At 35.7% G+C, this 105,931-nt stretch overlaps 2 protein-coding genes across 20 annotated transcripts; both read right to left on the bottom strand.

Moving 5' to 3' along the window:
• Window positions 1-2,174: 2,174 nt before the first annotated feature.
• LOC105075715 (KRAB domain-containing protein 5) lies at window positions 2,175-104,966 on the bottom strand. Of its 19 annotated transcripts, XM_045523580.2 has the most exons (7): window positions 57,396-57,596; window positions 56,793-56,847; window positions 52,692-52,761; window positions 49,042-49,168; window positions 48,667-48,765; window positions 43,493-45,173; window positions 2,175-5,111 (listed from the first exon to the last, which is right to left on the bottom strand). In XM_045523580.2, the coding sequence occupies exons 3-7, from the start codon at window positions 52,698-52,700 to the stop codon at window positions 3,437-3,439; spliced, it is 3,591 nt and encodes a 1,196-aa protein (XP_045379536.2). In that variant the 5' UTR covers window positions 52,701-52,761; window positions 56,793-56,847; window positions 57,396-57,596; the 3' UTR covers window positions 2,175-3,436. The 19 variants fall into 19 exon arrangements, with proteins under 19 accessions (XP_045379536.2, XP_010961929.1, XP_074227217.1 ...); XM_045523588.2 differs by lacking the exon at window positions 2,175-5,111 and having other exon boundaries at window positions 35,887-45,173; window positions 57,530-57,819; XM_045523594.2 differs by lacking the exons at window positions 2,175-5,111; window positions 57,396-57,596 and adding an exon at window positions 57,603-57,819 and having other exon boundaries at window positions 35,887-45,173.
• On the bottom strand, window positions 88,855-104,898 carry LOC105075705 (uncharacterized). Its single transcript, XM_074371163.1, has 3 exons — window positions 104,835-104,898; window positions 104,045-104,119; window positions 88,855-91,377 (listed from the first exon to the last, which is right to left on the bottom strand). Exon 3 carries the CDS (start codon window positions 91,297-91,299, stop codon window positions 89,836-89,838), a length of 1,464 nt encoding a protein of 487 aa, XP_074227264.1. The 5' UTR covers window positions 91,300-91,377; window positions 104,045-104,119; window positions 104,835-104,898; the 3' UTR covers window positions 88,855-89,835.
• Window positions 104,967-105,931: the final 965 nt, after the last annotated feature.

Genomic DNA, 105,931 nt, shown 5'->3' with positions numbered 1-105,931 from the left:
CACTCCCATCTACACAAAGTCATTGCCCTAGTAATTCTCACTTTTCTGTCCTGAATCATACACCCCCCCATTATTCCAATAAACATAGGGAATTGCTATTCCTTCTCCCATCGTGAAAACAAACACTCCCATTCCTACACTACACTAATTATTAACTTATTTGCTTCCTTTTGCAGCAAAAACATCTGAAAGCAGCAGTTTCTATACTCATTGTCTCCAGTTTCTATTCTCTTATTAAGCTATTACTTCAATTATTCCAAAACAAACTAAAATATCCCTGCTCTTTTCAAGGTCAACAGTAACACCAATATTGCTAAATCCGGTAGCCAATTTTCAAGCCTTGTTTAATGCAACCTGCTAACGGTATCTGATATCATCAATCAGCCTCCCTTTGACTCACTTTCATTTGGCTTCTCTAATGCCACACTGTCTTGGTTTCCTTCCATCTCTCTCGTCCTCTGTAGCACCTTTTGCTGACCTGTCCTTTTATCCATGAACTCTTAATGTTAGAACACAATGTGAATCAATCATTGCCATTCTTCTTTCCCTATTTACAGAGGCCTTTAATGGTCTTATCCTGCCTCCTTATTTTAAATAAGTATAGGCAATGACTACCAAGTTAATATAATCTCTACAACAGTACAAGCTGCAACATCCAAGCGCCTACTCAATGTTGTCATTTTGTGTCTAAAAGACATTTCAAACTCAACATGTTCAAATTTGAGCTCCTCCCAGTCTTCTCCCACAAACCTGATGGAACTGCAGATTTCCCCATCTCGGCTAATGGGAACACATCTTTCCAACTGCTTGAGACCAAAACCTTTGAGTTAATGTCACCCTGGACCTTTCCTTTCACAACTGACATCCAGCCCCTAAACAAATCTTGCCTGCTCTATCACATTTACCGTCTCTCTAAAATCCAACCACTTCTCCCCATTGTTACCACCCTGGTCTGAGCCACCCTCATCTCTCATCTGAATTAATGCCATAGCCTCCTACCCACTTCGTTTTTCTTTTAAAAAACAAAACCAACAACACAATAGAAGAATGTCAGATCATGTCCTCTGCTCAGAACTCTCCAATGGCTGCCAATTTCCCTCAGAATGAAATCCAAAATGCTTACAATAAAAGGTCTTACAAGATATGGCCCTGTTATCTCTGTGAGCTCTTCCATCGATCATCCCCTGGCACAGACCTCTACAATAGCTTCCCTGCTGTCCCTCACATACACTAGCACAGTCCCATTGTTGGGCTCTAGCTTTCTCCTGTCTGGTATGCTCTTCCCTTAGATAACCACTGACTTGCCCCCTCACACCTTCAAATCTTGACTCAACTCTTCCCTTCATGGTCTACCCTGATCATTCTATTTCATGTAGCGACATAAATTGTGATATTCCTCTCAACTCCTTTTGAATAACCTTTTCCCCCATACCATTTACATTCTAACATACTCTACAGTTTATTATTCCATCTCCTCCTGCTACAGTTGTTCATTGATACATCCCAAACACCTGCAATAGTGGCTGGAATAGTAAGTACTTAATAAATATGACTAATTTTAGAACAAGAGGTTTGGGTGGCGGAAGCATTTTAAGTTATCTTTGCTAGGAGACTCACTGCCTTTGCATGGATGGGGCAATTGTCTGTTTTTGCTCAGAAGGCTACTCTCAATCACTGTAAGTGGCTTCACTTAAGGGTAGAATCAGTTTCGTATTTAGAATGCCACAAGTTTCAAGACTATGAATTTAACATCAACCTGGATTGAGTGCCTGCAGGCAGAGATACCATTTCTTAACAAAGCAATATCACTTTCAATCTCTGCTAGCAGCCTCTGTAGGTTAACGCTACAGCAAATTCATCTTTCACAGAACATTACTGAAAGCAGCAAGAAACATCCAATACACACATTCTGAATCACTCCTATCACTTCTCAGCATTACAGCCTTAATTCGTACAAGATTTGCCTTGTAAAACGGTAGGGAGTTTGACCAAATGTCCTGTCTATAAAAACAAGAATCTTCAGTTTTATAGCCTGAAGTGAACAAATCCTCATTCTCCATCACTCTAAGTCAATGCCAGATTTGAAATTTCTTTTACCCATAGCACTCTACTTTCAGGTACAGAGTTTTATATCCTTAATAATATTTAGCATCAATAACAAAATGACAACAGCATCAACAAATAAGTTTAATTTTATATAAAGAAATACAGGAGGTGGGCAGACCAGAGTTGGTATGGCTGTTCCATAAAATCAGCGTTAAGTATAGACTTACTCTGTATTTCCACTCCATCACCCTTAATACTCAGATATCATTCTCAAAGTCCCCATAAAATTGCCAGAGTTGCAGATTAAATGTCCACAATGTAGGCAGGGAAACAAAAAAGTGCAGAGAGGAAAAAAAGGATTTCTTAAACGATCAGTGCATAAAAATACCAGCCACTTTCATCTTGCTGACCTGTAAGGGATGCTCAGAGAGTTCTTCAGCCAAGAATTCTGTTACTGAAGAAGGGAAAATGGATATTGGGTAGGAAAATAGCAGTCTCCGACACAGCTTCTCATCATTTTTCATTGCAAAATAGTCTATGTCAGTTTTTATTTTTTAGTTTAATTCAAAAGTTTAATTCATTCAAGTTTAAAAAAATTTCCTACTAGAAAGACTTATTTTGGCTATTCTTTTTTTCATTTCTAAGTAATATTCTTGAATTGCAGAGATGGTAGAAAATATGAGTTTTTGTTCTTTGTTACAGTTCACTTCATACCTCATCAGTAATCCATTGCTTAACTCTACAGCATTTTTTTTTAACACTATGAACTTCTTCTTACAGTATATGGGATGAGATGTGAATGAGTTTTCTCATACTCATGACAGCATACGGTGCACCCCACTCAAATAATTAGGGTTAAGTGTTAATGAAAGATTCAGTATTCATTATACTAATAAATGTCCTTCTCTCATGCAAATTCTCTAAAATAACATGAATAATCATGATAGCTATATTTATGATATGCTATGTTGAAGGCACTGTTCTAAGAATTTTACATGTAACAACTTACATAATACTTCCAAGAATCTTATAAGGAAGGTATTATGCTTAGGTCTACCCGACAATTAATTCACCTGAAGTAGAGGTTAACTATCACGATAAATGTCACAATTGAAAGGAACTAGAAGAGTCGAGATAATGTTGAAAAAGACAAGTGCTATGACTAAACGTATTTCTACATTTACATTAACACAATTAGTCGGTATTATAATTTGCTATAGTTTAATAGGTCTTTCTACTTGGATTTCATTATCATTATCTTCCCCCATACAAATTCACTGATGCTGAACTTTATGAAGTAAATGTGTTTCCATATTACACATTTTAAGAATTCTGATGAAAATGGATTAATGACCAAAGAAGGCTGTATTATTCAAAATAATTAGATCATTCATATATAAACTTGTGATCCATGACTGAAATCTATCCCACATTGCTTATATTCAAACGATTTCTCACTGATATGAATTCTTTGATGTTGAGTTAGTTGTGAACCACGAGTAAAGGCCTTCCCACATTCCTTACACTGATATGGTTTCTCACCAGTATGGACTCTCTGATGTCGAGATAGATGTGAGCTCTGAGTAAAGGCTTTTCTACACTCTTTGCATTCATAGGGTTTCTCACCAGTATGGATTCTCTGATGTAAAGTAAGTTGAGAACCGTGACTAAAGGCCTTCCCACATTCCTTGCATTCATAGGGTTTTTCTCCAGTGTGAATTCGCTGATGTTGAGTAAGCTGTGAACCACGAATAAAGGCCTTCCCGCATTCCTTACACTGATATGGTTTCTCACCTGTGTGAATTCTCTGATGCTGTATAAGTAGTAAGCCACGAGCAAAGGCCTTCCCACATTCATTACATATATAGGGTTTCTCACCAGTATGAAGTCTCTGATGTTGAGAAAGATGTGAACTCTGAGTAAAGGCCATTCTACATTCTTTACATTCATAGGGTTTCTCACCAGTATGAATTCTCTGGTGTTGAGTAAGCTGTGAGCCACGAATAAAAGACTTCCCACATTCCTTACATTCATAGGGTTTCTCACCAGTGTGAATTCTTTCATGTTGAGTAAGTTCTGAGCCACGACTAAAAGTTTTTCCACATTCTTTACATTCATAGGGTTTTTCGCCAGTATGAATCCTTTGATGTCGAGTAAGGAGGGACCCACGATTAAAGGCCTTTCCACATTCCTTACACTGATAGGGTTTCTCACCAGTATGAATTCTTTGATGTTGAGTAAGTTGTGAGCCATGACTAAAAGTCTTTCCACATTCCTTACATTCATAGGGCTTCTCATTGGTATGAATTCTCTGGTGTTGAGTAAGCTGTGAGCCACGGATAAAGGCCTTCCCACATTCTTCACATTTATAGGGTTTCTCACCAGTGTGAATCCTCTGATGTTGCATAAGTAATGAGCCACGAATAAAGGCCTTTCCACATTCCTTACATTCATATGGCTTCTCCCCATTATGAATTTTCTGATGCTGAGAAAGCTGTGAGCCACAAATAAAAGCTTTGCCACATTCCTTACATTCATAGGGTTTTTCACCGGTATGAATTCTCTTATGAAGAATAAGTTGTGACAGCTGTGTAAAGACCTTTCTACATTCTTTACATTCATAGAGTTTCTCACCAGTATGAAGCCTCTGGTGGAGAGTAAGTTGTGAGTTCTGAGTAAAGGCCTTCCCACATTCTTTGCATTCAAAAGGTTTCTCCCCAGTATGGACTTTTTGATGTCGAGTGAGTTGTGAGCTACGAATAAATGCTTTCCCACATTCTTCACATTTATACGGTTTTTCACCAGTATGAATCCTATGATGTAAAATAAGTTGTGAGCTCTGAGTAAAGGCCTTCCCACATTCCTTGCATGCATAGGGTTTCTCACCAGTATGAAGTCTCTGATGAAGACTGAGTTGTGAATCACGACTAAAAGCCTTCCCACACTGCTTACATTCATAGGGTTTTTCACCAGTATGAATACTCTGATGCTGAGTTAGGTGAGAGGCTCGTCTAAAGGCCTTCCCACATTCCTTACATTTATAAGGTTTCTCAGTAGAATGACACCTGGGATGTTGAGATAAATAAGTATGCTGGTTGAAAATAGACATTTGTTCATATATGATCATCCCTTGTCTGAAATATTCCTCCGGATTTTCTTGTTGCTTTTCCAACGTGCTGTTGACGTCCAAATAGTCTCTGGAACTGGGCTCCTCAAGATCACAGTTTTCAAGCCTGGCACTCATTTCCCATCGGGACAATTCTGTTTCATAAGTGTCTTCTTTTGGAGACAAGTCCTTGTTTGCACTCCTTGAAGGCAAGTCTGAAAGATAAGAGAACATTAAAAATTGCTACTGTCATTTCAAAAGAACTTCTACAGTAGAAAAAACTATATATGAAAAAATATATATGGAAATAATACCCACAGGAAATAACTGCCTTACATCAGTGTTTTTGGAACATTGTGTGCTATGATGTGGAGAAATACCTACGTACCCTTCACATCACAAACACAGTTTCATAAAATAATACCTATTCTGTTTTCCAGTCTGTTCTACACTATTCTAGTTGTCTTTCTTTCTCCCCCTTCTCTCACACACACAGAGTCAAACCCACTAAACTCTTTTCATACTGCAGTAATGTATTGCTATCCAGAGTTTGAAAAAATATTAGCTTAGAGTGATTTCATGTATTTATATGTAAAAAGAGCACATGAAAGATCAGAGAATAATGAAAGCTCTACTGAGAAAACAAGGGAAGAGATGAGGAAAACTTTTTAAGTCACTGGTTCTCAAACTTTGGTGGGGATCAAAACTACCTGGGGACCCAGATAAAGTTGAAGATGCCCGATACTACACTAGACTAACTGAATCTGAATCTAGTGATTCAGAAATCTCTAGTTTTAATACTTTCCACCAACTGATTCTGATTCAGATTTAGATCATGATTTGCTATCTCTGTCCAAAACTTTTAAACAGCTTCCAAATTAAACTTCTAGAATAAAATCCAAATGCTTTCCATGACTTTGAGAAAGCCCTCCATGGTCCCTACTTACGTATCTGATCTCCCCATGAGCCTCCTCAGCTTTGCTCACTAGTTGCCAAACACATGAGATTCCTTTTAGCTCTAAAAATCACATAGCCAATTTCCGTTTGAAACTATCTAGATTCTGTTTCATGTCTCTGAACTGTTCTGAATGAGACACTCCATATAAACCAACGCTCATCCTAAGGTCTCAATTTAAATACCAGTTCCTGAATTTTAAACATCCACTTCTGGTAACAGAAGACTAGGTAACTTAAATCAACCTTTCTGATGACGAAAGCAATTACACAAACTGGACAAAATATAAAAGGCACCTAACTGAAGGCAGTGGAGAATTCATATTGGAATAAAGAATTGGTGAGCTAAAAGTTGAAAAATACGAAAACTCAGAGAAGTAAGTCGAAATATTTCAGGTTACTTTTCCATTTGGGGAGGTCTTACAATCCTAGAAAAGGCAACTAACATGTGGAGAAACTAAAAAGTGTTTTGGACCATTTCATAGGGCTTAGGTGGCAATAACTGGAGAACAGGATGCACCATAAATTCTCCATTCTTTGGGTTGGGAGCCCTGAGGGCTGCAATGAGAAATAAGGGAGAAACAGTACACTAGTCTGGCAGGACCTGAACCCTGAATCCCCTTAAACCCAGAAATCTGGACTAAGGCAACTCAACATTGCCTGCCATAAGTAAACCTAGATCTTCACTGAAGATTTGTAACATCACTCAAGGCTTCAAATTACTTTTCTAATTTTTCTTTACAGTGTCTAGCACTCAATAAAAAATTAACCAGGTGAATGAAGATTCAAGAGAACAACCTGAAAAACAGGAGAAAAAAGACAAAAGAAACAGAACGACAAGGGGTCTAGTCAGGTATCCACCACCACAGTAATGATAAAAAACAGTTCTATCATTCCTAAAAACTCTTGTGCTGGCCCTTTGCAGTAGACCTCTCTTCACCCTAGGTGTAGATGCTTGGAATCCATTGATCTGTGGCTTCCCCACCACCTCCTTACAGATGGAAATAAAAAATAAAAGTGAAAAAGTGATCATATATACCTCTCCAATTGCCAGGCCTCTTGCACACCGCTTCGTAGGTACTAACCGTGGCCATCTTCTTTAGTTCTCCCTATCCTTTCCAACTACGGTATCAAGTTGCTTTTGTTTACTTGTTTTTACTTCACAGTTTCTGTTTTGTTTCTTTATGCCCTCTCATGTCTTTTCTTATTTACTCTTCTATCCAAGGCCAATTCTATTGGTTCATCCCAGAAGAATATCTTTATCATTTCTCAGGAACTGATACAGGTCAAAGACATAATGAAAGGCTTCTGTAATCTTACATAATGTTGGGGACATTGGAGAGAAAAAAAAGCAATTATTCAATATAAGGGAAAGAGTCTGGAGTGATAAAATTCTGGGTATTCTATTTTAAAAAAATAGGTTTTATGGAACTAAAGATCAAGAGAAAAAACACAAAGAATTCTCATACACTACATAATGGAATGGAAACAGCACAACAATGATGAAAAAGAGTTTGGTTGTTTCTTATAAAGGTAAACATACACTTAGCATATGATCCAGCAGTCATAATTGTAGCTATTTACACTTATATGCAGACAAATACCTGTACACCAAAAATTATAGCAGCTTTATTCATAATTGCCAAACAAATTAGAAACCCACAAAAGGTGGGTCCCTCAAAAGATGAATGAATCAACAAATTTTGGTATTCCCTTACAATGGAACAATACTCACAAATAAATAGAAACAAACTACTGATTTATGCAATGATATATATAAATCTGCCATATATTTTACTAAGTATAAAAAGCCAGACCCCAAAGGCTACAAATGTTGATTCCATTTGTATAATATTATGGAAAAGGCAAAACTGTAAGAACTGAAAACTGGTTTTCATAGGCTGGAGAGGTGGAAGGAGTTGACAATAAAGGGTCAGCATGAGGGAATTTGAGGGTGTAACAGAACTTGTACATTATGACTGTAACAGTGGATATACTTGATATATAATGGTATATCAGATTTCCTGAAGAACACCAAAATGTTGGATAAAACATGACAATCCATCTTCTAAAAGTATGCCAAGCTTAAAAGAAAGTAAAGAAGATCCACAGGGACCACAATGAAGTAAGAAGCAGAAACTAGATAGGTAAACATGCTTTGAAGCCACAGCTACCCTCAGGACATTTGCTATCCTTAACTGCCTGAAATTGCATCTTAATGCGCCAAAAAAAAAAAAAAAAAAAAGTCCAAAAGACAAGGCCTTGGACCAACAGTAGGTCAGGAATTAGAAATAAATCTCTTCATAAAATTAGGGCCATCTAAAGCCTACAGTTCAGAGTGAGGAAAAGAATCCTCTGAATTCAAAGGAAAATGACAAGGTAATCTTAGTCTTAGCAATTTTAAGAAATCTGACCTTTACTCTGAGATGAGGAGCCATTGGAAGGTTGTGAGAAGCATATAACACAATCTGACTTTGTTAAAAATGATCATTCTAGTTGTTTTGCTTAAATTTAAAAAATAACAACAGATAGTGGGAAAATACAGAAGCTAGCTGAACAGAAGGTAGGAGGTTACAGCAATAACTCACATGGCTCTGACCAGATGAGTGTGGAGGAAGGGGTGGAGAAAGTGAGATGTCACTGGATTCAGGATATATTTTGAAGGTAAAATGAAAAGGATCTGATGATGGACTGGACATGAAATATGAATGGGAGCTGCCCAAGAAAACTCTTTAAGTGTTTTGCCTGAACATCCAGAACAATAAAAGTGCCATTTACTGATAACTTCTCATTGTAATAGGAGCAAGTATGGGAGAGAGTATCAGGAGTCTGGTTTTCAACTATTTGGTTCTGAACTTTATATGGTAAAGAAGATGTTGAGTGGGTAGGCATATATGGGATTCTGGGGAGATATACGGTTAGATTTATAAATTTGGGAGTTATCAACACATAGATGACATTTAAAGCTATGGGGTTTGATGAAATCATCCAGGGAGTCTTTGGATACAGAAGAGATGGGAAAGAGAAGGGAAGAAAAGATAAGGGAAGTTTGAGGATTGAGCCCTGAAGCACTTCAACACTTAGAGGTCGGGTAGATGAGAAGGAACCAGCAAAAGAGACTAAGAAGGAGTAGCCAATGAGGAAGGAGAAAAACTAGGAGCGCGTGGAATCCCAGAAGCCAAGTGAAGAAAGTGTTTTAAGGATGAATAATCAATTGTATCTCATGCTGAAAGAGAGGGAAATGGTGACTTCTCATTCAAGAAAGGCTTCAGCGATATGGAGGATACTAGTTATCTTCACAAGACAGTTCTGGTGGAATAACAGGGCTACATTCTGATTGAAGCACATTTAAGACAGCATGGGAGAAGAGCTGGAGGTAGGGAGTACTGAAAATTCCTTCAAAAAGCTTTGTTGTAAAAAGTAGTAGAAAAATGGGACTGTAGCAAGAGAAAAACAGGCATCTAGAAATTTGTTTCTGTTTTGTTTTTCCTTTTAAGATGGGAGAAATCACATGTTTGTGTGCTGATGGAGATTATAACAGATATGGACCAGCTGATGTTGTAGGAGACTAGGAGAGCAATCGCTCCAACAATTTCCCTAAATAGACGAGAAGGAATAGCATTTAGTACTCAAGTGGAGGTACTGGCCTTAGAAAAAGGCACAGAAAGTTCATCAATGATAACAGGAAAAAAGGCAGAATCAGTACAGATGCAGGGAGTTTGCCTAATGAGGCTGAAGCTTGCAGAAGTTAAATGAGTTTCCTCAGTGAAGTCAGCTCAAGGCAATCATCTTAGAGTCAGGCAAGAGGAATCAGAACAGTCATGACCATTAATTATATAACTAACAACTTAGCTCTGAAGTAAACAAACAGCAATTGATAACCATGCAAAGAGACTGATAAATCCACAGTCATAGAAGAGGACTGTAATATTGTGATATAATAAGAAATAGATATTTGGTCTTTGTCCTTGATTTCTGGCACAGAGCTCCTAAAACTCTTGGAATTTCCTGAGTGATAAGGGTAAAAGAAAAGGATAAGTCTTTAGTTATTCATAACATGTCTCTTTTAACCACACAGGAGTTTCTGTAAATGAAGTGACTTTTGGAAAGCCATCAAGGATGGGAACCAACCACCTGACTAGAACATTGGAAATTTCAGCACCACCCCCTACCACCTCTGAAAAAAGGGAGAGAGGCTGGAGGCTGAATTACTAATGGCCAATGAGTTAATCAATCATGCCTATGTAATGAAGCCTCCGTGAAAAACCGTCACAGAAGGGGTTCAGAGAGCTTCTGGGTAGGTCAGTATATTTAAGTGCTGAAAGGGTGGTGCACCTGGAGAAGGCATGGAAGTTCTGCAACTCCTCTCCATACCTTCCTATAGTGTAAGCCTTACAGTTGGCTTTGTATTTCCTATTTTGTAATGCAAGTGTGTGACGTAAGCTTTGATTGCCAAGGCACTGACTTAAAGGTGCATTCACTGCAACAATGGCTAGATCCAAAAAACACATTGCCAGCCACATGACTAGATAAAAAGCCAGGCTGAGCCAGGCTGCCGCCCTACACTTAGGCTACTTTGTTTTAGAGATCTTGATTGATTTCAAAAACTGACCATTTGGGGTCATACTGCCCAAGGCAATCTATAGATTTAATGCAATCCCTATGAAATTACCCAGGACATAGTTCACAGAACTAAAACAAATCACAATAAAATTTATATGGAATCACAAAAGACCTAGAATTGCCAAAGCATTACTGAAGAAAAAAGAAAGAGGCTGGAGGAATAACTCGCCCAGACTTCACACAATACTATAGAGCTACAGTACTCAAAACAGCATGGGATTGGTACAAAAACAGACATATGGACCAATGGAACAGAATAGAGAGCCCAGAAATGAACCCACAAACTTCTGGTCAACTGATCTTCGACATAGGAGGCAAGAATACACAATGGAATAAAGACAGTCTCTTCAGCAAATGGTGTTGGGAAAACTGGACAGCAGCATGTAAATCAATGAAGCTAGAACACTCCCTTACACCATACACTAAAATAAACTCAAAATGGATCAAAGACTTGAACATAAGACAAGATACAATAAACCTCCTAGAAGAAAAGACAGGCAAACCATTATCTGACATACATCTCAAAACTGTTCTCCTAGGGCAGTCTACCCAAACAATAGAAATAAAAGCAAGAATAAACCAATGGGACCTAATGAAACTTACAAGCTTCTGCACAGCAAAGGAAACCATAAGTAAAACAAAACGACAACCTACGGAGTGGGAGAAAATTTTTGCAAATGAAACTGACAAAGGCTTGATCTCCAGAATATATAAGCAGCTCCTATGACTTAATAAGAAAAAAACAAACAACCCCATCCAAAAATGGGCAGAAGACCTAAACAAGCAATTCTCCAAGGAAGAAATACAAATGATCAATAGGCACAGGAAAAAAATGCTCATTATCACCAATTATCAGAGAAATGCAAATCAAAACTACAATGAGGTATCACCTCACACCAGTCAGAATGGCCATCATTCAAAAGTCCACAAATGACAAATGCTGGAGAGGCTGTGGAGAAAAGGGAACCCTCCTTCACTGCTGGTGGGAATACAGTCTGGTGCAGCCACAGTGGAAAACAGTATGGAGATTCCTTAAAAGACTAGGAATAGACTTACCATATGACCCAGTCATCCCGCTCCTACTTCAAAAAGACACCTGCACCCCAATGTTCACAGCAGCACTATTTACAATAGCCAAGACATGGAAGCAGCCTAAATGTCCAGCAACAGATGACTGGATAAAGAAGAGGTGGTATATTTATACATTTTGGAATACTATTCAGCCATAACAGCTGACAGCATAACACCATTTGCAGCAACATGGATGTCCCTCGAGAATGTCATTCTAAGTGAAGTAAGCCAGAAAGAGAAAGAAAAATACCATATGAGATCGCTCATATGTGGAATCTGAAAAAACAAACAAACAAAAAAAACAAAGAACATAAATACAAAACAGAATAGACCCACAGAAATAGAATACAAACTTGTGGTTGCCAAGGGATGGGTGGTGGGAAGGGATAGACTAGGAGTTCAAAATTTTTAGATACTGACAGGCATACACAGAATAGATAAACAAGATTATACGGTATAGCACAGGGAAATATATACAAGATCTTGTCGTAACTCACAGCGAAAAAAAAGTGACAATGAATATATGTATGTTCATGTATAACTGAAAAATTGTGCTCTACACTGGAATTTGACACAACATTGTAAAATGACTGTAACTCAATAAAAAAATGTTAAAAAAAATTTGGACAACTTGTTTTTTACTCCCAAAATATTTAAACTCTCCAGTAATCACAGATATATATTATTCCATTTTAAAAAATGGTACAAATAGAAAAGGAAGCAATCATACATGATATGATACATGGAGAGCAAAATTATCTACCTAGAAATCCAACATTAACCATTGAAAACAGATATTTCTATAGGTTTTCAACATTTTGCTATACCTATATATGTGTATATTATGAGTTTTGTCATAGAACAAAATAGTCCTATTTAAAATCAACAAAATTTATAACGTATTGAGAAAATTCCTTAACAAGAAATAGGCAAGACTTTTAAAAAATGAAACTTTACAAAAGGACATAAAAAGAAAAGTGTCTATAGCACTTTCAAAGATAGAAGGATTTGATATTGCAAATACGTGAATGGTATATCAGATTTCCCCAAAACACCATGAAATGCTAGATAATATGTGACAAACAAGTATGCCATGTTTAAAAGAAAGTAAACGAGATCCAAAGGAGGCAAAATGAAGTGATAACTAGAAACTAGAGGCCAACGTGCTCTGAAGTCATAGCTACCCTCAGGACATTTGTTGACTTCAATTGACTAAAAGTTTGTATCTTAATGGTATGAAAAGACCCATAAGACAGAAAGCATTGGGTCTACTAAAGGTCAAGGACGAGTACTGAACCTCTTCACAAAATCAGAACTGTCTAAGGCCTACAGTGCAGAAAAAGGAAAAAAAAAAATCCATCTGACCTCAAAGGAACATGACAAGGGCAATTTCTGTCTTGCCCAAGACTCTCAATGAAAAGGAGAAAAAGTGCTGTGGATAAATCATCATTTTATAAGAGCTTCCATGCTTGCAAGAAACTGCAGAATTAGACTGGTTCCTCAGGAACTGGAATTGTTGAATGATACATGAAATACAAATGCTTGAAATACATGAAAAAATAAAATATAAAGTCAAAACCATGAGGAAGAGAATACATAGAAGAAAAGTAAGATCTAGGGAAGAGGAAAAATACCAAAGTTCTAGAAATAAAACAATATAATCAATTATATTAAAATCTTAAGAAAAAAATCTTAAAACAGCCAGAAAGAAAGTACAGATTACTTACAAAAGGAACAACAATGAGACAGATGGCAGACTTCTCAAGAGCAACAATAGAAGCCAGAAGCCAGTGGAATAATATCTTCAGAGTGCTGAGAAAAAAATAATTGTCAGTATAGAATTCTACACCCAGTTAAATCATCAGGCAAGAATTAATGTGAAACAAGGTTATTTTGCAACAATAACAACAACAAACCAGAGAGCATTTAGTAACAAAAGGCCATGCCTAATGAATTTTATGATAAATAAAATGATCCCCATAGGAAGGTATGATGGAAGAGGAATAGTGTGCAAATAAAAGGATAATTATGTGAATAAATCCATAAGAAAACATTGTCACTATAAAACAAAAATAATGTCCATCTGGGGGGTTAAAAGAAAACAGAACTAAAATACCAGCCAACAATAACAGACAGGGAAGATTAATCAAACATAAAGCATTCTAAGATCCCGGGTCAGGGGAGATATTAACTATAGCCTTTCTTAAGTATGTATTTGATAAGTGACAAAAACAACAATGATAATGATTAAATGACCAAAACAGGCAGAAATACTCCCAAAATATTTAAACTCACCAGGTATATGTTATTCCATTTTTAAATCTACAAATTAACAGATATTTTTAAGTGATGATATCTAGTGTTGGTAAAGTGTAGAAAAAGTCATACACTGCTGGTACACTCCTGATAAGAATTTTGTGAAAATAAAATATGTATTTGACATAGAGATGTCAATATCAATATCAGTGTATCAATATCACATCTCCCTACAGAATCTCAACTCACTACCACAACAGCCACCAATTTGTTTCAAGGTAGACACAATCCTTTATATCTGTATTTTTCCAAGTTGTTGGCCTTGAAACCCTAGGGTTGAGAGTGGGACATAAAGTTTATTGCAAACCTCTGCAAAGCAGTATGCAAACCAAATATTGTATGTGGATTGAGTAACTATGTTTTATTATTAATTAAAACATTTAATATCTAGTAAAATATTTAATTTCCATTAAAAACGTGTATTTTTCAAACATCATTACAATGAACAAAAACTACAAAACTGCATTTGCATTAAAAGGAGTGAAGTGCATGTGCTAAAAAATTGAAGAAAACCATTAAAAGCTATAAATAGTGTATGTCTTCTGAAACAAACAAGGGAGAGAATGGAGTTAAAAAAACAAAACACACAAAACCATATCCATCTTCATCAAGGAAAGAGATTTAAAAAGGAAGCACAGAAGAAGATCAAAAAGCATACAATAGGGGAGAAATAAATCCAAGCATATCAGTAATAACAATTAAATTTAAAAAATAAATTTTCAGATAATTATCATATTGCAGTGGTTACCAAACATGTCTGAACATTTGAACAACCTAAGGAACTTCACAAAATAATGTTATTTGTGCCCCGTGCCCAGAGATTGTGATTTAATTGGTCTGGGGTGTGACTTGGGATCTGAAATTTTTAAAAGGACCCCTGCTATTTTCCAAAGTGCATACAAGTTTGGAAATAATTTCTATGTATCTCTCCAAAGTGGTTATGCCAATTGATACTGACATCAGTAAGGTACAGAACACTTAAAAAACAGATCTAATCACATATAATCATACTTACAGTCATTCATTTAAAAAGTATGTACAATTTGATAGACTTACCATATGACCCAGTAATCCGCTCCTGGGCATATATCCAGAAGGAACCCTACTTCAAAAAGACACCTGCACCCCAATGTTCACAGCAGCACTATTTACAATAGCCAAGACATGGAAGCAGCCTAAATGTCCAGCAACAGATGACTGGATAAAGAAGAGGTGGTATATTTATACAATGGAATACTACCAGCCATAAAAAATGACAACATAATGCCATTTGCAGCAACATGGATGTCCCTGGAGAATGTCATTCTAAGTGAAGTAAGCCAGAAAGAGAAAGAAAACTACCATATGAGATCGCTCATATGTGGAATCTTTAAAAAAAAAAAAAAACACCAAAGAACATAAATACAAAACAGAAACACTCATAGACATAGAATACAAACTTGTGGTTGCCAAGGGGAAGGGTGGTGGGAAGGGATAGACTGGGAGTTCAAAATTTGTAGATACTGACAGGTATATGTAGAATAGATAAGATTATACTGTATAGCACAGGGAAATATATACAAGATCTTGTGGTAGTTCACAGTGAAAAAAAAAAGTGACAATGAATATATGTATGTTCATGTATAACTGAAAAATTGTGCTCTACACTGGAATTCGACACAACGTTGTAAAATGACTATAACTCCATAAAAAAAAGTTTAAGAAAAAAGTACGTACAATTCAACAGTATTTAGTATATTCACAGAATTGTCACCACAATCAGTCACCAGAATCTAATTTTATAATACTTTTATCATCTCAAAAAGAAACCCCATACCTATCAGCAGTCATTTGCAATTTCCCCATTTTCACTTTCCAATCCACCCCTACCCCAGTGCTGGGTAACCACTAATCTATTTCCTGTATCTACAGATTTATCTATTTGTGGACCTTTCATAAAAAGGGAATCATATACTATGTAATCTTTGTGTCCAGCTTCTTTCATTTAGCATGTTTTCCAGATTCATCCATATTGCAGGATGTTATCAGAACTTCATTCTTTTTTATTGCTGACTAATATTCCAGTGTAAGGCTATATCAATTTTATTCAATTATTCATCAGTTGATAGACACGTGAGTTATTTCCACTTTTTTGCTATTGTGAGTAATGAAGTATACAGCACTTCTGCCTCCAAAAGTTGTGAACACTTGGTACTGTCAAACTTCTTAATTTTTGCCAGTCTAGGGTGTGTGAAATAATTATTTCACTGTGGTTTTAATTTGCGTTTCCTGATTGCTAATGAGGTTGAACTTTTTTTGTTTATTGGCTATCTGAATTTCCTCTTCCTTAAACTGCCTATAAATGTCTTTTACTTAATTTTTCAGAAAGTTTATCTTTTTTCTTATCCATCCATAGAAGCTTTTTATATTCTAGATTAATTTAATTATTGTCATTATGAATTGCAAATATCTTCACCAATTCATGGCTTGTCTTTTACTTTCTGTATAATGTCTTTTTATAAAAAGAATAATTTTCATGCAAATTTATCAATCTTTGAATGATTATTTTTAAAAAGAGCTAAACAGAACCTTTAGAAATGTTCAATTAAGTTCTCTTTCAAATCTATTCCTTTATGAAAATATTTTATTGCTTGTCATTTTTGTGATTTGGTTTACTTCTTTAAATATTTCACCAATAGTTTATATTTACATCTAAAAATTCCAATATGTGAAATCTTTTGCCATATAATCTGTTGTTTTCCTAGATTGTCTTTCACTCACCTGTGACCTGTTTTCTTGTGGGTATGAAGATCTTTGTGAATTCACCTTCTGTTGATCTTAATTTGTGAGAATTCTAAAGCCCTCTTACTTTCCTCCAGAGAGAATTTTCATTTGCTTCGGCCAGGAGTCAGAGGGCACCACCTTAGAGAATAAAATTTCAACTCCTTTTCTTCTATTCTTTAACTATCTTTATTTCTTAATACTCTATCATTCACTTTTCTTCAGATACAATGTTTTTTGGTCCTCCTACAAAGTTAATGCCCATCCCTTTACACTTACAACTCTGTCTGCCTGGAATATTGTTCCTCCAGATATTGCCCTGACTCGTACTCTTACTTCACTCAAGTCTTTGTTCAAATATTACTTTCTTAGAGAGGTTTTTTTCCCCCCAAATCTACCTATCTAAAATAACCCACCCTTGCTCCCCATTTAGTATTTCATTTGCCTAGTCTACTTTACCTTTATTCATACTGTTTATTGCTACCTGCAATTGTTATATTTATTAAATAAACATATAGTACGTATATATGCACACACATACACACATATTTTTGTTTCCTTATTTATTTTGTATTTTCTCCCACAAGAATGTAAGTTTCAGCAGAACAGGAAACTTACCTAGATCATTACATCTCCAATGCCTACCACAATCCTTAGCACAGAATTGGGCCCTCAGTAAATAAATATATTTTGAATGAATGAATACACTTTAAAGAAGGGAGACAATGATGTAAATCTAAATACAAAAAAAAAAAAATCTGGAAAGGGACTGACAAGTTTACATAAAGGGGTTGTTATGGGGGAAAATGAAGCACTCCATCCTCCTTTGAAAGTGGGAAGGATTATCATAAAAGACCAAAAGGGAGACAAGGTAGAGACTAGGTAGGATTCCTTCAGGAGACTGCTGAAAACCCCTGCTTTGCTTCTCAAGTCAGAGTCCTTTCTCCCACACGACTTGGGCTCTGAAAGTGAGTGTACCAACTAGTAATCTCATACGGCCTTCAGAGAAAAGAGTAGTGAAGGGCCAAGAGACAACTATATTCCAGTGACTTGAAGAGTCCAAAGAATACAGAGATCGTTAGGTGGGAAAATTATTTATTAAGTTTTTAATTGATATAGGCTCTGTCCCTTATTTTGCTACAGGAAAAAACAATAAAATTTCTTCGACAATCACAGGTTCTTCCTGAGCTTTCTTCCAACAAAAGGTGTTTCTAGTATATTCATTCAGTGTAAAATATGAAGTTCTTAAAACATAATATTCAGTTACAAAACACAAATAAGAGAATGTGTTTTTTGTAATGAATTATGTTCACTTGAACTTTTAGTGAAGTGCACTGCTCCACCCTATCACTATATAAATGATATAAGCTTTTCTGTTGTCAGAAGAACCATTCATTTCTGCATCTATTAAAAAATATTTAGAGCTACTTTGGCAGATTAAATTGTAACAATACAGCATAGCCTGTTTTTTCTGGCAATATAGCCAAGTGTCCCAGAATTCAATTCTTTCCCCTTGATCATCAAGGAAGATGGAAAGGAAGACAGAAGGAAGATAGGTAAATTATATCTGAAGGATGGAGAAGATAAATGTGCCCTATGAAACTATCTATGTCCACTTCCAGTAATTTAAAACTATTATTTTGAGAATAAGAAGAAGAAATTTAATTACTTAAAAACAATCTTGAAGTAACATTTCACACAGCCATTCCAAAGGTACATCCTGAAATACTAGGGGTAGATATCCTTACCTAGTGACACCAGGTTACTGTAGTTCTCCAACATTACATCTCTGTACAAGTCCCTCTGAGCAGAGTCCAGGCATTCCCACTCTTCCTGAGAGAAGTCAATGGCAACATCCCTGAACATCACTGACCTCTGAAACACAAACACAGGACAAGTTGTGGAAATAAAGTATTTTTTCAGTGAAGAGGAGATGATGGAGAGCTCTCTACAAAGAAGGCAACAGAGTAAATAGGCTCAGAAGCCTCTCACATGATGAGACACAAAAGAAACTGGTGCTTCTGAAGTTTCTTTTTATGCCTGTTACTGTAGATATTTCCTGCATATAGAATATCTCATTATACACATAAGGCTAGGAATTAATGAAGTAAATATAATGTCCCAATTAAAAGAAAGAGGATACACAAGTACCCTGTATAATATGTATCTTATTTATCATACATACCCAATAAAGGCAAGTTTCTTTCTTATTCTTTATTTAAGAAGGGGAAAAGTTGGGTAAATTTTCCTGTAAAATCTCTATAAAATTTGTATAAAATTAAAGAATTTATTGAAACCTCATGTTGGTCACTATATCAGAATATACATCATCAGCATTTTCCTTGTTACCAATAATTTAGTAAATATTTTTAATACACTGTAGAATAGCTCCACATAATGAATATATTTGACTTAACAAGTTTGCATAATTGAACATTTTAGAATAGGATAATTTCATAAGCATTTCTTTGGGGATTTTATAATTCTCAACAGCTTTTCTACATGAATGATGATCTTTCTTGTTACTATTCACCACTTAAAAATGTACCTTTTCCTTATTCTAAGCAATAGAAAGGTGAAAAGATAATCCAAACTTACATATTCAGGATTAGCACAAAATGTTGAATCTCAACATGATCCATGTTATTGGTATTTGTCAATCATGGATTCCCAGGAAAGATCCCTGACTGATCTCTCTGTATTCAATCCTTAATCATGTTCCTAATCTTGAAAGCTTACAAAGCATGAGCTCTTGCCATTTGCGGACACTAAGCCCACTCAAGACCAACTCCTTCTTGTCTAACCAGAAAACTTAGGTCTAAAGAGAAGTTCAAGGTTTTCTCACATGTGGTGTCATGTAACACTCTATAAAATCAAGGAATCTGCTCTCATTGTATCAATGCTCCCAGTCAAAGATGCTCATTGAATTTTTGCATAAGTATATGAATATAGGCTAGATTAGAAAGACATACTTAGGGAAGACATCACTTATAAGAATGGAACAAACCAGGAAGCACATTTCTGAGTGGGGTCAGTTAGGAAGTTTCAGGAATAAGGGATGCAAACATGCACATAGCCTGTAAAAAAGTGACTATTTAAAGACAGCAGGAGGAAACACTGATTTACCTGAGCCATGGTTTTTAGAGCTGCAAGAAATGATCGATCATCTTCTGGATTTCCATCCTAGAGAAGCACAGTGTATGGAAAAGGCAGTGCTGGGGAGGAGAAAACAGAACCATGAGACTATGCTCTTTGCAAAGCTCCAAATGAGTAAGTTAGAATTATCTTTGTTGTTCTCTTCCTGTCTCTTGCTCCCATTCCCAAAATACACACTAAGCAGGGGAGATACAGGAGGTGGTTTTACTCTGGTCAAACGCAATGCTCTTTCTTGGGGAAGAGTATAGCTCAAGCAGTAGAGTGCATGCTTAGCACACACAAGGTCCCTCCTCTAAAAATAAATAAATAAGTAAACCTAATTTACCCACCCGTCCCAAAAAAACCAGCAAAAATATCCCTCAATGCTCCTTCTGTGTACAAAAAGAAAATACAACTTCTCTACTATTTCTGAAATAAAACTTAGACAATAAGACACACTTATATCCATTATGCCAAAAATAGAGATAATGGCCAACTGTTATATTTCAATATGTTAAGGACCATACACAACAACATAAAAGGTACAGATAATTACTTATGTTTATAACTACTTAAAATGAACAAATTGAGATTTATAAGATTACAATATTCAATTAAATATTGTTGACATCTTTTATTTATAGTTGACATTTTGAAATAAAGGTTGTGTGTGTGTGTGTGTATATATATGTATGTGTGTGTGTGTAATCAATGAAATGCATTATCTACAAATGGAGACTTCTACAAGCATGTGATACTGGCAAGTCAAACATCACAAGCAGTATTGCCATCAGTGCTGGAATTTTTCAAAATGGTTTTTAAAAACTCAGTAAGCTTCTGAATAAAACAAAATTCACTATTTTCTCAATCAAACAGTAGCATTCCTCGAATATTTAGCTAATAATAAAACTATGCTATAATAGTAAAATAGATATATTCAGCAATTTGAAAAAATCATACAAGAATGCTTTATGTGAAAGGTTCTAGACCCAGATAATTATAAACACATTTCTTCCTAGCTCTGGTCCTCATTTTGCAGGTCACAAAACAATTTTTTATTGCGCACTTCAGGACTTTTAGATTACAAGCTGGCAAACTACTGCCCACCAACTATTTTTGAAAATAAAGTTTTACTGGAACACATCTACAATCATTCATTTATATACTCTCTTTGGCTACTTTCACACTATAGTGGCAGAGTTGAATAGTTGCAAGAGAGACCATATGGCCTATACAACCTAAAATATTTACTATCTAGGCCTCTACAGAAAAGCTGCCTAACCTATGATCTAGATCCATGGCTTGCTTCAGTCCTTCAAGAGCCAGAAGCCTTTGCCCTCAACCCAGTTTTTTAACATTCAAAAGCACCCAGCTCTACTTCCAAAACATCCCTAGGATAGACACTGCCCCTACAGAGAATCCTTGATATAGGTGCTCAATAAATATTTAATTAGAAATTCCACTTCTTCCAGCTGCAAGAGATAACTGTGACCATCATAACAACAACAAAAAAATAATTCAAATAAGATGAAAAATCATAATTAAAAAAAATTCATCACAGAGCTGAAGATATAAACAAATTTAAATGAACTAAACTCCAAAAAGTGCCAAGCTCTTCTTAAAAGACATATATGGAAGCTCCCAACCCTGGGAGGGCTTAAACTAAGTTTTAATTATCCTAAAGGTAAACAGTCCAATCATTCCAATAAAAAGATGTCAAGATGAGATAAGAAAACAAATTCCAACTACATGCTCTTTACAATAAATGTACTTTAAAGACACAGATGGGTTAAAAGTTAAATGGAGGAATATATACCATAGAAATACTAAGCATAAGAAAGCTTGTGTACCTGTATTAATATAAGACAAAATAGACTTGAAGACAAAGAGTAAACTGGAGATAAACAATAAATTCATCAAGAAAACACAGCAATCCTAAATGTGTAGAGATTTAACAAGAAAGCATCAAAATATATTAAGCAAAACTCGACAGAACTAATGGGAGAAACAGACAAACCCACAAGCAGATCTGGAAATTTTAACATCTTTCTCTCAGTAACTGATAGAAAAAGTAGATTAAAAAGTCAGTAACAATATAGAAGATTTATACAATACTACCAAGTACCTTGTTATAATTGATAACATACCCAACTGTCAAGAATACCACACCCAACTGTCAGGAGCTGAGCAGTGCTAGAGAGCTGAGTGGCCAGTTGTTGGAAAAACTGATGAAGACAACAAGACAACAGCCAAAATGGAAGTACCAGTCAGGCCCTTAATCACTTACTAATCAGTTAGTACAAGCCAAGAGTCTAACCCAGAGAGTGTTGACTCCCACACTGTTCCATTTTCCCCTATGGTACAGCACCTAGAGAAGATTATAGATGGATAAACACAAGTGTGGGGAATCATCTCACTGATAAGTGAGTACCAAACAAAAGGTTCCTCCCATTTCATGGACCAGAGCATGGAGAGGAAGATGGGGGGAGGGCTAGGAGTAGAAAAAGTTTGAGTACTGAGTCACAGTGGAGAAAAAATATCTTCAAGGCTTGCCTCCCTATCCATGATAAGAAGTCTTGATAGAGGTGACTGATAAAGAGGTATCATAACGGAGGTGCTTGGGCTAGGAAGGCAGATATGCAGAGGTGCCTGAGTCCTTGGACTGCAACTCCCTTAGGATCTTGGACTGCAAGTCCCTCAACACGCTGGCTATGCACTAAGTCACGTGTGGGGAAGAAATAAGCATCAAAAATAGTTTACATTTTAATCAGAGTATATTGTCTGGTATTTGTCCACACATTATTAAATAAGAAAGATTAAGAGAGAGAGGAAGGAAGGAAGGAAGGAAGGAAGGAAGGAAGAAAGGAAGTCTAATAGAATCTCCAAATATTTGCAGATTAAACAAACTTCTAAATAACCTATGAGAAGAAATCACAAAAGACATTAAAAATTATGTTGACCTGAATGACTAAGAAAATACAACTTACTAAATTTTGTGGGCTGCGCAAAAGCAGTAAAGGAAAATTTATAGCTTTAAATACTATCTTAGAAAAAAAGGAAAGTGTACCATTAATGATTTAGGATCCCATCTTAAGGAGATGGAAAAAGAACAAATGAAGCCCAAAGTAAGAGGAAAAGAAGTAATAGAAATAAACGCAAAATCCATAATATAAAATGGATTTTAATAAAGAATATCAACAAAGTAAAAAACTTGTTCTTTCAAAAGATAAATACAATTGGTAAGTTCCTAGAAAGTCTATGAAGAAAAAAATTTACCAATATGGAGATAGACTACACATCTTATAGACATTAAAAGGATAACACAACCCTATGCCAATAATTTTGATAGTATGAATGATATGGACAAAGTCCTTATAGCACAAATTATCAAAAGTTACACAAGAAGAAATAGAAAACATAAATTACTCCACACATATTACAGAAACTGAATTTTTAATACAACAAAACACCTTGCTCACAGAGAAGATACAAATGGCTTCACCAATATATTCTACCCACATTTAAGGCAGATATAATACTATTATTTCATAAACTTTTTCAGAAAACAGGAAAAGGAGTAAACACTTTTCTACATTTTGAGGCAAAAAACCATGATGCCAAAACTTGACAAAAATATTACAAGAAAAAATTAATGCTCAATATCTCTCATGAATACAGATACTAAAAAATTATAAAGTAATATCAAATCGAACCCATTTGACTTTGGTACTGTTAGTGTGTTTTATATAACTAAGACAAAATTAAGTCCCTAAGAACCAAAAGCAAAATGAAACTTATCTGTTGATAATACTAGCAGGGTAAATGCAGAAAGGAAGTGGTTATTTCCGGGAACTTTAAAATACAGTCATTTGACATTAGATCTCTAGGGCAATATGATCTATAGACCAAATAACTATTAACTGACAGTAATTATACTGTTATTAATACTACTGGCATGGTTATTCTAAAACATATATATATTCTGAATGGATTAAACACATATATCAATATATATCAATGAGAATAAACCAAGTATGTAATTATCTTAATGTTATTAAGAATAAAGATTTTCAGAGTACAAAAAGAAATACAAACATAAAAACCAAGATAAACTCCATAATCTTTAAATTCAATTGGAAATAGCAGTATAAATTCAGGGTTTATTTTTCTCCTTCTAAAAAACACATGTTTAACCTGTTCTGTAAATGCCTACAAGCAGTAACAGCCAGAAGCAATGAGAAATCCTATTATCCTAATTGTGGCTTATTAAAACCATTTCCCAGTAAAAGGAACCAGGGCTCCATAGAGAAATGGCTGATTTCATGCTTAAGACAGGAAAAATGTACATGATGGCCCTAGAACATCTTGTGACACCAGAAAGTTTGTATTCTACCAAAGACTCCAAAAGAAAGCAAAAGGAATTCAAAAGGAGACAAGACGGAGTAAAAAGGATCCCACTGCTAATAGACGGACAATTTGAGTGTTAAGAATAACTGCTATGCACTGAAAAATATCAAATATATTTAAATCCACAAGTTCATAATGATAATTTAAAAGGAAAACACAGGATAAACTTTGGAAAATGCTAAAAAAAAAAAACCTGTAAAATCAAGCTTTTACCTGAATTTTTTTGCATAAGCTATACTTCAGAGTAATCAAGACATTGATGAGAGTATGGCTTTCTTTACAGAAGCATCACAGCTAATAAATGCAGGAGAAATGACAGAATTAAATACTATTTTGTAACTTCTGATAAAATAATGGATTCCAAATACAGATGATCAATGGCTGATAACATCACATAAAGGAAAACAACCAAATATTATTCACCACTTCATAGACATACATACCATTATGTGTGAAGGATTAGTGTGAAACAAGCAAAAACACAAAAAACATGAACTTGATCAAGCCTCTAAAAATGCCAGTTTACAAGAAACAGAGGGCTAAAGGAACATGTTAAATGATGCCACATATATACAATCAACAAAATCCAGAATATAGGTAGCTCTATAAGAAACTCTGTTTCTGGAACAAATAAACTGCAAGAAAAGAGAAAAGAGAATGAAATATTTAACAAATATATCTTACTATTACACTAAATGAACATTGTTTGGATCTTGATTCTAACAAACCATAAAAAATATTAATGGACAATGTGGGAAATCTCAACACCAACTGGATATTTTATGACATTAAGAGAGTACTGAGTTCTTTTCTTTTTAGCAGCGATAATATTGTGGTTCCGTTTTCAAAATTAAAAGTTCTTATCTTTTAGAAACATATACTAAAGTATTTATGGATGAAATTTTATATCTGGAATTTACTTCAAGATTATACATGTTTTGAGGGGAGTGGGGAGGGAGTAGTAGAACCATAGATGAAACATATTTAGCCTTAAATTGTTACTTGTTGAAGCTGAGTGATGGGTAGGGTACATGAGGATGCATTACACTACACTTTTAGTTTTGTATGTTTGATTTTTTTCCATAAGTTAAAAAAAAAAGTCTTGATAGATCCCAAATATGAACTAGGGTTCATTCTAAAGGAGGTTTTTTGAGTAATTCTCATTTTCTTCCTTGTTTGTAACCTTTTGTATTTTCTAAATCATGCCAGCAAATAACTACTACTTTGATGTCATGAAACAAGTAAATAACAGCTTCCTGAAATTTAAAACAAGAGTATGCAATGTGTAAAAAAGAAATTCTCAATAAATTCATAAAAAAAGAATATTTAACAGTATACAGATAAACTCAATAGGATATAACCATATAAAATCGTTATCTAACCATATGTATATATATATATATGGATCCATAATCCAATGAACTCCAAGAAGTCTTGCTTGTTTTCCTGTATTCATAAGGTTAGTAAAGATATTCATATTGTTATTTTGAAATTCTTTCTTTTTCTCAATCCAAAAGGAAGCAAAAAATATGGAAAAAGTAATAAAGTACAAATATAATACAAATGGTAAGATGATGGATTTGATTCAAATCATACCAATAACCACACTAACTATAAATGATAAAATATTCCAATTAAAAGACAGATGTTAAACTGGATAAAAACACAAGATCCAACTAAATGCTGCCTATAAGAAATGCATTTTATCAGAACACAAATAAGTTAAAAGGACAGAAAAAGATACACCATGCTAACACTGATGAAAAAAAGCTAGAGTGACTATATTAAATATCAGGTAAAATAAATGTTCAAAGCAAAAAATATTACAAGGAATAGAGAAGACCATTTCATAATAAAGGGGTCATTTCACCATTAGGACATATACCTAATAACAGAGCTTCAAAATACATGAAACAGAAACTGATAGACACTACAAAGAGAAAGAGGTAAATCCAACAAATAGAGACAAAGTCAGTAAGGGTACAGAAGATTTAAACACTACCAACCCACTCGACCTAGCTGATAGCTACAGAACATTTTACTCTACAATGGCAGAATACAGTCTTTTCAAGTACACACCAAACATTGACTAGGATAGACCATATATTCTGGGTCATAAAACAAATCTTAATAAATTTAAAAGGATTTAAATCATACAAAGTATATTCTCTGAACACAATGGAATAAAATCAGAAATCAGTAGCAGAAAGACCCCTAGAAGAACCCTTAAGACATTTGAAAACTAAATAACATATTTCTATATAACCCATAAATCAAAGAAGAAATCAAAAGGCAAATTAGGGGGGATTCTGAAGTGAAGAGAGAATAACTAAAATAAGATTGGCAACTTTTGAACTGGGCATATGATGGTTCATTATATATTTGTGTACATCTGAAAATTAACAAACAAAAAAAGTTTAAAGACAGAATTCTGCTGTGTCAGAAATAACACAACAGAACTCTTCCTTTTTAAATTTATGGATCTTGAATCCATTCTTTGTCAGTGTAACCACTATTGGGAAGCATTTATCACAATTAACTTCACATATTCCTTGCTCCCAATGTACAGAAAATCGCCTTGCCCCTCCATCATTTGCGAAGGCTTAGACAGGAAATTTCAAAAAGTAAGCAAAGATTTCTATGTTCTGAAAAAAACAAAGGCATTTCAGGAAACAAAGAGGAAACATCTACTCACACTGGAGCTTGTTTTTGATTGTATGACAGCCATTCTTCCTCTGGGCTCTACTTTCAGGGAAAGAAAAAGGAATCATGAGATACTGAGCCTTTCTTAGAGTATGCTCTAAATTAGAACCACCCCACCCCATCTCACTGATCTACCCCTTATTTAACATTTAAGAGGAAAGTCAGAAGGAGACTAGAACAATTCTCTACTTTCTGTATTAGAAAGAAGGGTCAAGATCATAGCTATCTTGGGCTAGCATTTGTTTCTGGGTTCAAGGGTGTTCACCGGACATAGAGCCCTGCAGTGGAGTGCTCCAGGTTCTGAAGTGTTTGGCTCATTCCTCTAGTACACTCTCTGGAAATATTCCCACTCCTGGAAAACCACTACATTTTCAAGTGGCCTGTCTTGAAGGTGCTATCAGCTCTAAAATTCTCATCTCAAGACTAGGTCTGTCCCTTAGAAATAACTTAAGATTCTTCATTCAGGGACTCACATTTCAAACTTACTTCCTTGCTGTCACTTCTCTGCATCCAAAACTCTTAAGGCTCTTAAGGTGAGAGGGCACCAGCAAGCAGTAGGGGAGCTACAACTACAATCCCAGGGCAAACTAAGGATGGATATGAAAATGAAGCACTACAGGGCATGTGTAAAATGAGGGATAGGGTGGTCAAAATAGAAAGAAGTCAAATCCTCAGAGGACAAAGCCACATGGGATTCTTGATCCATAGGCAGATTCAGCCCCAGAATGAATCCCAGAAATAACACTCTGTACTCCACTAAACTCCCATAAGCTCACAGACTATAAAATATACAAATGACCACACAAAGACACACACAGTAATACTTCCACAGTCACACAGCCAGAGTCACAGAAATCACCAAGTTGATACAACATTGCCAGACCACCTAGTCTTAAAATCCAATCATACAGAGCATGCACACAATTACTCAAGCATATCCAAGCACCCTGTCGGGGACACATACTGCCCAAAACACCCTTTCACAACAGCACTTTTACTCCATTCACACAGCAATGGAAACAGCACACACCCAGTCATCCAATCAAATAGCCAGAAAAACACACCAAGTACCAGGTCAAGGAAACAAGCAGTCACAAACACTGTGTCACAGAAACACTGTCATAACACTCAAAGTCACAGGTAAACTCCAGTAACAAACATACAGAACCTCAAAGTAATACAAGCACTTCCAAACAACAGCACTATCGCACACCTCACAGTCATAAGCACGCAATTACACCGTCACAAAAGCACATTTCCAGTCAGGTAAGCTTGCGTTTACACACACAATCACAGCAGGACTATCACACTCTCAGAATCACAACTACACTCACACAAACGCTTACACACAAAACCACAGTAGCACACGCCCATGTGCCCATACAGCCACCAATATCAGGCTGGCTGGCGCGCGCGCGCACACACACACACACACACACACACACACACACACACACACACACCAGCGGGAGGCACGGCCACACACGCAATTCCAGTGACGCTTCCTCCCAGCGTTTCCGCCGTAGCATTCCAGACATCCTCACCTCGACAGAGGGTGCAGTTCAGGGTCCAGGATCTCGTCCCCGGGGTTTCCGCCCGGTTTCGGGTTCGCCCGCCCCGCGGAAGCCAGGCCAAGCTCCTCCACAGACGCAGCCCTCTCCCCACGCAAGGCCCCCGAATCGCGCGAGCAAACGGAAATGAAGCCGAGTTCGGAACGCGGTGGCTCTGGGAAATGTAGTCCAGCTCCAGGTAGGCTGAGGCTGGCCGGCCGCGACGCTAGGAGACCTAGTCCGCTAACTCTTGGCGGGGTTCGCGGACCCAGGGGCTAGAACCAGCTCACCCCAACGGCCGTGCCCCAGAGGTTTCTGGGAGAGCCCGCCTGCGCTCAGTGCGCAGGCGTCCGGCGCGCTCCGCGGGGGCGGTTGGGGCTCGAGACAGCGAGCGCCGAGTGGACCCAGGGTCTTACCCGTCAGGGAAAAGTGGGACCGGCTGGTGGGGCAGATGCAGGGGAGCAGTCTGAGAGTCGAACTGGCATGACACCCTCTGTATACCTTGTCGAGCCCTTTGGTGCGTGTGAATGTGTTTGTATGTGACCAAGCGAGGTATCCCTCAGTGGCTGGGTGTATGGTTGTATTTTGTGCCTGGGTGTGATGCTATGTGCTGTTGGGTGTGAGGTGATTGGTACTCGAAGCTGCGTGGTAATAGCGATTTATAACTATGTGCGATTGTCTGACAGAGTAAGGGAGTTCTGCTGTTGTGATTTGTGTCCATTATTGAGTGTGGTTGTGCGACTGGTGATATTTTGTGTTTTTTAAATGTACTTTTCTTGTACCTATATTTCAGAGTGTCTGTAGGAGTTCAAAGAGCTTGTATATGATTGTGAAGAAACGATGGATGGTCAAATTAGTTCTTCCTTTAACACTGATATGATGATCCGGGAACGTTTACCAGTTTATCGGGCAAATAATTTAGACATTGTTTTTCTATTGGATCAAATATATGTATTACGGAGAAGAATGCAAAATCAACGTAGAGCTTTGTTTTGTTTTGTTTTTTAAGAAGATCATTTTAAAGGCAGCCCTAGGGTAACTGCTTTTTTTCTCTGCCACAGCCCTTTAAAGTAGGCATTCATTCTTTTCTACATTAAGGGGATATTATTGGGTAAGATTGAGAGGCCATCCACATAAACACTAAGTACTCTTTCGTAATCTGTTTTTTCCGTGTTTTAAAACATGAAATATTGCATTAAAATACGTATACTTTTCAAATGTTTGTAATATTTAAAAACAGATCATTAGTGTTTTGAAGTAATGATGAAATACATTTCGAATATTTATGACTGAGTTGTTAAAATTTGTTAATATGGTGTATGTTTTATTGGGACATGTATATTAAAAATTACATGGAATCTGTTGATCATAATTTCTTTTAACCGTTCTACACTTGTCAGAATCATGAAACATATCTGAATAGTTCCTCATTCATAATGGCCATCTCTTGGATCTTGACGTTGGTTATGGGTGGTTAAGAATTTGTCAATTCACACACCAGTCAGAATGGCCATCATTAAAAAGTCCACAAACGATGAATGCCAGAGAGGGTATGGGGAAAAGGGAACTCTCCTACACTGCTGGTGGCAATGAAGTTTGGTGCAGCCATTATGGAAAACAGTATGGAGATGCCTAAAAAAACTGAAAATAGATTTACCATATGATCCAGCAATCCCACTCCTGAGCATATATCCAGAGGGAACTCTAATTTGAAAATATACATGCACCCCAATGTTCATAGCAGCACTATTTACAATAACCAAGACATGGAAGCCAAATGTCCATTGACAGATGACTGGATAAAGAAGTTGTGGTATATTTATACAATGGAATACTACTCGGCCATAAAAAAGAATAAAATAATGCCATTTGCAGCAACAGGGATGGACCTAGAGATGGTCATTCTAAATGAGATAAGCCAGAAATAGAAAGAAAAATACCATATGATATCACTCATATGTGGAATCTAAAAAAAGAGGACACTAATGAACTCATCTACAAAAACAGAAACAGACTCACAGACATAGTGAACAATCTTATAGTTAAGCAGGGGAAAGGGGTTGGGAAGGGATAAATTTGGGAGTTTGAGATTTGCAAATGTTAATCACTGTACATAAAAACAGATAAAAAACAAATTTCTTCTGTATAGCACAGGAAACTATATTTGATATCTTTTAATAACCTTTAATGAAAAAATATGAAAATGAGTATATGTGTGTGTGTATGTATTATATATGACTGGGACATTATGTCGTACACCAGAAATTGATACATTGTAACTGACTATATACTTTAACAAAAACTTTCAAAATTTCTAAAAATTAAAAATACAATAGATGGGATATGTAGGATGACTACAGAAGAAGAAATTAATGAGCTGGAATACATCAGATGTTCTTAGAAAGCAACAGAAAATTTAAAAGAGTAATGAATAAGTAAAAGCAGATAAATACAGAGAATAGAAGTGGATATGCTAATAAACAGAAGTCCTAGAGAAGGGGAAAAGGAGAAGAAAGAAAATGAATAAAATATTTGAAAAATCAGTTCCTTAGTAGGACAGATGACAGATCTGGGCTCGAAAGGGCTATTGTAGTGCCAAATAAAATAGGTAAGGGAAAATCCATACCTAGATACATTATAGTGAAATTTAACACAGATTATTCTACAGTGTTTCTGGAGGGGAGGGAGTCACAAGTAAGAATCAGGCATTGGATTTTTTAACTGCAACCGTAGAAGACAGTGGGTATTTTCTGAGTATTGAATGAAAAAAGTTTGAACAGATTATTATATCCAGCCAAAGAGTCTTTAAATTTGAAGGCATAATAAGTAATGATCGGCACATAAAGCAGCAGAAGTCAGAACAGTCAGTAGAAGATTAAAAAACATTCAATCTCATTAAAAATCTGAGAAATGCAAATTAAAACAACACTGAAACACTCCAAGTTTTTGGAATAATGAAGAGAATTGACAGTGATCACACTTTGCTGATAGTGCTTTTTGGTACAATTATGCAGAAAAAAATTTGTCAACATAAAGTACAACTGGAAATATTCACAACTACAGAACTCTGTTTACTTACTCTATTTATTTATTACTCCATTTATTTACTCTATTTCTCAGCTGTGAAAGAATAATTTTCCACATTTAAGCTACAAGACATCAATAAGGATACTGACTGCAGTTATTTTTAGTAGAGAAACATTGGAAATAAATATTTCTCAAGAATGTGGTAGATAATAAACACAAGCTCACTTAACAACCACTCCCAAATTCCTTCTCATTTTTTCTTCCTGTGTCAGAGGTTGAAGGAAAACATGCAAAACAGGATTCTAAAGAAAAATTTTGAATGAGAGCCTAACTCTTAAGGACTATGGCAAAAAGATACCAGATCTAAAAAGCTGTAAAATTGAGAACATTGTAGGATTAAAAAGCTGGTTTAAAAAACCCCATATACAGTATTCAGTACATTGAGAGCATCAGATTGTGGAGATGAGGAAGGAATATGGGGAAAGCTCTTTGTGAGCTCGGAATTGTATTTCTTCCAGGGTAGAAGAGGATGCTCATCCATCTCGTGCTTACTGTGAGGGGTACACTAAGATCACAACGTGGGGGGAAAGTGGAGTGCTGACTGACTGCCTGGAGAGATCTAAATCCTAAGAGAAGGGCTGACTAGTGCTGCTTTTTCATCCCCTAACCATCCTCAAGTATCCATAAAAAGAACGCATGAGTTTTTCCCAAGGACCAAATGTGGTCCGAAGTCTAGTTGAGGAAGGCCACTGGGAGAAGTGAACAAACTTCAGCATAGAGAATCTACAAGTATTGCTAAATCCCTAAGGGTGGAGGAAGGTGTAAATGACCTGCTGAAATGGAAACACGTTTGTCTGAGTCAAAGTAACTGCAGGTTCACAACTGCTGGATGTTCTCCAAAGAACCCATAAGAGCGTTCCATTAGGTGGCCAAGTGCAGAGGATAACAATGTTGAATCACAACAGTAGCAATCAAGTAAAAAATTACCTCTACCCTTTCCTTTTTCTTATTTGAGCTCCAATGTTGTAGAGGTCAGAAACTAGACAGCAAGCTGAATGATGAGTAAAAGTGCTACCATGGTAAACACAGAAATTATTTCTATCACTCTTCTTCCCTGAGGGTATGTCTCACCTGCAACAGATGACATATCATTAAAGAGAAGCCTCAGAGTTTAAAGTATCTTTATACTGGATTACCTAAGAGTGACCAAAAGTGGCTTCCTAGATTTTCACTGCATGGAAGAACCAACCTCCATAACTCAATGAATAAATCAAAGTGAAACCAGAGCATAAAAATAGTTGCCAAAGATTCAACCTAATGATCACCCACATACAGTAAAGAGGCAGTACATAAAAGTGGTTAAGTGTATAGACTTGAGCCAAGATGAGCAGTAAAAACTATTATCTCAGATCCAGCAGGACACCACCTCACATGCACAGTGTCACCAGCAGTGTTGTGCTGCATTAAGAAAATAGAGAGACTCCTGCCCTACATCATTTTACATCCTACAGTCCTTTTAATAAGTACTTCGGTTTGAACCATGGTTATGCCTATGTAGCTGTGGAAACTTAGCCGTGTTATTTTACCTCCTTGTGCCTCACTTTCCTCATCTAAAATGGGGAAAATAACTTTTTCTGACTTTATATATAAAGGGTTAAGTAGAAATGTCCTAAGGAATATTCTTTGGCACATAGTATGACATTCCATAAAGGAAACCTATTATACCCTCCAGAATCTCCATAGCAACACTTCCATACATGATCTCATTTTGACCAAGCAGATTTCACTGCTGGAAATTTAGAGACCAAGTGTGCACTGTGAGTCACATTTAAGATTAGATCTTCTATCTACGTGGTGGCAAAAGTCTGGTTCTCATTGACTGCAGCCCTGGTGATGACTCTAGTACTAGTACCCAATTTTTAGAATCACAGGGACTGAGTGGCAGAGGCAGTAACAGTGGCAGAGATTTTTCCACCAATCTAAAGGAGTGTTCAACATTTCTTTTGGTTTCACTGTCCTTGGTCATTTGCCCCCACTCCCACCCCCGAGATTCTAAAAACTACCCACGATCCTTTAATAAATCCCTTTCTACTTAAACTAGCCCTAACAAATTCTGCTATAAACTAAAAACTTTAACAGAAGGGAAAATAGACAAACTGTGATATATTCATATAATGAAATGCTAGTGCACACATAAAAATAAATGAAGCTTATCTGTATATTTCAGCCTGTGAATGTCTCAAAAAATGAATAAAAATTTATGGAAAGATAACATTATATAAAATTTAAAATTATGCAAAATAGCATGTTTATTGGTACACACACCTCTCATTATTTGAACTTAAATTATCAAAATATCCATTTAAGAATTTACAAAATTTCTTAAACCAAAATTCACCATCTGAATAAAAACCCCTCAATAATGAATCTTGATTCCTGCACTTTGTAACAACTTTAAACTGAACCAAGTATGGGTGAGATGTGGCGGGTACTATGCTCACATCCCAGTTAACTTCCCCCCTTGAACCTCCCACTTAGACATTGTTGAAACATGTTGTGCGTTATCACTATAATTTCTCTGAGAATTTGGCCGTTTATGGATACCAGTTCACTTCTGTTAGATGCCTGGGGGCATGACCAATCTTGTTTTAGAGAGTATTTTTTAAAAACGTATTTCTACGTCTAGTTTAATTACAGATGTCCCCGAGCATTAGAAAAGGAAAACAATTTTCTCTGAGTTTCTTTTGTTAAATAATTATACAATTTTTTTGGTGACTTTTTAAAAAATTGAAGTATAGTCAGTTTACAGTGTGTCAGTTTCTGGTGCACAGCACAATGCTTCAGTCATACGTGAATATACATATATTCGTTTTCATATTTTCACTGTAAGCTACTACAAAATATCGAATATAGTTCCCTGTGCTATACAGTATAAACTTGTTTATCAGATTTTGTGAGAATACTCCTCTATTTCGAAATGAGAGACACTGTGCCAGAGTTCAGTAGGTGTTCTGTGCGATTCAGTGCATTTGCAGATGTAATTCTTGGTGTACTTGTGGGAGAGAGCGAGCTGTGAGTCTCTCTACACCACCATCTTGGCTCCACCCAAAAATTATATAATTTTAAGTGCTTTATGTTAATCAGAAGCTCTCAGTGAATTATACTTTTTTTTTTAAACTTTTTTGGGGGAGGTAATTAGGTTTATTTATTTAGATGGAGGTAATAGGGATAGAGGTACTGGGTACCCAGGGCCTCATGTGTGCTAAGCATACACACTATCCCTGAGCTATACCCCCCCCCCCCAGTATTTTATGGATATTTAATAGTGTTCTACTTGCACTGAGGAAACTGGAGTTTGGAGACAAGCTAGATAGTGCTAAGTATTGAAATACAGGCTCCTGCTATTTAAAAATTAGCCATATTTACCAGGGAGAAAGAGGAGAAAGGGATAGATTAGGAGTTTGGGATTAACAGATACACATTACTATATATAAAACAGATAAACAACAAGGACCTACTCTATAGCACAGGGAACTATATTTAATTTCTTATAATGAACTGTAATGGAAAAGAACTGAAATATATATAAATAAATGAATAAATAAATAAATATATATATATATATATATATATATATATATATATATATATATATATAGGTATAACTGAATCACATTGCTGTACACCTGAAACTAACAATGTAAGTTGACTACACTTCAATGAAAAATAAGAATAAAAAAACCTTATAAAATAAATAGGTGTGGAGAGAGAAGAAAAAAAGAGAGAAACTTCTTTTCTTAATAAAAAGACAAATATTAAAATTCTGAAAAAAAATTAGCCATGCAACACTTTTACAGGTAAGATGCCTGTATATGAGCTGGAATTATACACACTAAATCTGTGACAGTGGTTGCCTAAGGGATAGGGGGGTTAAAAGTTTGAGAAACAGTGGGTCCTTGACATTAACGTTTTACATCTTTACTATAAAAATACGAAGCAAACATCATATCATTTTAATGTATTAATTTTACATGGTACATGATTGTTTTGTTATATTTTTTGAACTGTTCAAAAAAAGCTTACCCATCCCACAAATTACTTATTAAAACGTTGAAAATTATTATATTTATAATAGAAAGACTCTGGTAGTCACCACCTTAGCAATCAAACAGCAACACCAACACTAGGACAAGTTATTGTATTTATTTACATAATGACACATTTAATGCTTCCTATTATGTACAGCGCATCTCCTGCTGAAATAACCAATACACATCGCCATGTGGTTTTCTTGCCAAAACTGTTTCTCCTACATTTAATAATGAGGAAACAGAAAAATCCTGAAAATGAGATATTCTACTAAACCTAAGATTCTAAAATGGTAGTGTCAAAAAAGAAAAAAAGGTGGCGGTGACTATTCTCAAAAAAGATGAAAAGATGAAAACCTTGATCAGATCAGATTGGAAAAACATTTTATAAACCAGTTTTGAGATAATTCTGGAAATTATGTACTTATTTTTAATTTTCTAACATGCATAGTCTTGATGTTAAGACAATCTGCTTGTTTTTAGATGATGCATGTTAATGTATTTATGAGCAAAATATAGTGTTAATAAAGGAAAAAATGTGGCAGGATGTTAACCACTTGTAAGTCTAGGATGTGATGGGTGTTCATTTTACTGTTTTTTTTTTTTAACTTTTCTGTGGTTTTAGAAAACTTCAGAATAAAAAACTGGGAGGAAATAGCCAATAAAATAGCTAATAAAGTTTTTAGCTAATAAAAACTTCAAAATACAGAAATATTAGAATATTTAGGAAAATATGAATAATCTTAGAGTGAAAGAAACATTCTATCTAGGCATATCTGATCTATAAAAATGAGATCTATAACAAAGGCTGTATTAAAAATACAAAAAAGATGGTGAGAAATTATTTTTGTAACCCATATGATAAGAGACTGTAACCATAAACACACAAAAACTTCCACAGATTAGTGAAAGAGAAAAATAATATAAAAGAAACAGGGCAAAATTTATCAATAGGTAATTTACAGAAAATTTAGATGGCCCAGTAAGCAAATGAAAACAATCTACCTAATATTTAAAAGACTTCAAATTAAAGCAATGACATAATTTTTCATCAGAAAGGCTGACAAAGAGCACCAAGTGTTATTTAGACTGTGGAGAAATGTGCAACTCAACACACTGCTAACAAGACAATGTACTATATCTGGAAAATAATCAGTAATTAGCTATTACAATAAGAATACATACTCTTTGATTTACAAATCTGATGTAAAAGAATCTATCTTACGGAAATAAACACACACACACACATGCAAGTATTTGTGTATAAAGATGTTTAATGACAATTGTTTGAAATAGCAAAGAACTGGAAATACCATGAATGTTCTCCAATAGAGGCACAATTTGAATGTGTGATACTTCTACACATGTAGTATCTGCAGCTACCAGTATGAAAATGAGTAAGTTTGATCTATATGCACCTAGAAAGATGTCCGTGATGTATTACACAGGAAAAGTGGCAGACTGATGTCCATATGCTGATCTTGTTTAAATATATAAATACCCATAAACAACCACCTACAAAAGTGTATATTTAAGCATAAAGAAACCTATGGAAAGGTATTGACTAGCTTTTAACATGTTAGTTTAGAATGTCAGATTTTTTTCCCTTTTTGTGTAGTTACTATAATTTCTTGTGGAGAGGGGATGCATTATGTGATTTCAGAAGGGCAATTCAAATATGCAAAAATGTGTAATAAAAATAAGTTTAATTTCCAACATTTCTTATGAAAATAAACTGTTAGAAGTAGAGAACAAAGTAATGAAATAATGGCCCATTTGACCATCTTTATTCTTCTGTTTCTTGTACATTTTACCTTAGAGGAGAATCTCCAATTTTGAAAACTTAATTTCTGGACTAAATATTCCAGTGATAAAGCTGTCTATTGTGTTATCATGCCCTTAAAATTCCAGGAATTTGGCTTAAAAAAAAAAATCTCATGTTGAACTAAGATGACATGAGAAGGACTGTGAAGGAAGATGATTAAAAGATTTTCTTTCTTTAGGACAACAAAGGTCCTCAACATAGAAAAAAATGTGATTGATGTACAGAGACAGCACCTTGTTCTCCCCTAAACTTAGTTGGCCACCAGCTATAATGTTTAGAATTTCCACCTCTGGGATTATCCCTTTGAGCTATAGCAGCATTTACATAAATAGTTCACATGCAAAAGATATTAAGGCATTATAAGAAGGGACCCTTGGTCAAATAGTTTGACACATGATAGGTTAAAGTAAAAAAAAAAAAAGCTTTACTGCAATATTTATTACAGCCCTGATGAAATAAAATGAACTTATTGATCCAAGAATTGATGTGAAATATGCAGTGATTTACAGGCTTATTTGGCCACAAAATCTTTTTTTTTCCAATACCATCTGACTTCTAGCATTACATGAAATATACTATGGGAAATTTCAGGTTACTATATTATTGCTGAAATTCAATTATTAACACACAGATATTTCCCCACATCAAGCAATTAAAAGCAAGCAGTTTTAAGGTAGCACATGGTAAATCACTCTTACATTATTGTAAAAACATTTTGCATATGTGGCAATTATGCAATCCACCCAGTAGTGATAGGTTTATTCATGATATAATGAATTACAAAACCTGAGAAAATAGGCTTTTTCTCAATGGAGGGTGGTAGTGACAGCAAAGCAATCTTGCAAAACATGTATGAATTATGAGTCTCTAATTTTTGGTGCGCAATAACTAAACTTTGAACTCATTGGCAAATCACAGTGTATTTGAATTATATACGTTGATAATTTAAAATCTGTTAAATAATAAGACTGATAATAGTTAATAAAAATATTAAGGGAGTGTGTCTTGGCTAGATAACTTTAAAAACTTCCTATCATTTTGGAGCCAATGAATTTATAATTCAAATAACAAAAAGACAATTTAACAGACTGAATAATTCCAATTTTTATAGAACTGTTGGGATACTAGCACTGATAGTTTGAAAAACTAAAAATCAAATACAATTCTTCACAATACTAAGTGAAATAAGTCAGGGACAAGTACCATATGCTCTCAGTTATACGTGGAATCTAAAACAAACAAACAAACAAAAAAAACTCACCAAAATCATAGATAACAAAGAATATAGGTAACAAAGATTAGATGGGAGGTTGCTAGAGGTAGAAGCAGGGGTGGGTGAAATGGGTGAAGGGTGTCAAAATGTATAAAACTCTTATTATAAATTATATATATATAAATTATAAAGTAGTAAGTCATGGGGATGTAGTACACAGCATGGCAACTATAGTTAATAATACTGTATTTGCATATTTGAAAATTGCCAAGTATATCTTTAAAAGTTTTTATCAAAAGGAAAAATATACTGTAACTATGTATGGTGAGAGATGTTAAATAGACTTATTGTGGTGATCATTTAAAAATATACATAAATATTGAATATCATGTTGTACACCTGAAACTAAAAAGTTTGTCAATTATATCTCCAAAAAAAAAAAAAAGAGAGAGAAAAATTGTTCCCACCTTGAGAAAAAAAAGGTTAAAATTTCATGATGGAAAAAAATCTCTGAAATTATTTAACATTTTTCATAAAAGAAAAAGTATTTTTCAGACTTATTTTTGTATACCAGAAGTTGGGTTTTTTTTTTTGGTACATTTGTCTTAAGCCAAATATTAATTTTTAGACATGGCTATTAAGCATTCAGCCAAAGTGTTTTCAATAAACCTCTCCAAGTAATAGTATTGCATGAAATTTTAATTTAAATTGTGTACAAATTGGAGTGATGTAAAATGTATTTCTTCATTTGGGTCACTCTCAAAAAAGTCTGAAAAAACATCATATTCCAAAACCACACACTAAGAGAATGAAAATGACTTGAGGCTGCATTGAGTCTTTTTTTGGTCATAATTATCTCTTGGAAATACTATTTCTAAGCTCTGAAATTGTAATTAATCTAGAAAAGATTAAGTCGTAGATATTCTGGTTAAGTGGTATTCCTTTGTATCCTTTTGTCTGTTAGATATTATTTACATTTTTCTTATTTATATCTATTATCATTTAAAGCTATTATCTATTATCTGGTCCTGTTTGATTTTGATGTTAGGGCTATGCTACTATCCTCAAAGAACGAACTTCAAAAATTTTATTAGGGCAGGAGTTGAAAAATTTCAAGTTTACTACTAACTGGTCTAAATTTCTCAAAAAACACAAAGTACCAAATCTCACATAAGACAAAATAGATATCCCAAATAGCAAATAAATATTTTTAAAAACTGAATTTATGTTGTAAAGCTCCCCAAAAAGAAATCCTCAGGCCCAAATGGCTACACTGGCAACATTTCACAAACACTAGAAGAATGAACACAAATTTTATAAAACTTCTTCCAAAAAACAGAAGGAACGCTGTCCAACTCATTTTATGAGGCCAGTATTACACTGATCCCAAAATGAGACAGACTGGGAAAAAAAAGAACATCTCTCATAATTTTAGACATAAAAATCCTCAAAATGTTAGCAAATCAAATCTAACAAGGAAATTATACAATCTAAGTAAGTGAGATTTATTACAAGTATACAAGACAGGTTTGACATAGAAAAAAAAATCAATGTAAACCACCATATCAACAGGTTGAAGAAGAAAAATCCTATGATCAACTGCCTGAAAAATTTCAATTGCTGCAGAAAAAGTATTTGATAAAATCCAACATCTATTCATGATTTTTTTAAAAAAATCTTTCAGGAAGTTAGGAATAGAGAACTCCTTCAATTTAAAAACAAGCATCTACACAAAACTTTTAGCTGACATCATACTTAATAGTGAAAGATTGAATGTTTCCCTCCTAAGATTAGAAACAAGGCAAGGATGCTCTCACCACTGTTACTCAACAAGCACTAGAAGATACAGTCATCATAATAAAGCAAGCAAAAGAAAAGACACAGAGACTAGAAAAGAAGAAACAATACTGTCCTTGTTTACAGCTGACATGATCGTCTAGGTATGAAATCCCAAGGAATTTACTAAAAAAAAAATCTTCCAGAACTAATTAGTAAGTTTTGCAACAGGTCATAGATTACAAGATCAACACACAAGTTATTCAGAATCAGTATACAAATTATACTGATATTATAATCTATGACTTTGTTGTAGAACTCATTAATTATATAATTTATATACTGGTTTATATATATGTATATGTACATATATAATTTGTGTATACTACTGATTATGTAAAAACAAAAACAAAATACCATTTACAACTTTTCCAAAGAAAATTAAGTTATACACTTAGAAATCATGTATCAGATCTGTATGCCAAAAATTACAAATCCTAATAAAAGAAATCAAAGAAGACTGCATTAGTTTCCTAGTGCTGCCATAACAAACTATCCCAAACTTGGTTTAAAACAACTAAACTCTTATTTTCTCAAGTCCTGGGGGTTAGAAGTCTAAAATCAAGGTATTGGCAGCCACATGCTTTCTCTAAAGGCTCTAGGGGATGATCCTTTCTTGCCCAACCCAGTTTCTAGTGGCTGCTGGTAACCCTTGGTGTTCCTTGGCTTGCAGATGCATCACTTCAACCTTGCCTCTGACTCTGCGAAGACCACATGGTCTTCCCTGTGTGTCTGTGTCCATATTTTCCTCTTCTTATAAGGATACCAGTCATTAGAGTAGTGCCTGCTCTAATCCAATATGACCTCAACTCGATTACATTTGCAAAGTCTCTGTTTCCAAATAAGGCCACCTTCACAAGTATTGAGAGTTAGGACTTAAACATTTTGTGGAACACAGTTAAACTCACCATAAAGACCTAAAAATGGATGTATAATCAAGTTCATGGATTGGAAGACTTAGATAGTAAAGATGTCAATTATCCCCAAATTAAAATTCTATTAAAACAGTAAGCAAGACAGGGTAGTACTGGTGGAGGGATAGACACATAGGTCAATGGAAGAGAACAGAAAATCCAGAAAGAGACATACACAAATATGTCCGGTGGATTTTTGATAAAGGCACAAAAGCAATTCAGTGGAGGAAGAAAGCCTTTTCAACAAATGGTACTGGAGCAACTGGACCCATAAACCAAAACAAACAGTAACATGAAGCTAAAGCTTATAATAACGTATGCAAAAATTAACTCAAAATGGATCAGACTTAAATGTAAAACATACAACCATGAAAACTTTAGGCAAAAACACAGGAGAGGATCTTTGGAATCTGGAGGTAAACAAGGAGTCCTTAGATTTGATACCAAAAGCAAGATCCATAAAAAGAAATATTAATAAGCTAGACTTTATCAAAATTATAAACTTTTGCTCTTCAAAAGGCTCTGCTAAAAGGATGAAAAGCTAAGCTATGCACTGGGGAAAAAAACTGTGCAAACCCCATATCCAACAAAGGAATAGGATCATCTAGAATAAAGAAAGCAGTCTCTCAAAATCCAACAGTTAAAAAAAAAAAAACACAACTAAAAAATGAAGGAGTAAAAGGCACAGTCATTTCACCACATCGGATATAGAGACAGCAAATAAGCACACAATAAAGTGTTCATCAGTACCCCCTAGGGAAATGGAAATTAAAACCACAGAGATTTGACTATACATCTATCAGAATGGCTATGATAAAAAGTGGTGACAAAACCAAACGCTGATAGAGATGCAGAGAAACTGGGTCACTCACGTTCCTGGTGGGAATGTAAAATGGAAAAGCCACTTTGGAAAATGATTTATCCATTTCTTATAAGAGAAACACTCATTTACTATATAATCCAGAAACTACTGTCTCAAACATTTGTACCAAAGAAATTGAAACTTATGTTCACTAAACACTTACACAAAAATGTCCACAAGCAGCTTTATTTGTAATGGCGAACCACTTATTTTTTTCCTTAGGGTTTCCTTTCAGTAAGAATTTTGATTCAGAACAAGGTATAACCTCACATGAATTATATTAAAATATTTTGTTCCAAAATGATTTATCTGATGCTTAGTAGAAGTGATGAAAGATTTACCTTAGGTACTGTATTTGTAAAGTTTCCTTCTTATTTGAATTGTGAACAATTAAGATGCTAAATAAAATTAATGTTTACAATAATAACTTTTATTAAGCATAAACTATGTAGTACACAAGGCTTTAAGGCTTTATATGTATTTACTTCTTTAAATTGCAGATCACTATGAAACATATGACATTGTTTTATGAAACTAAAACAGGGGTTAAGTAAACTTCCCAAAGGAACATCCATGTAGTAAACAGTAGAGCTCAGATGATGCTGAACAAGAGAACAATGCTAAACAAGAGAACCCTACATTTTAGGGTTGAGCTCTCATATGAATTCACTAATGTCTAACAAGGATTGAAGTATGATGGAGAATATGAAAAGGTATATGTATGTATGTGTGTGTGTGTGTATGTATGTGTATATATATATACACACACATATATATATATGAACCACTATGCTGTACACCAGAAATTTACACATTGTAAATCAACTATACTTCAATTAAAACAAGAAATATGATGGAAAGCAATTTGGCATTTATATTAACCTAGCCTTTCTTTACTGTGAATTCTCTGAAGGTGAGTTACTCATCAGTGAAAGTTAAAAAGGATCCCCGCATTCATAATCTGAATTTTCTAATATTCCAAAGCTGAATTCAAGGGTAAATAGGTAAAGGATCTATAAATTAATTTTTTCATTCAGTTTTTCTCCATTATGAAGCTTCTGATGTTGAGTAAGGTGTGAATGACGTCTAAAGTCCTTACCACATTCATTACATTTATAAGGCTTCTCACCAGAATGAATTCTCTGATGTTGAGTAAGTTGTGATCCACGATTAAAGGCCTTCTCACATTCATTACATTTGTATGGTTTCTCACCAGTATGAATTCTCTGATGCTGAGTAAGATGTGAACCACGAATAAAGGCCTTCCCACATTCATTACACTCATAAGGCTTCTCACCAGTATGAACTCTCTGATGATAAGTTAGCTGTGAGCCACGAATAAAAGTTTTACCACATTCCTTACATTCATATGGTTTCCTACCAGTGTGAAAAATATGATGTAGATTAAGTTGTGAGGCACAAATAAAGATCATCCCACACTTCTTACATTCATAGGGATTCTCACCTGTATGAATTCTTTGATGTTGAGACAGTTGTGAACCATATATAAATGCCTTCCCACACTCTTTACATTCATAGGGTTTTTCACCAGTATGAATTCTCTGATGCTGAGTAAGATGTGAGCCACGAATAAAGGCTTTCCCACATTCCTTACATTCAAAGGGTTTTTCACCAGTGTGAATTTTTTGATGTTCAGTAAGTTGTGAGCCACGAATAAATGATTTCCTACATTCCTGACATTCATAGGGTTTCTCACCAGTATGGATCCTCTGATGTCGAATAAGCTGTGAACCATAGTTAAAGTCCTTTCCACATTGCTTACATTCATGTGGTTTCTTACCTATATGGATCCTCTGATGTTCAGTAAGTTGTGAGCCACGAATAAAGGACATGTCACAAACTTTACATTTATAGGGTTTTTCACCAGTATGAAGTCTATGATGTAGAGTAAGCTGTGAACCATAACTAAACGCCTTCCCACATTTCTTACACTGATAGGGTTTCTCACCAGTATGAATTCTCTGATGTTCAGTAAGTTGAGAGCCACGAATAAAGGCCTTTCCACATTCCTTACATTGATAGGGTTTCTCTGCAGTATGAACTCTCTGATGGTAAGTTAGTTGTGAGCCACGAAAAAAGGCCTTCCCACACTCCTCACATTCATAGGGTCTTTCACCAGTATGAATTCTTTGATGCTGAGTAAGATGAGAGCTACGAATGAAGGCCTTCCCACATTCTCTACATTCATAAGGTTTCTCTCCGGTATGAATTCTCTGATGATAAGTAAGTTGCGAAGCACAAATAAAGGCTTTTCCACATTCCTTACATTCATAGGATTTCTTAGCAACATGAATTCTCGGATGGTAAGTGAGCTGTGAGCCCTGAACAAAGGCCTTTCCACATTCTTTACACTCAAAGAATTTTTCACCAGAATGAGTCTTCTGATGTTCAGCCTGTTGAAAGCCTTGGACAAAATATTTTCTGCATGCTTTACATTCATACCATTTCCCAGTAGAATGAATTCTCTGTTGTAATGTAAGGGATGTGGTCTGACTAAAATTAGGCATTTCTTCATAGATTGCTAGTTGCCCAAAAAGTCCCTCTTTATTTCCTGATTGGCTTTCAAACTGGTCTCTGCATTCCCTATCATCCTGAAAACTTCTGCAGTCACACTTATGGCCTGTAAATTGTTCTATTATCTCCCACTGAGATGCTTCTAGTTCATAAATTTCTCTTTTTGAAGATAGCTTCTTGGTTTCACACCTGGACTCCCAGTCTATAAGAAAACAAGAAAGTAAACAAATGTTATTTTCATATTCCTGGAAAAATGAAACTTCTAAAGTAGAAATGGTGGACTCAAACTGAGTAACACTATCATAAGATGTCAATGGAACCAATGGAACAGAAAAAAAAAATCCAAAAGTAGACAATTTTAAGTGCAAATTTAGCATACAATAAAGGTAGTAGCTAAAATCAACAGGGAAAAGATGGACTCTTTTTAATAAATTAAAGTGATAAACATAAGGATAAATATACAGAAAAAAGATAAAATTGCATTAATTCCTTAGACCATACAGCAGGATAAATTCCAAATGGATCAGATGTCCTTATGTACAGAAATGAAAACATACAAATAACTAGAATAAAAAAACAGGTGACTTCTATACCTAGGAATGGGGAAAACTTTTCTCATCATAACTGATAAAAATGACCACATTACAGTAAAGAAAAGTTAGCATGTCAAAAACACATTAAGCAAAGTAAAATGACAAACTAGGAGAAAAAATTTGCAACTTATATCACAAAAGTGCAATATCCCTAATTTGTAAATAGTTTCTAAAAACGGTCTAGAAAAAAAAGACTAACAACACTGTAAAAATGGACTAAAGAAATGGATAGTTGATAGAAAAGTAGTGTAAATGGCTTTTAACCATATGAAAATAAACTCAACTTTGCTCATAAGACAAATGCAAATTAAAACTACACAGAGGTGAGGATAAGGAGAAATTCGAACCCTCATACATTGCTGATGGGAATGTAAAATGGAACAGCTGCTTCAAAAAACAGTTTTGCAGTTTCTCAAAAAGTTAACATAGAGTTGCCATATTACCTAGCAATTTCACTCCAAGTTGTAGACCCAAGAGAGTATACCCAAGAGTCCAACAGAGTTACCACATAACCCAGAAATCTCACTCATTAGATACATACCTAAAAGAATTGAAAACATATGTCCATTTATAAACTTGTATACAATGTTCATAACAGCATTATTTATATTAAACAAAAAGTGGAAACAACTCAAATGTTCATTAACTAGATAAATAAAATGTGGTATATCCACATAATGGGATATTATTTGGCAATAAAAATAAAAGATATACTAATATATGCTCCAGCATGAATAAACTTTGAAAACACGCTAGAATGAAACCAATCACAAAAGACCATATACTGTATAATTCTATTTATATGAAATGTCCAGAATGAGCAATACATAGAGACAGAAAGATTAGTAGCTGTGTAGGGCTGGGGGTTAGAGGAACATGGGAAATGATTATTACTTGATGGTGGGTTTCTTGTCGGGGTGATGACAGTGTTCTAAAATTGACTGTAGTGATGGGTTTATAAGACCATGAATATATTAAAAGCCATCAAACTGTCTACTATAAATGAATGAATTATATGATACGTGAATTATATTTCAATAGTTTTTTTTTTTATAAGAAAACTATACTGAGATGTTATTTCCCACCTCTTAGAATACCAAATTGCCAAATGTAACAGCAAATTCTGGTAGTAAAGCTGTAAGTAAGTTGGTACTCTTATACACTGCTAGTAAGAATATGAATGATACAAATGCTGTGAAAGGGAATGTGGTGATATCTAGCACACTTTTATACATACGCATATTACAACTCCACTTATGTGAAACCTAGCCCAAAATTGCACTAGCAAAATTTCAAAAATTCTGATGTACAAAGTTTTCATTGAAGTATAATTTGTTACAGAAAAAGATTAAAAATAACTCAACTGGCCATTGATAGGTGGCTGGTTGAGGTTAATTCATGGCATATCCACATCATGGAGTACTATGTAGCAGTTAAAAAGGAGTATCTCTTTATATTAATATAGAGTGTTATTTAAAATACATTGTTAACTATAAAAGAAATGTCAACAAAAATATGTATAGTTATGCTCTTTTTATCTTAGGAAGGAGAAGAGGTAGAGAAAGTATAAATATATAATACACATTTGCTTTTATTTAAAAAAGGGGAAGGAATAAATCTCATAGTTACAGGGTGGGGAAGGAACATATGGAAGAGCCAGGGATAGAAATCACATTTCTTTGAATCTGTTTTGTAGATTTGACTTTGCTGGTATATAAATATATAATTATAAAACAAAACTAAATTACAAGAAAGCATAGCTTAAAATTAATTTTAAAAAAGAACCAGTATTTACAACTGGTGGCATAAACATATAAGGAAATTACGTCAAACCACTTTCAAGCATAATTTGACTGTGAGATATACCCTACAGGGGGAATGAAAAACTGACAAAACAATGATCTCATACTGTTTTGAGTAATCATATTGTTAGTGATAATGTGATCTTAGAGGTTTCTGTGTACACACAGGATAAAATAAGAAATTATGTGATATTCCAAATGCATCATTCTTAGTGTCCATGATAACTGAGATTCCTGGCATGGGAGAAAATGGATGTGGCTGTGAGATCTTAAAAGGGGTTAAATGAAAAGCCTGTAGTTCAGAATCTGAATTGGAAGTATTGGTATCAACTCTTGCTACAGTTTATCTTTTGTTTTTTAATTGAGACTTTACTTCTTAGAGTAGTTTTAGGTTTACAGAAAAACTGAACCAAGTCCATGGAGTTCTACATGCCCTCTTTCCTCATCCCTACCTCAGCTTCCTTTATTGTTAATTCTTAATATCTTGCACTGGTACAGTACATTTGTTAGAACTGATGAATTTATACTGATATATTACTTCCTTCTATTTCTGTTCTCCCTCACTGACCCTAGCCACACTTATTTATCTGCTGATCCTCAAAAGCATCAAATTTATTCCTACCTCAGTTCCTTTGGAATTGCTAGTCCCTCTGCCTTAAACTGCTCTTCTGCTAGACTTTGTATGGCTTACTCCAGCACTTTATTCATGTCTCCTCTCAAATGTGAGCACATTAGAGAGCCATCTTTAACCACCCTCTCTATAAGAACACTTGCCCCATTATTTCATGATTCTCTATGCTTCTTGTTTTGTTTTATTAACACTCACCAATCTTTATATATTTTTATTTGTTACTCTCTTTCCTGTTATGAAAGATTCATGGGGATGGGGAATTTTTCTTGTTCACTGCTATATTTTCAATACTTAGAACACAGAGTGTATTTTTAAAATATTTGTTGGATAAAGACTTTTATACAGATTCCAATGGATAAAAATATAAAATGGTAAAGTGGTTATCATCAGAAAAGAAGGAGAGCTAGTCTCTTTTTGAAAATATAGGTGAAAATGAAAGAAAATCAGGGAAGTGGTAAATGGAGCAAAGAAAGGGTTTCCTTTGGTGACTGAGCTAAAATAGTTTTGCCTTCCAGGGCTCAGGCTTTTACTCCACAGGCTTTGGAGTAAAAGGCCTTAGTTGGGTCTTTGAGAACTTCCAAGTTAATAACTCAAAGATGTGACCAACTTTCTAAGCAATTTGACTCTTACCCACAACGGCCTCCCTTTGCCTGATCATGTATTACTTACCAGGACTCTGACCTCTTGTCTCATCCTGCACAACCTTCCAAGGTTCTTTCCCTTGCTCCAGTAAGGAAAGCACATCTGGCTTAGAAATGGAAATTCCTGCTTATAAGAATGGAAATAGATATGGTTATGCTCTGCTTGTTCATAATTAAAATTGAGTCCATTGTCCATCGAGTCAGTCAGTTACAGAAAGATTCAGAGGATGGATATCTGAAGAATAGAGAACATAAAGGTGCCCAATGGAGCTGTCCATTTTAAAGTCTGTAAGGCACAAAAAATGTACTTGGGACTAGAGGTCTGAAATTCATCTAGGCACTTGAAAACTTTTCCAAATTTCACAAAGACTGAAGTTGAGTTACTGGGAGAAGATAGACTTACCCAGTGAGACCAAGTTGTTGTAGTTCTCCAACATCACGTCTCTGTACAAATCTTTCTGTTCCAAGTCTAGGCACTCCCACTCTTCCCGAGAGAAGTCTATGGCCACATCCTTGAATAACACCAACCTCTGAAATGACAAACCCAGTATTAATGGTAAAATAAATAAATGTTTTTTAGAAGAAATAAGGACAAAAGTATATGAAGGTGCCAAAACACTGAGGAAATATGTTGAAGCTGGAAGCTTGCAATGTGGGTAGGTAATGGAAAGGAAGTGAGATAAATGCAGAGCACCTAAATAGTTCCTAAACATTCCTACTACTCTAACACAGCCTCTTGGGAACAGCTATGGAAATAAACAAAAGCCAGGTAAGTGGAGTTCTCTGATTAAATGAAATACTGTGAGCAAGCACATAACACATGCAAATCCTCAAATAAATTGCAAGTTCCTTCCTCCCTTTTCCCCTTTGAAGAATTGAAAACAACAAAAAGAAAAGAAGAGAGGGAAGTAGGGGAGGATGGAAAGAGGAAAGGAGGGAGACAAGAGAAAAAAAAAACAAACCTGATGGGCACATTCCAAATGTCTTTTAAAATGTTTATCTTAGAAAAAAAGAGTTACATATAATTTAAGGATTTATTTCCAACTCAAGTCTCATAATAAGTTAGCAATAATATTCTTCCTTGTCCTGACAAATCCTTTCACAGACATCATTTTTATAAGCTACAAAATATTCCATTTTGATTGTAATCATTTTCTTATTTTATGGTATTTAGTTTATACTCCTTCTCTTACGTCCTTCATCGCTGTTTCTAAAATTCTCAACCATCTAATCCTCTTGATCATGTTACCATTCATAATTGCTCACTGTACATTTTTTGCTTCTTCTGAGCAACAGAAAGCCAGTGAATGAGCTACACTAACACAGATGTGGCCCCTGAGTAGTACACATAACGTACTGCTCAAAATGGACTTTGTCACTGGTATTTACCTCTGAGGTATTCTATGACATGAGCTCTCTGTTCTCAATCCTGCCTTTGATCACATTTCCCATCTGTTTTTTAAACATTTTTTATTGAGTTATAGTCATTTTACAATGTTGTGTCAAATTCCAGTGTAGAGTGCAATTTTTCAGTAATACATGAACACACATATATTCATTGTCACATTTTTTTTTCGCTGTGAGCTACCACAAGATCTTGTATCTATTTCCCTGTGCTATACCGTATAATCTTGTTTAACTATTCTACATATGCCTGTCAGTATCTATAAATTTTGAACTCCCAGTCTATCGCTTGCCACCCCCTACCCCTTGGCAACCACAAGTTTGTATTCTATGTCTATGAGTCCGTTTCTGTTTTGCATTTGTGTTTTTTTTTTTAAGATTCCACATATGAGCGATCTCATATGGTATTTTTCTTTCTCTTTCTCGCTTACTTCACTTAGAATGGCATTCTCCAGGGACATACATGTTGCTGCAAATGGTGTTATGTTGTCAGTTTTTATGGCTGAATAGTATTCCATTGTATAAATATACCACCTCTTCTTTATCCAGTCGTCTGTTGATGGACATTTAGGCTGTTTCCATGTCTTGGCTATTGTAAATAGTGCTGCTGTGAACACTGGGGTGCAGGTGTCTTTTTAAAGTAGGGTTCCTTCTGGATATATGCCCAGAAGCAGGATGACTGGGTCATATGGTAAGTCTATTCCTAGTCTTTTAAGGAATCTCCATACTGTTTTCCACTGTGGCTGCACCAAACTGCCTTCCCACCAGCAGTATAGGAGGGTTCCCTTTTCTCCACAGCCTCTCCAGCATTTGTCATTTGTGGACATTTGAATGACGGCCATTCTGACTGGTGTGAGGTGATACCTCATTGTAGTTTTGATCTGCATTTCTCTGATAATTAGTGATACTGAGCATTTTTTCATGTGCCTATTGATCATTTGAATTTCTTCCTTGGAGAATTGCTTGTTTAGGTCTTCTGCCCATTTTTGGATGAGATTGTCTTTTTTTTTTTTCTTATTAAGTCATAGGAGCTGCTTATATATTCTGGAGATCAAGCCTTTGTTGGTTTCACTTGCAAAAATGTTCTCCCATTCCATAGGTTGTCGTTTTGTTTTACTTATGGTTTCCATTGCCGTGCAGAAGCTTGTAAGTTTCATTAGGTCCCACTGGTTTATTCTTGCTTTTATTTCTATTGCTTGGGTAGACTGCCCTAGGAGAACAGTTTTGAGATGTATGTCAGATAATGTTTTGCCCATCTTTTCTCCTGGGAGGTTTATTGTATCTTGTCTTATGTTCAAGTCTTTGATCCATTTTGAGTTTATTTTAGTGTATGGTGTAAGGGAGTGTTCTAGCTTCGTTGATTTACATGCTGCTGTCCAGTTTTCCCAACACCATTTGCTGAAGAGACTATCTTTATTCCATTATGTATTCTTGCTTCCTTTGTCTAAGTTTAGTTGACCAGAAGTTTGTGGGTTCATTTCTGGGCTCTCTATTCTGTTCCATTGGTCCATGTCTGTTTTTGTACCAATACCACGCTGTTTTGAGTACTGTAGCTCTACAGTATTGTCTGAAGTCTGGGAGAGTTATTCCTCCAGCCTCTTTCTTTTTCTTCAGTAATGCTTTGGCAATTCTAGGTCTTTTATGGTTCCATATAAATTTTATTATGATTTGTTCTAGTTCTGTGAAATACGTCCTGGGTAATTTGATAGGGATTGCATTAAATCTTTAGATTGCCTTGGGCAGTATGGCCACTTTAACAATATTGATTCTTCCAATCCAGGAGCATGGGATATCTTTCCATTTTTTAAAGTCTTCTTTAATTTCCTTAATCAGTGTTTTATAGTTTTCCATGTATAAGTCTTTCACCTCCTTGGTTAGATTTACTCCTAGGTATTTTATTACTTTGGGTGCTATTTTAAAGGGGATTATTTCTTTACTTTCTTTTTCTGTTGATTCATCGTTAGTGTAAAGAAATGCAACTGATTTTTGAAAGTTAATCTTGTAACCTGCTACCTTGCTGAATTCTTTGATTATTTCTAGTAGTTTTTGTGTGGACCTTTTAGGATTTTCTATATATAGTATCATGTTATCTGCATATAGTGACACTTTTCCCTCTTCTTTTCTGATTTGGATCCCTTTTATTTCTCTCTCTTGCCTGATTGCTATGGCTAGGACTTCCAAGACTGCGTTGAATAGGTATGGTGATAGTGGGCAGCCTTGTCTTGTTCCAGATTTTAGTTGGCACATTTCCAATCTTAAAAGCCTCACAAACCAAAGATCTCATCACATTCTGAGATAAAGTTTCTAACTTCATCAATTAGAAAACAGAGGTCAATGAAAAAGATCAAATTTTGCATATGCAGTCCCATCTCATCAAACTACATTCTGACAGGAGAGGTTCTACTCTTTCCTCAATACATTTCCTGATGTGCAGAATGGATTCTTAAATATGGTTAGAGAAGAGAGGGACAGTTGAGGAAGGTTTGCGGCTCATCCTCATTCACTAAAATTCACTAGAATGAGAGTGAGCAGGAAAGCCCACATGGATGAGGCTTAAAGAGGCAGAAAGTCTGGAGAAAAGAATATTGAACATTCATATCCTAGAAAACAATGGCTATTTGATGAAGGAAAGAAGAAATATCAACTCACATGGGGCATGGTTTAGAATGGCAATTTATTAGTCCTCCTCTGGCTTCTTCTTGTGTAGAAATGCAGAGTCCTGATAACATAAAGTCAGGAAAGAAAAAGGAAACCATGAGAGCAGGCCTGGTTCTAAATGACTTAAGGTAAGATAAATATTTCCTTCTCTTTTCATGGCACGTGGTCCCTTCCATGGCACAATATATATACTGAGATTTGAAGAAATCTAGACAATCACATCCCTTCTCCAATCTCCAAAAACAGATACAGAATTAATTTATGCTAAAGCAGTACCCAATTCCTATGATGTTAGGGTTTCTCCGACCTGTCCTGAGTGGTTCAGCTTTTACAGATGACGGGACCCTGATCCAAAACATATTCAAGTCGTACCAGCTTCAAGGACATTGATGGGGCCCTTGGAAGTGCTCTTGTAAGCCAAATCCTGGAACAAACACTTCCTACAACTAAGATCTGCCTTTTTTCCCCAGGCCCAACACACTAAATACCTCAGGGTGCCTCCCTGGCTCATTCTCACATTCCAGGAGCAAAAGGCATTTAGAGTCCATAGTGTAGGCTTCATCCAGGCCACATGAAGTCACACTAGACTCATCAAGTAACCAAGGAATAAATCCAAAGCAACCTTTAACAGAAAACAGCCTGTTTCATCAAATCACGGCCTCAGGTGAATTCAGGAACTCTGGAGGCAATATGCCCTTGTTATCCTGTGTAACATCATTCTGCCTCTAAATGTAAGGCTAAGGATGACTTGAGAGTGTCTGTACAACAAATAATTCCATAGAGCACATACTATGTGCTAGATTCTTTATACACATAAACACTTACTTGACCAGCAAACAGGTCTGTGAATTTAACCACTCTCTGCCCCTACCAGCTATAAAATCTTCCTTTTATCTGTTTCTTTTCATAACAGCTTCATTGACATATAACTCACATTCCATAAATTTATCCTTTTAACAGTACAACTGAGTGGCTTTTATTATATTCACGGAGATGTACAAACATTACCGTCACCTGATTTTAGAATATTCTCATTACTCAAAAACCAAAACCCCACAACCATTAGCAATCACTTTACAATCTTGTTCACCCAGATCCCAGCAACTGCTATTTACTTTCTGTATCTACAAATATGCTTCTAGTCACTTCATATAAATGGAATTATACAGTATGTGGTTTTTTGTGATGGGCTTCTCTCATACCGCATAACGTTTCAAGGCTCACATATGTTGCAGCATGGGTCAGTACTTACTCCTTTACATTGCTAAATAATGTTTCATTGTATGGATATACCACCTTTTTCCCATTCATCAGTTCATGGACATTTGCATTGTTTCCACATATTGTTACTATGAATAATGCTACTAAGAACATTTACGTACATGGTTTTGTGTGGAGGTATGTTTCATTTCTCTTAGATATATATACCTGGGAATGGAATGGCTGGGTCGTATGTTAACTCTATGTTTACCATTTTGAGGAACTGCCAAACTGTTTTTCAAAGCAGCTGCATCGTCTTACAATTTCACCATAGATATATCAAAGTTCCACTTTTTCCACATCCTTGTCATCTTCTGGATTAAATTCATCCTAGTGGGTTTGAAGTGGTGTGTCATTTTGATTTTGATCTCCATTTCCCCAATGATGCTGAACATCTTTATGTGCGTACTGGCCATCTGCATATCTTTTTGATAAATATGTATTCCAAGTCTTTGCTCATTTAAAAAATCTGGTTATTTGTCTTTTTATTGTTGAGTTGTAATAATTCCTCAAATATTCTAAAATACAATTCCCTTCTTGAACATGTGATCTTCAAATTTTGGGTCCCATTTTATCAGCTGTATTTTTACTTTCTTGGTGGTGTCCTTTGAACCTCAAACATTTTTAATTTTGAGGAAGTCCAATTTATGTATTTTCCCCCCTTTGGTTACTTGTACTCTTACATTTAAGTTGATGGTGTATTTTGAATAAATTTTTGTGTGTGGCATGAAGTATGAGCTTGTGATAAAATATTTCACAAGTGCTATCTTGACCCAATATTGATGTCATGGCTAAAAACTCTCAATTCCTCTTCACAGGAAGTTTGCTAAACCTCCATTCTAAACACTTCTCTTATCAAGATCGAACACAATATACTAACCCATGAAACCTCAGTAGCCTTGCCATTTTACATAATCTTCACAGGCAAGATCTTAACTGCATCCATCTTTTTCCAGGAGCACAGGTATGACATTATATTGATGACAACCTCCTCTGAGAAGAATTCACAAACCATTATTTCACTATTCATTATTTTCCTCATTCTGAAAACTGGTAAGAGGAAGAATCTGTCCTGCCTCCATGAACAATCTGTACCTCAGGATAAGCAATCAGTTGATAAAGGGAATTTTAACTTTATAGAAGCATTCCAGTTAAGGAATTAACATAGAATTAAAAAGTTAAGAATATTTAGCAATCCCTAATGAAATAACAACATCCCCCAAAGAGATAAGCAGGCATTATGTGTCTCTTGATGGAAGTATTCATTACCATGAATGAAGTCATTTTGCCAGGAAAAGAAAAAAAAGGAAGAAAGGGAGGAATCAGAACCAGAACCTGAACCTGCCTCTTAATCTACAGGAAATATAGAAAAATATGTTAATGATAACAGACTGTGGGAAATTATACAGAACTAATCACCCAGTTTCTTCAACAAATATATTGCAAGGAAAGAGAGACAGAAAGAATGAAAATTAGAAACTATCAATTTTTAAAAAGACTTCATTAAGAGAATTATGAACCAATCACAACACATGGGTCTTACTTGGACCCAGATTCAAAGAAACCTTAAAATTAAGAAAAGTTATTTTCCCTGAGAGAAAGTCTAAACACTACTGGAAATCCAATAAAGAAGTACCATTTATTTTGAGGGAGAATAATGGTATTAAGCTTTTTTAAAGACTCATCATTTACATACACATTGAAATATTTATGGATGAAATGATATAACTTCTGGCATTTACATTAAAATAATGCTGGGGTGGACAGAAGTCTAGATTAAACAAAACTGGCTATGAGTCAACCATTATGAAGCTGAGCAAAGGGTGGTACATAGAGGTTCATTACTATTTTCTCTATTGTTGTGTATGTTTGAATTTTTCATTAAAAAAAGTTAAAGAAAATGCTGGGCATGGCTCAGTGAATTGATTTTACCACATACATAAAACTAAGGTAACAACCCCATAGTCTGAAAACCTCTACAATAACATATTAGTAATTTTCTAAAGCTTTCCAACAGCTAGCAGAGTACCTTGAATGAAACACAAAATCTGAAAATATTGATTAGAAAAGTGATAATACAGCCTCTCTGAGGGGCAATATAGCAAGAACTATTAAAATTTAAAGTCCACACTTAAGTTGGCCCAGAAAGTAGTATTCATCCTACTGATAAACTCATGAAATGAGCATCTATACAGGGATATTTATCCCACCACTGTTTATAATAGGAAGAGACTGATAGTCATCTGAAAGTTAATTAGTAAGGGTCAGTTTTTAAAATTATAAAAGTATGGAATACAGTTCAGCTATAAAAAAAGAATAAGCCCTTCATGTACTAATACATGTACAGAATTCCCCTGGAAGTACTCAAGAAACTATTCACACAGGTTGCCTCTGAAGTTGGAAAACTACATGACTAGGGGCAGGGCTGGGAGGGAGAATTCGCCAAATAGTCTTTTGAACCTTTTAAATACTTAGAGTATCATCATTTTAAAAATAAAATTGAGAAGAAAATATTAAAATAAAATCAAGGCTTCAAATTTCACTCAGTGGGATTTATGCTATTACTTCAAAAACCTTAGAAAAAGAGTAGGTATACAGGTGGAATTAAAATACCTGGCAGATGCATATGTGTACCTCAGGTTAAGAGGAGAGAAATGGAGTGGAACAGCTCCTTTGAGTCCATTCCTCTAGCCCCTCATTATTCTGCGGAATATGAAGGTCCAAGAACCAGATCACTAAAGGACCCTAGCTATGGATTTTCAAGATGCAGAAAGATAAATCCTGAAAAAACAGAAAGTACTTCAGAGACAAAAAAAGGGAATAACAACTCACCCTGGATAAAGCTCTCAGTTGTCCAACAGCTACTCTTCCCCTGTTCTCTGGTCACCTGCGTAAAAGAAGTTGGTAGAGTTAGACTCTTGAGGGGAGGACATAGCTCAGGGGTAGAGTTTATGCTTAGCATGTGCAAAGTCCTAGGTTCAATTCAGTACCTCCATTTAAAAATAAATAAAAAAATAACATGTGTTTCAAAATAAAAAGAGTTAAAGAATCGAGACTTCAAGCCTTTCTTTGAACCCAGATATATCCGTTATAAACAAACATCTACCCTCCTCCCCCTCGACCCCACCCCGGTTATTAGACACTCCGCCGACTGGCGCAATGATGCTCTCCTCCCACGAGAACAACCCCAGGTGGGTTCCTGAGGGGAGAGATTGGAATCTCATTACCTCGGGGGGTTTTCTGCCTCTCATTTCAAACCCCCTAACTTGAGGCCATTTTCAACCCTAAAATTCCCATTCTGAGATCACGTCTGCGACTTGCTGACAAGTTTCTTCACCTGGCCGTTCGCGCAGCTTCACACAACCGTTCTCACAATGATCACTCTCCCAAGTGGTCACACACAAAATCGTGCCGCCTCACAGGGACATCACTTACACACACACATGCGCGCGTGCTAAGGCTGAGGCGCCAGACACGGCCGGTCTCCGAGCCGGGGCTCAGACAGCGCCTCACCCTCAGCTTCCCCGGCAGTCCACCGGCAGTCCACCGGCAGTCCACCTAACAATCACCTAACAATCAACAATCCGCGATCCCTCCGCCGCTGTGCCGCTCAACTCGTTCCAGCATAGCAGGGCTAACAACCTCGAGGGGAAGTGACGTTACACCCGCAGGCTTCTGGAAATTGTAGTCCAGGACCAAAAGACCGGAGAGAGACGGCAATTTGAGCCCCTTGAGCCCTCCTCGGCACTGTAATCTCTCGGAGGTACCAGCCGCGACCTGCGGCAAGTCCGCCGACTGCGGCGAATCACTCCGCCGGGCCGCCGTCCCGGCCGTGCCCTGCGGCGCCCTCGCTCGCGGTCTAGCCGGAAGCTGATTTCCGTCGCGGGGACTTCTGGGACGTGTAGTGTAGCCTAGGTGATGCTGGATCTCTCAGCCCCGGTTTAGGCACCGCCACGGTGAACGCCGCCAGAGTCGCAGAGTCCAGAGGTCGTGGCCAGTGGAGGGGAAAACAGCCAACTCTGAGGAGGCTGAAGGAGAGGAATCCCCAGGCCCTAACCGCCGGCAGGCCTGTGTGGGAAGAGGGCATAGGGAAAGACCCTAGTGACCCTTTACTGCTGATGTGAGTGCCTTTGCTTCCGTTTGTGACCTCGGGGTGTGGTTATGCTGCTGTTTTTACGGTTAAAAAAAGTAAGAGTTTAAAGCACAGATTTTGAATATAACATCCAAATCATTAGATTATGAATTTTCATAAATAGCTCAAACCCGTGTAACTAGCACCTCAAAAGTCCCCTACCAGTCTCCTGTAAAGATATCTATCACATGACTATCACAGCACAGACTAGTTTTGATAAATTTTGAACTTTACATAAATAGAATCGTATTTTGTGTACGTTTTTTTCCCCCTTAGACTTCTTTTGCTAAATATTTTGTTGGTGAGATTAATCAGTAAATTTCATTTATTCTTACTGTTGATGGTATTTGGCTTGTTTTTCAGAATGAGGCTACTAGGAATCGTGCTCTTGAACAGTCTCCTTTGTGTCTTTTGCTGTGTATATGTGTGCATCTTGGTTTCAAACATACTTTGAAGGGCAATTGCTGGGTCATAGGTTATGCATATGTTTATAGCATACATTGCTGAACAATTTTGCAAAATGGTTTTCCATTTGCAGCTATCTATTATAGTTTCAGTTGCTCTGCATCCTAACATACACTTACTTAATGTATGTGTTTCCTTTTAATCTTTCTGGTGGGTGCATGGTGGTTTTAATTTGAATTTCCCAATGTGTCCTTTTGTATAACTTCTATAACAGGGGAAGATACCCAGCCAGCTTTAGCATTTAATATGGACAAACAGGAAGAGGACCAAGAGAATCTAGATCCTCTTGTAGGCCTGTGCTGTTTGGATTGATGTTGATCCAGTGCCTTAAATAGTGCCTCTCTTTCCTTACCCGCTTTTAGAACAAATAGGACTGGAGTAAAGGCAAAGGTCCATCCTTCTCTAAGAGGTACCCAAGGCCACATTACTAATCAAGGTATATGTGGGACTTGACAGTGACCAAGGTTGCCAAACATTTTAAGCCCTTTTGGACATTAGGACATAAGTTACTGTGGTGCCAGGAAGCACCTTTGGACATGATAAAAAAAATTACTTGAACTGGATTTGGAAATAATCCTGAGATTGGACATAACTTCATAGGTGGGCTCTTTTGGCCCAGTACCCACTCAAGTGGTTGTAACCGATACTGCTGAATCTGTTGTGGGAACACATGTGTTAATTATAGGTAATAGTTCTCAGTCATAAAGGATGCTCCCAGTGGGGAAGTGCCATGATTAGAACAGTGGTAGTAGCACAAGTACACAAGCTGGAGCCTACTAGACTTCTCCAATGTAGTCATGTAGTTATTGTGAAGCAGTATAAGATACTGGGAAGGAGACAGGAAATGAAAGAGGTTAGAAATCGCTATACTGATCAAGGAGCTGGTGGAGGTAGAGGTGCTTAAAGAAACTATTGTCATATAAGAGCCCTCAGTGGCTGGTGAAAAAGACCATGTTATTTGGCGCTGGACTGTGGACTACCACAGGCTCAGTGTGACAGTAGTCTCTGTCAACATGCAGTTCCAGTATTAACAACCACAGAGTCATAATGCAGACTGAAGGTGTCTGTCTTGCAGTGGTTGGTGGACATTGCTAATGCCCTCTCAGCATCCTGCTGCATTCTGAAGATCAACGCCGATTTGCCTTCTCAAGGTTCTAGTTACCTTTATTGTATCATGTTACCACAGGCTGCCTAAACTCGTCACAGTTCATCACTAGTGAATATGCTGAGACCTAAAAAAGCTGAAATATTACCAGAGGTGTCCTGGTACCATTATGCTGATGGCACTATTCTGATTGGAAGGGCTAAGGACAGCGTATCGACTGCCTTTCAGAAGATGAGTAAATATCTGAACCAGGGCTGGAAGGTTAACATCCCAGTAAGGTACAGGGGCTAAGCACTGAAATAACAGTCTTGGGAATCTTGTGGGCTGATGCCCAGAGGAAAAGCTTTGAGCTTTTAAAAGAAAAACTGTTGGCCTTAAAAGCTCCAGCAAACAAAAATGAGGCCCAACATCTGATAGACTTGTTTGGGTCCTGGAGGCATTTCATACCTCACATGAGGCTCCTACTGAACATAAGATCAATCAAAAGGGATATTGTCCAACAACAGGCCCTAGAAACTATCCAACAAGCTGTACAGACCACCTTTCCATTCTGGCCAGTCAGCCCTAACAAGTCTTTTGAGCTCGAAGTGTCAGCAACTGAGTTAAGCAGACTGAAGCCTCTGGCAAAAAGATGTGACCACTAGACAAAGGCATCCCCTTGGGTTTTGGACATGGCACATGTTACAGCAGCACCTCACCTCTGGTATCAAGATCTATTTGTTTTCTATTATTGCATAACAAGTTAATAAAAATGTAGCACCTTGAAACAACACCCATTAATTAGCTCACAGTTCTGTAGGTCAGAAATTGGTTTCATAGACTTAATCAAGGTGTTAGCTGGCCTGAGTTCTCATTTAGTGGATCTGAAGAAAAATCTACTTGCAAGCTTATTCTGGTTGGCAGATTTCAGTTCCTTGCGTTGTAGGACTGAAGTCCCTGTTTCCTTGCTGGCTGTCAGCTGGGGAACACTCTCAGGTATTTTCCAAATGGCAGTTCACAGCATGTGTGTTTGCTTTTTTCAGTCCAGCTAGAATACATCTCTCTGACTTCCTTTTTTTTACTACCAGTCAGCTCATGTTAGATTTAGGTTAGTCCAGTCTAAATAAACTCTCTATCTTAAGGTCTCTGATTAGTCCCCTTAATTATATCCATGAAATCTCTCTTGCCATGTATTGTAACATAATCACAGGAGTAAAAACAGAAAGTGTAGATCACAAGGGGCCTTCTTAGAATTCTGCCTACCACAGCTATGGTAATCTGAACAGTGATGTTGCGCACGCACACACACATACACACACACGACAAACAGACTACAACTGAAGATCAAAAGATAGTCACTTTATTTAGAAAAAATTTCCACATCAGTTCAGTGGAGAAAGGATAGTCTTTTCAGTAAATGGTGCTGGAATAATTAGACATACACAAGGGAAAAAAGAACCTTATCCTTACCTTACACAGTACACAAAATTGATGCAAGATTTTCTTTGACAAAATGCTCATTAGACCTAAACGTAAAAATTAATATAACTTTAGAAGAACATATAAAAAAGAATCCATGTTGCCAGAATAGGCAAAGGTTTATTAAACAGGACACAAAACATACAAACCATAAAAGGAAAAGTAATTAGGATTTCATTAAAGTTAAGAAATGTTTGTCAAGACACAAAGAAGAGAGTGAAAAGATAAGCCACAGACTTGGAACAGGTCTTTGTAATATATTATGGACTTGTATCATAAATATAAAAAGAGCTCTTCTACAAATCAATAGGAAATAGGGAAAAACAACCAAATAAAAATAGGCAATAAGCTTGAACAGGCACTTCACGAAAGAGTATATTTCAATGGCTAACAAATAGCATCGGAAAAGATGCCAAAAGTCCGTACTTCTCAGAGAAATGCAAAATAAAATTACAATGTGATTCTACTATATGCCCAATAAAACAGTTAAAATTGAAATGAATCACAATACCAATTGTTGATAAGGATGTGGATGGACCCAACAGAAATCTCATACTTTGCTACTAGGAATACAAAATGGCACAGCCACTTTGCAAAATTGGCAGCATGCAGTAGGCAGGATAATGTTCCCCAGAGATGTTCACAGCCTGGATATATTAGGATTCTCCAGAAAAAAAAAAAATACATATGTATATATATATTGTTAACCTAGAATCCTGTACCCAGAAAGTATCTTCCAAAAATTAAGATAGAATACTCATTCTGACAAAGCTGAAGTAATATAATGGCAGTATACTTGCAATAAAATAAATGCTAAAGGAAATTTTTGATGTAGAAGGAAAATTACGCCAGATGGATCAACTTTTTTCAAAGAACTTTTTGGACTTTGTGTAAATTATAAATACTGTTCAGCTTTTTTGGATTGAACAATCATCTAGGTTTAACTGAATACATTTGTGAATTAAATTTACTGATTTATTTAGGATGTTATACAAATATTCATAATTGGTACCAGAAGTTTTGTTTTGCCCTTTAAGTTTAAAATTAAGGTTATGCAAGAGTCACAGAATTAAATGTCAAGCTTTCACGTTTAAGTATGTTATGAGGAGCTCCTTAAAGTTTTGGGAATTTTGCCTATAAAAATGATCAGGCAATATCTTTAAAAATGGCTAATTGTTTTATTAAGTTTTTATCTCTCTTGAGTGTTCCCATTTCTCTTGACTCAAATCTGGAGAGTTCTGTTTTTGAAGAATAAGCATTTTACATTTTAAAAATTATTAGTAAAAAGGGTATGTATGTTAACCATAAAATCTCTATTTTGTCATAATATCAATTTCTCAGCCATAATGCTTATCTTTTTTTTTTCCACCAGAACTTCTACACTGTTTTCTTCAAGAAACACCATTTATGCTATTTCATTCGTTTAGACTTCATTATTGTATTTGTTATTTTGTCTTCATTTTTTCAAATACATTCCATTATCTTTAGATATTTCTGGGATTTTTCTTGAAACTATACACTTATTTTAAATTGTTTTAGTATTTTAATGCATTCATGAATGTAGAGCTGTAAGTTTCCTTCTATGTAGTTTTGTCAGGCATCATTTTCTATGTAGAATACCCACTATGATTTATTCCTAGAGAAACTAGTTTGTGCTGTTTTCATCCTTAATCAAAGGATAATTTAGATGAGAATTGAATTAGTATTTATATATTTTGGCTACCCAATGTTGTCTTTTATACGTTAGATAATGTGTTCTATACCATTACCACTTTTTGTACTCCTCTCACTATTCTGTGATAGTTGTGGTCTCAACCACCCTATTCACATTTATATACATTTTCACTCTGGTCTATTGTAATTCAGCATAAAGATTGAGTTCTACAGGAAGGATTCACTACATTATAACATCTTTATTTAATTTTGGTTTTAAGGGTTTTTTCCAATATGAAGTGTCTTATTATTGTGTAAAGTATATATCGTGGTTAAACGCCATTCCATAAATAAAACAGATGAAGATAATAGTTGCCAACATTTACTGAACAAGTCACCAGTTACATACATGAGTTCATAACCCATGTAATCTTCAATACACTCCTACGGCAGTTACTACAGTCACCTCCATTTTGCCATGCTTGAAATATAATACATAAGATTGAAAACAATATTACATTTCTACAGATTATAATTACATATATACAAACATATATACTTATATATATGTCTGTATAGCACAGGGAACTATATTCAATATCTTGTAATAACCTTTAATGAAAAAGAAGATAAAAGGCTCTTGAATGAAACTGCCATCATTGGTAAATTTAGGGGAGAAACTAGGGTCAGAGAAATAGTCAAAAGGGAGTTTAGCTTATCTGTAATGTTTAAAAATGTTTTAAGTTTAAGGCACCCATGGATTATTTCAGAAATAAAAAATAAAGAAAGCAGACAAGTATACAAAATGTGAAAACAGGACGTTGAAAGGAGCACTGTTTATAAAAGCAAAATTTAGAATGTAGATATGTTTTATCAATAGATTAGTAAAACAATAATGGGGCCACAGAGATAAGCACTAACTCCATTCAAGTAAGGATAATGATGTATTTACTGATTTAGAAAACTGTTCATGATGTAGTCTGTCATAGGATTTATGAAATATATTTTCTTTAACATTTTTCTGAAAGGATTTGACAATTTGAGAGTGGTTATTAAAACGGTTGATAAAGATTTCTTTTGTGCCTTTTGAATTCCTCTGAAAAAAAATTCCAGTAAAATATTAATATTCAAAGGAACTCCCTTCAAAAAAACATTGTATAGTTCTATTTATATTGTTATATTAAAAGTAAAATAATTAAGACAAAGAGGTACAGATACAATTACAGACATATATGTAAATACATATACACACACATACATATGAATGATACTTCAATTGCTTCCCTGAAACTTAAGCTTATATAAATAAGAATATATCAACAAACCAGTAGAAAAAGCAACTAGAAAGAATAAGTAGTGATGGGTTCAGAATCGTGGAGAAAAAGAAATCAACTCAGAACTGTAATGCACAACTAAAAATTAAATTAATAGTGACAGTAAATAATTAATTTTAATGATCAGTAAATATACATAGGACTAAAATACCTTAGAATTAAATTAGGAAAAATAAAATGAAATCCTAGCACTATTCCTTAATAAATTCTCTCATGTTGAAGGTTGATCTGCAAAAAAAAGTCTGCATTTTCCTCATTCACAGTTATAAATTCTGATATTAAGTAAGGAATGAACTGTTGACGAAGGTCTTCTGACATTTGCTGTATTCTTAAGCATTTAGGTTGTGAAAAGCAAATAAAAGCCTCTTCATATTAATTATGGGATATCTCATCAGCAGGAAGTCCTATCTCAAATTACGTAAAATTCATACTTGAATGCCTCTCCCACAGATACCTTTCAGAGTTTCTTACCTGCATGACCTTTCTGATGTTGTTTTAGATTTGAACTACGTACAAAAACTTTCCCACATTCATTACATTCATAGAGTTTCTCACCGTTATGAATTCTCTGATGTTGAGAAAGGTCTGAAGAACGATGAAAGGCCTTTCCACATTCCTTACATTCAAAGGGTTTCTCACCAGTATGAACTCTCTGATGCCGGATAAAGGCTGAGCTACTACTAAAGGTTTTCCCGCATTCCTTACACTCATAGGGTTTCTCACCCATATGAATTCCCCAATGTTGGCTAAGGCCTGAAGGGTGATAAAAAGCCTTTCCACATTCTTTACACACATATGGTTTCTCACCAGTGTGAATTCTCTGATGTTCTGTAAGTATAGAGCTGTTACGAAAGGTCTTTCCACATGCCATACAAATGTAGGGCTTCTCGCCTGTGTGAATTCTCTGATGTTCTATAAGTTTTGAACTGCTACAAAAGGCCTTTCCACAATCCTTACATACAAAGGGTTTTTCACCGGTATGAACCCTCTGGTGTCGATTAAGGGCTGAACTACTTCTAAATGCCTTAGCACAATTTTTACACTCATAAGGTTTCTCACCCGTATGAATTCTATGATGTATAAAAAAATATGATGCACTCTTAAAGGCCTTGCCACATTCCTTACATTCATAGGGTTTTTCACCAGTATGGATTCTCTGGTGTCTTTTAAGATCTGAGGAATAGTGAAAGGCTTTGCCACAGTCTTTACATAGATAAGGTTTCTCACCAGTGTGAATTCTTTGATGTTCTATGAGTATTGAACTGCTACGAAAGGCTTTTCCACATTCCTTACATATATATGGTTTCTCACCGGTGTGAATTCTCTGATGCAGAATAGTGCCTGATTTACTACTAAAGGCTTTTCCACATAACTTACACTGATAGCGTTTCTCACTGGTGTGAAGTCGCTGGTCATAAGTAAGTTCTGAGGAATGATGAAAACCTTTCCCACCTTCCTCAGTTAGACAGGGTTTCTCACATGTGTGAATTCTCTGATGTGATTTAAATATTGAACCAGTACTAAAGGCTTTTCCACATTCTTTCCACTCATAGATCTTCTCCTCAGTATGAATGCTCTGATGTTGTACACAGTCTAAGACCCTACCATACTCCGTATGTTCATAGGTTTCACCAGGAAGCAAGATCTGATGCTGAGTATGTTCTGTAACTCTACTAACGGCCTTCGCATTTTCCTTATAGTTATTGAATTTCTTGTCAGTATCAATTTTCTGAGGTGCAGTTCGTTGCAAGTCATGTACAAAAGCTTTCTCATAGTCCTTGCATTCACAGGCTTCCTCTTCAATATCAGTCTTTTGATTTAGAGTAAGAGATGTGTGCTGACTGAAAGTGTGCATATTTTCATAGTTGAAAATAACTTGATTATCAAAATTTGTTTCATGAGATCCTTGTTTTTTCTCAGTCTTTCTTTTACATTCCCAATCACCTGTGTAACAGGAACATTCAAGTCCATGTTTTGAAAGATGTCCCAATATAAACCATTGAGGCGATTCTACTTCATAAACTTCCTTCTTCAGCAATAATTCCTTGGTTTCACACCTAGATCCACAGTCTGAAAGAAAGCATAAAAGAGAACATTCAACTTTTTTTCCTGGAAGAAATGAAACTTTTATGGTATAAATAGGGGAATTAAACTGAAATTAATGTATATGAATGTGAATGACTTATACAGTGATCAAATATACTGGTGGAATTTGATAAATGGACAAAGTACAAGAAATGATGGGAAGTCATATTGGATGATAAGGTGGTTGGGACATTTTAATGAGATTTACAGATACATATGACAAAAACACACAACTATGAAGTCAAGCTCTAAAAAAACCAACAAAAAAAGATGGACCTACTATCCCCACTTTTCTTTAACATTTTCTGGAAATTACAGACACTGAAGTAAGACTAAGACAAAAACTAAAAGAAAAAGAAGCAAAAGATCAAACCATTGTAAAGTGAGAAAAAACCGACAAGCCTATTATCTGCCGGAAAACAACAAATGGTGGGAGTATTCTAAAAGTTAATAAGATGAAAAATCAACAGATTTATTTAAAAAGGCAGAAGTTTCATTGCATTTATCTTTTGAAATTTTGCTTGCTTATTTTTGGAATGAATTACTAGGAGTGAGATAACTGACTAATGGGTAAAATTCATCTGGCATTTCCTGGACATTGCCAAATTCCTGTCCTAAAAAGTCGTACATTCACTCACACATTTTAGTGCCTATTTCCCAACCACTTCTCAAGCACAGTACACCATCAAACTCTGGGATCTTTGCCAATTTGATAGGTTTCTCATTGTGGTTTTAACTAGCATTTTTCTTTAATGAGCAAAGCTGAGCATCTCCTTATGTGCTTATGTGAATTTCCATTCATTTTTTTACATTCAAATCTAAAACTCATCTGGAATTCAATCTTATGTATCAATAGCGTGAAAGGGCAACCCAGAGTGGGAGAAAAGATCTACAAATCATGTATCTCATAAAGGATTAATATCCAAAATACGTAAGAACTCCTACAACTCCACAACAAAAAAACAAACAACCCAATTTTAAAATGTGCAAAAAACCTGAGAATAGTTTGGCAGTTCCTCACAAAGTTAAACATTGGGTTACCATATGACTCAGCAAATTTCATTCCTAGGTATATACTCAAGGGAGCTGAAAACATATACATTTGACCCTTGAACAAGGTGAGTTTGAATTGTGCAGGTCCACTTATACATGGATATTTTTCAACAGTAATTACTACAGTACTACACAGTCCATGGTTGGTTGAATCCGTGGATAGGGAGGGCCACACTTGGATTAACCCCCACATTGTTCAAGGGTCAACTATAATCATGCAGAAACTTGTTCTTGAATGTTCACAGCATCATTATTTGTAACAGCCCAAATGTGAAAATAATCTTTCTATAAATTGATGAATGGATAAACAATGATGGAATTTGGCCATAAAAAGGAACTAGTGATACGTGCTACAATACGTGAACCTCAAGACATTATGTGAAACAGTCAAACACAAAGACCACATATTGCATTATGCCATTTATATTGGCAACCTATGGGCACAAGTTTTCTTTGGGGGATGAAGTAAATGTTCTAAAATTAGATTATGCAACATCTTTGTAAATACACTAATAGCCATCTAATTGTATATGGTAAAAGGGCACACTTTATTATATATAAACTATAGCTCTAATAAAGCTATTTTTAAAAAATAAAGTTTTTAAAAATATGTCATTTTACCATTCTTTGAACTTTTCTAGAGATTTGAAATGCTCAAAAGGCAAAAGTTGGAAAACTAACCAGAAAAGTGTAATTTTATCCAAATATAGATCAAAAGAAGATGTTTTTTAAGTAAGAATACACATTCCTCATGAGGATGTAATAAAATCACTCTCTTCTTTATGCCAATTAGCATGTACTCACTCTCTACCATGCATTTTAACACACAGCTTTAAATATGATATATACACCCATGCCTTTTGTATTTTCTCTCCAGCTGTACTCCTTTTGAAAAATCAGAAACCTAAGCTTAAACAACTCATTAACTTTCACATTTGGATGTCTGACAATCACCTTAAACATAGCATGTGCAAAACCAAACTCTTCAATGAACCTTATTTTTGCTTTGTATGCCACATCTTAAAAAAAAAAGTGAACTCAATTTTTCCACTAGTCAACCCAGAAAACGTGGAGTCATTCTCAACTCTTCCCTTTTTCTTACACCCAACAATCAAAGTATCAGCAAAATCAACAATTTCTGGCTCTGCTATCTAATCACTTTTCATCAGTAAGCTATTAATACATTGCTCCCCTAGACACTGGAAAAAGCATTTCTTTGGCCTCCCTGTTTCCACCTTGTACCTCCAACCTTTTCATTACCCAGCATCTAGGGTAATCCTTTTAACGTGTGAGTCAGTAATTAAAACCTTTTATATATGTCACATTTTAGTCAGAATAAGAACTTCATCATGATTTAAAAGCCACGGCATAATCTGACCCATTTCAAAATCAGCTCTGATCACATTTCACGTTTCTTCCCTTCCCTCACTGTCTGAGCCACACTGGACACTTTGCTGTTCCTCAAACATAGTACTTCTCTTCCTGCTTTATGGCCTTTGTATCTGTTATGCCTTTTTGCCTGAAATTCCCTCTTCCCAGATAACCACATGGATTACACTATCTAACACATGTTAGTTGAATGAAAGAGTGCACGTGTCTGGTTCTCCTCCTTCACTCCAATCTCTTCTTACCTGCGACCTCTGTCTTTGGATTTCAGGCACATGCCTTTTATCCCCAATACTCTATACAGGGGTGAACACAATCACTCCCAATGCTCCAACTATTATACTTCTGTGGGGCTGCAATGGACTGAATGTTTATGTCCCTCCAAATTTCAGATTTTGAAATTCTAACCCCTAAGGTGATAGTATTAGGAGATGGAGCTTTCAGGAGGTGATTAGGTCATGAGGGCAGAGCCCTCCTGAGTGGGATTAGTGCCCTTATAAAAAGAAGCCCAGAGAAACTCCCCTTCTTCCACGTGAAGTTATAGAGAGAAGACGATAAACTATGAGGAAGCGGGCTCTCACCATACACTAAATCTTCTGATGCCTTGATTTTGAACTTCCCAGCTTCCAGAACTGCGAGAAGTAAGTTTTTGTTGTTTGTAAGCCACAAAGTCTCTGACACTTTGTTATAGCATCCCAAATGGATAAGAGATGAGCTCCCCACTTTTCCATCCTTAGCCCTTTCTTCTGACTGCCCTATTGAGCTCCTCTTGTAATTGATTCTACTTTAAAAAAAATTATTTATGGACTCGTTCCCAGGTTTCTTAGTCTATAAATTTCTTAGTAGCTTAAAATCTTATCATCTTGCCATCATCTAGTAAACATCTTGTACCAATTATAAAATTAGTAACTGTTGGTTCGAAGAATAAATGAGTAAAATAATGAATTGAAAAGTAAACTGGTTCAGGGAAGAAAAGTCTCCAAAAATTTAAGAGAAAGTGACACTTAAATCTAAATGCAAAAGAAAATAAGAAATTGTATAAGACTATATTCAAAATGAAGGTAGAAATTGGTCACTGAAGAGGAATAAGGGTTGTACTTCCCACTTTGAAATGGGAAGGAAACACGGACTGTGGGAGGTAGCGGTAGAGACATTTGGACAGTTTGGTGCAGAGATCTTACTTTCCTCTACAGGTTTTGACTATGGATGGAAACTTCCCAGAAAACATCTCAGTGTTGTTTCCTCTATAAGCAGCTGGGTTACATCCTTCAATGCCCTCTCCTTGCCTGATCATCCCTCACTTACCTGGAAGCAAGTCCCTTGTCAGCTCTCTGTCAACCATCCAGGGATCTTCCCCTTCCTCCAATAAGGACACCACATCTGGCTTAGGAATGGAGAGTCCTGCTCCCAAGAGAAATGGTACACAGTATTGCTATGGGAGGCTTAGAATTCAAAATCAAAGAGGAGAGGTCACTATTTAGAGGAGATGAAGCTTCAGCCTCAGCCCCAACGGAGCTGCGCATTTTCAACTCTTCAAAGCTCAAGCCTTTTCCTTGGGAACAGGGAAAGGAAATGTACAGAATATTTGAAAGGAGCTGAGAAATTCTCAGTGGGAGAATCAAATATTCCAGAGGGAAAACTGAACTTTTAGAGATAGGTATGCTTACCAACTGAGACCAGGTTGTTATAGTTTTCCAAAATCACATTTCTGTACAGATCCCTCTGATCAGAATCCAGGCATTCCCACTCCTCCTGAGAAAAGTCTATAGACACATCCTTGAATAACACCAATCCCTGAAACAATAAATCCATGTATGAATGATATAATAAAAACAAATGCTTTTAAGATGGGAGGAGATAAGAAAAAGGTAAAAATACAGGTGATAAAGAAAGTGTTTATAGGAAGTGACACATAGAACAGGCTGGTCCTGGAGGCCCAGAAGTCAGTATGATTTATGTCTTCAAACATTCCTGAAGATAGATCAAGCTATCTGTTCATGGCAGGATATTTTCAGTATCCAACCACGTTTGGGAGGTACAAAGGCTAGCTGAGTGGAGTTTCTCTATTATTTGAAATAGTATAAGTCATCCTCTAGTCTACTAACACCTGGCATATAATTAATTGTCAGTAATTGACAGTTCCCTTCTCCTACTCTTAACCCTAAGGAAGAAAAAGAGATCAACTCTACAAATTTTCCGGGAATAAAATTTGAGAATAAAAGGAATAAAAAGATCCTTTTAAAAAATTAAGACAAAGAAAACAGGTCATATTAAGTATCAAGAATCGGAAATGCAATGGATTTCTAAACATCACTGTTGGAATCAAGAAAACACTGTAAAGACATACCTAGAGGAGAGTTTCTCACCATGGCAATGTTGACATTTGGGGCTGGATAATTCTTTGTTGCAGGGCTTCGGGGCTGTTCTATGGATTGTTTTTTGGATATACAGCACCAACGCCGACCTCTTCTAGACTAGATGCCAGTATTACTCCCTTCTCCCAGCTATGACAATCAAAAATATCTCTAGACACTGCCAAATATCCACCCCTGGCGGGGGATGAGGTAGGGGCAAAATTGTCCCTGGTTGAGAACCAGTTTAGAGTCTGGACTAGCAAGGGCTTGAAATATTCGCCTCCTATTTCTAAGCATCTTTGCTTAGAACTGGTTGTGCTCTGTAAAAGCTACAGAGCAAGCCATGAAAGAGGTATACCAGGTACCTAGATAAGGATAAATAAGGGTCACAAGAGAAAGAGGACAAAAAGTTCCAATGTAACTGTGAAAGAAAAGTGCCAGGATGACAGCTGGGTAGCAAGTGGGAAGAACAACCAATGGAGACAGGAGCAGTAAAACAAAGGAAACCAGAAGAAGGCACTGAAGAAATAAATGACTGATGCTTGTGACAATATGGGAAGTGTTATTGATAGTCATGTGGCAGTGATGTTTGTACACTTTGATGGATTAGCAATACAAATGTGGAAAACTGAACAAGTAAGTTTAAAAGCTAATTAGTCCAGGAAAAAAATTACTACATTAGAAATCATAAGTCTGCTTAGTAGACTATTTGTAGTATAACCAGGCTATATATTTACACATTAGTAATGACACACACATGATAAAGTTAACTAAAAATCATGTTATAAACATTTTGGGGAAAGTGTAGAAAAAAGCTAAGTTTCCATTCCAACACACAGGGAAGCCAAGGAACGATGACTAAACATGATTATTCCACAAACAGCAAAATGAGAATAATTGGAAACACTACAGGGATAAATACTGAAGGCAGTTAGTTGAGGGTAACTGTCTTGAGACAGGAACTAGGTGATATGGCAAGGCCCTGCTACTTTAACGAGAAGCATCATATTTCAGTTTGAATCATTAATACTTAAATTTTGGTATGAGTTTGAAAATCTCTTTTTAATAAATAGAATCGTCATGTAAGTTAAGAAAATTTTCAAGACATAGGTTGATTCTTATATCACATAGTAATATAAAGGGATTTATTCTTTTTCTGAAAATTCTTTAATAAACATCATTTTGATTAGAAGCATTTTTATACATCATTTGGAGTCACTGACTTAGTCTTTCTTCTCATTTTGTTCATTAATAAGAACTTTAAGGTCTGTCTGGGCTCTAAAAATTCTCAAACAACTTATGCTCTGGGATGATCCAACCTGCAGCCAGGCACCAGTAAACTGTAATAAATGTTCCTGGTTCCTGAATTGCCAAAATCTGCTGGAGAAGGATCAAAATTCACAAAAGACTGAGGTCAAGAGGGAAGGGGATACTGACACAACATTGTAAACTGACTACAACTCAATTAAAAAAGTAAATTAAAAAAAAAAAAGAGGGAAGGGGATAGCTCAGTGGTAGAGTGCCTACTTAGCATGCAGGAGGTCCTGGGTTCAATTCCCAGCACTTCCATTAAAAACAAAAGAATTAAAAATTTTTCAATTAAAAAAAAAGACTGAAGTCAAATGAAGACTGGACCCACCAACTACATCTCCCATCTTGCCTTACTAGGAAGCCTCAGTCTGTGGAGATGATCATGACTTTCCAGATGTGAGCTCCCACTCAGGTTCTCAGCTTGACCTCATCACATCACAGTCTGTGTAAAACAGGTCCATTTGGCAAAGAATGTCCACATTTTCCTCCCTGTGCACTTTTGCTTCGCCAGTATTCCTGACCCCACAGGGAAAAAGATAACGATTTACAGAAAAAAGTTGTGGACACCTGGCAACTGAGGGTACCAAGGCAACAGAACTAAGCGGATGGGATGAAAGGAAATGAATAGTAGGAGGCCCTGGAAGAGATGCTCCTGCCCAGGACAGGTCAAGATAAAGAAGGCAAAGGCTCATGTGTCTCAGGAAGCATCACCTCACCTGGGTCATGGCTTTCAGTCTTTTCAGGGAATGCGCGATCCTCAGGGCTCCTCTTCTGAAAAAGGGCAGAGTCCTCAGCCTGCAGGCCAGGCAGAGCAGCGCCGGCCTCCCAGTTCCCAGAACAACCCCGTTCAAACGGCAGTCCTTTATCTTACTGTCCACTCTTTCCATTTCACACGGACACACTGACAGGAATGGGAGGGAGACCGGACAAATCCTATCCCTTCCCTAAACCAGAGACCCGGGGCTCCAGCTGCAGCAGAATGACCTCTGGACGGCTGACCGTGTCTGGAGACGCGGACGCGACGCCCCTATCCCGGGCCACCTTATTTCTGAGCGTCCCTGTGTCCTCGCTACTCCTGTGGAGCAGGACTGTGAGACTACACCTACAGCATTAAGACTCGCCTCAGTCAAGACCCTGAGCCGAAGACGCGCCCAAATTCCGGCCCCAGACCAAAGATCCGGGGCACTGCTGTCCTCAAGGAGGCCACCTCTCCCCTGAGCACAGCTGATCAGTCAGTCCTGGACGTGCCCACATATAAATCACTCTCCCGGTGTTAAAGGCGTGGCTCGCTGATAACCAAGCCCAACTCGCTAAGACCACAGCGACAGATACACAGAAAGTTTACCGGATGTAAGGTCTCCAGTCGCAGGGTAGTGCTTATGCCCATTTGGGTCTGGCCCGAAGTCACTCCCACACCGCGAGGCTTTCAACCCTAAGAAGGCCGCTCCTTCGTGCCAAGTAGGGATTGGAGCAGATAAGACGCCTCAGGGAACTACACTAACGACGCTGTAGACAAAGCGGAGACGGCCAAACTGCATCTGCGCCTGCGCAGTTGGAAGCGTCGCGACGTTTGAACTACAATCCCCAGAATCCTTTGAGCCCATCCTTCAGCGCCCTAGACAGCGCCACCCTGCCTACACCGCCTGTGCGAGACCACGCTGGCCTCTTTGGTGAACCGGCACTGTGCGGTGGGTTGATATCCCGGCTCCCCTCTTGTTATTCAGCAGCTAATATTGCTCAATGCCTGTGTGGTGGATGATTGGCAATGCCCTTGGCTCAGTCGGTCCCATCTGAGAAGTCATTCCTCTGTTCAGAAAACTTTAGAATACAGGCTCAGAAAAGTTTAGTGACAGCTAAAACTAGAAATGGATTGCGGCCTAAGATTGATTTTTTAACAATTTAAAATTTCTGCCTGGGGGATAAAATTGACTAATTTTTGCATATGCTAAATAAAAATTTTTAAAAAGTGATATAAGGAGAAAAAAATGAACACCTTGCATCATCTCCAGACACCCCATACTCTCCAAGCAACCAGGGCATTCACCACCTTTCCACTATCAACTGAAATAAATGCACAACCTAAAAGTTGAGAGTCATGTTTTACTTGGTTGATAATTCTGAGGACTCAGCCCGGGATAATAGCCTCTCAGATGACTCTGAGGGACTGCTCCAAAGAGATAGGAGAGGAGCTAGGATATATTGGAGTTTTACAACAAAGACCAGGTAGTCAGAACGTTAAAAGATTATTTGTTAACTGAAGAAAACCAGATATCTCAAGTTAAAGAATTCAGCGATTTTCTATGTATGGGAGGAAGCAAATATTTGGGCTCATTGAATTTATTCCTTTGACAAGCATCTAGCTATCTAGGGCCAGTATCCTGTCCTTTCTTATTCTGAGTCCCCTCAGAGTGCATGGTTGTGAGTGGCTCCAGAGGCTGGACTGCAGGCTTGTCTTCACTGAGGGGTGGCAGCAGCTGCTGATAACTTAATGGCTTCATCATTCTTTGTTTACTGACATGGCTTGAAGTATTTTTCATTCACATCACCATGACAATAGGTGCGTGTCAGTTTGTTTCTATGCATGTGCTGAGTTCATATATACAGATAAATATGATACATTTTAAACAAAAATATTAGCTTGTAGGAGGGGTAGGGGATTAAAATAAAAATATATATTACCTTGTTATATACACAAAATATTGTTTGTAACTTTCTTGTTACTATATAGATACCTTGTTCTTTTAATTTGCTGTACATTTCCATTAAACAGATGTATGATAATTTAACCAATTTATTACTGTAACTGACTCCTCTCCCCTAGTCTTTTGCTGTTAGACTGGTGCCATAAATTATATTCTTTGTGGATATGTCTGGTGACATCTGTTACATAAATTCCTCCACAAATTCTAGAGAAATGAATACCTGAGTTTTCTTTTGATAAGTATTTTGCTACTGCCTTCCTTTAGGTTTTATCAATTCAGCTGTCCACTATCAACATGTAGATTAGATACACAATTTCCTTACTTTGTCAATCTGGTGGATGGATATTGCATTTCTAAATTCTATATATCTTACTGAGATGGGAGTAAAAATTTCCAAAGGGGTAAAAACTTCTTTGCAGTTTCTGTGATATATTTTTTCATACTTGCTCATTTTCTATTAGGTCATTGTTTATATTTTCTCTTAACGATTTGTATTGCCTATTTTTGTTATTAAGTAATACTGACTATTTTCAATTTTTAAAGTCTCCAGTTTGGGATTTATATTTTGACTTTCAATAGTGTTTCCAGTTTGCCATATAAAAGTAGACAAATACATTTTTTCCTACAATGGTTTTCCTATATGGTTTTGTGTTACTTTAACCTTATTATTTTTCTCCATGTTTTTCTCTAAGATTTTATGGTTTAGTCTTACATCTTATAATTCTTAGTCTACATCTTTGATCTATTTGCATTTAATTTTGTTTTGAGCTGTGCATTAGGATTCTATTTTTTTTTTGAAATCTCCTCCGTATGGCTACCCTATTACATTAAGCCATTTAATGGATAATCTGTTTTACAGATATGTCCATGTTTTACACAAGTCCTGTGAACTGATACATTCTCTAATATAACCACAATAAATTCTCAGGAAATTTAACAATTACAATATTATGATCTAATATATAGTACATATTCAAATTTCTCCCAAATATCCCAACAATTTCTAAAGCTTTTTAAATCCAAAATACAAAGATCATTCACTATTTTAGTTGTCATATATCATTAATCTTCTTTGATTTGGAACAGTTCACAGCTTTCTTGTACTTCAAAGCCATATATTTGGTGTCCAGACTGCTTTTCTCCCCCCAAGTGTCCTTCTAAACATTTTAAAAAATTCCCCATGTTCCAGGCTAAATATTTTTGACAAGAATACTCCATGGGTGATAGTGTCCTTAATGCATCACATCAGGAGCCACATGATGTCACTTTCTCCCATTTGTTGCATTAATTTACTTCCTTAAGCTTGTGGTCAACAGCCCTATTCACTGTAAAGCTATCTTTTCTACTTTTTTTTTTTTTTTACTATTGAGTAAGCTATGGAGTGATGTTTTCAGACTGTTTGAAAAAATATGTATACAAATTTGTCTTATCTTTGCCACATGGCTACTAAAAACATTGGTTGAAAATCTATATGTAAAATGATATATATATATGAAATAATACATCCAAATCCTCAAGATTTATAACAATTCAGAAAGGTATTAAATGATCAAAAATGCCTTCATTACCATATACTACCTTTCCTATCTGTTTGGATATATAGCTAGAGCTAGACTCTTGATTATTGTAGAATTGAAATATACCTTAATGTCTAATAGTTCTAATTAACCAATTTTTATTATTCTTTTTCAGAATTTTACTGGTTTTTCTGGTCTTTTTATTTTTCTCCATAGACTTTAGAATTAGCTCATATGTTTAAAAAATTCTTGAGTATTTTTAATTGAGAGTACATCACATTTATAACCTAAGGAACTGTGATATCTTGATGATGTTAGCACTGCAATTTCAGAACATGTTATATTCTTTCACTTTTTCATCTTCTGAGTGCTTTAGAAATTTTAAATTATTTTTCCATATTGGTCATGGATATTTCTATTTAATTTTATTTGTGATAACTCAAATTTTTTGTGACTGCTTAAGTAAAAGAGTTTTTTTTCTATTGAAACTTCTATTTCTTAAGACTGTTTGCACATGAGTTAATTGATTTCTGTATGTTAATTTTCTACCAAGGCAACTTCAGATTGGTCTCTCTCATAGTTTAAAAGGATGATAAAATACAACTTTTTTCAATAAGCCTGTGTGATGTAATTTTTTTGCAATTTTGGAAGTGATCTATAATACATTGTCCAATACAATGGCCACTGGCCACAGGTAGTTACTGAGTGCTTGAAATGTGTCTAATGAGGCAGAGGAAATGAATTTTAAATTTTATTTATTTTAAATCTAAATTTAAATAGCTGCATGTGGCTTACTGGCTAAGGTATTGGACATTGCAGGGTAAAGATGTCAAAAAAGCTGAGAAATGGGATTGGTTATGTTGTATAAAGTCTGAGCCACTATTCAGATACTTCCTATAGTCTCCACATTCATAGGGTCTCATACCAATAGGCACTATATGATATAAACTAAGTTTTGAAGTCCTACTAAGGGCCTCCCTATATTCTTTATAGTCAGATTTTTTTTTTTTGCCAGTTTGACTTTCTTGATAAGTAGTAAGTTGTGAGTCTTGTCCATAGGCATTTTTATGTTTTTTGCATTCACAAGACTTCTCTTTAGTATTAAATGTTTCATGTAGAGAAAAAAGTGTATGCTGAAAGGAAGTGGGCATGTCTTCAGTGGTAAATGACATTTGGCTAAAATAGCTTTCCTGAGATCCCTTTTTAAGTCCATGCTTCGTAAATTCTTCCATTATAACCCACTGTGATGAATCTGTTTCATAATTATCCTCTTTCAGAAATAATTTCTTGTTCTCACACCTAGATTTATATTCTGAAAGAAAATACAAATAAAAACATTCACTTTTTTTCTTGGAAGGCACAAAACTTAGAATAAAAAAGGAAGAATTACAATTACAATGTCTATAAATGTGAATAGAATATAAAGTTCTGATATGATGGTGCAATTTAAGAGATAAAGAAGATTTAGAAATTGAAAAGTGATATAGGAAGGTAAAGGGAAGGTGATTAGGAAAAGATTAAATCAGTGATTGTTAAATTGTGGAACAAATTCAAAGTATGCTTTGGCAAAAAAGAAAGTTTGATAATGTAGCTTGTTGAAAGACTATAGGTAAATAAGTCTCTCTCACACAGCCAGGTTAGCAAATAAAAATGATACAACCACCAGAAACAGGTATTTGCCAGTTTGTAGCAAAATTTATCCTTTGAACCAGCAATCCCAGTTCTACGAACCCAAACATATACTCTCTGGAAAGAATCTGAAAATATTTATACAGAGGGTATCACACCATCACAGAACTCTTTGTAAGAGCAAATGAGTAGAACTAATCTAAATAGCCACCAGCATGGTATCACTTGAACTCACTGTAGTATAGGAGTACAACAGAGTTCTATGCAACTAAATGAAGAAATGAGAAGCATCTATATATTCCTATGGAGTGATCTCCATGACATATTCTTTCAAAGTGAAATAGCAAGGTGGAATAAACTCTATCTACGGTATGCTACCATTTATATAAGGAAGGGAATTCATGAAGAATATATACAGAAACGTTCACATTGAATACAAACAATTAAAGTATAAACCATAAAGTTTATAAGCTATTTCCTTTGTTGGAGGGAATGAAAGCAGTGGGAGGGGACAAGAATGGAAGCCAAATATCTATGAATATATGCTATTTTGTAGATCTGACATTGAAACTGTAAATATTTTATAAAATTGTAAAACAAAATTAAATAATAAATGCAAAAATGTAAAAAACAAAATTGAATAGATGAACCTTGTTAGGCATTGGGTTGTGCCATAAGCAGAGACAGAAAATTATTCTAACACTGCTGAAATATAAGATTTGATTGCACATTACTAGTGGGTTACCAGAGACACTATTGAAAATGTTGCATGGTAGTGATGGGAGTACTCTTATTACTTAAAATATTCAATATATTTTATGTACATTTTCTGGAAAAGATAATTGAAAAAATAGGAGAAACAAAAGGGAATCATCTCAATGCATCTGATGAAGTTGGATATAAAATGAGACAAGGACAGTATTAGGAAGAAAAATTAAGATTCAGTCTAATGAATGTAGATGTACAGATTCTAAACAAAATATTACCAAATTGGATCTAGTAATTTAATTAAAAAAAAAACTTCATGATCAATTGTATTCATTCTAGGAGTATCAGGTTAAAACATAAGAACATTTGTTAATGTTAAGTCACTATATTAAAGGGAAATGATGATCCCAGAAGAAAAAATAATTAAATAAAATTCAACATCCAATCATAAAGTAAACTCTTATAACATATGAACAAAATAGAATTTCTTTATACTAATGAAGTGTATTCTTATGAAAATACAGCAAAAATACGAATAACAATGAAAGTTTAAAATCAAGTCCAAATTCACTTTGTGGTATTCTTTCCCCAAACCAGAAAATCCAATCTAATCATCAGAAAAACATCAGACCAATACAAATTGAGAGAGATTCTACAAAATACCTAACAAGCATTTTGTCATAACTGTCAAGTTCATAAAAATCAGAAAAAACTAAGAAACTGTCACAGACCAAAAGATATGACAAAAGAAAAAAGACATTAATGTACAAATGAACTGATTTACAAAACAAAAACAGACAGAAAACAGATATAGAAAACAAACCAAAGGGGAAGCAGAGGGAGGGATAAATTAGGAGTATGGGATTAACAATTACACAATACCATATATAAAATAGATAAACATCAAGGATTTACTGTATATCACAGGGAACTATATTCAGTATCTTGTAATAACCTATAATGGAAAAGAATCTGAAAAAGAATTATATATATGTATATCTATCTATCTATCTATCTATCTATCTATCTATCTATCTATCTATATCACTTTGATGTACACCTGAAACTAAAACAATATTGTAAATCAACTATACTTAAAAAAAGACATTAATGGAAAAATATAAAATCTGAATACATTCTGCAGTTTAGTCAATAATAATAATGTACTAATCTTGGGTTCTTAGTTTTGACAAATATACCACAATAATGTAGAGGAAACTGATATTGGGTGAGAGGTATATGGGAATTCTCTATACTATTTTTAAAACTTTTATGTAACTATAAATTTATTTTAACATTTAAAAAGAAAAGAAAAAATTATGCCTATACAATCATGAAAAAAGATGAAGACAGAAAGTAACACTACTTCTATTGAACATTTCCTGGAAGGTGTACCCACTGCAGTAAGATTAGAAAGAGGCACCCAAGTTACAAGCATAGGAAAGCAAGAAAGAAAACTAAAAATATTTGCAAATTTCATGATTAGTGAAGACTCTACTAATTATTGGAATAATTAGTTTTACTAATTAATGAGTTATGACAAAAATCAACACATAAAACATCAAGAAAGAAAAGTTGATTTTATGTAGCTTTTTAATTTTTGCTACTGTATCTATATGGAATGCCTTCCACAACATCCTGTAAATAATAATAATAAAATGATCAATATGATAAAAAAAAAGCCTCTAGCCAGGCTAACTAAGGGAAAAAAAGAGAGAGAAGACCTGAGAATGAGATAAATAAAATAATGGACATCACTACAGATCTCATGGACTTAAAATGATAATAAAGAAATATTATGAACAACTCTATGCCCACAAATTTTATAACCTAGGTGAAACAGAACAATTCCCTGAAAGACACAATATGCCAAAACTTACTCAGATGAAACAATCTGAACAGGTGACAATGTATAAATGAAATTTAATCAATACTTAATAACCTTCCAAAATAGAGGGTACCAGGCCCAGATGGGTTCACTGGTGAATTCTGTCAAAAAATTAAGGAAGAAATTATTCCAATTCTCTACCATCTCAGAGGATAGAAGCAGAAGGAATACTTCCTAACTCCATTCTATGGGACCAATATTACCGTAATATCAAAACCAGACAAGACTTACAAGAAAAAAACTACAGACCAGTATATCTCATGAATATAGATGCAAAAATTCTCAAGAAAATATCTGCAATTAAATTCAATAATATCTAAAAAGAATTATGCACCAGAACGAAATAGGATTAATCCCAGATATAAAAAGCTGGTTCAACCTTTGAAAATCAATTAATGTAACCCATCACACCAACAGACTAAAGAAAAATCACATAATCATATCGATAGATGCAGAAAAAGTGTTTGACAAAATCTCACATTCATTCATGATAAACTCCATAAACTAGGAATAGAGGGGAACTTCCTCGACTTGAATCTGAAGGAATCAACAACAACAAAAAATCTCCTAGAACTACATATGGGATTATAGCAAGGTTAAAGATTAAAAGGTTAATATACAAAAGTCAATCAATTTCCTATATACCAGTAATGAACAAGTGGATTTTAAAATTAAAACCAATATGACTTACATTAGCACCCCCCAAAACAAAACACTCAAGGTATAAATCTAACAATAGGTACAAGAGCTATATGAGGAAAACTACAAAACTCTGATGAGTGAAATCAAAGAAGAACTAAACCAATGGAAAGATGTTCCGTGTTCATGAATGAGAAACTTCAATACTGTCAAGATGTCCGTCCTTCCCATCTTGATCTATAGATTCAATGCAACCCAAATCAAAATTTCAGCAATTTATTTTGTGGATGTTAAGTTGATTGTATCATTTATATGAACAAGCAAAAGGCCCAGAATGGCCAACACAATAGTGAAGAGAAACAAAGTTGGAGGACTGACACTACAGACTTCAAAATTTACAGTAATAATACAGCAATTAAAATAATGTGGTAGTGGCAAAAGAAAAGAGAAATGGATCAGTGGAACAGAACAGAGGGCCCAAAAATTGTTCCTCATAAATACAGTCAACTGATCTTTGACAAAGGAGCAAAGCAATACAATAGAGCAAAGATAGTCTTTTCAACAAATAATGCTGGAAAAACTGGATATCCACTTTAAAAAATGAATCTAGATTAAAAATTAAATGTATTACATTTCTTAAAAATAAATTACAAAAATTAATTTAAAATGAATCATAGACCTACATACAGAATGTAAAACTATAAAACTCCTAAAAGATAACACAGAAGAAAATCTAAATGATTCTGGGTTTGGTGATGACCTCTTTTTACTTAAGTTTTTAAAAAATTTTTAAATTTTATTTTATATCTTTATTGAGGTATAGTTCATTTATAATACTATATTAGTTTGGGTTTACAGCATAGTGATTCATCATTTTTATAGATTATACTCTATTAAAAGTTATTACAAAACAATGGCTATAATTCCATGTGTTGTACAACATATCCTTGTTGCTTATCTATTTTATATGTAGTAATTTGTATCTTTGAATTCCAAACCCCTATCTTCCCCCTCCCTTCTTTCCTCTTCCCCACTGGTAACCACTAGTTTGTTCTCTATATCTGTGCATCTGCTTTGTTTTGGTATATACATTCATTCATTTTATTTTTTAGATTCCACATTTAAATGATACCATACTTTGTATTTCACTGCCTTATTTTACTAAGCATAATATTCTCTAGGTCCATCCATGTTGCTGCCAATGGCAGAATTTCATTCTCTTTTATGGCTGAGTAATATTCCATTTTATATACTTATCTATATCTGTATCTATCACATCTTCTTTATCCATTCCTCTGCTGATGGACACTTAGGTTGCTTCCATATCTTGGCTATTGTAAATAGTGCTGCTATGAACATTAGGGTGCATGTATCTTTTAGAATTAGTGTTTTCAGTTTTTATGGATATATACTCAGGAGTAAACCTGCTGATTCATATGGTAGTTCTACTTCTAGTTTTGTGAAGAACCTCCATACTGTTCTCCATAGGTGGCTGCACCAATATGCATTCTGACCAGCAGTGTACAAGGGATCCCTTTTCTCCACATCCTCATCACATTTGTTATTTGTAGACTTTTTGATGATAGCGATTCTGACAGGTGTGAGTTGATATCTCATTGTGGTTTTGTATTTCTTTAATAATTAGTGATGTTGTGCATCTTTTAATGGGCCTGTTAGCCATCTGTATGTCTTCTTTGGAAAAAGTCTATTCAGGTCTTCTGCCTATTTTTTTTTATTGGATTGTTTGGATTTTGGGGTTTTTTTTTGATGTTGAGTTGTATGAGCTGTTTATATATTTTGAATATTAACTCCTTGTATGTCTATCATTTGCAAATACTTTCTCCCATTCAGTAGGTTGTCTTTTTGTTTTCAGCGGTTTCCTTTGCTGTGCAAAAGCTTTTAAGTTTAATTAGGTCTCATTTGTTTATTTCATTTTTTCCCCCTTAGGAGACAGGTCCGAAAAAAAAATATACTGCCACAATTCATGTCAGAGTGTTCTGCCTATGTTCTCTTCTAGGAGTTTTATGGTTTCAGGTCTTACATTTAGGTTTTTAAAACATTTTGAGTTTATTTTTATACATGGTGTGAGGAAATGTTCTAACCTCATTATTTTAGAACTTACTTTAGATTTTTTTTTGTACAATTTTATTTATTTATAGGAGTTAATTAGGTTTGTTCCTTTATTTTTTAATGGAAGTACTGGGGATTGAACCCAGGACCTTGTGCATGTTAAGCATGCACTCAACCACTGAGCTATATCCTCCCCTCTAATATCATTATTTTAATTGTAGCTGTCCAGCTTTCCCAGCATCACTTATTGAAGAGACTGTCCTTTCTCCATTGTATATTCTTGCCTTCTTTGTCATAAATTAATTGATCTAAGTGTGCATTCATTGCTTTCCTTTCCGTTCCATTGATCTGAGTGTCTGTTTTTGTGCCAGTACCACACTGCTTTGATTACTGTGGCTTTGTAGTATAATCTTAAGTCTGGGAGGGTGCTTCCTCCAGCTTTATTCTTTTTTCTCAAGATTGCTTTGGCAATTCAGGGTCTTTCATGATTCAATATAAATTCTAGGATTATTTGTCCTAGTTCTGTGGAAAATGACACAGGTATTTTGATCAGGATTCCATTAAATCTGTAGATTACCTTGGTTAGTATGACTATTTTAACAATATTAATTCTTACAACCCAAGAACATGGGATATTTTTCCATTTCTTTGTATCATTTTCAATTTACTTAATCAGTGTTTTATAGTTTCCTGAGTATAGGTCTTTCATCTCCTTGGTTAAGTTTGTTCCTAGATATTTTACTCTTTTTGATGTGACTTTAAATAGGATTGTTTTTAAAAATTTCTCTTTCTGATAGTTGATTATTAGTGTATAGAAAACCAACAAATTTATATATATTAACCTTCTATCCTGCAACTTCACTGAATTCATTTATTACTTCTAACAGTTTTGTGGTGGAAACTTTAGGGTTTTCTATATAAAGCATCATGTCATTTACAAATAGTGATAGTTTTACTTCTTTACTTCCATTTGTATGCTTTTTATTGATTTTTCTTGTCTAGTTGCTGTGATTGGACTTCCAAAACTATGTTAAACAGAAATGACAAGAGTCTGCATCTTTGCTTTGTTTCTGAATTCAGGAAAGTCTTTCAGCTTTACACCACTGAGTATGATGTTAGCTCTGAGTTTTTCATGAACGGAGTTTATTATGTTGAGATATGTTCCCTCTATACCAGCTTTGATAAGTTTTTATCATGAACGAATGTTGAATTTTGTCAAAATTTTTTTCTGTGTCTATTGGCATAATCGTGTGATTTTTATCCTTCTTTTTGTTAATGATGTGTATCATATCAATTGATTTGCAAATATTGAGCCATCCTTGCATTCCTGGAATAAATCCCACTTGATCGTGGTGTATATTCCTTTTTATATACTGTTGGATTCTGGTTGCTAATATTTTGTTGAGGATTTTTTTTAATCCATATTCATCAAAGGTATTGACCTGTATTTTTTTTAAATATCTTTGGTTTCAGTATCAGATTGATGGTGGCTTCACAGAATGTATTTGGGAGTGTTCCCTCCTCATCAATCTTTTAGAATAGTTTGAGAAAGATAGGTATACATTTCTCTTTGTATGTTTGGTAGAATTTCCCTGTGAAGCCATCCAGACCTATACTTTTGTTTGCTGAGAGTTTTATGATTACAAATTCAATCTCACTGCTAGTGATCTGTTTGTTCCAATTATCTGTTTCTTCTTGATTTAGTCTTGGCATATTCCATGTTTTTAGAAATTTGTTCATTTCTTCTAGGTTGTCAAATTTTTTGGCATATAATTGTTCATAATATTCTCTTATGATTTTTTTGTATCTCTGTGGTGCCAGTTATTATTTCTCCTCTTTTATTTCTTGTTTTCTTTATTTGATCCTCTCTCTTCTTGCTGAGCCTGGCTAAAGGTTTATCAATTTTGTTTATCTTTTCAAAAAAACAGCTCTTATTTTTGTTGATCTTTTCTTTTTTTGGTTTCTATTTTATGTATTTCCCTTCTGACCTTTATTATGTCCTTCTTCTGCTGACTTTGGGCTTTGTTCTTTTTCTAATACCTTTATGTGTTAGGTTAGATTGATTACTTGAGATTTTTCCTGTTTCTTGAAGAAGGCCTATATCGCTATAAACATCCCTCTTAGTACTGCTTTTGCTGCATCCCATAGATTATGGAGAGTTGGGTCTCCATTTTCATTTGTCTCAAGGTACTTTCTGGTTTCCTCTTTGATTTCTTCATCGACCCATTTGTTTCACATTAGACCATTGTTTAGTCTCTATGTATTTATTCTTTTTCCATTTTTCTTTCTCTAGTTGATTTCTAGTTTTATACTGTTGTGGTCAGGGAAAATGCTTGATTTAATTTCCATCCTCTTAAATTTGCTGAGAATGTTTTGTGGCTTAGCATGTGATCTATTCTGGAAAATGTTCCATGTGCAATTGAAAAGAATGTATATTCTGCTGTTTTGGGATATAATGTCCTGTAGATATATAGTAAGTCCAACTGGTCTGTTGTGTCATTTAAGGCCATAGCTGCCTTACTGATCTTCTGTATGGATAATCTGTTCATTGATATAAGTGGGGTATTAAAGTACTCTACTACTATTGTCTTATTGTTAGTTTCTCCCTTTATGTCTGTTAGTATTTGCTTTATTTATTTAGATGCTCCTGTAATGGGTGCATATGTATTAATAAGTGTAATATCCTCTTCTTGTATTGATCCCTTTATCAGTATATAACTCCCTTCTTTGTCTTTTGGCATAGCCTTTGTTTTAAAGTATATTTTTTCTGATGTAAGTACCGATGCCCTCACTTTCTTGTCATTACTATTTGCATGAAATGTCTTTTCCCACCCCCTCACTTTCAGTCTGTGTCTCTAGCTCTGAAATGAGTCTCTTGTAGGCAGCATATAGATGAATCTTGTTTTTATCCAATTAGCCACTCTATGTCTTTTGATTGGAGCATTTAGTTCATTGACATATAGAGTAATTATTGATGGATATGTACTTATTGCCATTTTATTACTTGTTTTCTAGTTGTTTTTGTAGTTCTCTGTTCATTTCTTATTCTTTGTTTCTTCCCTTGTGAGTTCATGGTTTTCTTTAGTTATTTGCTTGTGTTCCTTCCTTTTTAGTGTTCGTGTATCTACTGTGGTTTTGATTTGTGGTTAGCACAGGGTTCATATATGTTGACCTATAACTATATCTACTTGTTTTAAACTGATAGTCATTTAAATTCAAACAAATTCTAAAAGATCTACATTTTTACACTCCTCCTGGCATTTTGTGTTATTGATGTCATATTTTACATCTTCATATTTATCCCTTAACTATTTATTGTAGTTATATTTGCTTTTACTTTTTTTGGTCTTTTATCTTCATTTTGGCTTATTTCAGTGGTTGATCCTAGTCCTTACTATATTTTTGCCTTTCATAGTGGGATTTTCCTTTTCCTATAGATTCTTACTGCTTTTCCACTTAAAGACTCTTTAACATTTCCTTAGGGTAGGTTTAGCATTAACTCTTTTAGTTTTTGCTTCTCTGGGGAGTTCTTTATCTCTCCTTCAATTCTAAATGATAACCTTGCTGTGTAGAGTATACTAAGTTGCAGGTTTTCCCCCTTCAGCACTGTGAATATGTCATGCCGCTCCCTTTAGATCTGGAAATACAGAAAAACTGGCTGATAGCCTTATGTAGATTCCCTTGTAGAGACCCTTGTTCTTCTCTTCCTACCTTAAGAATATTGTTTTTATCTTTAATTTTTGCCATTTCAATTATGATGTGTCTTAGTGTGGGTCTGTTTGGGTTCATCTTGTTTGAGACCCTCTCTGCTTCCTGTACCTGAATATCTGTTTCTTTCTTCAGGTTTAGGATGTTTTCAGCCATAATTTCCTCAAACATATTTTTGGTTCCCTTCTCTGTCTCTTCTTCCTCTGGAACCTGTATAATGTGAATGCTGGTATGCTTAATGTTATCCCAAATGTCATCCCTCTTAAATTGATCTCACTTTTTAAAATTTGCTTTTATTTTGGCAGTTGTAATTGGGTCATTTCCATTATTCTATGTTCCAGATCTTATGTATTCTTCTATGTCATTTAGTCTGCTATTCATTCCTTCTAGCATGTTTTTTAGTTCCATTTCTTAATTCTTTAGAGGTTAGAGCTGGAGCTGGGATTGAGGTGGGACTTCCTCTCTGTTCAGTAGCCATCACTGCCCTACTGGTTGTGGCTGGGGTGGGGGGAATCTGATCCTAAGTTGTTGGAGCGGAAGCCTGAGAGTCAGGGCCAAGGTGGATCTGTTTCCCTTAAGTGTGTGTTTTCCACTCTTCTAGCATCAGGACCCTCATCCCAGGTTGGGGGTGGGGTGCCAAAGCAAGATGGGGCCTGCATGGGTTCTCAGCCCATGCTGGCTGCAGATGTCTGACTGTCTCCAATGTGCTGTCTGTCCAGGCACCAGCAATTGTTTCCCTTGCTCTGTTCAGCTGGTAAAGCTCATCTTACTCTCTCCAATGCATTCAAACATTTTGTTTTCCTCCTTCAACAGAGTGCAGGAAACTTGGACTTCTACAAATGCTCTCTTTTGTAAGTATCTGCCCAAATCAGCTCTCTTCAGGTTTACCATGATCATGGCCAAGAGGGGCTGGGGCTGGTTCACAGACTCCTGCTGGCTTCACAGCCTATACTGAGGACTTTCTGCCTATTACTTGATACATAGGTGTGTGAGACTCCTCTCAGGTCCCTTGGTATATACACATAACTCCCAAAGAGGCAATTTGTGGATCGATGCCAAGTTTTAGCTGTTAAAAGGGGAGGTGTATGCAAAATGGAGGGGCATCTTATGCCACCACGAGGCTGATGTTATTCTTCAGTGTTCAGATTTATGAAGGAGCTATCCTATTTTTGTTTTCACCTTGGTCTAAGTTTGACGGTGCACTTTCCTTCTTACACTTCACAATATTTATTTTTCTTTAAGAGGAATTATTCCTTGTAAAATAAAGAATAAATGTTGATCAAGCTTTTCCTATATTCACTTACATAAATGTCTTTTTTTCCTTAATAATGTCTTTGATGTTGAGTAAGGTATAGATCATGGTTAAAAGTTTATCCATACGTAACAAACACTCAGAAGATAACAATGGTGATGGCTAAACTAACCAAGTGTTTATTATGTGATGTGCATAATTGTAGAATCCATATAAGAAGCCTCTGAGGTATACTAATTACGCCCACATTACCATAAACACATCATATATGTATAGAAAAGGATCTGGAAGAATAAGTAAGTTGGTTAACATTGGGGAAGTAACTGAGGTCAGGGATGTTGGTCAAAGAGAAGCACAGCTTTACCTATAATGTATAAATCATTAAAAGCATAAGAGATCCACATATTATCTCTAAAATGAACAACAAATAAAGTAGACACAATCAAAAAGGGCCAACCAGGTAACTCTTTATAATGGCAAGATTTTCAGTATTTGACAAAATAGGGTTTGATAAAAACAGTTGAATATTTTCAAGCCAATAAAATAGTAACAATATATTTACAGACAAAGAATATTAAAGGCTGGTTGTAGAATAATCACACTTTCTTTCGAAAACAAAGCCAGATATAATTTTAAAGGATTTTTCCCAAAAACTTGACTGTGATTGTCTATGACTGGTAAGACTACAGATAACTGTATCCATTTTTTAAAATTCATATCTACATTTTATGGAGGAAAATTGTTCTGCAAAAAGGAGAATATAAAATTTATAAAAGGTAAATAAAACAATCTTCTGAAACAAAAAGTACACATCCATAAGATACTAAAGGATACTTAAAAGTAACAGTAACTTAACACAAACAGAGTAAAACACAGATACAAACACAGATATGCAAATTTAAAAAACAAAGGCTGACTTGATATCCAAACTTTACATGTATAAAAATATAACTTATCATCAAAAGGCAATAAAAAATACAAAAATAGATATGTGTATTGAATAAATGGTGTTAGGATGAGAAATGAGGGAGGGAGAAAAGGGGTAAATTTAGACCTTCAATAATAATTTAAAATAATTCTGAAATGGATCAGCAATTCTGTTAAAACCCATAAAAATTAAAAATATTAAAAAGAAAGTAGCAGGGTTAGCCCCAAAATAAATTTCAAGGCTTAAAATAAAGACAACATATAATAAAAAGGTTTTCAATGTTTAATATTCACAAGTATGAATTTTCTGAAAGTAATGAAAGAATGAATTTAGATAAAAATCTTTAAATATCTTATTCGGTGTTTTTTTGTCTGAATTTCCTCCAACTGATTAACTGATTATGTATAAGTAAGGCATTTGTACCTTAATTACATTTGTAGAGACTCTCACTAGTATGAATTTATGTGTTGTGTGCTTCCTTAACCATATAATTTCAATTTATAGAGTTTCCAATTCAGAGAGCTTCTCATTAGCATGACGTTTCTTATGTTGCTGAACTTCTGAAACCCGCCCAAAAGCCATCCCACATCCTTTACATTCATAATGCTTCTGACCAGTATGAATTCTCTGATGTTGAGTAAGGCTTGAGCCAGTACCAAAAGCCTTGTCACATTCATTACATTCATAGGGTTTCTGACCAGTGTGTATTCTCTGGTGCCGATTAAGAGCTGAGCCACTACTAAAGGACTTTCTGCATTCTTTACATTCATAGGGTTTTTCACCAGTGTGAATTAGCTGATGTTGAATAAGTTTTGAGCCACTACCAAAAGCCTTCCCACATTCCTTACATTCATAGGGTTTCTCACCAGTATGAATTCTCTGATGTTGAGAGAGGTCTGAACCACTACTAAAGGCCTTTCTACATTCCTTACACTCATAGGGTTTCTCACCAGTGTGCATTCTTTGATGTTGGATAAGTTTTGAACCACTTCTAAAGGCTTTCTCACATTCCCTACACTCATATGGTTTCTCACCAGTGTGAATTCTCTGATGTTGAGTGAGATCTGAGCCACTATTGAAAGCCTTTCCACATTCCTTACAAACATAAGGTTTCTCACCAGTATGAATTCTTTGATGTCGAGTAAGGGCTGATCCAAAACTAAAAGCTTTCCCACATTCATTACACACATATGGTTTCTCACCAGTATGAATTCTCTGATGCCGAGTAAGGGCTGAACCACTACTAAAGGACATTCCACATGCTTTACATTCGTAAGGTTTCTCACCAGTATGAATCCTTCGATGTTGAGTAAGATTTGAACCACTACCGAAGGCCTTCCCACAATCCTTACATTCATAAGGTTTCTCACCTGTGTGAATTCTGTGATGCCGAGTAAGGGCTGATTCAAAACTAAAAGACTTCCCACATTCCTTACACTCATAAGGCTTTTCACCACTATGAATTATCTGATGTCGAATAAGGCCTGATCCAAAACTAAAGGCTTTCCCACATTCCTTACATTCATATGGTTTCTCACCAGTATGAATTCGCTGATGGTGAGTAAGGTTTGAGCCGCTACCAAAGGCCTTCCCACATTCACTACATTCATAAGGTTTCTCACCCGTATGAATTCTTTGATGGTAAGCAAGGTTTGCACCGCTACCAAAGGCCTTGCCACATTCTTTACATTCATAAGGTTTCTCACCAGTATGAATTCGCTGATGTCGAATAAGGACTGATACAAAACTAAAATCCTTCCCACATTCCTTACATTCAAGGAGTTTCTCATCAGTATGAATTCTCTGATGCTGGGTATTGAAAGTGGGCATGTCTTCAGGAGTAAATATCATTTGACTGAAATGTCCTTCCTGAGATTCCTGTTTTCTCTCAAACTGGCTTTTACATTCCCAATCACCTCTGAAACTTGAACACTCAATGCTGTTTTTTACAAGTCTTTCCATTATCTCCCATCAGGATGATTCTATTCCATAAATATCCTTTTTCAGAAATAATTCTTGGTCTCAACCTTGATTCACAGTCTGAAAGAAAATATAAAAACATTCACTTTTTGTGTGTGTGTTCTGGGAGAAATGAAACTTTTATATTAGATATGAAAGACTTAACTGAAAGTCATTTTCATGAAAAATGAGTGGCTTAATACAGTTCTCATATATGATTGGGCAATTTAACAAATGGAAAAGGAAATAGAAAGAATGAGGAGAAACACTAGAAGGTGAAGGAGATATTTAGGAAAACAGATTAAGTCACTTGTACCTAAATAGTGATTTAGATAAACATCCCCCATAGACATGGGGAAACTGATAAATATAAAGATGTCTAGGCCCCACCTCAATTTTGTTAGAGGATAAGACTAGTGTCATATATAGTTTTAAAAGAACATAATTACCCTTTAACCCATTTCTTAGGGTTGTTTAGAGTATTAAGCAACTATACCAGGAAGGAAAAATCTAGGATAAATGGTCATAAATTACATTATCTGAAGGAGATAAAAGAGAAAGATACTTCAGATGTAGCAGTATCTTGATGAGAGATTAATGAACTGAATAAGTCTGGAATGAGCAATGGAGAGGGGAGATTCTTTTGTGGTTAGAATATAGTTTGTTTATGCCATTTGATAAAATCTATGTTTGCCTATGAAGTCTATGCGGCTAATCTTGGGAGAACAAAAAATGGTACTCTGCAAAGGCCACAGCAGAGTAACTGAGAATGTAATTTTAAAGTCAGAGAGCAGGGAGAAGAAGATAGGTGAGACTTGTGGAAGATTACAAGGAGGATGCAGATAGATGAGGAATCTGAACCCCAGCTGTGATGATTATTGAAATGATTCTGAAATCACATATAATGTTTTTATATAGTTGAATAAAGTAACCCTACAGTGTTTGGTAGCTATATTCTGGAAGACTTAAATGCCGTAAAAGAGACCAGCAAAAGAAAAGGATTCAGAGACACCAACTAAGACCCTGAATAAATACCTCAAGCCCCAAAAGGTGAATACATTGCAACCCCATTCTCTTTCTACAACACTCAAATAGCAAGCTGGTTTAGACAAGGCCTAAATATGCCTTGAAATTGTTCTTTGCATCTCCACTGACAATAGCTAATCCTAGCCCAAATGGCCTTTTACTTGGATATTGAAGCAGTATTTTAGCTAGCTGCTACATTTCCAGCTTTGGACCCTTAGCAGTCAGAGTGAAATTCAGTCTGGCACTGTTCTGCTCAAAATGCTTCATTGGTTTCCCATTGTCCCTAGGATAAGACCCACACTTCTAAATTTACTCTAAAAAATCCCTCCAGGATCTGCCTCCTGCTTGTCTCTTCAAGCTGACACCTCTCTCCCATCAACAGTAAGCTAGAGTTACATAGGTCTTCTTAGTTCTTCAAATGCACTAAACTGTAACACTCCCCTCCCCAATGATTTCATCTGCCTGAAATATTCTTTCATAGCTCCGTTCCTACTGCCCCACTCTTAACCTTGCAGGTTCCTGGTCACTGACCTGAACAATACAGATCTTTTCTAAATACTCAGTCTTAAATGTATACATCCTGCCATTACTTCTCAGAGCACTTTTTCTTTTTTCTCCCTTTCTTTGTGTTTTGTTTGGTAATAGGTGATTACACACTTGTCCCCTACAATTGCAAATTTCATATTTTTTTGTATTTTTACTTAATATGTCTGCTACAGTAGAGCCAAGATTCAGGAAGCCAGGAATAAAATCTGTTACTTTAATCAACTTAAACCCTGGCACATGAAAAAAGATCAAAATACATTTACTGAATGGCTAAAATAATAAATTAGTTTCAAATTTTATTATCCTTAAAAATAACTTCTAAAAACAATATTTCTCTAGGAAAATGATATATTTTCTATCAAATAGGACAAGTCAATCACATGTAGTTATTCTTGTCCTTCAAAAAAAAACTCACTAAAAGGAATGAAATGGATTTTTTTAAAAAAGAACAAACCCACAAAGTCAATGAAAGTCAAAGAGGAAATAGCAGCTACAAAACTTTTGAAACTGGGAAGCATGAAGATAAATGACAAACAACTTAACAAACGAAAGAAGGAGAAAACCTAACTCAAAAGTAAGGAAAACCCCGAAGGGGATGATTTATGCTGCAAACCCCAGAAAGGCTTAAGAAATGGGAGCACTACGTACTTAAGAAGGTCTACCAGTTGGCACACAAAAAGTTAAACCAGCTTCTCAGTATCTCCTCCAAAATACAGACAGGCAAATATCATCACACATTTGAGGGCTTCTTGTAACATAAAAGAGACTAAACATAGCCCAAAGGAACTTAGAAGAGAAACTATATGGAAAAACAAGGAAATTTCCAGAAGCCACCATTACTACCATCAGAGGGATATGAGAAGCCATTTCACGTAATAGAAGACTAGGATAACATAAAAGAAGCAAGAGGCAAAAAAGAATTCTTAGAAAATAAAAATATAAAGTGGGAATAAAAACATATCATTAGAAGAGTTAAAGATAAGTGAAAAAAATCTCTTTAAAAAGTACAAAAAATATGGAAATAGAATGTAGGAAAAACAACTGGAAGGTTATGCCAGGCAGCTCAACATCTAATGGATGGAGATCGTTTCTGAAAGTGCGCTAATCATCTGCCAAGTATCAGGCAGAGCGTTAGAAGGAAGGAAGGGATTTGAAAACTGCCATTTTGAAATCACCAAACTAATAATTGATTCAGGCAAGGATCTTCAATGGATTCTAAAACCATACAGTGAATGATTGGGATAAGGGATATTCGCTTGGTCTCATAGCATCAATCCACAGATTATTTACTAATTATAAAGGGAAAAATATACCTCTTTATGGAAAGGTTTGATACTCGGTAGCTTTAACCTTAAATGATAAAATGTGGTATCATCAACAGTAGAACATTTTATGCCTCTGATGTAATGCAATAAATGTTACACCATAATATCACCTCTGTAGTATGCTGGTCACTGATAGGTAAATCTAAGCCTGAATCTGAGCCTATTTCTATGAGATAGTCATCAGAGAAATGGGAATGTGAGATATTCTGTAAGACAACTGTCTTGCATTCTTAAAAAAATTCAATGCTATATAAAACAAACAAGAAACAAGGGGCTGTTCTAAATTAAGAGACTAAAGAAATCCAACAACCAAAATAATACATGAATCCTGATTGGATCTGAGATCAAACAACCAACCAAGTAAATAAACAAAAAAATAACATCAGCTGTAAAAAGATATTCTGGGGAGCCACTGAAGATATTTGAACATGAAATATTTGAGGTGGTAATAGAGAGTTTATGTTAATTATCCTAGATTTGATACATCACTGTTAATGTTTGGAAAATGTCCTTATTCTTAGGAGATGCATGCTAAAAGTATTTAGGGTAAAATGTCAGGATGTCCTCAACTTATTTTCAAATGATTCAGGGGGAAAATGTGTGTGAGTGTGTGTGTGTGTGTGTGTGTGTGTGTGTGTGTATTTAGAAAGATAAAGCAAATGTGGCAAAATGTTACAGTTGGTAATTTTAGCTGATGGCTACACAGAATTCACTGGAATATTCTTTCAATTTTTCTGTATGGTGGAAAATTTTCAAAGAAATCAGAAATCACAGATTGTTTTTAAAAGTAGCATTTAAGAAAAATTTCCAGAACTGAAGGACAGAACTCACCATGTTTAATAGGCTCACTTGATAACTAGCATAAAGAACAAAAATGATTCACACTAAGATATGTTTTCATTAGGTTCCAGGACATTGGGAACAAAGAAAAGACCGTAAAAGAATCCAAAGAGTGAAAAACAAGGAACAAACAAAAGACCAGGAATGAAAATAGCTTTGGAGTTCTTCAAAACACGCTAAGCCAGAAGTCATAACTTCAAATTCTGAGGGAAAATAATTTCAATTAGAATCCCATGTCCTGCCAAAGAATCAATACTGTGTTTGAAAGGCCCTTTTCAAATATGCTAGAGCACACAAATTTAACACATTTATCCCTTCTTACATGCCAAGAAATAGGGAGGCATGGAATCCAAGAAATAAAAACTCAACACAGAACACAGAATTTAAAGGCAAATTCTAGAATAATCGTTGTACATGTACACTTGGTAGGGAAGAACAAAGGATTGTAGGAGGGATGTCTTTAAACACAGGAAACTGACAGGTTTCCCAAAGATTTATTTTCTGGCAGACTTTGAGTATGAATTAGCGATATATGGACAACTAGGTACCACTCTCCCTTTCAAAAAAGGTAATATTAAATACACAGAACACAAAGTTGTAACAATCATGAGCAAGGGAACATGATTCTTAGCTGAGTTATGAATAAAATCCATTAAAGAGTAAAGAAATAAGCTACAGAATGGGAGAAGATATTTATGAATATTTACCTGTCAAAAAACTAGTATCCAAAATATAAAGATCTTTTTCAAATCACTGATAAAAAACCAAATGACCCAAGAGAAAAGGAACCACTTAATAAATAGGAAGACATCTGTTGTATAATAATCTGTCTGGCCTTTATCCCAAGTTCCTAGAACAGAGTTTCTAAAACCCTTGGAATTTCCCAAGTGATAGAAGTGTCTTTGTTACAGGATTACATGTGAGTTTATGCTTATGAGGTGACTCATGGTTCAGCCATACGTAGCTTCAGCATTGAGGCTGGTCGCCAGAAAAATTGAACAATTCTAACCTCCAGCAGAGAGGAGTGGAGCTGGAGACACTTCAGTCATGTGGCCAATAATCAATCATGCCCACATAATAAAATCCCAGTGAAAACTCTAGACACCAAAGTTCAGTGGATCTTCCTGGTAGGTGAACACATTGATGTGCCAGAAAGTTAACACACTCTGATTTCACAGGGAAAGGGCATAGAAGCTAAATGTTCCTTTTCCTTCCAGACCTTGCTCTATGTGTCTCTTCCTTTGGCTATTCCTGATTTGTATCCTTATTATTTATAATAAAACTCCAGATGGTTAGTGCCAGAATTGAACCACAGCACACCAGTTAGGATTGAAATAGTATGGGCATGGATTGGAAGGTTTAATACTGTTGCTCCCCAAAGCAATCTATAGATTCAGTGCAATCTGTCAAAATTTCAATGGCCTTTTTGGAGAAATGGAAAGCCTCTCTCTTTGACTTGCAGATTGCCACCCGCTCACTGTGTCCTCACATGGTCTTTCCTCTGTGTGTGAGCATCCCTGGTATCTCTTTGTGTGTCTAAACTTCCTCTCGTATAAGGATACCAGTCAGATTGGTTTAGGATCCACCTCAGTAGCCTCGTTTTAACTTAATCATCTCTTTAAAAGCCCTATCTCCAGGTCACCTTGTAAGGTACTGGGGTGGGGATGGTTAGAGCTTCAACATTGCAAGGGAGGACACAATTCTGCACATAATATTTACTAAAACCAGGGTTATGGGAGCAGAGTTAAGTTGCTCTTACTGTAACTTTTTGAGTAGTTTTAACGTTTGGAACCATGCTCATATAGTCAAATCCACAAGAATGGATTAATATTAATTTTAAAAAATCAAACAGAATACAAACAGGTACAAATGAACCTAAATGTATTTCAAATGAATAATATAACCACTTGGGGGAGGGGATAAAAAATGAATCCAAGTAAATCTGAACACAGTATTTTAACTATGTACCCTTATCCGAAAGACAAAGAGAACTATAAACAAATATTGAGCTCCTTTAGTAGGTTTGGTACTTACTATAGTATAGGTTAGCAATTCTGAAACTATTTTTGTATATTCTAGAATTGAACAAATTAGTAAATATAATAGGATAATAAGAGTCAGGTTTTTAACCACTGGAGAAGGGAGATACAAATATGGAATAGGCTAAGACTAGAATGAATACTGTAGTCCTAGCACCCAGATCTTGGTTTCTAAATATTTTTTTACAAGAAACCAGGCTCTTTACAGAAACGGTTCACACTGGGCTGGAGGTGAGAGAGTATCTAGAAATGAACCTATAGCATCTTGTTGTGCCAGAAAGTAAGAAAATGCTCAAAGAATCACGGGAAAAGTCAAAAGGAACAGAAGCCAACCTGAATAGGCTCCTATTGGCAAAATCTGGGACGATTTTAGCATCAAAATAAATAGTAAAGATCATATAACCCACTGAGCAAAGTGAAAATCTACAAACTCATACTGACATAACAATTGAACAAATAAGTGAGGGAGAAGGGAATGCTACTCTTTACAACAGAATGCCAACTAATTAACACAGACAAAATCATGGAGATTTTGCAATCCCACCATTTTAAAAACATCATAGTAATAATGGATCTATACCATAATACTAATAGATGCTGAAAGTAGTGACTGGAAGTCTGGTGACGAGCTATTTACAGTTTCAAAGTATCTCCCCACTGATTATCAATTAATTACAAAGAGAAAACTTATCACCTTTACAGTGAAGAAACGTAGTAGATACTACCTTAACCAATTATCAAAGTCAGTATCTCCAAATGGGACAAGTCAATATCACGTATCCCCAGCTAAGACACACTGAGAAGGATTCAATCACTTTTGTGGTATTCCTACTACAGAATTCACAACCTGAATGTAATTATGAGGAACCATAAGACAAGTCCTAATTAAAGGGCATTCTACAATATAACTGGCCTAGCTTCTTCAAAAATGTCAACATCTTGAAGCAAAAAGAAGGAGAAAACAGCTCTTCCAGGTTAAAGATGAAAAGGAGACATGATAACTAAATTCAGCCTGTGATGGCAGACTATATCCTGAACAGTGAGTCGGAGAGAGGGTGAGGGTATGGTGAAGAGCTACAAAGAATATTATTGGGACTAGCAAGAGATTTTGTATATACACTGTTAGACAATAATATTGCATTGTTAAAATTTCTTATTTTAGTAACCCTACTGTGGTTATGTAAGAGAATACTCTTATTCCTAGGAAATAACACACTGAGTGTTCAAGGCAAGGTCACAGGTATAGCAGATACTACTGCCTGCCTGCCTCAAAATCATCCCTCCCCTACTTCCTTATTATAAGCATTTTTTTCCATAGTTTTTTCATCAGCTCCAGAAAATGTATCATGATTTGCCTAAGCCAGTGGTTCTGAATTCTGATTGCTATTAGAATTAATTGGGTAGCTTTTTAAAAATTCTAAAGCTTGAACCCCACTCCAGACCAATTAAATCTTAATGTTTTTCCTGTCATCTTGTCTGAGCGTATTAAGTCATTAATTCTCAGCTGTGGCAGCACACTAGAATCATCTGGTGATCTTTTAAAAACGATGATGTCCAGGCCATATCGCAGACCAACTAAAACAGACTTGCTGGGGGTGGGACCAAGACATCAGTAACCAAGGTGAAGAATAACCAGGTTAAATTAAATGAAGTAATTAACCCTCTGTTCTACTTGTTCTAATTGTGTTTTTCCACCTTATGCAGCCAGAAGTAACCTAATGGCAGTGGAAAAACAGGTCCTGGCAAAGAGAGCTTCAGGTACTGTGAAGTGAATGAGCCACTATGAAGTTTAACTTAGAAATATTAACTGAAGTTTAAAATACGTGTACTCTATGATCTCCATAACTTCACTTTAGTATATATCTTAGAGAAGGTCTGTACTTCGATGTTCACTGGAGCACTGTTTGCCACAGTGATTAACTATATAAAATATAACCCAGAAAATGATTACACATACCACGGTGTTACAAAATATGGCCTTACATGAAGCAATTAAAGTGAGGTAGCTCTATAGTGAACAGTTCTCCATGCAGAATAAAAAAGCAAGTTTCAGAACAGTAACTATAACTACATAGTGACCACTAACTGACACTAAGTAAATGGTCAGGTCCTGTTTTAAGGGTTTTACATGAACCAACTCAATTTTTGGACCAACCGTATAATGCAATTACTTTCCACACTTTGCAGGATGCTCTTATAATCTTTTTATATAGAAGTATTTTTAAGTGACAAAACAGTACTACATGCACACTTACACGTGTGTGCATTTTTAAAAAAGGATAAATAATTAACTGATAATAGTGGCTACCTTTGGGTACTTTGGGTAGATACCTGGGATTGGGGACTATATTTACATAGGACTTGAGCCCCTTCATAACAAACAAAATTATCTTTATAATGAAAATATAATTATATATGTACTTATAATTTAACTAAAAATAAAATTTTAAAAGGAAAATGCTAGCATTTGACTTAAGGAGATGTTCATTGTTTATAATGGAAATAATGTGTAAGCAAACCATGTTTGAAAAAAGGGGCTTGGTAAAATAGTAACAGTATGAGGCCATTATAACTCATGGTAAAGATAAATATATAAAGACATGGACAGTTGTTTATTATGTATTTTGGCATAATAAAGATGGGTTACAGGTCAGTAGGCATAGTATGATCAAATTGAAAAAAGAATCCTAGGTATTTGCTCTCACAATATAACAGCAGTTTTCTTTAATTGATATGAATACAGGTGACCTTTGTTATTTATTTGTGCTTCTCTGTTATTTTCTAAATTTGTTGTAATAATGTTTTTGTAATGAAAGGAATACAGAATACAGCTATCTTCAGAAAAGAAGTGACATATTTGACCAGGTATTCAAAGATTTTTTTAAAACGAAACAATCTAAACATGGCATAGGTACAAGCACAGAGACATAAATTTAAAAATTCAAACAGATAATACAAACTATTTAAATAATATAACAAGTAGGCAATACACAATGGACTACTATTCAGCCATAAAAAGTAATGAAATCTTGCCATTTGTGACCACATGGATGGACCATGAAGGTATTACGCTAAGTGAAATATAAAAAAACCATAAGCTCTCACTTATCCACTTTAAATGTGAAATTTAAACAAACAAACAAAAATCAAGCTCATAGATACAGAAAACAGACTGCTGGTTGCCAGAGACAGGGCGGTAGCAGGTAAGTGAAATGGGTAAAGGGGGTCAAAAGATACAAACTTTCAGTTATAAAATAAATGTCTTGAGGATATAATATACAGCATGGTGACTATAGTTAATAATACTGTATTGCATATATGAAAGTAGCAAAGAGAATAAATCTTAAAAGTCCTTATTACAAAAAAAGTTTTTTCAACTATTGCAATAATTTTTTCAACTAACAGATGTTAGACTTACTGTAGTGATCATTTTGCAATACAGTTGACCCTTGAACAAAATGGGTTTGAACTGCATGGTTCCACATACACACAAATTTTTTTCAGTAGTAAAATTACTGTACTACAAGATCCGAGGTTGGTTAAATCCGAGGATGCCGATACAGAGAAACCACAGATACAGAGGGTCCACTATAAGTTATATGCAGACTTTTTAATTGTGTAGAGTCAGTGCTCCTAATCCTTGCATTAAGGGTCGACTGTATATACAAAACTCGAATCATTATGTTGTGCACCTGAAACTAATATGTTACACGTCAATTATATCTCAATTTTTAAAGAAAGGTTCCTTTGGGACCCACCAAAAGACTTTTAGTTAAGTGCTCTATACTGTAATTGATATAGAGGTCCCAAGCTAAGAAGTAAAGTAACATTTATTGAATTTCTGATGCGTACCAAGTGTTCTACACATCTTATTTCAGTCTCAATAACACTGAGAATGAGAACCTCTCATTTACAGGTTAAACAGCTCACAGGTGGTGTAGCTGAGATCAGAAGCCACATTTGATACAAGAGCCCATAATTTTTACATCGTCACAGAGACTAGTGCAGGTAAAATAATCTGAGGGATGGTTTGCTTATTTTTTTTTCTGAAGGAGCCAATATTTAAACTCAAGGGTTAGTGAGAATAGATGGCAAAGATGTAGAGGCAGAAACCACCTGATGGAGGGTAGTAGTGGTAGTGGTGGTGGAGTAGGGGTTGTTACTAAGGAAGAAGAGAAGCGAAAAGGGCAGTTAAAAAAGAAATATAATACAGGGAGAACAGTAAAAGGTACAATGCAAAACAGACTTGGTTGGACCAGAATGTTATTAAAATAAAAATATTAGAAAATAAATATCTACATCTGTATCTATTTCATATCCCCCACTTCCAAAAATGTATTTGAGGAGGCTAAGAATAAAGGAAAAAAATTAAATCATACACAAATGTCATACATTGTGGGTACTCAATATTGAAAACCCAGGCTAAGATTATTACTATGATTGATCATTATCTGAAGTAGTTAAATTCCTGGCAGTCAGTGCAAATGGGAAATACTTTATATAATGGATTAAATGATTCCCTGTTGCCAAGGACTACCAGGAGATAAGAAAGACCTAGTTGAGAAACATGAAGAACACCTAATATCAATTGAAAGTTTCATGTTATTAGAAGATCCCCCAAATTTCTACTCACATAATTATAGATACAATGCAATTCAGTCAAAATCCCAAAAGATGTCTGAGTGGAACCAAGCTATTTCAAAAATTTACATGGATATGCAAAGGAACACAGTCAAGACACTCTTGAACAAGAACATAAGAGGACTTGCTCCAAATATTGTAAAGTCACAGTGAATAAGAGAGTGTAGTATTGTTACAAGGAGAGACAAACAGAGCAATGGAACAAAATATAAAGTCCAGAAACTGATGTAGACATAATGGTCATTTGATTTTTGACTACAATGGCACTGCAGATCCATGTAGAAAGATGAACTTTTTAATGAATGATACTGGAGCAGCTGGATACCCATGTGGGGGATAATATGAAATTGAATCCCTACCCTACACAAATCAGTTCCAGGTAGTGTAAAGACATAAATGTTAAAGTCAAAAACTAGAAAGCTTTTAAAAGAGAACACAAGAAAATCTTCATGACCTAAAGGTAGCAGAAAATTTCTTAAACAAGCAATAACTATTGAAAAAGATTTCATTATGTTAAAATCAAAAACCTCTCTTCACCAGAAGGTACCAGAGTGAAAAACCAGGCCAGAGCAGAAGCTAATATTTGTCACATGAGCAAGTGATAGTAAACTAACATAAAGAAGATATACATTATGTATACACATTATATACATATATTCAACTGCTATAGATCAGAGAAAACAAATTTATTTTGTATAGCACAGGGAACTATGTTCAATATCTTGTAATAATCTTTAATAAAAAAATATGAAAATGAATATATGTGTGTATGTGCATGACTGGGACATTGTGCTGTATACCAGAGACTGACACATTGTAACTGACTGTACTTCAATTAAATAAACAAACAAACAAACAAAAAGCACAGTACAGAACAATCTACACTGAATGCTACCATTCACATATAATTAAAAGAGGAAAGAATGAAAAAAAATCAGAGAAAACTCAATTAAAAAATGGCAAAATGTCTAAACAAGCATTTTACAAAAGAGGATATCAAGGTGGGCAAGAATTGGTGTTCAATTTCATTGATAATAAAGGCATATCAATTAAATGTGATAACATTAGATGTCTACCAAATTGGCAAAAATGTTAAAGTGTGATGAAACCAAGGGCTGGCATGGCTATGGAGCAAAAGGAATCTCTGTAAATTTCTGGTACAAGTAAAATACTTGCACAGTATCTTTAGAGAACAGTTGGCATGGTCTAGTAAAATTGAAGATGCACAAACCCTAGACCTTAACAATTTAATCACAACGTTAATTTATTATATTAAAGAAACACAAGCACATGTGTACCAAAATATGTGCACAAAATATTCATAGTCACATTGCTTGTAATAGCCAACAACTGAAGCAATTCTACTTCAAATTTCCATGAAGAAGTAGAATACATAAGTAGTAAATTGTGATACTCTCAGACAATGAGATAGTGTGTATATATAGAGAGAGCAATAGAAAAAAATTAACTATAGTGACAGGAAATATGAATGAAGCTCACAAACATTTTTAATGAAAAAAGACGCAGAAGAATGTCTATTCACACAAAGAAAACAGGCAATAACTAAACCTATGTGGTTTTGGAATTCATACCAAAGTTCTAATGATTAAGGACAAAGAAATGATCACAGTGGTTATCACTGGAAGACAACTGTTTGTGATTGTGGAGGGGTACAACAGAGGCTGCTTTAGAGATGGCTGTATTCTTTTTCCTGACCTGGATATTCCTTACATGGGTCTTTATAATTTTCTGTTAAACTGCACAAATGGGTGTTACATGCCTTTTCTGTATCTAATTTGAAAGAAAAAAAAAAGCCATAGGCATTCAAATAAATATGCACCTCTAAAAATGTTTCAAATATTAAATTATGTGGGAAAATATTAAATATAATTTTATTGAAAATGTAGGCTATAAAATGGTAAATACTGAATAAATTCAATTCTAAAAAATGACACTTTACATATGGATGTAAAACACACTGGGAAGAAAATATCAAAAAGTTACCATTGGTTTTAACTGGAAATGTAAATTTTCTTCATTGAGGGGTTGCCGTACTTTTGAAATTATTTAAAATAATCATGTTTTACTTTGATAATCAAAAAGGAATATGTATATATTTTAAGACAGCATTAAGAAAAATTAAACCATTTGACAAATTAGGAAGACAAAGTCAGATGCACATGTGGGTTGGGGTTTAGAGCAAATCACATTTCTCAAGGGAAAAATTCCAGGGATCAGGTCACCGGATAGGCAAGACTTCTCAAGAGAAGGAAAGCAAGTCATGTCCTGACAAAAGAGGATTTCAGGAAACAAGGGGAAATGACAAGCTACCTTGCAGGGGCCTTGTGGATGTTCAACAGCCATTCTTTATTCCACTCTGGAAGTCTCTGTGCAAGCAGAGAAGAGCTGGGGAAGGAGAAAGGAGTCAGGAAAAACCAGGCTCAGGTCAACCTACCGCCCACGACTTACAGATGTGGGTCAGACAAGGCTTGGGCTTCCTGCTCAACACCTGCATTACAGGTGAGAGCAGGGTCATTTGCAGTTCTGGGCAGAATATGTTCCTGAACTCACAGAGGTCTCCTGGGAACAGAGCGCTGGAGTCACAAAGGCACAGACAAAGGCGCCCCGCAACTACAGTGCTTTAAGGATACAGAATCATAAAACTCACACCACGGGGACTCAGGCACTCCAGACCTCAACACAATGGGTTGCAGACGGCCACACAATCATACACACCACGGGGACAGTCAGTCACAATCAGAGTGATAGGCACCCCACATACTCACATTCTCAGTGACACACATCATGGGGACATAGTGACAACAATATCACACACACCCCCCCCCCCAAGGGGATACACAGTTTTACAACCGCAGTCAAGGAACCGCACACTCGCAAACAGTGCCACACGCGGTCACACAATTAAACCCCGATCACACATGCACTGTCATAACCGCAAATCAAGCCGGCCTCCCCGCCCTCACAGTTCTGTATAGAGTCACACAGACACCGAGACACAATCACAATAAGACACACACACTGCCCACAATCTCCCCTTCTCAATTGGCTCCTGTACAGGCCGGAGGTTCCAGACCCGCCCGGTCCAGACCATCTCACCTACCGCTCCTCTGGTCTGGTCAGCACCGCTCCACTCTACTTGTAACAAATACAGCCCAGCAGCTCCCACAGCGCCCTGAGGCCGTTTGCCACAACCCGCCAGAAAATCCCGCCCACTCCTCAGGAGAAGGTCTAGTTCTCGCGGGAGGGAGCACCAGGCCTAGAGCCTTCTGGGAGGTGTAGTCCAGAAAGCCACAGGCTGCTAAAAGCTATCTTGGGGAAGTTCCGATTTCCGCACCGGAGGCCTCCCCAGGTCTACGTACGAGGACTCCCTCGACTAAACTTTAGTCAAGCTCCTTTGAGCCCTCTTCTTTACTAGACCTCGTCCTTGATCGGCTGACCCTACTTCAGCAAGAATCCCCTGTCTTGATACTTAACGGAGTTCCTCTCAGTAATTTTCCATCCACCTACTCCCGTCACCCCCCTATATAAACATAAATCCCCAGCTACTGTTATATACCAAGTTGAGTTCAATCTCTCTTCCCTATTGCGATAGTCTTTAATACAGTCTTCGTTATCTGTTTAACGTGTTTGGTGAAACTTTTTGACACAACCCAGCCAGGGAGGCTCTCTCAGGTTTTGGCCGCTCACCACGTAGTGGGCCCCATGGCCTCCTGGGAAATGTAGTCCAGGACTTCGCCAGGGGAGGGACTCAACCAAGGTAAACTGCGTTCCCTAGACGCTGAGGCGGCGTCTGGCGTCAGTTATGTGCTCGTGAGGCTGCTCAGAACTACTCTTTTCCCTGGGAATGTGCAGAGGCTCTTGAGGCAAGCTGTTGCAGAACGTGTCGGGGAGCCAGAAGAAAGAACTGAGTGGGGGATCTGAACGTCTGGGACCACAGCAGCTTAAGGAGTTTGAAGGGGAGGAATCCGCAAGCCCAGTCACAATGTGAGAGTGGGCAAGGGAAGGCCGGAATATGAGACCGTGATGAGACTGCGTGTGTGGCTACATTTAGCGGTTAGTTGAATGAAAGACTACAGATGGGTAAAATTGATGATTATGAGTGGGTTTGTGAAGATGGAGGGTCATACTGTGGGCGTGTGTGGTTGGGAGTATAATTGTGTGTGTACGTGGTAGGGCAAGATTGTGTGTGGATCTGTG

This window comes from Camelus bactrianus, chromosome 9 (genome assembly GCF_048773025.1).
Source record: "Camelus bactrianus isolate YW-2024 breed Bactrian camel chromosome 9, ASM4877302v1, whole genome shotgun sequence".
Lineage (NCBI taxonomy): Eukaryota > Metazoa > Chordata > Mammalia > Artiodactyla > Camelidae > Camelus > Camelus bactrianus.
This window is presented reverse-complemented; position numbering and strand designations above follow the sequence as displayed.

Coding starts and splice junctions, on each gene's coding strand:
- LOC105075715 (XM_045523580.2), bottom strand. Junction 48,766..49,041: donor CAACAACTTGGTCTCACTGG/GTAAGTCTATCT, acceptor CATTCTTATAAG/CAGGAATTTCCATTTCTAAG. Junction 45,174..48,666: donor GACAAGAGGTCAGAGTCCTG/GTAAGTAATACA, acceptor GTTTTCTTATAG/ACTGGGAGTCCAGGTGTGAA.
- LOC105075705 (XM_074371163.1), bottom strand. CDS start 91,299: ATGGAAAGACTTGTAAAAAACAGCATTGAGTGTTCAAGTTTCAGAGGT.